Source organism: Strigops habroptila, chromosome 11 (genome assembly GCF_004027225.2).
Source record: "Strigops habroptila isolate Jane chromosome 11, bStrHab1.2.pri, whole genome shotgun sequence".
Classification (NCBI taxonomy): domain Eukaryota; kingdom Metazoa; phylum Chordata; class Aves; order Psittaciformes; family Psittacidae; genus Strigops; species Strigops habroptila.
Window position 1 is genome coordinate 14,713,405 of NC_046360.1, and position 143,416 is coordinate 14,856,820.

General features: G+C 50.6%; 1 protein-coding gene and 1 long non-coding RNA gene across 2 annotated transcripts; both read right to left on the minus strand.

The window, feature by feature from the left end:
* Positions 1-6,307: 6,307 nt before the first annotated feature.
* Positions 6,308-83,214, minus strand: RTN4R (reticulon 4 receptor). The gene is made up of 2 exons (XM_030501910.1): positions 82,610-83,214; positions 6,308-8,349 (listed from the first exon to the last, which is right to left on the minus strand). Exons 1-2 carry the CDS (start codon positions 82,629-82,631, stop codon positions 6,917-6,919), a joined length of 1,455 nt encoding a protein of 484 aa, XP_030357770.1. The 5' UTR covers positions 82,632-83,214; the 3' UTR covers positions 6,308-6,916.
* Positions 83,215-111,929: 28,715 nt separating this feature from the next.
* LOC115614771 lies at positions 111,930-117,954 on the minus strand. Its single transcript, XR_003993841.1, has 4 exons — positions 117,446-117,954; positions 116,403-116,523; positions 112,661-112,814; positions 111,930-112,272 (listed from the first exon to the last, which is right to left on the minus strand). It is a non-coding gene; the product is annotated as an uncharacterized LOC115614771 (long non-coding RNA).
* Between the last annotated feature and the right edge of the window lie 25,462 nt (positions 117,955-143,416).

Genomic DNA, 143,416 nt, shown 5'->3' on the forward strand with positions numbered 1-143,416 from the left:
CTGTTACCCAGCCCCGCTGCATCTTGTCTGAGCTCAGTGTCTAATTGTCATGCAGAAAGGGACTGAGCCTTCCAGGTAACCTGGTGTTAATTTCACTGGGGGGCCGAGGGGAGGATGGAGACAGCTAATGAACGAGAAGCAGTGATTGATTCCTGTCTCGGTGTCAGGACGCTGAACGGCTGTTTGTCAAGAAACAAGAAAATGTCACTGGGATTTGTAAGTGCTTGTAACTATTACATAAAGCACTTTGAGTACGAAGCACATAAGATAACTTTCCGAGGCTCCTGCTCTGAGAGTGTGTTAATACAACCACTGGCTCTTCTTGACACTTCTACAAACAACTTATAAATATTCCATGGGAGCGGCTGCTCCTGCTGCCGCTGTTGTTGCGGTTTGAATGGAAATACGAGGGGAGGAAAGAGCAGCTCTGCCCTTATTTAGCAAGCATGCAACTAAATAAGAGTCCTCAGCCAGCCCACTCCAGGGCTTTGCTCCAGTGAAAACAAAAAGCAGCTGAGCATCTTGCCCTTCTCCTGCTGAAGGAGAAGCGTGGCTTTGTGTGAAGGCCCAGAGGTTAAATGACTCACCTAAGGTCTCATATTGTGCATGTGACACTGGTGGAGATTGCAGCTCAGCCAGAGCTGTCTCTGTTGCTTTACCCTAAGGCTCAGAGGCTAAACAGAGTTCCTCAAGCGGGCCAAGGCAGCGGTGGGCAGGCTGATTTCAGAGGGTATCAGTGTGGGAGCTCCATGTGTATTTGGGGACTGTCCATGTTGGGTGCTGTAAAGAAAGATGCTGTACCACTCCTCCCAAACACAGACATGCTGGTGCATAACATGCCCTCCTGCTCTCGGGCAATGGAGGGGATCACTCAGCAGATGTGGTGAGAGATGCTGCTGTACTCCTGGGCCACGTTGTCCGTGCCGTGAAACTCCCAGTCCTTCTCTAGAGGTGCTGGATCCAACTGCACTAGAGAAGCTTGTGCAGAAAGCAGAGCAGGAGCTCACAGCCCAGGCAGCAGCAGCCGTACATGCAGTGAGTTGCAGGAGTGCTGGTTTAAACCCCACTGACCACAACCAGCCAATAGCTGCAGCTTCACTGTTTTAAATTGTTAGCTATTTAACAATAGTTAAAGTTAGCACTTTAAAGTCCAGCACTTCCCCCTTGTCCCAGATTCTGCAGTTGTTCCCTTTCTGCTTTAAATCCAAGTGATAATACCCAAAACCAGCCACAGAACAACAATTACAAGTAGGAGCCAGCCACAACCACACCACCACAAAGGAGCTGAGCCATGAGCAAACTGCTGCCAACAGCCCCGACCCACAAATAAACCACTGCAGATGGACCCTGACACAAGTAAACCACCGCAGATGGAGCCACCCACCACCGAAACGCTGCGAAGGAGCCCAGCCCGTGACTCATCCGAGCTGTGCTGGTGCTGTGAGGACTGCGGCAGCCTATCAAAAGCTATGATTTCATCCCAAAAGACGTTACTGTTTTTGTGCCTGGTGACAGCTGGGCCTTTTTGGTAGCTGCTGACCTAGAACAAGTCTCTCAGTCTGCACTGAAGGTGGGTCATTTAAAGATCTGAAGTGCCTCATCGTTTAGTGAGTGGGCAGTGGATACCTTTATTTTCATTGTGCCTCTTTGCCAAGTCTCCATTATCCCTATTTATAGATGCCCTGGGAAACATTCCACTAAGTCTCACCTGCCTCAGCATTTACCGATTCAGTGTCCTAGTTATGGCACAAATCGAGGGGTCTCTAATTGGTGCTTCTATTCCGAGCCAGATTCAAATGTCTGGGTTTGGCTTTATAGGGAAGGTCTCTGCATAATTTCACAGATCGCTTGCCCTCACTGTGGTGGTACCCAGAGTTCATGCTATCTCCGGAGCTTCCCATCAGCCAGCGTGACACCATGGTCCAGTATCATCCCTAAGAAACATTTGCTTCTCTTGCCTGTTCTCTGTTTTCCTGCCCACCCCCACTCCCAGTGACTCTGTGTGTGTGTGTGGGGGGGTTATCCTTTGAGTTTGAGAAGGAAGCAGAGCGGCAATAGCTCTTCTTCCTCACTGTCTAATGGCAGGGAACTAATCCAGAAGCACAGCTTTGAATTAGAAAACCTTCCAGACTTTATTATTTCTATGCATCATGCTTGTTTGTAGCAAAACTCAGCAGCTCAGATAATCTTCTCTGTATCAGTGCAGAGAAATGTGGAAAAACCACTTGTTCACAAGGTTTATGAGATCCTGTTTAGAAGAAGAGATCTCATCCCTGCGGAGTCACAGGCAGCTGGGCATTTGCCCTATGATCTTCTGTGGGGGAAGGATGGGGCAGAGATGCCATCTGCCTACAGCCCAGGGCCAGGGTTACAAGCAGACAGGTAAGCGCAGGTACCACTGCCAGAGCAGGTTCCAGTCCCTGATGCAGCTCTCAGCACTTGGTGTTTCTCTGATGGTTCCCCAGCTCAGAGGAGGAGTGGGGACACTTCAGTCTCAGGTGAGAAAAGCTTGGGAATGTGGTCTCCAAACCAGTATTCAGCCAAGCAGAATGCAGATGAGCTCTGTTAACAAGTCCCATATACTTAATCTGATTTCAGTCTGGGGACCTCAGTACTGTTTTTTAGCAGCTGGAGAGTCACAGTGGCCTGGAGGACCAGCTTGGAAGTGGGAAGTGCAGGAGAATCAAAGGCAACTTGCATGTCCTCCCACACCAGTGAAAGAGGAGCAAGCGGGGAAGAAGGCAGCTGCCACGAACGCATTTGAGGCAACTGTAGGCTCCTAAAGTCTGAAGCAAGAGGGACCACTGAGCTTGTCTGCCTCAGGCATTGCACTTCTAGGTCTCCTGCACGCAGGACTATTCCTGACACACTGTTGGGAACACAGTCTGCTATGTGCAGCAGGCAAAGAACAAAGCTACCAAGGTCCAGTGCCTAGCCATGGTCAGCTTTGGCTGGTCTTGTCCTGCTCTCAGCCTCTCCTGGTCATCTGATGGTGTGTTTCCACCAAGGCTGGTTCAGCCTTGAGCTACAGCAATGCAGTTTAGACCCAGCCGTGTGAGGGGCTTTCAACACACAGACCCAGACCTCATCTTTTGAAGGCTTGGAGGGGCTCTGGATAGGGAAAGAGGAATCCTCAGGAGACCACAGCTTACACTAGAACTGCTTGAGCTACATGTGTCAGAGCATCTGAGTCCTTTCCGATAAACACCCCCATTTCCCCATCCACAGCAGAGGTACAGTCCCATCTCCCTGCCCTCTGCAGGAGGATGGGAAGACGGAGGGAGAGAGCGGAGGATAAATATACTTCACATGATAAGGAGGGGAATAAGTATCTCCTTGGCTAGCTCAGAGCCTGGCAGTGCTGAAGAGCGGACCTGAAAACCTAGGAAAGTGTTCCTGCTTGTTGCAAGCACAAGTGTGGAGCCGGCAGCAACAAAAGAGTGCAGATCTGTGGAGGCAAATGCCATTAAGGAAGAAAGCTTGAACACGTCTTTGCACCACTTGAAGGCCTGTGTTTTTATCACACCTTCAAGAGTGGGCATTGCATTATGCGAGTGGTGACAACGCGTAGGGGACACCGTGTGCGGAGTTGTGCAGCTCTGTGATGGTGAGTCCATTCTTCCCAGGACAGTCTGGACTGCATCCCTCGTCCATCCCGAGCTGTTCTGGCTTCTTGTTGACTTTGTTTATTCCCTGGCATCAAGGGCATGTGCAGAAAATTGACTGTGACTTGCACAGTGAGAAATGAAGAGAGATAAAGTATCATGAGATGGGGAAGAGTCAACAAGGTCCTGAACCCTGCTGTGTAAATTCCATTTAACTCGGTGACGAGTGTAAAATAGGTCTAGAGATATCTGGAAGATTTGTTCCAACCCCAGCAAAGCACAGAGGAGATGTGAAACTGCCTTCCTTTGAAGTCCTCAAACCCTCCCTATCCTCACCAATACCACAGTTCACCCTTTGCCTCTTCCAAGTTCCTACAGGTGTTCCTGCTGCCCACAGCATCCCTTTCTTCAATTATTTGTCATTCAAATGGCCTTCTAATGCCTGTAAACACAGGAATTGGCATCTGGACAGCAGGAAATCTAGGAAATTAGCACAAGGGACTCCTCTGGGCTTCTGGCCAATAAATAGTCCAAAGAGCCACAGAAAGCACAGCAGAGTCAAGCTCTAGAAAGCAGGAAGAGTGTCACTGTGTTGGCATAAAGCGACTCCTAGTCCATTCAGGATAAGTGACAGTAATGCTCTAGTCTGCTTTGTGTTAACTACAGGGAGCATCAAAGCCAAAGCCAAACTCCCTTTGATACTGATTTGGGCATGGGCAAGCCCAGATCTTAGCTCTGCTCAGGGCCCATTTAGCTGCTTTGGGAAATGCCACAACACTCAGCTCTTCTCTTTTTCTTCCCCTTTTTGATTTTTTGTCCAGGTTCATCCTGTTTTTTGCCACCTCATCTGCTTTTCTCATAAGCATTTTGAACCACAAGACTCACTAACTACTGTATAAGAGGCATGTAGTGTGAGATTATGACCATACAGGGAGTTATCACAACAGCCCCTCACAGCATCCAGAAATTCTCCTTCTGGCTTTTCTATGGGCTTTGGAGTGGCGCTGACCCCATGGCCCAGGCAGGCTGAGCTGCTCTCTGCTACTGTGCTTCAGCTTCAGGCATAGGTTTGAATCCCTCAAGGGTTTGGATGATGCTTTCGGGTGAGTAGGAGGTGCCAGGGTCTGCTTTGGGCATGCAGGATCTCAGAAAATCCTCCAGCACTGGCATGAAGGGAATAAATCCTAGCAAGTATGAAAGAAAGCAGCTGGTAATGTACTGATCACTCACCTGCGATTGTAGATAAGTATGCACATAAATTGGACATGCATGCAGGCATTAGGACTGTCAAGGCTGTCTAGCTTAGCAAGACACTTAAGAATCCCAGCACAGGGCACTGAGTTCCCACTTCACCCTTTGGGCAGGACAGTGTATTTGCACCAAAACATGCCTGGCTCCTCTGCAGAGACTGATGCTGGTTATGGAGCTGGGATGGCAGCAGTCAGATCTGCTGGGATCCCAGGGCCATGAGGCATAGCATCTCTTGCCCAGCCTATAGCTCTATAGCAATACTCTATAGCTGGTATAGAGCTATATATGACAGATCAGACCCCATGTCAGTGCCAAGAGTGAGCTATTCACTAGTACAGGTCTATGCCGCATCTTTTTCGCAGCTCCATTGATGGATTTGGAAGAGACATCACACATGCACCAGTTTGGGCATTGCCCTCCCTGTCATTCACACAGGTGGAAACTGGCTGTAGCAGAGGCAGAAAGTACCTCATGAAGTTGTCGCAGGTGGGCCTCAGGCACTGCCACGCTGTCTGCCCAACTTGTGGCATCACAGTCTCTCTGGGGCATGAGCCATCCAACAAGCATCCTCCTCTGCTTCTTCCCATGGTCACTGTTCCCTTCTCATCAACCATCAAGCCTAGAGGAAGGCTGGTACTAAGCCATGGCCCTGCTACTGTCCTTCACTCCTGGCTTGGAGATGGTGCCCCCCTCTTCCACTTGTGGTTATTCTGTAAAGCTGAGTGCCAGTGCTGTGAATCTCCAGGGTGGCCAGGGCACCCTGGAGCCCCTCAGCCTTGACTTGCACACATAGTTCTCTAGCACATGTTCTCAGGACCTTAGGACCATGATACTGCTCTTGCTTTTCTCTAACCTCCATTACGTGCCACCTTCATGTGACAGGCTGGTCTTGCATGCACCAACCCCAAAACCTCAATAGTCTTCCTGAAGAGGGGAGCACAGCAGAAAATCTACAGACCAGGAGCTGCATGTTTGGGAAGATACACCTTATTTCATAAATACAAAGCCTGAAGTGCTGCTCCGATCTGGAACTACCTTCTGCTTCATTAATCACAGAGCTGAGTCTAGTTATCTGTGCATATCAGATGAAAAATAGCCCTGCCCGACTTGTTGGGATTGCTTATTAACATCCCTCTACCTGCAGCCTGGAGCCCTCAGCTCCAAGGGGCTGGGCTAATATCTCCTGCTATTCTGAGCATCCTGAAATATGAATGATGTTGGACGACCGTGTGGGACAGTTCAAAGGGGAACAGGAGCATTAGCAGGGCATGTTTCAAGCAAGGAAACCCTTTGCTGGCTTCAGTTAAAGGCTGTATAACCATGCTGAGTATGTGCTATTACTGTCATGTTAAATGCTCAACCTGCCTTCAGATCACGGATTACTCAACATCGTGTGACTGTTCCAGCTCTGTAGCAGGTTAGAGAACTTCACCCCTTGCAGATGACAACCATTTAGGAAAAAGAAATCTTTATTTTATATTTTTTTTTTGTATACTTGTACACAAGTAAAATAAAATGCATATCTATATATACTGCAATCTTGTGGAGGAAAAGGCAGCATTCTTTAACAAATGCTGCCCGTAAACATGGCGTGATGGAATGAATACGGAAAAACTGCAATATTCATAAACATAGGATTAAAACAGCATCAAATTCATTACCTCTGCAAATGGGAACCTGCAGTATTGTTCAGTGAGATGTCAAGTTACAAACAGATTTTAGACATTCTTTTCAGAGCATTTCTTACACTTTTTTTTTTTTTTTTCCTGTAAATAAACCATATTTCTTTACCATCTGCTGTAGCAAAAGCTGCTTTTGGGCAAGTGCAGTTCCAAAGACCAAAGGTATAATTCACAGGTTTGAGGAGAAATAAATTATGTACATCTTGGTGTTTGTCTTTTGTTTTTGTTTTGTGGTTTTTGTTATAAAGGCATCCAGTTAAGTTTTGTGTAACAAAGCTCTCTCAGGGTGGATGGTAGTTCTGCTTTTGTCTGCAACATTTACGGAGGTCAGCAGAAGTCTAGTATTAAAGTGTCATCAACCCAGGAAAAGAGTTAGTTTTAGCAGAATAACAGTAAGCTCCACACCAAGGGGGGGATCAAAAGGCTTAGGCTGAGCTGTAACGTGGAGCTGTTTCCTGGCTGGGTGAGGCGGCACTGGGCCTTTGATCTGTTCTTTTTAGAGCAGCCCTGCCTCTTTTTGGTTGGGATTGTGGAAGGTTCAATAGGCTCTAGAAACTCTGGTCTCAACTTGGTCAATGGAGGATCTACAATGCTGGGGAAGGTCCCAAAGGGGGAATCGTTTATCTGCTTGTTGCTGCCATTTTTGGAAGGGTCCGTCTCAACGTACTTGGTTTTGGACATGTTCTCCTTATCCTTGAGAGGGTTGTTGGAGGATGGCCGGCTGCTGTGGGAAGAAGGACCTGCTTTGCCTTTAGCTTCATAAATAAAAGACTTATCTGTTTCTGGATGGCAGCACTTGGAGGAGCCGTCGTGGGAACCGAGAGGGGGGACCCCAGTTGGCAGTTTACCAGATCTGGTCTTAGTGCTAAAAACACTTGTTCGTATCTGGTTGTAGGAGTCGACGATGCATCCTTCCAGGTCAGCGCTCTGCAGTCTCTTGAGGTCTCTCCCTGCCAAGCGGGGGGGAAGGTGGCACTCGAGCTCCGAAGATGATCCTTTAAACTGCTTAAACCAATTCCAGAGGGACCGAGCCTGGCAGTCGCAGATCCACTGGTTGCCGTTCAAGCGCAGGTACTGGAGGGACACCAGGGGAGCCATGGTTTCCCCCGTCAGCACGGTCAGGTTGTTGTTAAACAGATACAAGGTCATCACTTTCCCAAGGTCATGAAAAGACCGGCGGTGAACCAGGCTGACCCTGTTCTGGTGCAGGAGCAGCCGGTCGAGGTTGATTAGCCCTCGAAAGACGTTCTCTGACAGGCTCTTGATTTTGTTACCGTGCAAAAACAGGTAGGTGAGGTTTGCAAGATCGATGAAGGTGTCATCCAGCAGATTTTGAAGTTTATTATCCTGAAGGTAGAGATATTGCAAGGAGAACAACCCTCTAAAAAGCCCTGTGGAGAGCTCCAGGAGCCCACAGCGATCCAGGTGTAAGGTGTGGAGGTGAACAAGACCCCGGAAAGTGACAGGGTTGATAGATTTCAGGTTCGTGTTGTCGCTGAGATCCAACTCCTCCAGTTTGTTGAGCCCATAGAAGGCTCCAGGCTCAATGAGGCTGATGTTGTTGGAGTGGATCCAGAGAATCGTCATGTTGCGGCAGGAGGTGAAGCTGGTGGATCTCACAAGGGTTATCTTGTTGTTGTGCAAGAAGATGCGCTGGCTCTGGATGGGTATCTCCGTGGGGATTGCTGTCAGTCCCTGCTGCTGACAACTTATTGTAATCTTCGGTTCACTGTAGCACACACACGCCCCGGGGCAAGACTCCACTTCTGTCTGGATGTTCAAGCAAAGCACCAAAATCAGCAGTTTGCTTCCTAAAGGATAACAAAAATAGTATGCAAATTAACCAGGGTTATGGGAGAACACTTTTCTTTGCAACTAATAGATGAGCCTGAAAATCACCCTTCTAAGTGCATTGCCACTAACCACAAACAACATATGCCAGGGGAGCCAAACAATTAAAATGCAGAGTTAAAAATGCTCTACCACTCAACACAAGAGATAAAATCGATACACACTTGTAGTGGCAAAGTCTGAGGACCTCCTCAGCCTTGCACTCTTTCACTCAGGCCTCTGATTTTGGTGGCGAAAAAGAGCCATCATCCTTATGTATTTGCATCGTGGGTCCTGGATGCACATCTAGCATATGGCCTATTCCAAAGAGCTTACCTCTGAGCAAAGGAGCTGTCTTCAAGGGGGATATTTATCTCTGCCACAGGCACATTTAGCACAGTTCGGCTTATGGGGAAGCATCTGCCCAGCTGTGGCTGATGCCTGCAGCCATAGGGTTGCACTAAGCAACTCTGCATCCCATTCCAGCAGCGCCACCAGCTCCTTCCTTTTCCAGATCATTGAAAATGTAAGATGGAAATGTGGCTTTTGCAACATTCTGGGAACAATTCAGGACTGATCTGGGCTTCCTGCAAGAAAGAACTGTGACAGGTTCCCAGAATAGCTTACAGGTCAACCTGCCCGTAGAAGTCTCGGGGACAAGAGCAATCCTTTCCTCCTCTTGGTCAAATGTTTATGCCACATATTCTTCCTTCCCTTCCTCTCTCCTCTTTTTTCTCCTTTGAATCTGTGCAGCCACTGAGGAAGAGGAGAAAACATGTTTTTCCACAGAGGGCAGCGCTGTTGTTGGAGGAAATAACGTGCAATGTTTCATTGGGGATTCCTCAAAGCTTGCAAGGCAGAAGTAGATTCCATGTGCCCCAAGCATGCAGACAGCTCACTGGGGTTGAAGAGCCCCGGAGAGGAACATTTTCCATGGTGATGATCACCTGCTTCCCCGGGAGCAGGGCTGCACAGGAATCACAAGGAAGTATTTTGATTCACCACATTCACCAGCCCCATCTGGGTTGCTGTGAAAGGGCCTGGAGAAGGGACAGAGATGGGCAGGGGCCGTGCAGCATCATCTTCTGAAAGGGGACCTGGAAGGAACCTCCAGCTGAGACACCTGCACAGGGACCTGTAGTTTCCTACCCATGGTGGGGAAGGTGGGAAGAAAAGCAGCTTCAGCAGTGCTTTACCAGCAATTAGCAGCAAGTAATTAGATTGCTTTCTCTAAACCGCAGACAGGAGCTAAAACGAATGGGCGGCAACAGTAGCAGCAGGAGGCTCCATTTGTGAAACACCACATGTGAGCAGGGACACGTGTGTCTCCTTTCCATCTCATCACAGCATCTCTGGCAAAAAGAGCACGTTCCTCCAGCCCAGGGACCACAGCAGCTTCCCCTCTTCGCTCCTGTGGCAGGTTGTTTTCTTCCTTGAAATACTGAGAATACTGTTCAGGCATGTTGGTGCCTTGTTACACCTTCAGGTAAAAGAGCAGAGTTCAAAAAGGCGAGTGGAAAAGGACAATGATGCAGAATGGGGTAAACTGGGGAGACTGGAGAGTCCGATCACATTCAGCCACGTGGGCACAGTGCAGCACATGGGCTCTCGCGGGGCCGTATCCTGCATCTCACAGAAAAGCCTAAAAGGCGATTGCATTGCTAATGAAACCACACCATCTCTGCACTGAAGCTGCAACTTCAAACCCCAACGATAAAGGATTAAATCATATGGAAATCTCACCAAACTGTTTACTGAAGCAATAACAAAAAGTACTGGAGAAGCCAAGGAGGGAAAGTCGCTTTTCTGCAAATACGGGATCCCAGGCCTGAGTTTCATTCTAGTCAAAATAATTCACTGTGTGCAGCTAATAAATCTGTGGTGATCCAACAGTCCAATATAAGCGGGAGACTTCTATATATCATAGTCCACATGGGATTAAAAATAACAGCTCAGCACACAGAGATAATTTGAGCCTGATATTATTAGCTGCTGAGCAACCCTGGAAGGCAGTGTGTTGAGTGCAGTATTATGACACATTCTGGCTGGCATGTCATGTTTTGACATATCACGTCCCATTGTATGGAGCAAAGTAACACGAGACAACTGAAATTCCCTGCTGGAGACATGTCACACCAAGAGGAGCCTCCTGGGAAATCAAAACAACGCTGGCAACCCTCTGTCCTGCACGATTCCTCTCCAGCTGATAATGAAAACCTGTAACCAGAGAAATAGGACTTCTGCAGCCTCTTTCTTCAGTGTCATGATTCAGATGATGGGGGCCAGGGTGGCCTGGATGGCTAGGTGGATTCACCTAGCTATGCAATGCCACCCGCTCCAGCAGAACAGCACCCGGAATGCAGACACCACTGCAGGCCCCATGGCTTTTCCCAGCTGATCCTCCCTGCCCTGGCCATACTGCAGGGGCTACAGCCTACAACCCAGATACATCCTATATGCCTTATATCTATGTGACATGCTCGTAGTGGAGTGAATGCAAAGAACCATTCCTATGCGAGAGGAATCATGACGACAACACTCGTGTTCCAGCACCAGCCAGGGTAGGCAAGTGCATAATGATTATATGTATACACAGGGAGAGGAAGAGAGAACACGAAGCAGTTGATGGAGAACAGGCTGTGCATATGGATACTACCCTGCCCTGTACCATCCCCTCCTAACAGCCATGCCCCTCCATCCTCTGCATCACTTCATCACTGTGCCCTGACTGTGCATCACCAGCCCTTTCCTATGGACAGAGCGGGGTCCTGCCCCAGCTCCTGAATGCGTGCAGAGCTCGAGGCGTGCTACAGCACCTCCTCAGGACAGAGGAGCAGAAGGGAAGGGGCAAATCCTGCTCCATTCTGAGCCATGGATTTTCTTCTCCTGCTGCCGTTGTCTCTGAGGCTGCCGGGAGCTGTGAGTCAGTGGCGCTGATAGCCAGCTGCCAGCCGAGCAGCACAGGGAAATTAATTACAGGCAGGGCTGGCCTGTGTGCTTTAATTAGGGACCTGGTGTTCATGAGCTGCTCAGATTAGCTCCTTCCACCAGAGACAGTTACTGTCAATCATCCCGCAAAGCCTCTTTCCAGTTAGTTTCCTGCCATGCAGCTCAAGCATGTCCTGACTGATCCATAAAAAAGCTCAGCACCCAGCAGTTGTCAGAGGGTCCCCAGCCAGCTCAGGACCTCAATCACATGCAGTAATGGGTGCAGTCCACAGACAGCCTTGGGAAGGCAAGGTGACCCCTTCTTCCCAAGCCAGGTGCCAAGTGACCACTTTAGGACAGGGATGAGCACAAAGCAGGGTCCTGGGACAGAAAGGTTGCTAAGACCTGGTATCAAGCCATGTTAACACAGACACAGTTTTAGGATGGTTTGCAACACAGCAGAGCTTATTCCTGTCTGCCTGGAATAGACGCCCATATTTTCAGGTTCTCTTGCCCTAGACCAAGCCTTGCAAGGTTGAGACAGGCCAATGGTACCATTGCCCTGTGCTCCTGGGGCTGGAGCCCATCAGTTGGAAACAGGCACCTGTTTTGGGTCCCAATGTCATAGAATCATAGAATCATAGAACCATAGAATGGTTTGGGCTCATCCAGCTCCAACCCCCTGCCACGGACAGGGACACCTTCCACTAGAGCAGGTTGCTCCAAGCCCCTGTGTCCAACCTGGCCTTGAACACTGCCAGGGATGGGGCAGCCACAGCTTCTCTGGGCACCCTGTGCCAGCGCCTCAGCACCCTCACAGGGAAGAGCTTCTGCCTCAGAGCTCATCTCAATCTCCCCTCTGGCAGGTTAAAGCCATTCCAGCCAGATGCCACAATGCAAACCACAGACCCAAGCCCCTTTATGCTGCAGCATGGTGTGGAGCATCACTTCACTGAGTCTTCTGCTCTAGCACGAAGCTGAGGCCATAACGCAGTGGAAGGAGCTGGAGCACTGATCTGGCGACTGTATTGTACATGTGTGTACAACCAGAAACCCGAACACGCATGAACTGGGCACCCAGGTACAAAACCATGTGCTCCACCTTCTTCTGTCGTCCTCCTCACCTCCTCTTGTTCCTCCTCCTTTTTGATGACATCTTCCTTTCCATCCTCCTTTCCTCCTTTACAACCACCAGGTCACAGGGCTCATCCAGCTGAGGTGAAGGCAGCACCCAGGCAAACCAGTCCATCCCCAGGGAGGCTGGGGCACATCCTGGCTGTGCCTAGGGCCTGTACAATGTGCTGTACACCATGCTGCAGTTTATTCCCCTTGCACAAAGCAGAGGGAAAGGATGAAGACCTTGAGAGGGTGGTCAGGTAAAGATCGCACAGAGATAGCTTAAAACTGGCCAGATATGGCATGATGCTGAGGGCTCCCAGCATCAGGGTGCTGCCCCGAGTGAAGAGGACAAAGCCCTGGTTTGAGGGCGGATGATGAGAATGCAGAGGACCTGTGCAGAAAGCGCCCACTCCCCTCCACAGTCTGGTTGGCAGAGGCAAATGCCGTCACTTGTTTTCCTGCTTCAGCTCTGGCTGCAGACTCCTTCTCTTTCCAGGAAAAATACTCCCAGAAAATACATGCCAACCCACCTCCCAGCGGGGAGCTACAGCATCCTTCCATCGACCTGCCAGACGGATCCACCCAGAGCTCTGCATACACAGTGTTCTCCACCACCACTGCTGCTGACTGATGCCAGATCCTCCGCCGCCTACAGGACCCAACCTCAGTGCCCATCCCTGAGAAGACGGGTCTTGGCGTGACACCCATTCCCTCCTCTGCTAGACAAGAAGCCATCCCACCCCTTCCAGAACATGATTAAACCTTAGCTGCACAGTTCCAGTCAAAAGCAAAAGATGAAAGAAAATCCCGTACCTGGAACCTTCAGTCCCTCCAAGACTTTGGCTTTGAGTTTAGCATTTGTTCCTCCAGAGCTTTCTTAAAAGCCAGAAACCTCCTTCAGTCAAACTGCTGCACTTCCCCTTTGCCATCTCAGAAGTGTTATGACTCATGGAACTGGGAAGCAATTAAAGTGGGTCCATTATCTGTCTTTCCACTGGTCCCCTGTGTGATCACATTGTCAAACATGGCAATTAGAAAGAAAAGGCTCTTGGGGCCTCTAATAGATGCTTTGCAAACTTTGTAAGAGGCCAAAACAAAATGCAATTTTCTGCAGTTTGCAGAGCCGTGGCCTTTCTCTGCTGCTCTGCACTTGTCTTGATTGATTTGGAGATATTATAATGTGCCTTTCCTACAGTGGAGGGTCAATAATAATTTGAATTCTCTCCTGGCTGGACATAAAGGGAGCACTTTACAATACAAGGCATTTTGCTGATGCACACAGCATTCTGCCTTTGTTTATAGTACAGAGACACTCAAACTGCTTAATTCCCTGTTCTGAACTGGTGTTGTTTGAAATTCAGCACATGGCTTTGGAAGACACTCTGCAAAGCAGTTTCAGTGTCTGCTGCTTTATCCTGTGACCAAAGGTGGGTCTATGTGGGTGAGCCTGTGTGTGCCAAAAGGAAGAGGGCAGCACTTCTATGCATTTCAAGTTGAAGGAGAATTGAGAGGCGAATGAGAAAGGAGAATTGGTTTGGATTAGTAACACCCCAGGCCGGAGATTCTCTCCCTTCTGCTGCCTCCTCCCTCCTTCTGCTGCAGAGAGGAAGGACAGTTCATGATGGTGCAGCTGGAATGGCTCTAAGGGTGAGGAGGAAAGGAGTGATGCTCTGTCACCACACAAGCACATGGGAGAAGCAACCAGTGTTACAGCTCTGGGGAACTAAGGACCCAGCGCAGGTATGACCAGAGTAGGTTTCAGCTCGCAGTGCCCACTGTGCAAGCATCCTCAGGCAGATGCCTGGTATCCAGCTGCAGCAGAAAGCTTTGGGGCTGCTGAATGCAGGTCTTGTGGCATCTCTGCAGCTGGATGGTGGGTGTCAGGCACCCCTCCTGAGGAGAACACTCTGAGGTGACACTGCAGCAAGCGAGCTGACTGCAGCTCCGTGTCTGTTCTGGGGCACTCTCCAGGCTCAGGTGACTGGGTCAGTTTCAACTCATGGGCTGGAGCTCCGGGTCTCAGCTCACATCAAAACACCTCCACCTTGTTCCAGTGTCAAATCCCAGCTGCCTAAAAACAGGCGGCTAATACCATCTGAGGGTGTGAGGTGCCACCAGGAGTGCTGGCAGAGTTGACTCAGCTCCTCCAGGAGACCTGTGCTCCTCTGGCAGCTGCAGTTGGGTGTGATATAAATCATAGAATCATAGATTCACAGACTAGTTTGGGTTGGCCTTTTCTACAGGAATAGTCCATGTTTTTCCTTTAAGATGGTAAGTTTTTCCCTTTAAAAGGTCACAAGCTTTTCCTTTCCAGATATGCAAAAGATAGTTGGAAACAGGACAGATGGAAAACATGCAGATTTATTACATCTTATCAGAGAACAGCTGAAAATTCTGCCTCTGCTGATAGAATTGCTAGAGTCTTAGTCCCACTAGGTGAGGTGGCAGAGCACAGAGCTGGCAAGAGCACTCGCTGAAGCATGGCCTAGGACACCCATAGGGTTTTCCTATGCCTATCCATAAGAAACAGTGATAACTAGGTCAGCCTTTTAATGCCTAATAACTTCATATCAAAGATTCAAGAAAAGTTTATTCCTCTTTTTATGTAAACCATTTTAAGGAGCATCTTTAGCCTGTGCGGATAGGTAGGGATTCCCTAGACCTTGTTTCTGTGAACAGCTGCTGCAGCTTGGCTGCTGGATCAGGAAGATGTCACTGCTTACAACCAGCTTACATTTTAAGACTTGGGCACAACTGTGAACTGTGATAATATTTCTGCTTGAAGGGAAGTGGATATTTGGGCACATGATTTGTTGCAGCGAGGGGTTTCGCGGTAAAATTCATAACCACAGACTAGATGGCAGATGCAATTCAGCATTTATAAATACAAAGTAATGTACACTGGCAAACAGCCCAGAGCCTTACCTAAACAAATAAAATGAGCTATTGCTACTCAGCAAAGTGATCTTGGGACTTTGTGGAGGGCTCTCTGAAAAGCTCAGCCTTGTCGTTGATGCTCAACGACACACAGTGCAGGAGCTGTAAGGGACAGAGCAGGACATCTGAACCTCTCTGCATGAGTCCATGCTGCAGTTGCATCCCGTGCATCATCCTCCCACCTCTACCATGAAAAGGACCTGGAAAAGATGCTGAGAAGTACAGCAAAAGTGTCAGGAGCAGCTTCCATACAGCGACTTAGGGCTTGGAGAAAACCTGCAAGAGTGGAGAGAAGGATTCATAGTCTGTCATAGAGACAGGGACATTCTGCTGCAGGCAGGTCCTGGGCCACTGTTTGCCTGGGGCCTGGGAAATATGCCAGGGCAATGTTCACACCATTTAGCTTCGCCTTTCCATCAGCATCTGCTTCTGACCACTGTGTTGGACCAGCCCAAATGGTCCCTTGTCTGACTCCATGCAGCTTTCTCACGTTCCTCTGTTACAAAAGGGCTTGTCTTTTCCTCATTCCCTGGCCTCGCAGGGCATCACTAGCCTATAATAATTCATATTAGTGTTATTGTTATACAGGGACCTAATGACTCCACTATTTAAATCTCTTGATATTTGCCCCTATGAAGGTTTCTTGTGACCTTTTCTTTGAAATGCTTTCATGCCTCCATGGCTTGCAGCAAGCCTTTGAAATTCAGCATGAGGAAACCCCTCTGGCTACAGAAGAGAGCGGGGCTTTTTATTATTAAATTCATATTCAAATTGGCTGAAATATACACTGTTAACTATCACCTTTTCCTTTCTCTCCCTGATGTTGCTGAGGGAAATGCTGGCAAACCACCAGCGATATAGCCCTGCCCAAATGTTGTTAGGCTAAATCAATGCTGCTGCCAAAATGCTGGGAGCACTGGAGAGCCCCTGGCAGGGATGGAGCCGGGAGCTGCTTTGGCACGTGCCCGTGAATGGATGGAGCTGCCCTGGTTCAGGTTTGTGCTGCACTCAGCTCACATAATGAGTAGTGTAGCTCAGCCCAAAGCGCTGCTGAAGAATCAGCATTCAAACCCCTCTGGAGATGTGTGAGGATGGATTCTAAGAGTTGCACGTGATATAACCTGCTTTTACCTTCTTCCCTTAAAAATATCCTCACAATATTAAGTCCAAAAATCACATTAAGGGATCATGATTTAGGTGGAAAAGATGAACACCAGAAGTTCGGAAAAGTCACATGTATTGTCTCCATTCCCTGCCTGGATGCATCATGGAAATGACCTTTCATTTCTGACTGCATATGATATTTTTTCTGCTGAAATCCTGTGTTGTTGAGGGTAGAGGCTGGATATACCAAAGAGCAGGGCTGAAGATGTGCTGCCAAAGGGATTGAAGAGCACCACAGTCCCAAAGGGTAATGGCACTGGATGAAGTAGCAGAGCATGTGGGATCAGAGGCTGTACCTATAGAAGTTAGGGGTTAGGTTCAGATGCCTAAACATCCTGTATGCTGGGCTGCACCCCCAGAGCGTGAGCAGCAGGTCAGGGAGGGGATCCTGTCCCTCTGCTGTGCTCTGGGGAGACCCCCCCTGCAGTCCTGATCCAGCTCTGGGGCAACAGCACAAGAGGGACGTGGAGCTGCTGGAGCGAGGCCAGAGGAGGCCCCGGAGCTGCTGCGAGGGCTGGAGCAGCTCTGCTCTGGAGCCAGGCTGAGAGAGCTGGGCTGGGGCAGCCTGGAGAAGAGAAGGCTCCTGAAGGGGAGACCTTAGAGCAGCTCCAGGGCCTAAAGGGGCTCCAGGAAACGTGGAGAGGGGCTTTGGACAAGGGCCTGTAGGGACAGGCCAAGGGGAATGGCTTTAACCTGCCAGAGGGGAGACTGAGATGAGCTCTGAGGCAGAAGCTCTTCCCTGTGAGGGTGCTGAGGCGCTGGCACAGGGTGCCCAGAGAAGCTGTGGCTGCCCCATCCCTGGCAGTGTTCAAGGCCAGGTTGGACACAGGGGCTTGGAGCAACCTGCTCTAGTGGAAGGTGTCCCTGTCCGTGGCAGGGGTTGGAACTGGAGGAGCTTTAAGGTCCCTTCCAACCCAAACCATTTCATGATTCTATGATCATCTGTGATACTGCCACCATTCAATCCTCATACTGTGAAGAATGAAGTGGGAAGATACACATTGTGAATCACAGCTAGCTCCTACAGAAGTTAGATTTATCTGTGCCATACCCGTAAAACATCAGGAACAAACAGGTCTCCAGAGAAAGTAAACTCTGGTTCCTGAGATGTCTTAGATCTCCCATGGAGTCCAAAGTATCTCAGGAATGCTTTGAAACACCATTACTAAGAACAGAGTTTCCTGCGTATCCAGCCCTGGCGCTGGTGACAGCGCTGAGCGTGAGTGACTCACAGAGAGGAGAGGTAAAGCTCCAGATGGCATTTACACCTGCTCCCCCAGCCATCTGGGACTGCACCCCACCTCGCAGCTGCAATCCCACCAACACATCCTCAGCACTGGAAGTGCCCCATTGCAGGGGCAGCGTTCTGCTTGGCTTTCCTCTAAAATGGCACTTGTCTCAGCTTTTGCTTACAGCCCCAGCACCTGCAGATGATGTGGAGTGGGGGAATGAAGCCTGGGAAAGAGCCCAGGAGGAAAAGTTGCTCCGATAGTTTCCCATGACCTCAGTCTGGTTGTCTGCATGGATGCAGGCAACCCTTGAGGCTGAAGGAGCAGCTCAGGAGCTAATGCCCCAGGCAACACAAGCAGGACGGGCAGAGGGAGACCATTTTAATTTCAACTTTAGATACAAGCACTTTTTCAAAGAGCAGCCAGAAGTGAAAACATGAGAGCAGACACGGGTCACTGAAGATCGTATTTCTCTACCCTGCTCACCACGTGATGCTCTCTGAGTCTGGATGACCAGAGCTCTCCACACCACCCCTTGAGCTGTCACCCTGAACAATGGAGTAGCAGAAAAGTAAGGTCTCTGCCATGAAGCTGCCTTACAGCAGGCTCTGCGGTGCAGGTACTGTATCTGGACTCCTGATCCCTCCATGCAGGCGGTGGGACAGAGCCCAGTCTAAGCTTCCCTCTCTTCCTTTCCCCTGTCTCTCCTGGCACCCTCCCAGCCTCCTGGCACGCATCCCCACCACGTTCCCATGGCTCATCCTTTCATTCCCTGATAAAAGCTGGGACTGATCTTTAATAAGTGTGCAAATTCAACTGCCGCTGCCTCTATCGAGTGCCGGCTTTGTCTCCGTTGCAATTTCAACATTAGACATGCTTGCCTGCCCTTCTGCAGCAATCTCATCCGCTCTCAGCAGATAAGACGCACGACACCCACAACTCTATAAACACGTTTTTCTGAGCTGTGCAGCCTCTGTGAAGCTAAACCAGGACACAATAGGACACTAGTGATTCACTCTTCTGTTTGCATGGAAGTTGGGAAGCGAGCAATGGGGAAAAGATCCCAGGCTGCAGCTGAGGCAAGGCTTGAGCCTTGCTAAAGGCAGCAGCCCCCTGGGGCCTGGCTGAGCTACCCACGTCTGTTACAACACGCACCCCAAGTTCAGACGCCCCATAGTACATCATCAGGGATTTGCACCAGATTTCCACACCAAAAGCCCTTGGTTCAACTTCCAGCCTTTGGGTCTCATTACAGCTACAATAGATTACAGCACCTTCCTGCTTTTTAATCAAGGTAGATGAAAACTCCCTGTTCAAACTCTGCCTTCCCCTCTTTATTCAGCGATCATGTTCATCCATTTTGCCACTACAGGGCATTAAATGTTCATAATCACCTGTTATCCAGTATGGCCCTTAAATCAATTTTAGAGCCGCTGCCCTCGAGCAGGCAGTCTCCCAGCCTGACAAGTGGCCTACATTCTGCGCCCGGAGATGGATGAGCAAGCATTTAGCTGTATTAAAATTCATGTTGTTTCACTGTCTACCAAGCAATTGCCATTGCTCTGCATTAGGGGCTTGCCTTCATCATTATTTATCATGGCCAAATTTGAGTCAGCTGCGAACTTTACAGGCAACTAATTTATAGATGTTTTCCGGATCATTTATGAAACTTGTGAAATACACTGGGGTGAAAGCTGAGTCCTGCACAGCTACCGTGCAAGCAGCTTGTTCGGCAGTGATCCTCCAACAATAACCACTTTCTGAGAGCTTTTAGCTGCCTGTTTCTTAATCCATTTAATAACTGTTCATTGATTCAATAGACTGTATTTTCAACCAAGTCGATCAAGTGCCCAGCGTAAGTCTAAATATATTATAAAAATCCAGATACATGAGCAGAAACTGTTGGTTTTTTGGTGTCCATCCAATGCATGGGGATATTAGTCCATGACTGGGGCTTGTTGGCATTGTGGCAATATGATTAATAAATAATAGTGACAGCAGTATCTTTAAAAACACTCAGAAAAAAATGAGAAATCAGCTGGGTTTAAGAATAGTTTCTGGGAAATCTACCAGTTGAAATGAATGGTATTTCTATGCATTTGATCTGTAGCTTTGTTAACATTTCCTCTTTCTCCCGCAGCACTGAGATCGAACCGAGCAGCCTCTCCTCACCTCCTGGCCTTTCCCACTTGCTGCTTTAAACCAGTGGTGGGCACTGGCCTTCCCTGCCCCTGGGACTTCCCTGGTTTTCAGGTATTGATAAGCAATTGGGACCTTGTCAGCTAATTCTGACAGCGCTCCTGTGCACGCTGCTTATGAAGAGGCTTTCACATCCACCCACAGCTGGATTACTGTCACTCTCCATAAACCACTCCTGATGGATGGGATCTCACCTCAGCTGGGCAACCGTCTCCGGAGATGCTACTTCACAGCCTCCACAGGCAAGTTGCTTGAGCACACAGGATCATTCCAGAGACAACAAAAGATTCCCTTAGCACTGACTTGGAGACTTGTTTTTCTCCAGGACCACTCTAGTTAATACCATTCTATCACTGCCCTGTCAAAACAATACACTTGCCTTTAGTCTTCCACAACAGGCAAGGTAGGCACTGGTGTCCCACTGCTGGCCTTGTGTGAGAAAGGGATGTTGTAGCAACACATTTTGCTTCAGCCCCTGAAGCATTTTATTTAATTAAAAGAACCAAACCATGAAGCTTATTGAAGGCAATCTTCATCCTATAGCGCAGACCTGCAGATCTCCACGAGGACACAAACCTCACACCCTGCAGTTCAGTCGCTCCATGCAGAGCAGTTTTACTGCAGCAGGACTAATTTCCCCTAAGTGGCTATTAATATTTCATGGCACTAAGTGAACTTTTTTTCCATTTCATTTGCCATCTTTATTTGTTTAATTCACCTCCCTCAGCACTGGGATGGAGACCAAAGGACCAGCTGCTGATTTGGGGGAAATATGAATCATGGCCTCAAAGGAATTAAATTAAAGTGAAGAAGGGAAGAGATTTGTCAGATTATGAATAGAAAAATACATCAGAATCACAAACATACACCTGGGAAGCTCAATCCTGCAGAATATCCCTGAAGTTCAGAGCAATAACAACAGGCACCAAAATGGCAGCTGATAGGAAATACACACATTTACAAGCAGAATATCCCATCTCTTGCAGCCTGGAAAAAGCTCATCCCAACATATTCACTGTTACTTGCATTTGGATTCCTCACATTTGATGCAAACCAAGGAAAGAGAAGAGTAAATCTTGTGGATTTTAAGACAGAAAAAAATCACTCCTCATTTTCCCCTGCTCTCTTTTCCCTGCCAAAGTGAAAACAAACTCGCTTTTCTCTAGGGAAATAGCTTGTGCAACTTCTGACAGGAGCAAGGACAAGGAAAACAAACCCTGACAGTTCTAGCAGGCACTATCCAAACCACGTGGTTCAAAACAGTGTGTTTTGTGCCAGCTTTGGCATACAAACCTCTTCAGTACTCTCACACCCCAAAACCAGAACTCCACAGAAACTGCCCAACAAAGCATCTCACCTCAGCAAACCTACTCCAGCCTTGGGTGGGGATCAGGCCAGGGATCTCACACAGGGAAACCACAAATGCTTCAGGGTAATGCTAGGAATGTCGGTTTGTGCTGTTCTTATGCATGGCAGAGGTTGGAACTGGATGATCTTTAAGGTTCCTCCAACCAAACCATTCTGTGATTCCATGATTTTGGTGATCTGTCTCTGCCTTCCCTGCTCTAGGGATTTTTTTCAGAGATATAGCATTAAGCAGACTGGGACAATCTCACCCTGATTACAGAGACCAAAAGGCTCCTGCATTACAACCTTCATCCTCAGGAAAACCTACTTCCGTCCAGGATTTAGATGCTGCCATTTCTGCTTCAGCACCCTTGGCCTCTGGCTTACTGTTTTCGTCCTAAAATGCTATTTGGGGTGACATCCCTTCACCCCAACTTTTGCTGAGAAAACCGTCTAAACCAGCCTCATCTGTTGGGCAGCTTGGTGAAACCAGCACCATGCAGCAGTGCATGTAACAAGCAGCAGCAGCCTGACACGCCAAGCAACGAGGGAGAGCACACAGAGCAAATCAGGTTGACAGCAAAGGAAATTGTGGACAAATTCTGCACTGAGTGATAAAATGCCAGCTCAAGGACGGGTGTCTTCCAGTGCTTTGAGGACTAAGCCTATGCTGTTCGCAAAGGACTTTCCACCATTTCTATCCTGATCTCTGCTGCTGTGTAGACCCAGAGTCTTCCTAATGTCTCATCTCAATCTCCCCTCTGGCAGGTTAAAGCCATTCCCCTTGGCCTGTCCCTACAGGCCCTTGTCCAAAGCCCCTCTCCACGTTTCCTGGAGCCCCTTTAGGCCCTGGAGCTGCTCTAAGGTCTCCCCTTCAGGAGCCTTCTCTTCTCCAGGCTGCCCCAGCCCAGCTCTCTCAGCCTGGCTCCAGAGCAGAGCTGCTCCAGCCCTCGCAGCAGCTCCGGGGCCTCCTCTGGTCTCGCTCCAACAGCTCCACATCCCTCTTGTGTTGTTGCCCCAGAGCTGGATACCTTCTGCAACACCTTCTGGATCTTTATTCTTCCGAGGTGATAGCATCCCTTGCTGAAGCCACTCTGTGTCCCTCATCCTTAAGATAATGCTTTCTGAATCCCTAAATCCCCTTTTTTATAAAAATATTCCAGCTCTTTTCCTGGCAGCCTAGAGGTCACCTTATGTTTTTTCCATTCCCAAATGTATGGTTTGACATTTGCTAGTGTTAAAATCCAGCAGCTCTTTCTTTCTCCTCTCCTCTTATGTGTTTAAATCCTGCTGAAGGTGATGCATGCCTCTTAGCCCTCCTGTTAGTTGCTGGTGCCCAGAGGCTATTATCAGGGAACCGGCTAATCCTGGATTTGGAACATCCCTCTGTGGTTTCCAGTGACAGGGTAGGGAGGGTGTCTGGTGGCTGGGTTTGTTCAAAATTACTGCCCGAGCTGAAATCAAACAAGTTCAATGTCCTCCTGTTCGTCTTCCCTGGGACTCTGGCCAGTTACCATAGCACAGCATCCCCCTAGCTCTGGCTGGCATGAGCCAACTTGAGCCCAGGCAGCCAAGAAGCCACCAGCATCCTGGCCTGTATCAGCACCAGTGTGGCAGCAGGGCCAGGGCAGTGACTGTCCCCCTGCACTGGGCACTGGTGAGGCTGCACCTCGAATCCTGTGTTCAGTTCTGGGCCCCTCACTGCAAGAGAGACATTGAGGTGCTGGAGCGGGGCCAGAGAAGGGCCCCAGAGCTGGTGCAGGGCCTGGAGCACAAGTGTGATTGGGAACGGCTGAGGGACCTGGGGGGGTTTAGTCTGGAGAAGAGAAGGCTCAGGGGGGACCTTATCGCTCTCTCCAACTGCCTGACAGGAGGACAGAGCCAGGAGGGGGCTGGTCTCTGCTCCCAAGGAACAAGGGATGGGACAAGAGGAAACGGCCTCAAGCTGCATGAGGGCAGGTTTAGGTGGAGATGAGGAACAATTCCTTCCCCAAAGGGTGCTCAGGCATTGGAACAGGCTGCCCAGGGCAGGGCTGGAGTCACCGTCCCTGCAAGTGTTCACACACTGTGTAGCTGAGGCCTCAGTGCCATGGGTTAGTGGTGGCCTTGGCAGTTGGACTTGATGATCTTGAAGGTCCTTTCCAACCTGGTTGATTCTATGGTTCTATGATTCTAGGGTGAGTGAATCAGCCACAGTGGCTGGTCAGTGGGGCAAGGGTAGGTCTTGCAGTGTCAAACCTCCCCAAGAGCTGTCAGCACTGAAGATGCAACTGCCGCAGCAGTTCTCGAACTCAGCTGCCTGCGAAGCTGATGGCACATAAATTCTCTTGCTCCTCTACCAGCTTGAGGGTGCACTCTTCCATCTCCATGTGCTGATGGACCTCAGCGTACAGGCATTTGCTTGGCCAGCTGAGTATGGAGAGGCTTTCAGTGGTGCCTATTGCTGTATATCCTTTTCACCCATAAGCCCAATGTGGTAAGAAAACTTGTTGTATCCCCTAAATATCTGACTTGAGGCAGAGACCTGCACCTTTTCCTCCAGTTGGCTGGGCAAGGCAGGCAGACAGACAACACACCCCATAGCATCAACCAGCTCACTCCTGACACGTTCCATGTAACAGCAATTCACACTGGATTGGAGGAACAACCACTACTGGCTGAAAGATCCCAGTTGAAGCTTAATGTTAACTGGGTGATATATGGAGAGGAGGACATGTGCTGTGATAGGCCATTGGGACTGCTATTAGACCCAGACTCATTAGGCACTCTCATTAATGATCTAGATGAGAATGGGAGAAAATAGCAGGTTAATTAAATTTGCCCCTACTGAGCTGGAGAAGCTCTCAGCATTAGTGGGGAGAGATAAATGACAGGGAGGGCTGTGGAAAAAAAAATGTCAGATTGATAAAGGCTAGAGAAATGCAGCTACTTCTGGGGAAAATGATCAGCCTTCCAACTAATCAGTGTGAAGGGGAAAGACTATAGACAAAAGAGCCATATCTGAGGAGCTGCCAGAGAGCTGCAAGATGATGGCTGATAATGAGAGAAGGGAAGGTGGTTTACTTGGGAGTGAATTTTTAGTCTGTGCTTGCATTGCCGAACCTTAGTTCTAGCCTGGGGCTCCTGGAGGCTATCAGAAAGAATACAATTGTTATTATTGATCGCCATTACAACAGCTCTTACGTTCTCATGTTCCTCCTTAACCAAAACACCAAGAAATTTATGGAAGTAGCGAGAGAAAGAGCATTATCCAGAGGTGAACTTGGGGGACCAGCTCTGTGCACAGCCTGAAATGTCTTAATTGTGTGCCCTAAGGGCTGCAGAATCCTGGAAAAATACAGGAGGAAGCAGAGTAGCATCATAAATCAACTGAGCTGAAGGAGGAGCAACTGCCCTACCAGGGACTAGAGCAAGGCTCATCTACAAGTTGATATGGGAAGACCACAGGGGAAAACATGTTGTCTGTCCTCTCTGTTTCAAATTTGAACCTCAGAAATGAGCTGAGCAATGGCAGGCTACCCCATGTGGTCAGGTTGGCACGCACGTGAAGAGAGAGTTGCAGAAAGCCAGTGAACCAGACACATGCCAGGTCAACCCCAGGCAGGTTAAATAAAACCAGAAAGCTTTGGACAAAACAGTCCCAGCTCAATTTCTGCATTAGGCTGGAACAGAGCATCTACATGTAAAACCATCACTCAGACCAGCACAGGACCACAGGTCAATGCTAATGGGCCTCTGTTTTGTCATCTTTATGCAAGGGAAGGACATTCAGTGCTCCATAAAAAGGATTCTTTTTAGGAGAAAATGTTTGGAGAAAAAGGGGCATCAAAGCATCACCTTTTAGAGGTACAAATACTCCCAGGCCATGACGGATGGATAAAAGTCCCTCACCCCAGCTCTGCTCCACACAAGTCAGAACTTCACAGGAATCTGCCAACTTAGACCAGCTGCAGTCCGAGTGGTCCGTGAAATGACAGCAATGAAAGTCAGGTCCCATGACACACGCACTCCAGTGGGGAAGCAACTGTGAGACAAAGCTCTTTGAGAAAGAGGGGGACTAAGTGTACTTAAAACCATTTCTAAAGGGAGTAACTTCAAAAAAGAGTGAGATATTCAAGGCAAATGTGGAAATCTGACCGCTTAAAACAGCTACTGAAGAACAGAGACAAGGCAACATGGCAAAAAAAGTTAAAGCTTCATAGGAGCATTAGTCCACAACCCAAAGCAATTCCTTCAATGCTGGCAAAATAATTTGTGCACATTGGGAGGAACAGACCCCAGCTTCCAGAAGGATGGGAGCCCTCATGGCTGGAGGGGAGTTCAGCCATTCCTGAGGATCGAAACAGTACAGGGGAAGCCCATTGCTGAAAGACATTTACAAGAGACTGAGAGGAAAATCTAAATGAGAGAGTTGAAAAGCACTTGCAACAAGGGACACATAAGGTTTCTGCTAAGATGCTTGTAAGCTTTGGTGCATCTAAGACTTGCATGGCCTTGACATACTAATAAATGCGTGATGTAGGGTACTAAGTTAAAACAATAAACATACCTATAAATAAATGGTGGTCAGCTACACACCACTCATTTCAATATGGATTGTTAAGTGCTGATCAGATCACATCCAAACACAAGCAATTCAGCAAAGGAGACCAAGGGAAAACAAGAGGCATGAAATCTAACTTATGAGCTAGTTATACACTACCTAATCTGAGAGAAGAAACCCTCTGGATAATAGGGATAGACCAAAAGGCTTCAATTTAGTTCTGTGTTGGTGGATATGGAAGATACTGAGAATGTGTGGTACTTTAACATACCAAATTTGCTTTTTGATGGAACAGAAGATCCCAGCCAGCCTTCCACACCAGTGACATACCCTCTAAAGGGGCACATCATCACCCCTGGCTCTTCTGCATTTGCTTTGCTCACCCTGCTTCTAATAGCCAGCTGGACCTCAGTGTAAATTTACCATCCACCACCCTGTCTCTGTGGACTATCTGAAATAACACGCAATGGTGAGGAAAGGTATCAGAACTTTGTCTAAGATCGTTAGGAACATTTGCATGAAGGAACAACCTTTAAGAGAAATGGTCTGAGCTGAACTTCAGCTGAAGTCACTGACCCCTTATCCCCAAAAGAAAGTACAAATAGTCTGACATTTTAGAGCATGGACTCTCCAGTGACTCTGACATTAGAAAGAAAAAACAACTTCGGAGTACAAGAAGAGTTTACGTCAGCTCCAGAAATGCAGGCTGACTGGAAACAACCGGTCAGTGCCATCCCAGTCACATTCATAGCATTGGTGTGCCAGCCTGGACTCTGGACAAAATGAGTTAGAGAGGGTGGCCAAACACACCACTTTCCAGCAAAAGCAGATGTTGATGGACTGCCTACCTAAGCAAAAATGAAGACATAAATTGAGATAGAATAGAATTATTGAATGGTTTGGGTTGGAAGGGACCTTAAAGATCATCTAGTTTCAACCCGCCCTGCCATGGGATATTCTTGCATACAAAGAGTATTATACTTTTCAGCCACCTTCAACAACATGAGTTAGTGGACAGATCAGAGAGAGATGCAAGGAAAATGGAACAACTATTTAAAAGGGTGGAAAGCCTGTTCCAGTGCTTGGCAACCCTGTCCTCTGTTTCTCCCTCAGGATCCTTGCACTGCTGGCTGCATCTGGGCGCAGAAACATAAACTGCAGAACACCACCCCCTGAGCAATAGTACGTCACTTGGGGTAACTGTTGAAAGCCAGGAAGCCAGGCAGCATGGATCATGGGGCTTTCCAACTCAGTCTTGGCTCCTAAATATCTCTTTCACCCTGATGGCAGAAGCACAGGCAGGAAGGCCAGGTTGGACGGGGCTTGGAGCAACCTGCTCTAGTGGAAGGTGTCCCTGCCCGTGGCATTGGGTTGGAACTAGATGAGCCCGAAGGTCCCTTCCAGCCCAAATCAGTCTGTGATTCTATGAATTCTCTGGAGTTCATTCCTTGCTGGCCTGATTTTCAGAGCTATCCCAACCCCACAGCTGCAGGTGGTGCCAGTGGGATTGACAGAAGCTCATTTATGCCTGCACTTGTAGTCAGAGCTGCAGGGCAGAAGAGCATCCTGCACAAGGATGCTTTGAAGACCCAATAGCAGCCTGGGTGCTGCAGCCTTGCATGTCACAGTGCCATGGAAACATACTCTCCCTCGCCCAAGGCTGAAGAAACCTATGGGATTCACTGACTTCATGACTTTTCATGTTCACTGAATACCTAAGAAGCTCTAAGATTTCACATGCCACATCCCCTAAACAGCAGGGATATCTGCTCTGCCTATTATAAAGCAGGGTCGTATGGCTCAGCACACTGCAGGTGGGGGAGCTGGTGATGGTAGAGTGACTGGGTGAGGCGCCAAATGTGGCAGGCTTCATGTTGAGAAACAATTAATAAATGCTTGAGGGAACAGACATCAGGCCCCAGAGAGGGAAATCATCGACAGTCTGCCAACCTTTTCCCCTAGGACATCGTTTTCCAAAGAGTTGCCACACAACTGTGCAATATGACTGCTACAACGACCTCTGCCCTGGGCTGAATTCCAGCCCTTGCTCCACTTTCTGCACCCACAAACGCCTTGGCCTCACTCAGAAACCAAAACCACTCTCATCCATAGGTAAGATATTTTGGGGAGGGATGACATTTCGTCATGACTCCCTTCACACTAACATTACAGACAAAACAAGAGGGAACTCTCAGATGCTTTTAAGCTCCCTTCAAAGAAGGAAGTCAAAACACTACCTGTGGTTTCCTTGACAGAATATGACCCACACGATGACTTCCCCGAGTGAGATTATAGAGCTGTCACTCACTGCCACTGCACAACACAGAAATTAGCGGATCAGGATGATGATGAATGACTTGTCCTCATGTTAAACGGAGGCTGCTCTGATCCCATTGCCCCCCTCACTTGAATGGCTTAGGAAAGGCAAGCGGAGGAGGAGCAAGGGGCAGGAGCTCCACCTGAGCCTCAGCCTGCTTGCTAAAGGCAGGGAGATGTGCGAGCACTCATGCACTGCACGTCTTGATAACTTTCATCACTGATCTTATGATATTTAGCAAAAGTTTTGGAGCTCCAGCTTTTGCATCCAGGAGTTCAGCACAGCTTTCTTCCTAATGCTACTTCTGTTTTTTTTCCTGGCAAAAAAGATTAAAACACTAACTCATCTATCTCCCCAAACCAAAGGAGGTGAATGAAATATTCCAAACTGTGTTCTCTCTGAGAATTCCCTTCCCTATTCAAAGCTGAGGTTTGTAGCTGCTGTTTGCAAACACGGGGGGTGAGGAAAAGCTCAATGACAGGCTCACAAATCACAGCACCCCCCTGAAGAGAGTGGCACCCCTTTCCCGAGCAATAGGGTACCATTTTCCATGAGCTCCTGATTTGAGCTGGCCTCCCTGTGGCTTCAAGCAGGGTAGTGTGGAAAGAGCTTGAGAAGGTCTCAAAACCAGCCGAAGACTGAGTACACCCTGTCCTCAGACTGCAAAACAGTTCACAAAAGCAAGCTTGAAAAATGGGAGCAGAATGCACAGGGATTGTATTGAAGAGGATGGTTTGAAAGGACAGCAGGGAGGGAGGAAGGTGCTGACAACCTGCCCTCACAGACTCTGCTCAAGGAAGCGTGGCAGAGGTGTTTGCTTAGTCCGACCTGTGGGTTTTGATTTAAAGGGCTGTGCCTTCTGGAGTCCAGATGACCAATAAGTGCTCATTGCTTTTAAGAAAGCCCTTCTGCCTTGCAATAATTCACCACTGATTGCCTACATTTCCTTAAAAGAGCTCATTTAGAGTTGATTTAAGTACTCCTGGGGCGTGCAGGCAGGCAGGATGGGGTGCAGTGATTCACAGACCTGTGGTGTCAGCTATGGGAGCAGGACAGTCTCTCCTGCCTGTAGCAGCAATGGGGACTGGCTGGAGGGTTGCTGTGGGGCCAGGGACCCCCCAGAAAGGGTCCTGGAGATGATCCATGGCAGCCATAAATCCTAGGAGATCCTGTTTCTCTCTCTTTAGGGCCAGCTCCAATGCAAGCACGGATTTGGTCACAGCACAGATCTCAAAGATGAAATTACATTTGCAGTTGTATTTCACTATTCTAATTTTGGGGATGGGATCCAACCAGTCTGGGCTATGGACCCAATTCACCTGAGGAAGTGCAGGTGTTGAGAAAGAGAAATGTCATGCTCTGGACTCCATTGTCTGTAAAGAATGCAAAGATTATTAGGTTTAGTCAAATAAATGTCACTGGACAACCAGATCAGACGTACATATCCATACGGGGCTGCTCTGCCTGTTTTTGTAGTGACATCTCCTGCAAGGACCTGCAGTGAGAACTTGTGTGGACCCTGACTGTGGTAGGTTTTGCCCTGTTAGATGCCTTCCTGCTTTACAGACCCTCCTCTCTGCTATCTCCTGGCTCTGCAGATAGCTGCTCAGCTATGGACACTCCAGGAAGCAGAGGCAGGCAGCTCAGTAATGTGTGTAGGCAAACCCCCAGTGGCTTCCTCCATTGCTGATCATTGCACGGCATCTCTGCTGAGCATCATGCCTGTGACACAGATGTCTGAGAACAAGAGGCAAGTGCCCTGCAGGACTGTCCTGCTTTTCATTCTCACCCACAGCCCGCTGCAGAACACAGTCATCCCCAGAGGCCGGAGGGCAGGTCCCTGCAAAGCTCTGTCTCCCGACAAGTAGAAAAGCAGGAATAATCCAACAGAGCGCAAACTTTTAACTACATATATCCTTGTTGTGTAAGTGTGCTGTCTCTTTAAAACACTGTGGCTCGTATTTCTATACACTCCCTTCTGGCAGGACTGAAAAAGAAGACAAATAGAGAATAGGATTAGAAAGGAAGAAAAGGATCTGTTCAGAAACAAGCAGAATAGGGAGCTTTGTGATGTGCTTCCCTCCCTGCGCTGAGTGCCCCTCTCCATTACTGCCCTCCCAGATTGAGAGCAAGGCCAACCAAGCAGGGAGTTACTTGCCCCAGCAAGGTGCAGAAGAGGCTCAGCGCTTCTCTCATGTTCATTGTTTCCAACCCAGGAGCCTTGTCTCTGATTCCTCCCTGGATGAGGACTGGAGAGCTGTCATAACAAGGACTGGTTTCCATAGCAAACCCAGTGCTTTCAGATGGAGAGGCTCAGCCCTGCATTCACTAGAGCTGAAAAGAAAAGCATTTTTTCCCCCATAAGCATGAAGGACAGGGAGAAGTCTACTGCCATGTGTGGTTTATATTTCATGAGCTTCCTCAAAGCAGAAATAGCCTGCTAGTGAGTGCCTGCTGGCAGCTTCTCTCCCTCTAACCCAATACACGAGTTGAAGCCTTTGTGATTCAGAGCTGAGTCTTGTTCCCTATTTATCAGTTTGTTCGTTTCATGCAGTATCCAAGGGTCAGCAGTGGGCCAGGCTGTGACACAGAAGGTTGACATGCTGCTCTTGGCCCACGTGCATTGCTGAGAAGCAGAGATAGAAACCAGCACAAGGGCAAAACTGAATTGAAGGCACCGCAACCTCAATAGACAGCACGGGAGGATGAGACAGAGGGGCAGCCGGTGGACATGAGATGTAGATGACCAAGAGTGCTGCATCCAATGGCAGGCAGGAAAAGAGAAAGCAAAGGCCAGAGGGATACACGGGATTAAGAACCAGATTCTGGAAAGCACCTGGGGAGGTGTTGGGCATTGCCAAGGCCAAAAAAGATGAGAGCCCATGGACGAAGAGTGGGCACCCTCATCATTAGAGCTATTCTCAGCTCTGCTCTGCATCACCCTGCCTGATGGTGGAGCTGGTGCTCCATGCTCCCAGGGAAGCTGAGCCTGGGCCCTCAGTGTTCTACAGTCCTACAACCATGACAGCACAGGGGTCACGCTCACCCTGCAGCATCTCTGTTTCTCATGTGAAGCTGCTTGCACAGAGACATGCCCACGTTCCGGGCTCTAGCTGCATGACTGCATGGAAAACAGTGGAAAGGACACGTAGAAAGGACACTTTCCACATCCAGCACCCCATGCAGAAGTCCATGTGATGCACTAAACCAGCATGCGGCATTTCTTACAGCTGTGTTGTGGATGCATTGATTTGCGGTTCTGCTGTGTGAATCCAAATGGGTGAGTTATTTCATCTTTTTCCACAGCCATCATGACTACAAACCATGTTAAAAATTAAACCCATGCTCCCAGAAGCAGGGCTCTCAACAAAGGGATGGTGTTACAGAAGGCTGGGTGGGAAAGCTTGTTTAGGTGACAGAAAGGGAGAGAGGTACATTGCCAAGGGCAGAAAGGGTTACAGAAAGCAAGAGAAATTATTTCTCTGCTTCTCTGTGGCCTCGGATCCACAGCTCACTTCACACAGGCACTGTGCAAGTCAGTCACTGCGGACTCATTGCAAGGGGATGGGAAGAGCTGGAGGGTGGCAAAGACATCCTTGCCTGCACTGGGGCCGGACCCATGCTCCCGGGGCACTGAGGAATCGATCCTTTTCTGGACTGGTCTTTGGCATGCAGGAGAAGAGGGATCACCTCTCCACCCCTGACCTGGAGCAGTGAGGGGGTTTGCCTGTCGTGGCAGTCCTGTCCTTCATCAGGACTCGTGCAAGTGCTGCACAGTGGTGCATCCCTGTCCTCCAGAATGAGTTATCACGTCTATGCAGAGTAGACAGTGCAGGCACTTACTTCTCCTTCAGATGGAGAGATCTGCATTTGCAGTGGACATTAAATTTGTAGCAAAGAAAAAAAGAAAAACTTTGCTGCAGTCATAAACCTCCTTCCCTCATCTGCGAGCACACAGTGCTTGCGGGGCAATAGAAGAGACACTGTCCAGCCCATAAGAGACAGGGGTTGTCCTCTTAGGTCTCACCTTTCTCATCGCAACACTAAGAGGAGGACAAGCATTTAAACACCTGACATCCTTGTGCAAAAAATACACCAAGGCATTTGTAAATGTGCTGGCAAGTGTCACCTCAACGCCACAGCACCCCTCCCGCTGCCTGCTGCCTCTTCCTGGCTACAGAATGAACACCTCCCGTCCCAGGTCTGGGCTGAGCATTTTGCAGGTAGAAGGGAACAGCGTTTCCCAGCGTGGTGCCTCCTTGTTCTGCAGCCCTGTGCCCTCTGCCATGGCCAGGAACAGTGTCCCATGCCTTGGTGCAGGAGGAGACTTCCAAACCCGTTTGCAGATGCCCATTGGTTAAGGGGAGGCGCTAAAGGAGGGGAGATGCTCTTTTATGTATTAATTACATGTCAACTCATTTGCTCTAGAACTACCCTGGGAGCACATGAAGAATTACTGAATTAATGAGAGAATGAATGACCCCGAACTCATAACAGCAGTCTCCCAGCTTCGGCAGCCATTTGTTAATAGCAATGAAAAGCACCAGATTTCATTACAGAGCATAACAACGAGAGACCACATGTTCAGGCCTTCAGTATTCCCCTGCCAGAGCACAGGAAAGTTATTGTCCCATTGAAATCAGCAAGAGCTGCTGTATAATGCTCCTGACATCTCACACGTTTGATTTGGGGACCAAGATCTTTTTCCTCTAGCTGCAATGTCCGTAGCGTGCTGTCAATACAGGGCATCAGAGCAATGACCAGGGGCAGCTTTCGCTCCTCTGCAGCTCTTCCCAAGCCAGAGACCCAGCAGCCTGTGCATTCTTAATTGACAGAATTAGGAAGCTTATTTGAAGAGTACTTGAGTCCTCAGAGTCTAATTTCCTGCTGTATAAATAACACATCAGCAACAGCAGTCCCCGAGAAAAAGAAATAAATAAATAACAATAAAGCATAAGAAGCCCAGATGAATATTCTGGCTTCCATCACACTGCGAGGATCCTTCACAGAGGTTTTTCACAATAGCCCCCAACTGCATTGTACCATTTCTCGCCTCATCTGCTTTAACGAAGGGGATAGGAGCTGGAAATTACAGGCGCGGGCCTCGCCGCTGCAGGCGTGATCACACCTTTTGATGAGCACAGTGAGAGCTGGGGCTCTCCGGAATAAACGCTCCAGTCTCCCAGCATGAAGCCTTCAGCTGTGTACCCAATGAAGCCCACCACCAGCTTCCCCCAGGCCCGATCAGCGGGCAGCAGAAGGGCCCACGGTAGCAAAGCACCGTGAATCTCCTGCCCGGTTCAGCCCCACCGCTGCCTTTCCCTCTCATGGCAGCCCAGGGCTGGCACAGCCCCAGGAGGTGGAATAGCAAGTGCTTATGTTATTAAAAGCCATGTTGCTGAACATACATATTCATGGGTGGGGAGAGGATGAGAACTGCACAGGCATCTGCAGTTCTGGCAGATCACAACTTTTTAGGGCTGAGCTATAGAAAGCTGCTGGGTAGAAGAGGGAAAGAGAGGACCCTCGTTGAAAGGGCTCTTTGGGAAGGACATGACTCAGTCCTTAAATGTTTGGCTGGGGCTTGGAGCAACCTGCTCTAGTGCAAGGTGTCCCTGCCTGTGGCAGGGCGTTGGAACTGGAGGAGCTTTAAGGTCCCTTCAACCCAAACCAGGCTGTGATTGTGTGAATTTGCAAATGCAAAACTTCTCACCAGGTTCAGGTCCAAGGTGAAACATCAGACTGGAAAGCACAGCTCTGGTTTCTCTGGACCACTCCTTGCCCCAGCATCATCCCATGCACACGTGTGCCATCCTCACATCATTCTGCACCACTGTTTATCAAAGCTGTCTGCAGCAGCTGACACCTGGATCGTCTCTGATTGACCCAGCACTCGTATTGATTTCATGTGTGCTTCGGCCCCACTCTGCTCTGCAGGCATTGCTAGGAGATGCAGGGAAAGCAGCTGCATCTCTGCCCATCTTTTCTGGGCAGGGCTGGGCTCCTGGTTCTGTGGATGCCTCCAGCAGGGAACCATCACAGCCATGGGATGGGGAAGGAGCTGCATTATTTGCATGATGAGGGGTTTGCCTATCTGCAGGGCTCCCACAGACTGAGAAGCAAACAGGCCTCTGAGAGGCTAAAAGGAATTGAGAAGGAGAGCTCCAGGACTTCATTGGAAGTGTTTTCGCAGCACAAATATTTGTATTCCTTTGATATGGGATTTACAAGCACACACTCAACTCCAACAGGGAGAGCCTGCAAATATGAGCAAGGTTTCTATGTACATACCACTTGCTCCTGCCTTCCTCTGTCTCTCTGGCTTTCTCCCTTGTGTTATCTGTTATTTTTTGTCTGCCTGAACCAGAAACAAGGGGTTCCTGGCAAGCGAGCCGGTTAACTGGTACTCTCACTAGGAAAAGGGGAGCACACAGGAGAGCTCAGGGTGGGGAAGCCCTTTGCTTCCCCACAGCACTTGGGGCTGGAGGGATAGTGCAGCCTGTCCCATGCAAAGCCCTAATGTCCCAAGCAGGGGCAGAGGTGCCATTTCCTTCAGCTCACATTTGCTTTCTACCGGTAGCTCCATAGTTTCAAGGGAGTTCCCTTGTTCTCACCTGATGGGCAGAGTAAAAAGAAGGGCTGTGGCAAATGGAGTTGTTCATTTCCCCACGCTCTGCCTCAGAGGACCACAGCATCGTCTCCGCCTCGGAGAGATGAAATCTGGAGCAAACACAGCAGACAAAGGGGCCCGTTTGAAACAGCGCTGCCAATAAATAATTCATGGGAGAGAAGTGGTGAGTCTCAGGGGAGCCAGCGCAGGGATCTGTGAATCTGGATGAGTTTGCAGTGCTTTAATTATGCAAATTGACAAATGTCTCTACACTGAGAATTTCTGCTAGTCCTGCAAAAGAGCAAGAGCTGGAAAACAGCAAGAATTTCCCAAGGCTGCATGCCCCACCAGCTGCTAGCCACAGCTGGCAGGGGAATCTCACCGAGGCCCCTCCGGAGGTAGCTCTGCTGCTTTAAAGGGCAACCAGCCAGATCCCGCATGCAGTAGGTAGAGCGCAGTGCCTCGGCAGCTTCACCAGATCTACACAGCCATGGCCTCAGCCCTAGACCCAATCCTGCACCAGCACCTGTTGCTCCCAGGATGAGCTGTCTCAGGGAGTGGGAATGAACAGCCAGCTCAGGGCTGTTGGGGGATCACAAATGATGAGTTCACATCAGATAAGATTGGCACAGGGTGCCCAGAGAAGCTGTGGCTGCCCCATCCCTGGCAGTGCTCAAGGCCAGGTTGGACACAGGCGCTTGGAGCAACCTGCTCTAGTGGAAGGTGCCCCTGCCCGTGACAGGGGGTTGGGACTGGATGAGCTTTAGGGTCCCTTCAACCCAAACCAGGCTGGGGTTCTATGACCTTCAGCAAAGACAGCTGTGGATCCTCAGATCTTTCCTACCAATGAGCTCAGCTGCAATAAAGGCAAAGGGTTGTGTGGGGTGATACAGTCTCTGCCCCCCCAAACACATGAGTGGGAATGTGAGACACTTTCTCCTGCATCTCTCAGAAATTGCTGCTTGCTTCTCTGCTGCTGTCTCATGGCTGCAGACAAGGTGCTGGGCTCCCCCATGCTGGCCCTGTGTCCTGCGTCAGCAGAGCCAAACACCTGAAGGATGGAGGACCTGCAGTCTTCTGCTGAGGGATGCTCACCTGTGCCTGGTGGGTACATAGGGGCTATCATAGAATCCCAGCCTGGTTTGTGTTGGAAGGGACCCTAAAGCTCATCCAGTTCCAACTCCCTGCCACGGGCAGGGACACCTTCCACTAGAGCAGGTTGCTCCAAGCCCCTGTGTCCAACCTGGCCTTGAACACTGCCAGGGATGGAGCAGCCACAGCTTCTCTGGGCACCCTGTGCCAGCGCCTCAGCACCCTCACAGGGAAGAGCTTCTGCCTAAGAGATCATCCAAATAGATAGACATATAGATAATGTAAATACTAAGTTATCCTTCATGTCTCGATGAAGTAAAGCCTTTGCCTTTGTAACAGACTTTTGTCACACAGAGCTTTTGAAAAGCCAAACCTTCCTTGGCCTGTCAATGGGCCAGGCAGAAGCAGGGCAGAAGAAATCTGAATCTAGGGCACCAGGGGCTTCAATCTCCCCAGCAGCAGCTATCCCATGTGGGGTGTGTGGAAATCAGCTCCACTATAGAGCAGGCATCCCCTGAGACACCCTCTTCCTTGTTCCTGTGCCCATCATGTTGTTTGTCACCAGAGTAGATGAATTTGGTGCCTGATCCAGGCTCATTGGGATCAAGAGGAGGACTGGGTACAGCCCCCTGAGAGCAGGAGATAGTCTCAGTGAATCCCATCATGGAGAAGGGCATCGTGGGCTTTTGCCATGAGCAAGAGGAGGAACCCGAGGCCACTGACACTGTTGTCCCCACTTCCCCTGTGGCTGTGCTTGCTCAGGACTGGAGAGCCCAGGGGCTGGGTGGGACAGAGCATCCCCCTCCTGTGCTGCAGGCTGGCCAGTTTCAGACCCCACTTTCTCTGCAGATAGTTATAATTCCCTCCCTACATTAACAGTTGTTGGTTTCATTTCTAAAAACTGACTTTTCCTCAGTTTTGATGAAAAATATTTGATTTTCTCTAAAAATATGCAGCCCTCTGTTACTCAAACCAGACACTTTCACTGAAAAATTAACACTGCTGCTGAATTATTTTTATGCTAGTCTCTTTGGAAGAGGGTGGGAGAAGAGAGGAAGGGAGCTGCATCATTGAAAAAAAATGGGAAATGTCAATGCAAACAGTATTTTATGCAGAAATGCCTCGTTTGATTGAAAATCCATTTTCTCACAAAATAAATTTTTCATTAAAACTGTGTCACAGCCAAATCCAAACAGGGACAACCCGGAGCAGAGACAAGCCACCTTGTTCCACTGAGGCTGATTGATGCCAAGCTGTCTGGAAGCAGGAGCTGCTGGAAGCTGTCTTGACCTGTCAGGTGCAGAAAAAGGTTTGTTGAACCTCCCAAACCCAACAGAAAGCAGGGAACAAGCTGCAGCGTTTGCTCAGGTTCTTCCCAGCACCTTGGCAGGCAGAGCACCACGTCGCTGTCTGCACTGCTGCCTCCCTAAGCAAGCAATCCTCTCCCCTCGCGTTTTTGGCAGCTCAGTGGTGGGGCAGGATAAGAGTGATGGCTGAGGTGAAATGCAGGGTCTATTCAGGGGTGATCTGCTCTGCTACAACCCAAGCTGACCCAGCTCAAAGCAGGAATAGTGGAGCACAGCCCAGCACCACATGGTCCCCAGAAGCCTGCTGCTTCTCAGGTTGTCCACCCCAGAAGAGATGGGAAAGGTGGCACCACAGAAGTATTGTACTCCACACTAGGGCTGCAGAGCAACTCGTATGAGGTTTGTCCCTTCCCCAATGCACCCATCGCTCTGTTAATGGAAAAATCAACTCGTGACTGCCAGCCCTCAGGGCTGCATCAGCAGCATGTGACACATCCCACTCTGCAAATGCCTGCAGAGCTGTTCAATACAAGCAGGATGAGCAACCGGCCCTTCAGGGGACTTGGGGTATTCTGGCCCCAGCTCTGTGCTGCAGACAGGGCGCTGTAGCCGGATGGGATACCCAGATCTCCTCCTTGCCTTAGGGGTTTGCTGACTGAGCTGCTGGTGTGTTACAGACTCATCGCTCACTGTAGGCTTGGTGCTCACATCAGTCACCAGGTCAAAAGCTGGTGTCTTGCAGAGGTTTATCCCCTGCACCTCCAAGTGGAGGTTTGGGTACTACACTGTACCAGCAGCCCATAGTTTGCAGCAAGTAGGAGCCTTGGCTGGGTTTGGGTAATTCTTGGGTAGATTTCTGGATATATCCTTAGGTCTCTGTGCTCCCATTCATCTGCCAGAGTCATCAGCTCTGGGAACACGTCAACTCCAGCCACCCTCCCAGTTGCCCTTGGCATTGCCGTTGTGATCTGAGATCAGAGGTGAGACCTCCCCTGTGCCAGCAGGACACGTCTCCAAGTGCAGAGAGCAGCACAGAGCACAAAGGGTCCAAGAGCTTCTCACTAGGGCACGTCCATCCCCAGACCTACCATAAGAACATGGTCCTACTGCAGAGACAGCATTTTCTTGGACTCATCAGCTCCTTTGCCCTGAAATCAGGTAGAGATCAGAGAATCCCAGCCTGGTTTGTGTTGGAAAGGACCTTAAAGCTCCTCCAGCTCCAACCCCCTGCCACGGGCAGGGACACCTTCCACTAGAGCAGGTTGCTCCAAGCGCCTGTGTCCAACCTGGCCTTGAACACTGCCAGGGATGGGGCAGCCACAGCTTCTCTGGGCACCCTGTGCCAGCGCCTCAGCACCCTCACAGGGAACAACTTCTGCCTAAGAGCTCATCTCAATCTCCCCTCGGGCAGGTTAAAGCCATTCCCCTTGTCCTGTCCCTACAGGTCCAAAGCCCCTCTCCAGATGCATGGCTCCTGGCTGGATTGAGCCATGCTTTTGATGCACTGCAGCACCAGGTCCAAGCCATGTTTGTCTGGGATCAGGGGAGCCTTTGCAGGGTTGCATTACAAGCTCTGGCTCCTCTGCAGCACAGCCAGGGAGTCTATTCCCCTCCTCTTCCATTGGGATCCATAAGGATCCCTGCCAGGTCCTTGGTCTTATTTTGCAGTTCTCTCTTTGGGCAGCTTCTGACCTTGAGTCAGAAGATCACAGGTGGGTGCAAACCCATTTCATTCAGCACAGCCCAAAGAGGTGAAGGTCCCATTACTTTCTGTCTCAGCACTGGAGACAGACAGCAGCGTCTTAAAACAGGATTCTCTCATCAATCATTTATTGGATTTATGCAGCTTCACTTAGGAACCTGATTTATATTTCCTCTCAATTTACTGCATTTGAATTGTTTGCAAATAGGCACGTGAATCATCGGTTGGAGCAGAAAAAAAGCTATTTTCAAGCTTCATTTAGGCCGTTCGAAGCATTAATTTTTAGTTGCAAAGGCTATTTTTTGCTAAATTGGTTTTTAGATCTTGTCTTCCGTGTGCTGGGTTATAAATTTAGTGCTGCTGGAGCAAAAATGATCAGAATTGGATTTTTTTCAGCCTTCTGAGGCAGGTGCAAGGGCCCCATTCTGTGCTGGGTGGCACTGCAGCAACAGAGAAGGTAATTTGGCTCTTGCTGTTGAGACAGAAATACCTGCCCTGCCCCTCCAGCACAATTTAGCACAAGCTCTTGAGGACAAACTGAAGCCCTGTGCACACTCTCTTGTCTTCCTCTGGCATCAGGACTAGGTTTTTCCTACAAGCGTATCCTGAATCCTCAAGCTACCCTCCTCAAGGCCATTTCTGGTCCTGGAAAATCACCTCTGAATGTAGCAACGGAAAAGCCTTCAACTCAGCTGTTTTAAAGGTGAACTTGTTTCAGGGCCACCACATCCCGGTAGCGAAAGTGTGGGTGGTTGGTGGATGATGTTTTATTTAAACACAAAGGCATCAGATTCCAGCTCATCTCAAACAAATCCTTTGCTGGGAAAATATGCACATATTTTTGACACAAATCTGTCCGCGGCTCCATTATTCTCTGCCAAAGTGCTTTACCTGCTGGAGCGGATGATAATTCAGCAATATAAACAGAGCCTTTTAATTTCATTTTGGGATCACGAATGGAAACAAACTGATTAACAAAAGCAGGGTAAACAATGGCTCTGCCTCCTCCTCTTAGTATTAATATTCACCTCGTATTGATGCTGTTTTCCCAGGAGCCTGTGTCAACACATGGCGAGCTGGGTGCTGTGATGCCTGCGCTTTGTGCTGAGCCATTCACATCCAAGGACAAGGTTCAGTGCCAGGAGTATGGCTTTCTCCTTCTCCATAGCAAAATACACCAGTGGAGAGGGGACTGCATCCCCTGGGCTCTGTTGCCTTCCCAGGAGCTCCTTCTCCCTGCTGCCAGGGGCAGCCCCACCATCCTTGGGGTTCGCATCCTCACTGCAAAGGAGGGACTCTGAAGCTACTTGGGCAGGTGATTCTTAAGGTATCCCAAGAGGGTTTTGCTCAAGGGCAAGGGGAACGGATAAGCCTGTGACACCACAGAGTCCCTGAAAGCAACCCCAGCCCACATGCTGACGTGCACGCTTTGTATTGCTCCAGCACCGCAGAAAGCAAGCAGTGTTTGGGAGGTGACATAGCACGTATAAATGTGTTGGTAATCTCCTGTAAATGACTTCAGTAAAGCATGGGGGAGTGAAAAAATGTCATCCCAGCTTGAGCAAGGGCAGAGGGAGGTGTTCAGAGCTCCTGCACCCACGTTGCAAACCCAGCAGAGACTGAGAACCCATCAGCCACAGAATGGCTCGCGCCAGGGTTGGCAAGGAACACTGTGGGGCTGAGGACACTGCTCCTTTGCCACAACACCTGATAAAACACATGTATGGTCAAGCAATAAAAAAGAGCCAAGATGTGGCTCCTGCCTAGACACCACCACATCCGGCTAACTGGAATTTGGTCCATGCCGGGATGCACACAGGTGGCTTGTGGTAAATGTGCCACTGGCTCCTGGAGCAGGAGAAGGGCTGCAGAAGCTACACAGATCATGCTCAAGCCACAGGCTGTATTAAATCTCAATGATCTGGTCTGTGTGCTATCCCAGCTGCCAGAGAAGAGAAACCTAGAAGTCAGCAAAGTTTTGGTGCTACAAACACAGTTTTTTCTTGCTGTACTAAATACAACAGATGCTGGTTTAGTCTTTGCTTTGGGGAATGATAGGCTGGAGCTCCACAAGGGACTGGCACATGTAGATCACTGCAGGGACAGAGTAGGTGAGCATCTTTCAACACACCTTTCAACCCAGAGTCACGAGCACCATGATGTTCATGATAAGACAAGGGGGAATGGGTTAAAACTGAAACAGGGGAGATTCAGCTTAGTTATAAGGCAGAAGCTCTTCCCTGTGAGGGTGCTGAGGCGCTGGTACAGGGTGCCCAGAGAAGCTGTGGCTGCCCCATCCCTGGCAGTGTTCAAGGCCAGGTTGGACACAGGCGCTTGGAGCAACCTGCTCTAGTGGAAGGTGTCCCTGCCCGTGGCAGGGGTTGGAACTGGAGGAGCTTTAAGGTCCTTTCCAACCCAAACCAGGCTGGGATTCTATTTGCTGACCTGGGTTAGAAATCTGGGAGAGACCAGCATGACATCTTCATGCTCAAACTGTGGCAAGTCAAGGTCAGGGGACAACTCCCATTCCTGTTGGAGGGAATAAGGTATTGAGTGGAAGTAAATTCAGGGTGAGTGGTGAAGTACAGAGCTGTTTGTTGGGCAAAATCAGAGCTTTACAAGAAGAGGACTACAAAACCATGAAAAAAAAAGGGTTCTAGCAAGAACCCATAGAAGTTGTGTAATGACAGAGTAAGCACCTGTGTGTAAGCACCTGTGTGTTCGTTTGTTGCAACTGGAATCGCATTCCAAGGTTGTCATAAATACTGAATAAGCAATGATTTCTGAAATACTCTTACTGCAAGTTCTTTGTGAAGTGGTGAAAAGGTTCATGTTGTAAGGTGTGCTGGTAAGGAGAGGGAAGCCTGAGTTCAAACTGCGAGAGGACACCAGGGACCTTCTATGGTGTGTAATCTGCAAACTGTCACAGTATGTTCTTATGAGAACAGCTCAATTACCTCTTGCAAGAAGAGGTGAAATCAGCACTTGAGGGTCCCTTTTTGTTCATCAAAGAGATTTGTTCTCAAATCAGCTTAAGAGCATTTCTTTAGTGGGCCTGCAGATGCTCAAGGGCTGTCAGCAAGACCCCAGCGTAAGGAAGCTCCAACAGCAGTACAACAAAAAGATCCTGGAGATGGTGTCTGTGATGTGGATGGAAATGACTCTGGAGACCCCAGGACATATCTGTATCCATATTTGAGCTCTGTGGTTTCCCCAGCCAAGGGCACATGCAAGGAGTCCACCAGCCCAGACAGACACATGGTGTCTTCATGCCTGTTTTGTCCTGGAGGACATGGTGGGAGGTTGTGGTGGAGCAGAGACCAGAGGGAGTCCCCCAGATGGAGACCTGGGAGTGGAGCTGGGTTTGCTGGTTGGCTTTACCAGCATGTAACCTTCTCTTAACTTCTTGTTATAATCAATGCTGTCACCAGGAGGATCCCTTTGACTTTGATGAAATCAGCCAAACTGAGTGTTTTAACCCTGTCAAGAGGTAGGTGTGATCTCCAGGCCAGGCTGGCACGTGCAGGACAGCAGTCCCATAGGGACAGCATCTTGCTGATGGTCCAGCCAAAGCGACTCCTGCCTCAGCACACATGATGGGAGTCGGGAAAGCTGGGGCAGACACTCGCCACCATCCTGCATTTGTGAGATGCAGGATCCTGGGATCTCACACTGGGAAGTCATTTCCTCCCAGGATGAGAAACATCCTTGGGAGGAGATAGCCAGGCCCCTCCAGCTCAGGGCTAGCTTGGGGAAGGCGAGTGTTCCCATCGCACTGACAGCAAAGCTTCCTTATAGGTCAGAGCACAGTGAACAAGGAGAGCCGGCAAGACTATTATTTGGGACCGTTTCTATACAAGCAACTCACAGTGTTTCAGAACATCTGCAATGATTGATGCTACTTGTGTTTGCTGTGTGATTTACACATGTTGTACTGAGCAGCTGCGTGGTCTGTCTGTCTATGGAAACTAAGCAGTTAGCACCAATACACTGTGGATTTCCACACACACAGAATAAACCAACCAGGAAAAAAACTCACAAAACTCTGGGATGTTTTACTAAATCCCTGTCTCTACAGCACTTAAGGAGCTCTGAATCTGGGTCTTAGCTGCTCCTCTGAACTTGTTTTTTACATTCTTTTTTTCATACAAGAACTGGCATATTGAAGCAGACCAAAGATGAGCAGGGCTTTCATCCTGTCTCTAACACAGCCACCAGCCTCTACTTAGGTAAAAGCACATGAAGCAGGGCAGGAATGTGATAAGCCTTCCCCTGATACACCATCAAAGGTAGGAGTCAGCAGTTTGGAGGCTTCCAAAATCAGGATTGCACATGAACCATCCACTTTCTGGGCACCAGTGGATCCCAGAGACCATGCTTGGCTTTCCTCTCTTTAAACTCACTTCCTCTTTTGACTCCCACAGCATCCTGGGCAAAGATTTCCAAAAGTGGTGGATATGCCACAAGATTCTGACTATTTAACTGCATGCTGCCAGTGTCAAACACAGTGACTGATTCATTACTCTGCTCATCCGCCCTGCCCCACTCATTGCTTTGGAGACCTTTGTGTAAAAGGACTCCAAAAGTGTAAAAACCTCTAGGTGGATCCATCCCCACCCGAGACCTATTCCCTGCCTCTGATCATCCTGACTGCCCTTCCCACAAGCTTTTTCTTTACTACAGCATCTTTTCTAAGGCAGAGCAACATGGAAGACCAGTGTGGCTGCCCCATCCCTGGCAGTGCTCAAGGCCAGGTTGGACACAGGGGCTTGGAGCAACCTGCTCTAGTGGAAGGTGTCCCTGCCCGTGGCAGGGGGTTGGAACTGGGGGAGCTTTAAGGTCCCTTCCAACTCAAACCATTCTATGGCTCTATGATACTATGATTATTCAAAACATGAACGTACCATAGACTTAATAAGCACATATTAAAAAATCTTCTTAGTAGCATAAAATCCTTGCAGATTCCAAACAAACTGATTCCTTTTTGGCATGAAAAAGTGGTCTCAGTTTCTAATGCACAAACAAAGTTGCTGTAAATTACTTGTACACACAAGTTGATATTTCCAAATGAAGCAGTATAAAATTAGCCTCGTACCCCCAGCCTGAGGGAATTAGGAAGGCTTTTCTAAAGCATTTAACTGCTTGAAGAGACAAAGTCACAATAAGTTCAACCTGCAAACTCCGATGACAGGATATGGTCAAATCAAAGCCCCTGGCCCTCTTGCTTGGAGACTCCTCAATGCATCGGAAGGTGGAGTGTGTTGCTCAGCAAATGGGTCTGTATCACAGAATCATAGGACGGTTTGGGTTGGAAAGGACCTTAAGATCATCCAGTTCCAACCCACTGCCGTGGGCAGGGACACCTTCCACTAGACCATGTCACCTAAGGCTCTGTCCAGCCTGGCCTATATATATATCATTCCTATGGCAAAGGTTTTCCTTGGGCTTTGTCACTGATTTTCAGTATACATGAGTGTTTGAAGGACTAACCTTAAAAAATAAACTCCTTCAGAAGCAGAAGTCTCTATAGAAAAGCTGGGAAGCTACTAAGAAACTAATTAAAGCAGCACAAACCAACCGCATTAGCAGCAGCCGGGCCTGTGAGAAGAGAAGGAAAGGCAGCCCCGCAACAGGAAAAGAAATAAAACTAATTTAAATTTTAAAAACATCTTGGTTTGTTATTTTTTTCCCCAAGTGCTTTGCGCTTACCCTGATTTCTCTGCATGTAACAGCCCTTGGCCACAGCTCAGCCATTGCCGTGTCACACACACATCGGCAGCTCTCTGCAATGCTGGCTTTCAAGCAGATCTGTGCTCGTTCAGGCCACCAGATCCTGCAGCAGGGTCAGGAACAGTATCCGAGCCATGTGTGTGCCTTCACTGAGCATCTTCCTCCTCTGAACAAGCAGTGCACTGCAATCCTCTGCAGGGCAAGGGATGGAGCCACAAGCCTGGTCCAGCAAGTGTGTGTGCCATGGGGTGAACAAGGGGTCTGGCATGCAGGAGACAGGTCAGGGAGCTGAAGGGAGAATAAACCTGCCCCCGAGGCACATCCCTGCCCGGTCCATGGTCACTGGCTGAGAAACCCTAAGAGACAGCCGTGTTCTCTGACCTCCCGCCCTGAAGAGCCAATAAGACTGCCTGGGTTTAATTCTGCTTCAGGCTCACAGCTGATCAAGAGGCAAATGTAATACCTGTCCCCTGAACATGCCAGGACACCAGACCCACCATCCCCTTTGGCACAGGAGCTACCTTCTGCTCTAGTTAAACAACACGCGCCTTAGCTCCAACTCCTGACACCAATCCTTATCTCACCTTTTCCCACCAGTCTGAAGAGCCCTTTCCACTCAGGTGTCATCTCCTGCGTGGCCTTAGCAGCCGTGAGCCACCCCAGCCCTCAAAGATGGGTATCTGAGGTGGGGCTGGCACAGCCACGGTGGGCCTGGGACCCACAGCTCTGTGCAAGCCCCTCTGCAGGCACACGACCCTGCTGACTGCCCCTCTCACCTCCTGCCCCACACAGATCCCATCTCCTGCATGGTGCTGGTGTGACCTTCCCCTGCTGTTTGAAGCTCCTCAGGTCTGCTCTTGCACAGACCTAAGGTGCCTTCTGCCTCCTCCAGCTCTCACTGTCTGCATTTCTGGTGCCACTTGGGTCCTATGACTTCAGCCAGAGGAACTTGCAGACCCAGCACTTAAAGCAGCAGCACACCCCAGCCAAGCACCATCACACTGTGTCTTCCCAGTGGCGGAGCAGCACCAGCATGGCACACGTTGGTGGGAACCACGTGTCCAGGCTGTGGTCTGACAGCTCAGCACTTTCCACCAACACCATCCATGCACAGGGTGGGCCAGGTCTCCGTGAGCCCCATCACAAGCACCGGTTGTGGGTGCCAGGGCAGGTCCCTTGGGAGAGAGCTGCGGCTCTAGTCCCTGCGAAGAACAGGCTGCTTGGGATCAGCAGCAGCTCCAGCCACTTCACAGCCTGAGCCTCACGCTCAAAGATCGCAGTGAGATGGGAAAGGTCAAGCACTGAGAGTCCTTGATGCAACTCTTTGCAAAACCATTCTGGAACCTAAAAACACTCAGGCTGCTATTTAAAGAGGAGACGTTCCCAGGAGGCAAGCTTGGCACAGAGCATAGGAGAGGAAGGAGTTATTAGCCTTCCATTGCTGCTTAGTGTAGCCCTGGCCTGGCTTTGCCTGAAACCTATGGAAATAGGTGTTGCAGAACCTGTGAAGGAGGGAACTCCTGCAGAAAGCATGGCCAAGCATGGAAAAGGAGGAGAACAAGCAGCACCTGCTTGGAGGCACTGTGCAGACTCAAGTGTAACTCCATGTTTTTCAGCTGGAGTAGGAACAAGCTCCTGGCTAGGAGAGATATGGACCTGAGCATCCTCCAGCTGAGCACGAGTTCATACCTGCTTTCTGCATCAGCCATGGCATTACTGGTGCGCCTACCCACTGCTGCTCTCCTTGCTGACTGGGGCAATGGGGAGAGCATGAGACCATCCACATACCCACAAGAACAACAGGGCAAGTGAAGTTCAGAGTCACCATATGCCTTAGGAAGGAGACAGACACCAAGAAGCTCGGCACAGGAGGACAGCAGCACCAGGCTCCTGTGAGTGGACCATGGGTGAGTGTGTGTTGTCCCTCCTGGGGTGTCCCTCCCACCCATGGGCAGTGCTTGCAATCTCAGGACAGAGTCCTGAGCCAGAGGAGAGGTGCTGACCTCTATTAGCAAGGCTCCTGGTCCGGCTGCTCACATGTTCACTCCCTGCTTCGAGTGCTGGAAAGTGCTGATTTTTCACTGTGCCTGTGTTTCTGCAGCGAAAGGGAGTATTTCTGCAGCACTCATGGAGCTCAGTGTGAGCAAAGAACGAAGAGTCAGCAGAACCAGAGGGATTCCACTGGAGAGATTTGCAGGGCAGGAAAAGAGGAGGGGGAAACTTCTGTGCACATTTACCCTTGCCTTTGCTACACCCCACACGTCCTGCTGTGCACACTCACCTCCAGTTCCTACTATGTCCCTGCTATTTAGGCATCACTTATTTTTCTCTCAGACTCAAAGCTGGCAATTAAAACTGTCACTGCCCTGAAGGCAGGCTCACCGAAGGACTCTGGTAGCTGTAGCTCAGCATCCTGGAATAACCATGTCCAGCAAGCTCCTGGACTTGCCATAGGTCCCAGTGATGGAAGAAAATAGAGGGCCATGCTAACCCACTGATCTGATCCTGGCTTTAACCCACATGGCAGAGAAAAGGGCAGAAATGCTTTGAGAGCAAAACTGATGAGAGAGGTCCAGCTTTGGAGGGAGCAGCAGGTGGCTGAGGGTGCACCAGGGGAAACCCTGGTCCCTGCAAGTTGGAGACAGGTCCCACGTCAGTTCTGGTCCAAGTCTTGGTGCTGCCCTCCCTTGCCATTGGTGCGTTATCCTTGTTATCCTAGTGTCAACTGCCTTGGCTCTGCCAGCAGAAGTGAGCTGGGATGCTGGATCTGCTGCAGGACTATCAGGGATGTACAACTCCAGCATGCAGGGTCATTGCCTTACCACCTTGGGCTGCGCAAGTAGTTCCCTGGTTTGGCCATGGTCTCCAGCTCTCTTGGGTGGTTTAGGTCCCCGGCATCTCTTCTTTCTCCAGCTGAGCCTGGACTTCTGGCTCCTCCATGAGAATGACATTTTCCTCCCTTCGCCCAGGAAGCCGCCTGGTGCAGCTCCCTTCAGCTCTCACAAACAGGCTGGGTACCAGCTTGTCTTTGGGACACTCACCAAGTTCGCCTTTGCACTGCAGACAGGTTGGGGGTCAGTCCTTGGTGCAGGGAACTGCAGCTGAGCCCAAGCCCTGTCTCTGCCGCACTGCGTTAGGTGTCCAGGGATGAACCTTGAGCCACGCACCCCTGCAGCCCTGGGACAGTTGTGCAGGAAGGGAAAGGGCTTGTAGGAGCAAAGGCGGTTCACCTCCGGTCTGACCATTTTAACCATGTCAATTCGATGTCTCAGCCAAGGGCATCCACTAGAGCAGGTTGCTCCAAGCCCAGTCCAACCTGGCCTTGAACACTGCCAGGGATGGGGCAGCCACACTAATCTTTTGTGTTGCCCTGCCTCACAAAAGATGCTGTAGTACAGGAAAAGCCTGTGGGGCCCAGGCATTAGGCACAGCTTGTACTCTGCAGTGGGAGGGCCCAGGCTCCAGGCATTGCATCCTTCCAGGATGAGAGAAAAAGTCAAACCTCCCTCCAAGCCCTGTGCCAAGCACTGGCATTGAACAGCAGATCAATGCAGAGGAAGGAGGAAGAGGCTGCTGCTGTCCAAGCAGAGGAGAGCAGAATTGCTGGCACAAGGTCAGCCAGCTTCACACAGAGAGGAATAAAGTGAAACTAAACTTCATTGCCCATGTCCAAATGCACCAGATCCAACTCTTCCTGTTCCTCAAGTCTGTCGATCTGCCGGGGCATGTCCGAAAACAATAACTGCTCATCAAACATGCAGCATCCAGCCGGTGTCATGGATCTAGCCACAGTGCTGGGAATCAATGCCAGCAATAACCATGATCACACTTCAGTGGCCTTCTGCAAGTCCAGAAGGGAACTGGCCCATACTGCAACAAAAGGAAGGTAGGATTACAGTGTCACTGCATGCAGAACCATCCCAAGTGAGTTTAGAGAGAGGCACAAGCCTGAAGAGGGGGACCAGTTGCAAAAAAGCACCTAAACCAATACCAACAGTCAGGAAAAATGGTGCAAGGAAGACACATGATCTGCCTCTCCTCTGAAGAGAAGCCAAAAGAGATGACCTGATAACAGCACCTAAGCACTTTCAAAGAAAACTACAGAGTACTCAAAGGCTCTTTAATTCAGCAGAGGATGGCAAAGCAAGATCCAGTGGCTTAAGGTTACAGCCAGAGAATTCAAATCAGAAATGAGATGAGTCACAGTGATGAACCTCAATCACGACCAGTGAATGCAAACAGCAGCTCCTCCATCTACTGGTGCCTTCAAAGTGTCCAAAATACAAGCTGCATTCCCACACCCAACCCTGCAGGTGTAGCTGAGCCAAAGCTGTACTCACCTGCAGAGCATCTTTCACACCCCTGCTCCAGCCCTGCCAATGGGGAACATAAGATCTTGCTCTCCCAGAGAGCATTTGCTGATGCACACCACCTTGGCACAGAGGCAGGCAAGGATCCGGACCTGCCTTTGCAGTATTTCCCGTGCTCCCAGGGCATGGCTGGGACACTCTGTTGCTGGGCCCATGCACCACCTCTCTTTCAATCAAGCCCCACAGGAAAAGGCCTCCACTGTCTGATGTGAGCGATGTGGCAGCCTGTCTAAGGCTGTACGTAACACTTGCAGCTCTTCCATTAGACATCCCAGCTCTGGACCCTCAGGAGGACCTTACAGCCCTGTATATATTACAGCCAGTGCCTGACACCACCCAAACTGGCCCTTTCAATGTGGGACTTCTACATTCATGGTCCCGTCCCCGCCTAAAAGCAGATTATAACATGGATACCCACACAAAGGCAGAGAGCAACTCCAGCAATGCAAACAGTGCACATCCTGCTCGCTCCTGCTGCCCTCTCTGCTCCAGGTCTTTAGGATTTTCCTGGAACCCTGACACCATGTGCAGCCAGGGATGTGGATGCACACAGCTTCCCCTGCTCGAGAAGGGCTTTGCAGCACACGCAGCAGGTGAAACCTGCCACCCAACCTCCTGAGCATGCTCTCCCCTTGATCTTCACTGCTGTTTCATTGCCAGCTTTGCCCTTGGCCACCTTTGTCCTGGGCCATTTGCTTGCGAGCTGAGTGTCACCCTGTCATGCCTCATTTCCCGTCCTCTCCGAGGCACTGCACACTGAGCTGTTGGTTGCAACACCCCCAGCTCAGCACCATCTGCGCCTCCATCACCACGCTGCCTGCGCCTGCCTCCAGCTCACTAATGAAGCTGTTAAATAAGGAACGCCACTCGCCGCGTGTCCCCTGCACCCCACACGCAGCCGCAGCACCCACCCCGTGCTCTGCCATCACCCGTCCTCGCCCTCTGCTCACAGCCCCGCAGGCAATCTTTGCTCCTCATGACAGCGCTTACAAGCCAGGCTGTTAAAACCCAGCCTGAGACAATGATTTCATGTGGAATCTGCACCAAATGCTGCCGTAAATCTCAGCTGGCTAAAGGGTAGAGCCAGCTGAGATGCTTTTGACAGAGCATTTAGAGAATGCAGCACTCCTGAAAGGGACCACAATGAGAAATCACATCTATTTTGACGAGAGCTCCCCAAACAAACACCTCAACACAATTTGCTTTAATTTCCCTGTTTCCTGAACATTCAAACATCTATTCCAAAATGGATCCTGTAGCTTCGTTTTTATTGCTGAAAAGAATATACATCACTCTACATGGGAATTACAGAAAACAAGATGCTCCCATGTTTGCAGAGCAGCCAGGATTGTATTTCCATGGGAAAACTTAAAGGCTTATTTTTGTTCTTCCTTAGGAAATCTGAGGCAGGGAGAAGAGGGGGCTAACACTGAAATCTCCCACAGAATACAAATGCTGGTTTTTCAGCATCTCTCCTGAATAGTAATCCAGTTTTCTTAGCAGGATTAATTCTTTATAATCCTTGGGTACAGTTTGCCCTTGTGTCAGCTCTTTCCTCAGCTCTTGTTCCTGAGCTTAGCTGTGTCTGAGCAGCATTGCCACGAGCTGCCGCTACAGCAGGACTGGGTCCCAGGTCCTTCTCTCCAGCTACCCTTTGTATACTGGTGCTGGCTTCACAGGAGAAGGGCCCCATACCTGTCGGGAGGTGCACACTCAGCACATGCACAGGTTTGCTGTGTGCCCAGTCCCACCAAGCTGTAGACACTGTGCCTCCCTCTTGCACAAAACTCTTGTGCAGGGAGACTCCGGCTGGACCTACCAATTGCTCCCAAAGCAGAGTGCATCCTGTGGGGCAAAGGGACTAAGCAGCCCTGCTTGTGTCACCAGGACAAGCCAGTGTTTCTAGGACACAGGTTTCCCTTTCCACACGCAGGGAGTCTGGGTCTCAGCTGCAGCCCCCTCTTCCACAGAGGAATTGGAGGAAACTGTCCTCTTGGACTTCATGTCACCACCTGAATGTTCGTTACGGAGTTCAGTGGCTCAGCAGTAGCTCTATGCTCAAAAACAGCTGGGACACAGTTAACTTTGTCTCAGGACACCCAATTTCTTCCCGTTTCTGCTTCAGCAGGGGATAAAGTTGGCACCCAGGCGTTCATTGCTGCAGTGGGTCATCCTGACTGCCCAACCACATCATAGAACCATATCATAGAATGGTTTGAGTTGGAAGGGACCTTAAAGCTCCTCCAGTTCCAACCCCTGCCACGGGCAGAGACACCTTCCACTAGAGCAGGTTGCTCCAAGCCCCTGTGTCCAACCTGGCCTTGAACACTGCCAGGGATGGGGCAGCCACAGCTTCTCTGGGCACCCTGTGCCAGCGCCTCAGCACCCTCACTGGGAAGAGCTTCTGCCTAAGAGCTTATCTCAAGCTAAATCAGTTCAGCTCCAAATCCTGCCCCAGCCTAGGGGAGACCCCTTCATCAGAAAAAGTGCATCGTCTTCACCTCAAGATGGAAAAGTTACAAGATAGGGAGAAAACACAGCAGGGGCTGACGAAACCACTCTGATGATCCTACAGTCTTCTCTGTGTCCAGGTGAGCATGGGCTCTGCAGCATTACAGACACAAAGGTGGTCCAGGACCGCCTGTGGCCAGCTTGGATTCCCAGATTGGATTCTGCAGGAGAGGTCCACGACAAGACCACAGGGGATCCCTTGGTCTGGATAGGGAAGGTGAACTCACAGCTCAGCAGAATACAACAAGCATCCAACTGGCTAAAGCACATCTTCTGTTAGTCAAAATAAAATGTAGATGCTTAATTATTAATCAGCTTATATGCAAAAGAGGTATCATAGCAGAATGGGGGAGGGGGGGACGCACTGTTCCTTAAGAATAAATATTTAACATGATACAGAACAGCATGAATTTTTAAAGAAGAGTTTTTGTAACTGCTGAAGCTCTTGATCTGCTAAAGAAGCAGAATATCTTCTAGCAGCAACGCCAGCTTCTGGAGTGGGCAACAGCCATTTCCACACAGGGACTGCAGAGGAGGAGGAGGAAGGACGCAAGAGCCTGGGCCCCAGGAATAGCAGCTTTGCAACCATTCTCCTCCTACACCCACAGCAAAGCAGCTCTAAAAGTGCAGCTCCATTTGGTGGGGTCAGCAGAACTGCACAGGGCTCGTCCTGCCCTGCTGGGCCTGTGACGAAACCCAACTGGTTCCTCCTGATGTCAGGAGCCTGCTCAGTGGGAGCACAGGCTCAGGAAGCTGAGATGCTCCAGCCACTGATGCTATTTGGGATGTGTGAGGAAGGCTCATGCCCTCTATCCTGCGTGGGGCTGGTGGTGCTGACGGATGCAGGGTCACGGACCCTGCTTGCACCCACCCATGCTCTCATCCTTCCCTCTCCCTACTCCTCCCAGAGCCTCAGCATCCACCAGCTGCTTCAGGCCCTGCCTGCAGCCTCAGGAATGAGTCAGAAAGGGAGTTATTCTGCTGGTCCTTCTGCAGGGAATACAGTCTGCTCCAGCCCAGCTCAGTCCACATCAGGCATCAAACCCCAAGGAGCCTTTCTCACCAGAGCCTTTCTCGCCCCAGTGCTGCTTGGGGCTCATCCAGCAGCTCCTATTAGGAAGCTGCTGCTGCAGTCAGCTCCTGGACAAGCCACCAGCTACGGATGTGGCCGGCTGAACAGGAGCAGCTTGTGCCCAGGCAGCCAAGAGGCCACCAGCATCCTGGCCTGTATCAGCACCAGAGTGGCAGCAGGGCCAGGGCAGTGATTGTCCCCCTGGGGCAGCTCTGGGTGAGGGCAATGGGGCACTGCACCACGGCACAGAGAGAAGGAAAGGGCTTGTGCAGCAGGGATCAGACCCCACAGCTCTATCTCCATGCTCCTCAGGGCCCACTGGCTGCTTGGAATAGCTACAGAGGCAAAACGGGAGCTATTCAGCCCTTTCATCTTTCTGTTTGTCAACCAAAGGGCACCGAAGCCATTTTCACAAGGTAGGAGCACCAAGAAATGATGCTGGCTGAAGGGACAGATTGGGGCAGGTCCCCAGTGCCAGGCCAAGGGGCAGAGAGAGCCCACAACAACAGTACCAGCTCTGGGTATGTATGCAGCAACGGTTAGGAAGGTCAAACATGCCCATGGTGGGGAGGATGAGCATGGAGAAAGGGTGTGTGTGGGACAGAGCATTTGCAGGAGAGTCCCTCAGGCAGGGCAGGAAGTCTGGTGGGAATGGGCGAGATCTCTGGCCCCGTGTGCTGCACTGGATGAGCTTTGGGAAATCCCTGCTTCTTCAGTTTCGCATCCACTACCTGAAGCCAAGGGGCTTTGGATACCACCTCCAGCCTCCTCCCAGCACAGACTCAGCATCTGCTTGCAAGCAGTGCATGGAGCCAGATACAGCAGCACTGAGGCAGTGGCAGGATTCTCTCTTCCCTACTCCTGAAATGAAAGAGTTAAAGCAGCTACACTTGTGAATGATCCTGCCATTGTCCCTGCTCCCAGGGACTTCAGCATGATCCCCCCTCTGCGGATGGGCCACATGAAAGCTATTACACTCTCCCTTGATATATACCTCCCATAAATCCAGGGACTATAAATTAGGGTAACCTTCTGCTTTAAGGCCTGTCTGAGCTCCACAAAGACATCCCAAAGTCAGGCAGATCCTCACTGGAGACACAGGAGCTCTGTCCTCACATCCCTGGGGAGTCATGGCCCTGGCTCAAGGGCACAGAGCAGCCCTGCCAACTGCTGCATTTGCTCAGGGCTTAGGGAAACCCCTGATTTCTGTCCTCAGAGGGGAGACCAAAGCTGGGCTCTGTGTCCCTCCTGCTGTCCCTCGGACCTGCCACCCCTCCTTGCACGCGGCTCCTCTCTGCCACTGTCCCCAAGCCTCCGGTTAGGGTGAGTGACTGCCTCACCGGTGAACACCAAACTGCCGCTACGCTGGATGCATGGGAGTGAGCACCGAGTCCTCACCATCGCCTCTCAGAGGTCAAAGAAGAGGACCATAAAAAAGATGCAGCACTTCCCTGCTCATCTTTGAAAGCACGTTACCCTGTAATGACTCTGCACTGTGTCTTGGCAGGAGCAGACAGCTCTGGGTCTGTTCCTCTGAACCTGTTCCACAGAGCCTGTTCCTCTGCTCCTCCACCAGACACAAGGGGATCACTGCGGCCTTATGCCATGTGCCCATGCTCAGGATCCAGCCCCAGCGCTGACCCTCACTCCACCCAAGCTCTCTCTGCCCTGCCTCGTCCTCCTGCACATCCCACATGGCATCGCCGCTGCCTGCAGGATGCTCCAGGACACGCTGTGAGTCCCAGAGCTCCAGGCAACAGGAATGGAAACAGAGACCAAACTGGATTTGCCTTCCTGGATCCAGCCCCAGGCTGCTGGCAGGAGTAACAGGAACGGGATCATGGGTCACCCACTGCCGTGGGGCAGCAGAAACCCCTCACAGAGTTACACTGGTTCAACACCAGACTTCCACCTGCTTCCTTCCCACTCTACTCTTTGCTTCCCCTGGGGCAACTCTCCTGCCTGCCACACACTGAGGCAAGCCGTGGGCAGCAGCACAAGAGCTGGACCCACTTCACAGAGCCCACCTTAGCTACATGAGCCAGTGGGAACACAGCAAGCTGGGCGCTGCAAGCACATGGACGTGAGGTTGATTTGTCCCCCTTGGAGGCTGCACTCACCAGGCTGGGGGGGAGCAGAGGGGTGCACACGCATGGTCTCACCCCAGCAGAGATGCAGGTTCTGGCTGCGTGAGGGCTCCTACGCTGCGGCAAAGCCAACACGTGCAAGAACAGCCACCCACAGACTTGCAACAGCTCGTCCCAGACCATCTGCGAGTGCAGGGGTGACAAATACCTGCAGGCTCGAGGGGTGGCTGTGGCAGGTGGCTGTCCTGTGCCTGCAGGACTGCGCTGCCACGCATGGAGATGGACCTGCCCTCACCTTGCAGCCACAGAGGATGCAGGAGTGGGAAGATGAGAACCAAGAGCATGAAGACATTTCTATGGCTGCATCAAAAGCAGTGCGAGCAGCAGGTAAAAGGAGGGGATCCTGCCGCTCTACTCTGCTCTCATGAGACCCCACTTGAAGCACTGTGTGCAGTTCTGGTGTCCTCAGCATAAGAAGGACATGGAGCTGTTGGAGCAAGTCCAGAGGAGGCCACAAGGATGATCAGGGGCTGGAGCACCTCCCGTATGGAGACAGGCTGAGAACATTGGGGCTGTTCAGCCTGGAGAAGAGAAGCTGCTGGAGACCTCAGAGCAGCTTCCAGTGTCTGAAGGGGGCTACAGGTATGCTGGAGAGGAACCTTCATCAGGGACTGTAGTGACAGGACAAGGGGTGATGGGTTCAAACTGAAACAGGGAAACATTGGGATGAGCTCTTAGGCAGAAGCTCTTCCCTGTGAGGGTGCTGAGGCGCTGGCACAGGGTGCCCAGAGAAGCTGTGGCTGCCCCATCCCTGGCAGTGTTCAAGGCCAGGTTGGACACAGGGGCTTGGAGCAACCTGCTCTAGTGGAAGGTGTCCCTGCCCGTGGCAGGGGGTTGGAGCTGGAGGAGCTTTAAGGTCCCTTCCAACACAAACCATTCTATAATTCTATGGGCCTATGCCACACAGGACAACACTTGCCAGCCATAATCCAGCCTTCTGCCATGAGAAGGTCTTGTTTTCACAGGATCAGCAATGTACGTGCACAAGCTTAAAACACACAAGACCACATGGAGGGCAGGACAGAGCAGATTCCCACCACCATGCTGCCATGGGCTGCCATAAACTCAGAGGGTTCAAGGCAAACCTGCCTTGATCTGTGTTGGATTGACACCTTCTCTTTCCCAAGCTGGTGGCCCCAAGAGTGAAAAGAATGGGACCCAGACCAAGAGCTGGTGCAGCCTGGTGTAAAGTCACTGCATGCTTCCTGATGAGCAGCCTCACGCGTGGCTCTGGTGCTGCCACCCGGTGCATCTCACAGCCTCATCTGGGCAGACCATTAACACACACCAAAACTTGAAGTTGAAACTAAACAGATCAGCTTCCCAACAGAAAACACCCCCAAGAACCCAGCCTGCTCATCTGCTTCTGGATGAGAAATCTAATAAAGTCATTGGTGTGAGTTAGGGCTGAGCACCATTATTCTCCCCCAATTTGCGCTGTCAGCCCCTTGTAAAACATGACATATGACTTTGAAAATTCATCTTGGGCACCAAACAGAATTTATTCTGCTGTAAAAAAGAAATGTGCAGAACGAGACGGTGAACAGTGGCCCAGGGACCTCCACAGCCCTGAAAACACACACGCACTGATCTCAGCAAACAGTTTATCCTATTCCCCACCGCTGCCATCCGTCTCTGCTCCATCCACTGCCCGATCTGGCTGACAGGAGAATATGAGTTTTAAAGGTCACCACTTAATGATGTTAAGGAGCCATCCTCCTTCCCAGCTAAAATACTGATCAATCTAATATTTCTGACTGGACTCTGCTCATGGAGAAGGTACACGGGGATTCTGTTCCCCTTTATGTTGCAAATATACTTAAAGCTTTTTCTGAAACCAAGCTGATAATTCATGCTGGGGACAGACACAGGCTGGAACTGACATACCATGCATCCAGTTTGCAGGCAGGAAGCAGAAGGGGTGATGAAGTGCAGTTTGTATTGCTCTACAACATAAAGTGCTATTATATCCTTACATAACTTAAGTGTATAAATGTTCAGCTATTGCCTCTCCTGTAGCCTGTGAGAATTAGAGCAGCTGGAGCAGCCCCGGACCCACTTTTTCCCATGCATTTCACATTCTTGGGCTCCCAGGTCTCAAGGGCAGCTCTGCTGGTGTACAGCATTGCTGTTCCATGCTCAGCAAACTCATAGAGCTGGAGTACCATCTCCCCATACAGCACTGGGAGGCCCTGTGCCTCCCAAACAGGGTCAATCCCTGCTTCTCAGTGTCACATCCCAGGGACCTTTACACTAAATCAGTGCTGCGCTGCAAAACGTCCCCACAGTGAGGTTCCTTGTGGAGCACTCTGACACGTCCTACCCCATCCTTTGCTGAGCCATTTCCAGGCTGCTCTCAAAGCACAGCAGCCAAGAAGATCCTGTTTAACAGGTCTGTCTCCCTACAGCAAAATCCTTTCTCCGAGGAGACCTGGCAGCACCTCTGTGCCCCATCCTGACCTTGCAGGGGGAGCACAGGGGGGCCCTCCCGCAGCCCAGGCACAGGGCCTGGGCTCTCCTGGGTAAAAAAGCAGCATGATTTAAACGTGTGCCTCCTGAGCCCTCTCCAAGCCCGGGCAGCCCCAGGCACACGGTGCAGAGCCGGAGCAGCGCACATCATCTCACACCTCCGTGCAGCCTGCTCTGCATCCCAGCTCCGCATGCCAGCTCCCAGGCAGAGGGATCCGTCTCCTGAGCAGCCTGAGAAAAAGATAAACCATATGAATACACAGTCATCAAAATGAAGCAAACGGCTCCATTTGGAATTACACTGAAGAGCACTTCATTTGCTTGTGGATGAGCAGCCTGAAACACGCGCTCTACCAGAGGGAGCGCAGTTATCATTTATTCAGCAGGCAGCACATTGCAGAGTCTTTCAGAAGTCCTCACCAAGAATGCCAGGGATGGGGCAGGGAGCAGGGCTATTTTGTTTAGTTTGTACTTTTCTAAGCACAATGAGCAGGGTCAGCTCTGAGTTTCCAAAGCATCTTGGAGGTGCTCAGGCTCCAGATCGCATCCACACCTTTGCTTCCATTCTTGCTCATTTTGCTCTGCAAAGTAGACCCCTCCAACTTTGTTATGAAAACAGAGCAACACAAACCCTGAGCTGCCTTGCTCACAGAGAAACCAGGCTCCAAAACCCCTCGGTTCTTTCAGCAACAACAGAGAGCAAACTGACACCCCAGACCTGTCTTTATTCCCAAACAATTCCACATTAAAATAATGTATCTTTTACCCATCTAAGCCAGGAGCTTAAAGCAGCCAAAGGGACTGGATTGAGCGCACAGGCAAACTAAACCAGGTCAGTTGTCTTTTTCCCCTCTTCTCTCTACCTGGATTTCAAATGAAGGTGGATGGAGTTTCAGCTGAGGCAGAACAAAGCTGCATCACAGAGCGCTGGAAAGATCCTGAGACCAGAGAGGCCTGTGGATCTGTCACAGAGGGTGGGACGTGTGGCATCATGGAGGGTGGGATGCGTGGCATGGCCTCCTGGACCTGCTGCCCCCCACTATGTCTTTGTTTCCCCAAAGCCTCTGAAAGAACAGAACAGGGTTGCAGCTAAACCCCAGGCTGACACCTCTCGGCTTCCCCAGGAGAGAAGCAACAAAGGGCTGTGGCTGGCAGATGCTGTACCATGGGGGATGCTCTTGGGATGGGCAAGGGGAAAAATTTCCCCTTTAATTCCCTCACTCAAAGGCAAAACTGTAACAGCACAAACAAATAGGAGCTGTCCCACAGGTATCAGCCTGCCAGAGTGGTCTCCTCACTAGACATGCAGCCTGTGGAGCTTTCAGAGCAGCAGGATTCATACAGTTGGGCCACTTAAAACTGTTTGCCAACAGGGAATTTGTAACTCAGGGCAGGAAAGGGCCTCCATGAAAATGGGACAGCTCCAGCCACACTGGAGAGAGCAGGAAACATCGAGATGTTCCCCCTGATTCTCCCCATGCTCAGGGCCAGCGCCCACTGGCTGCATCTCAGGCTTTAAATCATCAAGAACAACCAACAACTCTGGTTCCTGAAGTCAGCTCATGCTCACAGACATAGAGCATATGCATATGAGCATATGAGCACAGGCATAGAGCATCCTCCCGCTCAGGAAGGGCAAGCAGAAACACCGCTACTGTCCGCCCGACCTGGGAAAGCAGCTTAGGGGTAAGCTCAGAGATGAGAGTGGCAGGGAAGGGGCTAGCACACCAGAATTAGCTGCCCGACGGGAAGGGGATTACATATTGCAGCATGTCCTGGGAGCAGGCCAGCAGCCAGGGCTGGCAGGCAGGAGCTACCTGGGGATGGGAACAATGAAGAAGCCAGGGCTGGGCTGGCCGGGGATGACAGGGCTCTGCAGCACCAGCCCAGCCTGGATGAGGCTGGCTGAGGGCAGCTGATACACAGGGATCAGTGCGAAGGGGAGGAAGCAGGTCATGCATGGAGCACGGCCCAGCTGGGCTTTTGGGAAGAGACCACTGTTACTTACAATAGCCAGAGGTCAGCAGGGTGCTCAGGAGCTCAGAAGGGAATGAGAGGGTGTGCAACTTGGAGACCTGTTTGCACACACAGCGATGACATTCAGCCATCAGGCAGCAACAGATTTGGGACAGATTATCCCAGCCAACAGGCCCAGAGCAACAGGCAGCAGAGGTGGCAGTGTCAGCAAATAGGTTTTGCCAGAGGTTTCTGTGATGTGGGTTCTGCAGTGACCTAGCCATTGCTTATCCCTCCTGTTGCCCACCCAGCACATGTACCCCCCCAGCATGACAATGTCATGCGGCTGCACCCTGTCTCCCCAAGCAGGTCTGTGCTGTCACTGCTGAAGTGCTCCCATTCCCAAGCATCTGTCCCAGCCCTGCTGCAGAACTGCTTCCCAGCAAGGTAGATGCAGTGTGACAGGCTACACTGAGAAGCTATGCTCCATCCTCCTCAAAACCAAGCCCATGACACTGAGCACAGGATAAGGTGCTCATACCTATGGCATAGGGGAGGAGCACCCGACAGAACAGGAGCTAGAGGCGAATGTGGGAGAGATGCATTTACCAGCTGAAGTTGCATTATCCCAACTCTGAAGCAGTGTGGATAGAAAAGAAATAGAGGTAAGAAATGTGACAGATTAATGTTCTAGGGCTGAAATATGAGATTAGAAGTTTCAGAATATGCCTGCACATTTCAGGTGCTCTTTAAATTTGTACAATCTAGGGACTCTATTATGTAAAATTTAATTGCCTAAGAAATCTATACAGCTCCATGCTCTGAGCAGCCAGAGCGCGGGTTCTTCTTTTTGCAATCTTTATTCAGGATGGTTTTAAAGATTGGAATATGAGCTCTCCTCGATAAGGGGAGTTTACTAAATCAAGTGCCACTGTTGGGCTGAAACACAGAAGGATGTAGCCAAACAGTGGATGCAGGCAGGTCCTGCATGGCAGCTGCATCCCTCTGCTTTGCACAGTTCCCTGCTTCTAGAGGATCCATGGGAGGGCTGAGAAGGGTGCAGAGCGCAGACAGCCCTTTTGGCTGGGATAATCTGTCCCAAACCAGCTCCTGGGATTTGGCGTGTAAAGACACACAAGTCCAAGGAAGAGCTGAGTGTTTGCTCAGGCAGAAAGTACAGGGTTTGTTAAACTCTGGGCAACAGAGCCGATCTGGAAAAGCAGGAGGGTATGATAGAATCCCAGCCTGGTTTGGGTTGGAAGGGACCTTAAAGCTCCTCCAGCTCCAACCCCTGCCACGGGCAGGGACACCTTCCACTAGAGCAGGTTGCTCCAAGCCCCTGTGTCCAACCTGGCCTTGAACACTGCCAGGGATGGGGCAGCCACAGCTTCTCTGGGCACCCTGTGCCAGCGCCTCAGCACCCTCACAGGGAAGAGAATCTGCCTCAGAGCTCATCTCAATCTCCCCTTGGGCAGGTTAAAGCCATTCCCCTTGTCCTGTCCCTACAGGCCCTTGTCCAAAGCCCCTTTCCAGCTTTCTTGTAGCTCCTTTAGATATTGGAAAACTGTTATAATGTCACCCTTCTCCAGGCTGAACAAGCACCAAGGGCTTCTGCTGCTCTGCTTTGCCCTGTGCTGAGCAGGCACTTACGGAGCACAGCCATGATCCAGAGAACATAGATGACAGCCAGCACCACCCCATTCCTCCCCTTACTGCTCTCCCTATGAGCAGCCTGCACGAAGGGATGGAGAGAGGGGCAGGCTCAAAGCCAGTGTGATTACATGAGACTCACTTTGAGCTCTGGAAGCACTTTCTGCGAAAAGCCCTTCTTTTCTGACTGATCTGCAGGACGAGAGGATCAGGGTTGATCCTGTACTAGGCAAGGAGCCCATTTGGATGGGAAGGAGCAGGGGCTGAATATGGATGGCTGCAAGTCATGCCCATGGGCAGCACTCAGTGCAGCATCTCCCTCACAGCCTCTCTTCCACCAGGACTCACCTTGTCTGGGTGCTGGTGCCTCCAGGACAAGGTGTGAATCCAGGACCTTCTGCACCATACAAGAGACCAAGCAGAGAGAAGTGAGGCACCAGCCTGCGGTGTGTGAGCCCAGCAACCACCGGCTCCCAGCGCAGCCTCTCCAGCTCTCTGCTGTCCTGCCCCACTCGCATTCCCTGCAAGCATCTCTGTGGAACCATCAGCTGCTGCAAGGCAAGCACTGAGCCCTGCTGCTCAGGGAATCTCACCTGCAAGCCATTCACACCCCTCTTAAAGCAATTGGGCAGAACTGGGCATGCCACGGAGAGATAGAGGTGAGTAATCCCCTCCACAGACAGCCTTGCAGAAGCAGAGCAACCAGTGAAGGGATATTTAAGGTTGCTACTGAGCACTTAATACAGTTTATATTTACAGCTTAATGGCTTTTCAGCATCACTAACTTCCATTTCAACAAAAAGACTTCTACTGTATTGCCTCAGCTTAAGTGCTAACAACATCTTCACATTAAAAAATATTTTAAGCCTGTGGAACTCTAAACTCCTCTGGCACGGAGCTGGCATCTGCTCAGCTGGAGGCTGCATTTACGCGAGAGAAAGCGGATGGAAAAACACCTTCCTGGTCCCCAGGACCACATTAGCACAGAACCTCAGAGCACCTCTGCCTGGGGGGAGCTGCCTTTCCTCTCTCCACCTCCCAGAGCAGTAGCCCCTGTGGGGCTCCCATGGCCCCTGCAAGACACCTCCTCCTCTGAGGTCTGTATCTGGATGCCAGGCTCACATCGAGGGCAAACCAGGCTCTGCTGGCACATCCCTACCCAAGGATGTTTCCTGAGACTCTCTCCTGGGCTGATGAAGCCAAGCCTTCAGCTCTGTCCCCCAGGTGCTCCTCAGAATTCCCCTTCCCTACCTTTTGCACATCCTCTCCATGCCTGAGCTCTGGGTGCTAGTACCTGCAGGGGGAAGCCCTTCTGTGTAACCTCCAACCCTCACACACACCTAAAGCCTCCTTCCCCTTGCTACTGAGTCCATCAGATTCGGGGCACAGAGCAGCTGCCTGGGCACAGCAGGGAAATCACAGGCTTTGGGCAGAAGATGGGCAGAATTAGCTCCAGAAAAAGCTCTGTCCTTGCTCAAGCCTGATGGGCATCACAAATGAGCAGGAGATGGAGACTGCCATTTGGTGGAATGGACCCTCATGGAGTTAAGGACCATCTCAGACCTTCTGACCATAGTGCATGCCTTAAAACATCCCTCATCAGTGTGAAGTTGTGGCATGCAAGAAGCAATCCGCATCAGAGAGCGCCATACCCAGAGGAACTGCGGTCCATGCAGAGGAGGGGGAGATGAGCAGGCTCTAGGAAGATGTGCACATCATCCAGTGGAGAACACGTTGAGTAGAGCTGCCAAGGAACAGCACCAGTGGGATAGGGATAAGAAACTGAACATGACCCAGCAGAGTGTACATGCAAGCAGAGCAATTTCTCTCAGATCAGGGTCCTGTGGACCGTGAGGCTGGGCATGGTGAGTCCATCCACCCTCTCCTTGCTATAAACACTCATTCCTGCACAGCCTCCTCAGCCAGGAATGAGGCTATCCCATGCTAACCACATCGGCCTCTTCAAACAGAAAGCTCTCACAGCAAACTCTTCCTTTGGCTCGCAGTGGGGGATCCCTGCTGGCGAGGGAAGCAGCGTGGCAAGAAGGCAGAGGTACTGCTTTCATGTGCAGCAATAGGATGGGGCTTAGTGTCCCTTCTGAGGGACCTAATTGCACAAGAGTCACACACACACACACACACACTCCTGAATCCAGCGAGCAAAGCCATGGCTGAGAATAACAAACACGTATCAAGAACAAGCTGGGTCATCTCTGTTTTGAACTGTCTATGTGGTTTGCTACAGGAGGGAGGAAAAAATAAACCAACCCACTTTTGCTCTCAAGGCTCCAGCTCTGGAAATGGCATTATGCCTCAGCTTGTATAGGGAGTTTTACAAAGCTCAGTTGAAGGAAAACCTTGACTTGTACAGTGAGAGATAAAAATCCTTAGTGTTCACAAATGAATGCACCCATCTGCTGTGCACTGTGTTATCTCTCTCCAAAAGAAAGGGAAAAAAATAGGGAAAAAAAAAAAGGAAAAAGTGAATTGAACTTTGGATGCTTTTCATTTCCCTACAATGTGCAGCAAACTGTGATTCCTATTCATTACGAGAGAAGATTGACATTCATTATAGTGTGCATTAAATTCCTCATTCTTCTTCTACCCTCAAAATTAGTCTACAGAGGGTAGTAACTAGTAATTTCTATATTGAATTTCTAGTAACTACAGTGGGGGTTTTGTTCCAAATAAGCAAGGCAATTATGAGACACACTTCTTCCTGAAATGGTGAAACAGGCAGTGCCATTTGAAACCTCCACTGCTTCCCTTTACAGCTGCAGTTAGACATGTGCACAAGCAGCTCACATGTTTGCTCCTGAATGGATTTTAGAAGGAATGCCTACACCCCAGAGCACAGGCATCACACACTGGGTGGGAGCTGCAGCTCTGGATGCAACCGCAATGTATTGCCAGACATGGGAGACCCCTCATCCCTTCTTTATTCAAAAAACGTAAGTATCTGTGATAGGCCAGGTTGGACAGGGCTTGGAGCAACCTGCTCTAGTGGAAGGTGTCCCTGCCTGCGGCAGGGGGTTGGGACTGGATGAGCTTTAAGGTCCTTTCCAACCCAAACCAGGCTGGGGTTCTGTGATACCACATGGCAGATGTGGAGAAGCTGACTATCTCCAGAGCCAAGCAAAGCAGCAGTGAGGAAGATGTCAGTGGGGTGAGACACTCCTTCATCCCTGCAGCCCACAGCTTCTGATGCCGGATGCATGTCCGAAAAGCCTTCTTGGCTTGCACAGGCTGCTCTGGTGGCAGGGCCAACCTCTGAAGGTGCGTGGGGGTTCTATGCCACCTTCTATGCAGACTTTTTAGCCAGCCTGGGGATAAAAGCACGTGGGATGGAGATCCCCTGGCCCTGCACAGTGCCTGGCCCTCCTTGACTTGCTCTGGAGCACACCCAGCCCCTCCTGCCAGCCCAAGGCACATCCAGGGGGCAGAGCCCCATGCCTCAGGGCTGCAATCGAAGCAAGAGCTGTTCCCTCATGCCTGGCTGGCCACGGCCTGCACAAGGAATTTCAGCAGGGCAGACAGCATGGGGGCATTATGCAGTGCTGGGGCGTTCTGCAGGCACACTGGAGTGCTTTAACCTAGTCAGTAACCTATGAAGGACCCATTTGCATGCACAACCCCTGTGCAAAGCCCCCACTATCCATCCCTTTGACGATGCTGTGGGTCCATCGAGACCACAGCACAGCTTTCAAGCAGCGTGAGTGCCCCAGTCGTGGACCACTGAAATTGGACCTGTCACTCTCCCTGGAAAGGGAGTTACAATAGATGGTGGTGGCTGGAAACCTTTAGCATAGGTACCTGAGGAGGTGGGCTGGGGTGACTCCAAGGGTCTCCATGCTGGGGATACGGGACATGGGTACTTGGCGAGTTGCACATCTGCCTCAGGAACAGCTGGAGACAGCCGTGTCAGCACAGCTGGAGAGGTACACGTGAGTGCCACCACTGCACACCCCCCTGCTCTCGTCTAGACAGTGAAGCCTGACACCAGACAGACTCTTTTTGCAGACACACAGCAATCACTTGTACTTGGCTATTTTCAGGCCAGGCTCCAAAGTCTCAACCTCTGTCCCTAAGGGACAAACCCAAACCCGTTGGAGCTGCCCTGCAAGGTGCTAAGGGGGTAGGAAACTTTGCAGCATGACATGTGCTCGCCCAGGACAGGGAATGGTCAGGAGAGATGCCAGGATCAGACACTGAAGGACACGATGGGTTTACGAGAGGCTGAGCACTGCCAGCACCACCAGCAGAAGACAGAGCAGTATTTCTGCCCCAGGGCAGGTGAGAACAGAGTCTGTTACAGAAACCACGTGCTTGGAACCTATCGGGGCTTTAAAATGCTATCTGAGGATGATTTAGGTTTTGCATCTTTGCCTGGCAAGTTCTCCTTTAGCACTGCTGGACTGTGAGCGCAGAACTCGGATGCTTGTCACACACATCACCCCATCAACCCTCCACTGACACACACTGGGAGTACCGCACGGAGTGAAAGGCAGTTTGGACAAGGCATGGGCTCAAACATCGTGTTATCAGCATCGGCCAAGTAATCAACCTTGTCAGGGACATTCCGACCTCTGAGCTCACCAAGCAAGGGACACAACTGCCTTCTTGCTCATGAAGAAACCACACCATCAGCACCAACACATGAATTGAGATAGCCTCAGTAAAAGCAGGCCACCTCCTTTGACTGGCTTCCCTCCCAACCAGTAGTGTGTCCCTATTAGCTATTGTCCTTGATGTCCTAAAGATGGTGGAGACCAGGAAAACCCAGCCTATTTGGTGTTAAGAGCAACATGGGGAAGAGGACCAGAGGAGTGGGTCTGTCTTCTTCTGACACTTCTCCCCAAGGTACAGGCATAGCAACGTGGATAGAAATGCTGTGTCCCCAGAGGCAGCATATCACAGAAGTGGGTGACACCAGCACAGCATCCTCATCTGGGAGAGGAAATGCTTCCTGAAATGGAAATACTCCTCAGTGAGCTATTGCGAGAAGATTTAGAGACAAATGAGAGGAAACTGCTCTATGTTCCTCAGAAAGCCTGTGGGCCTTCCTTGCCAGCACCCAGAGGACAAGAGGATGATAAAGCCCCTCTTCCTAGGGCCTAAGTTCCCTGCAAGAACAACCCATGGGATTTCCTTACACTGTTCCAACTGCAATAGGGCAGTTCTCTGCATAACTTTCCAGGCACGTAAACCCACCACAAGTCAGGACTTGAGTTCCCCACCCAGTAACCCTGTCCCTGCCCATGGCAGGGGGTTGGAACTGGATAATCTTTAAGGTCCCTTCAACCCAAACCATTCTATGACTCTATGAATCCACCGTCTTCTTGCATCTGTGTATTAACCACACTCGCAGCTCAAACACCACATCCTTTCTCCCCATCTCATCTCTGTGCTCCGCAACTTGGTGTCCATCCCTGCATTGCCCTCCAGTGCTCACAGCCCTTCTCCCGAGACCACTGTGTTTATTGTTTATTGATTAAGGAGATTTTAATACACCTTGTGATGGATTTGTAATGGCTCTTATCTGAACGTACAGAGAGTTGCACAATACATGGCAGAGCCTCAGCATTCTCTTCATTAGCACCCAAGCAAATAAGAGCACACTAGACCTGGAGATCCTCAAAGCCTCATGCTCCCCTCCTCAGGGCCACTGGAGATGTGAGTGCAAATTCAAACAGTTAAGGCTGCTTAGAAGGGCACCTCCAGCATATTTGTCATCACTTTCAAAACCCTTATTTACTCTCTGCTGTTTCCAAAAACCCCTCTGGGAGCTGGGAAATGAATCTATTTTCCTATTGAAACCCATCACATGGACATCCTGCCTTGCTATTTTTAGGGATGCTTGTGAAGGCAGGCTGCACTCTGGTATTTCAGGGTCCTGCCAGCCTAGAGCTGCCCATGCTGGCTGATAGCAGAGGGTCCTGAAGGAGAGCCCAGCTGCACACCTTGGCTTGTTCTCTGAGAGCTCCTGCTCTGCTGACCCTGCAGCGTTTGTCCTGAACACTGACAGATCTGTACCAGCAACTGTAATAACCCTGCAAGAAGCTGGAGGTGACACCCTGCACGGGGCCACACAGCCATAGCCATTTACAGAGCTCCTCAGTGCATTCTGCCTCCCCAAACCTGCACCTGAAGGCAGCACAGTCCACAGAGGAATAGTGGAAATGCTGCAGATAGGCACATCCAATACCTAAACAGGGCCTACAAGAGACCAGGAGAGGGGCTTTGGACAAGGGCCTGTAGGGACAGGCCAAGGGGAATGGCTTTAACCTGCCAGAGGGGAGATTGAGATGAGCTCTGAGGCAGAAGCTCTTCCCTGTGAGGGTGCTGAGGCGCTGGCACAGGGTGCCCAGAGAAGCTGTGGCTGCCCCATCCCTGGCAGTGTTCAAGGCCAGGTTGGACACAGGGGCTTGGAGCAACCTGCTCTAGTGGAAGGTGTCCCTGCCCGTGGCAGGGGTTGGAACTGGAGGAGCTTTAAGGTCCCTTCCAACCCAAACCAGGCTGGGATTCTATGATATCCACCCTGGCAGGAGCTTATAAAAGCAGCAGATCTGATGTGGCAGGAAAGGCTTTGGCATGTGATCCAGCAACCAGGGCAAAGCCCTCCAGGGATGTTGATGCAGTCTTTGGTTATTCACCTGTCCTGGAATTCATCTTCTTTGCCCAGTCGCTGCTGCCCACACTGTAATCACACCTTCTTGTTTGTTCCATCGGTACCTCCCGGGGCAGCCTCTAAACTCAATCCCTCATCTTAAGCCTCTGGTCTGAGCTCAGATTGTCCCACCAGTCACTGCTAGCTGTGAGAGCTGGGATTCCCCTTAGCTCTTTGCCTGTTGCACATTCAGTGGAACAGGAAGCTCCCTCCTGCTGCAGCAGCATCGTCTGGATCTGACCCTGCAGTAGTCCCCGGGGCAGAAGAGCCCTCCCCAGCACTGGGCTGACTCCACGAGATTTGACACCACTGACAGCACCCCTCATCTCCCTGGCATCACCCAGGAGCCGGCTCAAGCCACTGAAACACATTCCAGCCATCACATCACATCAGCTCTGGGCAGGCTCTGCTGACAGCAAGGCAAAGCATGTGAGCTCCCAGCGCTTCCAGAGCACTAGGGATCCTGCTCTCAGGGAGCACCCAAAGTCTCCCCAGAGGACCCAGCTCCCTGTGCTGTGGGTCAGCCGGATGCATCCCCAGAGACAGAGCATATGGCAGTGATGCCCATTCTCCTCCCAGCAGCCCCAGCTTGATGCCCTGAGTGACATTTCCCAGGGAAAGAGCAGCACAGTCAATTCAAAGGTTAGATTTGCATATTCCCTGGTGCTGCTCTGAAGAGCCAGACAGTCACTGGTTGGAACTGCTGCCAACCTGCTGCACAGGGAGCAACAAACACCTGGAGCCCACCAAGGCTGAGGGACCCTTCTGGGTGGCACCATACAGCTACTCTCCATGGGCCTTTAGTTCCGAAAGGGAGCAAACCAAAGGAGCACTCGCAGTGGAGGGGATGAAGTTTTGGCCATGCATCTGCCGCGCAGCCCAGGGTGCTGAGGAGGAAGCCAGCATTACCTCCATTACTCCCTCTGAGGAGCAGCCAGACTGGATGCATCCTGAAGCAAAGGAGGCACTTCTGTATTAACTAGCACACCACCTGCTTTCAGACTGTGCCGGGGACTGTACTGCTCCAATAATGTGTCCACGGAGGCCACAAAAGTCTTGACAAAAAGCTCCGAAGGCTACAGGCTCAGCAAAATGCTAAAACATTAAATACTCTTCTGGTGTGTGCAAAGGACTGTTACAAATTCAAATGAACAAGCCACGAGTGAATCACCCAACAGGGAAGGGTTGGCTTCAGCTCAACAGAAGCAAAGCAGCAATCACGGAGGGCTCTCACTGGGACAGGGCTCAGGCTCAGCCACAAGCTGCTCAAACACAAGAAGCAACTCCTCAGCAGCACACATGGTGGGAGAAAAAAGGGCGCAGGACCACCCTGCAGCACCAGCTCCCATCTCAGCAATGCCACGTGGCTCAGCATCAGCCCTTCAGTAACACTGAGCAATGCATATCCATCCGTTGCTGAATGTGTATTCAGTATTCATCTTCACCTACCACCTTTTGTTTCCCAAGCCTTGTTTTTGCCCCTCCAGATGTTTGTGTTATGCTTTGAAGAATAACCCACTCTCATCTCCTTAGCAAGATCCTCTGAAGAAGGACACCAAGGTGGCAATGCTTGAGAGGGAGCAGGTTGAGAGGATGGACCTGCACACAAAACTGCTGGGTGAGGAGAAAACAGGGTCCAAAGAGGGGCAGCACCGAGGCTGGTGGCACCAGCTGCTGGTTTTCCGGAAGGAGCTACTCTGGTGGGTGCTGCTGATGATCCCTCTTTGCATTCCTGAAGCAGCAGGGCTGTCTCATAGCCTCAGCTCCCCTCCATCCTTGCCAGAATCACAGCATCACAGCACACTTTGGGTTGAAGGGACCTTAAAGCTCCTCCAGTTCCAACCCCTGCCACGGGCAGGGACACCTTCCACTAGAGCAGGTTGCTCCAAGCCCCTGTGTCCAACCCGGCCTTGAACACTGCCAGGGATGGGGCAGCCACAGCTTCTCTGGGCACCCTGTGCCAGCGCCTCAGCACCCTCACAGGGAAGAGCTTCTGCCTAAGAGCTCATCTCAATCTCCCCTCTGGCAGGTTAAAGAACTCTGTCCTTGGTAATTTAGGTCTTTTTGGAGAGAAGGGGTGAGGGGGTCTATGATTGTGGCTGCCTTCATTTCATTTTGTTCTGTGTCTCTGATTTTCCTGTCTGGTTTGTGTGACAACCTGCAGCTCCTTCCCCTTCACAAGCCATGTGCTCATCCCATGATCATTTTCTCTCCTGTCCCACGACAGAAACAAAGGCAGCCCCTTGTGCAGCACTCACCATGCCCGGCTTGCTCCAAACACACGTATGGCCTCAGCTCCCACAGTCCCACATGTGTGCACATGGTACCATGCATCCAGGCGAATCCACACTATGAAATGGGCATTTTGGTCCTGCAACCATCCGTACAGCCTCACAAACCAGAAAGGCCTGGAAGACCCCTGCAAGGCTGCACAAGAGTGCACTTGACCTGAATGGTGGATCTTGCCTATCACCTCACAAGAGGTTTGGGGGAAAGCAGTAGTGGGGAGCTGGGGATCACACGAGCTGCTCCAGCAGCTGACTGCAGCCTGAGCCAAGGGTTCAGAGTCAAGGCTCTCTCACAGGGGCTGTTGGGGCGCACTTGCAAACACCGTTCATCTCCTTTTCCTCTCTGCCGATTCTGACACAACGAGGTGCAATTTTCCTCACAGTATCATTTAGCTCCCATCATACTGAGAGATTCCTGTGCCATTATAGCCCTGTCTCCCATTATCACTTCCCACATCTCCTGGTGCCAAGTGTCAGGCTCATTCCTTTAATTCACAACATCTCTCAGTTTTAGAGAGAGCAGTAAATGTCTGCCCTGCCCCAGCCCTGGATGCAGGGAGAGCTCACATCTCTTTGTTAGCAGCCCAGTGCTGCATTCCCCACGTTCACAGCAACAGGACGTGGGACCTGCAGTCCCATCAGTTTGCACCATCTCCTCCCATGGGGATGCTCAGTCTGCACCGGGTCTGTTCTAACACAGGGGGTGTGGAGACAGGCAGGGGGGACGCAGACGTCACCACTGACACCCAGACAGACAGACAGCGATGCGCTGATGAGGATTGATGAGGAGGGGCTGCGCGGCTGGGTCACACATGGGTGGTGGGAGCCACTGGCCCATGGCCTCTGTGTGTCACAGGCTAAATCGTGCCTGACAGCAGGTCACCGGTGGAGCTGGACCTGGTGACCCCGTGCTCTGCTCCTGGCCTGTACGCTGTCTGCATTGCAGCAGCAGGCAGCAGCACATGGCCAAGCTCAACTACACCATCCACACAGTGAGCAGAGCAAACCCCACACTCGTCACTGGGGGTTTTTAGGGGTTTTGACATCAGCAGTTTCCCCCATTAAGCTGTTATTTTACGGGGTGGCTTTATGAGCAGGAAACAGAGCACGAATGTGCACGGCAAGGGAGTCATGCTCAGATGAGCAGCAGTGAAGCCTTCATTTTAGGAAGAGAAGAGCAGGCTAAAAAGGCTCAGAAACCCAGCCAAAACCAACACAGCTCACACACTCCAGAGGGTCCATCTCAGCTGCAGCAAGAGGAGGGAGGAGGGTGCGGGCGGGGAAATGAGTCCACAGCACAGAGAGAGCTGCCTTGGCTGGCACCCCTGGGTGTTTGCCAATGAAACAAGCTCAAAACGCAGGCACCAAACACGTCAGAGGGCTGGGATCCCCCTCCAGCACCTAAGGCAGAGCCTGTGCAGTGCAGGGAGTCCTGGAGACGCAGCAAAGCTCCCCTCCATGCCCGCCAGCCCTGCAGCCCATCCATCACAGCACAAGCCCAAGACATTTCATATAACACTAGGCAGGTGGCAAGGCTGGAGCAGGCAAAGGCTGTTCTGGGGGATCCTCATGACAATAAAAGCATGCCAGATGCTGCAGCGTGAGGGGCGAGCCCAGCTCCAACACCCATGCAACACGCGCCATGCCAACGTGCCACCAACTCGCGCACGCAGTGACACACAGTCAGTCCCTTCCCCATGTGCCAGCTCCCAGCAGCAACAAAGCAACTGCTGCTATCCCAAGGGAGAGCAAATTCCCTGTCTATCTGATGGGAGAGCACCAAGTGGTTTCTCCACACCTTTTCCTATGCAGGCTGTAGCCACAGACACCTCTTCTCCATCACAAGCATTGTGTGTGCATGCCCCAGGTCAAGCTCTCCCAAGCTCCTCATAAACCCAAGGTGCTCAGGAAATGACCAAGTGCACTGCTCTGAACAGAACTGTGTCTCCGCAGCCCAGCTGGCCACCCAGAAGCTCAGGATTAATTGTAAGCCTAGCAAAACACCAGGAAAGCCAAAAATAAACACAGCAAAAGGAGAGCATTTCCCACCAGAAAGCCATGGCCAAGTAAAGTCAGTCTCTTCTGGGCTGGTTCCCAGGAGGCAGCTCAGATTCATTTACTGTGCCACTAGTATAAACGCCTCTCTCTGGCTGTGCTGCTCCCTCGGTGCTCCCGTCCAACCTGGGAGGAAATGGGCCCCGTTACTCACACACACCACCAGGGAGGCAGAGCCTGGGCAGGCGCATTGCTCCAGCCCCAGCAGCAACCCCATCCCCACACAGAGCATCCTCCCAGGGCTCAGGACCACCCTCCACCGCACACAGGAGAGGATGCAGCCTCATGATAATGGGAATAGGGCTCGCTGAGCTGGGGATGCTTAACTAGCCACTGCCTGGTTTCCAGACATCACATTTCCCTTGGAGCACAGCCCAGTGCCCCACCAGCAACAACTGTATCTTGATAGAACTGTCTCTTGCTAAAAAGGCCAGGAGAGATGGCTCATCTGTCTTGTGGGTGACATCAAACCCAATGAGTTACCTCTTCCCATCTTAGGTTCCACAAGCCCTCGGCCAGGCTCTGCCTCCATGCCCCAGCTGAAGTCTCACTTCACTGCACGATGTCAGAAATTGAGGCTTAAATACGACACGTCAAAATCCTGCACAATCTGACCCCCCGTCATTCCCAGGCAGGCTCGGCTGGCAGAGTCCCTCTGCTGTCTCACCCAGAGGGGCTCAAATTCATATTGTGGCTTGAAATTGAAGCAGCCAAGCGAGGGATTTGGCAGCTGTCGGCCTGCACAGTGCAGGGGGAGCATGGTGTGGACAATGCAGCCCTACCAGCCCAGCCTGGGCCCCTGCCCATGGGGCTTTCCATCTGCCCCATACACCCACCTGGCTGTGACCATCCAGGCAGCACCAACATGAAATCCCACGCTGGTCATGCACTGCTGTTGGTCTCTGGAAAGAGCTGGGATGCTCTGCAGACCTTTACATGCTCCATTGAGACCCCAGGGCAAGGTCTGCAGGGGGTTGTTAGAGGTTGGTAGAGGGCTAGAGCAAAGGGGCAAGGCAGATGTGCGACAGCAGGATCAGGCAATGCCCTCCTGCCTGCCTGCAGCTCCCAGCTCCCACAGCACATCACCAGGCCGGGAGCAGAGACAGCAAGGCAATGCCTGCCTGCAGCTAATGGGCTCATCCCTAGTCATCATCAGCTATGGGACATGCCTTGAATTCAGGTGACAGATCTCAGCCTGCTCCTGCTGCTGATCCCCTCCTGCCTCACATCTGGCAGCAGCTGCTGCCCCAGCCCAGCACGTCCAACAGGCCATCCCCACGTCCAGCTTCCTCCTGCAGAGCATCCCACCATCCATCACTACACATGTGGTTAATGTTACTGCTCAGGACTGTGAGCTGCTGTAATTACCATTATTCATCCCCCCCTCCCTTCAGGACGTATTAGCTGCAGATTGAGGAAAGAGGAGGGAGGGAGGGAAGTCTCTGGACTTGATAAATCAGCTGCTGGCAAAGAACCAGTGTCTGCTCTTCCATGTTCAGGGAACAGCCCCAGAGCATGCCCAGCACCTCTCTCCATTCTACCAGAGGAGCCTCTCTGCTGGCTCCTGGCCACCTCCTGCCTTGCTCAGTGGAGCAGACCCTTGATAGCAAAGGCCAAGGGACTTGGCTGCTCTCAGTTAACACCTCTTCTGCCCAAACCAAGCCAAATGTGACTGCACACGCACCCAGGAATGGACACAAATGCCCCAAAGGCAGCTGGCACAATGCACGTGGAAGTGCATCTCTTTAAGGGAAGGTCTGCATTCAAACCAAGTTTAAGTGGAGGCAAACCTCAGCTAGCGTCATCTTCACCCGAGTGAAAGCCAGTCTAGCTGAAGGTGAGTGGGGACAGAACTAAGCAAAGTCTGCATGGACATGAAGCAATTGGCCTTCACGGTGGCCAAGGTCTGTACAGAGGTCCCAGCCCTGCTGTTAGCAGAAGAGCCAGGGGAAACTGCCCCACCTGAGCTTATGGAAGGAAAGCTGCCTGGTGTCTTCCAGCCCGAGGACACTGAAGACCTCCCTCCTGCCCCCAGGGTGGCCAATTCCAAAGCACCTCTGGGCTGGGTGCACAACACAGCTTCAGAACTGGATGTGCAAATGCTGACGGCTGCAGCTCCTCACAAGCACAGAAAATGCCACACTCCTGGAAACCCAGAGCAAGGCCCTGCACTAACACTCAGTGCTATTGCTCCTGAACAAGTAGGAGGGGAAGGGTACTGCTACTCTGAGCCTGCTCGTTCTTGCGTAAAGGCGGCTGACCCGTGCAGGCGGACAGTGCCTGGTGGTAACACCAGAGAGGCTCCACTTCACAAACAGCTTCAAAGTGCCCCCAGACCAGGACACTGGTGTTCTTGTGCAGCACAGAGAGGCAGTGAGCAGTAAGTACAGGCCTGCACCACATTACTCGCCTGACAACACCGGCTGCTGTCAAACTGTGTGGATACCAGGAGCGTTCCCAGCACACAGACTCGGGTCTTTTCTCTGAAGGGAAAGGGATAGACAGCCCTCTAGTGTAAAGCCAACGCTAACAGTGCTTGCACAGACATGGACAGCATCAGTGACAGCCAGACCCACGCTGGACACGTGCTCTTGGGAAGGGACCTGTGCCCATGCAGATGGTTTTGCTCCCCAACTGCTCACACTGCAACTTCCCACCACCCCTCAAAACATGCCAATGCCCTGAATATGCACCAGTCCTAATGGTCCTGGAGGCTTTCAGGTGATTGTTTTTCTCTGCAGAGGCAAACACAGTGTTAACAGCCTCAGTGTTTGCTTTTAGGATTTCAAAAGGTGCCTTTTGTCAGAGGAGGGTGCGGGAGCCTTCGCTTGCAAAAGACTTTTGAAATCCCCTCTTGCCCCACAGCTGGTGTCTCTGACAAACCCCCCCCATGGTGCCTGGAAGCAGGAAAGCTGAAACATGCAAAGATGTTTTCCTTTCCTCTCCCTCCTCGCCTTCTGCTTAAGAGCCAGCCTGAGTTCACATCTCCTCCCTGCACACGTCGCTGTTATGCACATGGGGCATTGCGCGTGGCTCTGATCATCAGTCACAGCCGTAAGAAAGACGCACAATTACAATCAATATTTAAAGTCATCAAACAAGCACACCCAGATTTAAGCAGTCACACAATTCACTCTGACATAACGACCCGGGTGCGGAGCAGAGCTGTGCTGGAGCGCTGAGAGCATGGGTCTGCCCACAGGCTTCACAGTGTAATGAAAACACGCCACTTTTAAACACTTTCCCCAATCCAGCTCACAAAATCTGTCGCTTTGATGTGAACGGTCCCAGCCTCAGCCTAATCAGTCACTTTTACTTTCTCTTTAGTAGCTAAAGATGCAAATGAACTCCCAGCAAACTGCACAGCTCCAGGAGAAGAATTTCACAGCCAGATGGTTCCTGCAGAGGATTTGTTCTTTAAAACAAAAGAGTGAGCCCGTTTCCCCAGTGAGCAGCACACAGGAGGTGATCTGACACACGAGCAAGCTATTCTGAACTGTTATCCTAGAGCATCGCTTCCACCATAGACATGCCCCTTCTTCCTAAACCATCATGTCAATTGTAATTATCACTAATAACTGATCAATTAGTACAAGTCCATGCAAGGCACTATAATTATCCCGTGCACTCAGGGAAGAAAGGGAAGCGTCAAATTTGAATGCAAACAGTCCTTTGTTTGCAGCAGAAGGTACAACACAGGGAGATGAAAGAAAGAACAACTGTTAAAAAGGCAACAAGATTCAAAGAGCCATCTGAGAGAATATGTCAAACTCCCACGAGATGGAGCAAAGCTGTGATGGGCTGGAAACCCCCATGCAGGCAGTGAACCTCACTCTGCTGCTGTATTTGATTTGTTTTCTCTGGACCTTTTTCATGTCCATGTGGAATTGCAGCTGTGGATGGGGATCAAAGCATAGCTGACAATAAAGACTCTCCAGACCTTCATGGAGACCTCCTTGAATAAAGTACAGAAATGCAAGACAATAAAGTTTTTCTCAGTCAACTGCAGGAACTAAACAGCGAAACAAATATCATTTGGCGAAAGGACTTTGATCACATGAGGATGTTGATGGTGGAAGGAAGAAGACAACCCATGTCAAGGAGTAGCTTCTCCTTAGCTGTCTGGACTGGAACCTGGGGAGCAGCACAGGGAACAGGGAACAACTATGGAGCTTTGGAGAAGCCAAGTGCAGGATGGAAATCCTGGGCTTCTTCAAGTGTTTCTGACCCACTGCTAAATAACACTTCCATATAATAAAGAAACCAGTTCACATGCAGGTAAGCATCTGTTTACCTGAATGTCCAGGATTTTTGAATGAAGAGGAAAAGTATGAAGAAGTACTCACTCGGTAGAAGAAGTGCATGAGGTTCTGCACCTGGAGCAGAATAATCCATGCATCAGTACCAGCCTGCATACTGTGAGCAGCAGTCTGCTGCCAACGGCCTGGGAGCTATGGTGGGCACCAATGTGAATATGAATCATAGAATCCCAAACTGGTTTGGGTTGAAGGGACCTTAAAGCTCCTCCAGCTCCAACCCCTGCCACGGGCAGGGACACCTTCCACTAGAGCAGGTTGCTCCAAGCCCCTGTGTCCAACCTGGCCTTGAACACTGCCAGGGATGGGGCAGCCACAGCTTCTTTGGGCACCCTGTGCCAGTGTCCCAGCACCCTCACAGGGAAGAATTTATTCCTGTATATGAGCAAATGGTTACAGCAGCTACATCCTGGGCTGTGCTGAGAGTCAGTGGATGGCAGAGAGGGGGAAGTTACTGCCCTGCTCTGCCCAGGGCTGGGAGGCTGCACCTCCAACACTGTGTCCAGTTGTGGACCCCTGAGTCCAAAACTACCATAGGGAAACCAAAAAGGTCCAGTGGAGGGTGAGTTACATGGTCAGAAGCCTCGAGCATATGTCCTACAAGGTCAGGTAGAGGGAGGTAGGATGGTTGGGTCTGGCAAAGAGGAGGTGAAGGGGCAATCTAATGGCAACCTACAGCTACTCAAAGGCAGTTACAAGAATGACAAAGCCAAATACACCTTAGTGAAGCCAGAACAAAGAGCTGGCCAAGAGCCGCAGTTTGGGAGGTTCAGTTCAGACAGTAGGAAAAGGTTTTTAATCACCTCCAGTGCTGGGAAAGGCGAGTAAGTCTCCATCATTGGAGATTTCCCAAGCTTGGCTAGAGAAAGCCACAGCAGACCTGATCTGGCATTAGCCCCGCTCAGGGTAGAGTCTGGCCCCTCCATAGGGCCCATCCAACCAGCACCTCCAGGATTCTGGGGTTTGACCATGCTAAACCATATCCTCAGAGAGGTATCTGCTGCTGCAGTGTCCAGGAAAGGCTTCCAGCACAGGGTGTGTTTGAGGATGGAGAGTAAACTCTGCTTTAACTGACATTGATGTGGGACTCCATGCTGGGAGAGCTGCACACGGACAATACACCCAAGGGCTTCATCCCCACATGCAGCCAGAAAAGCAAACGCACACGTGTGCAAGACAGGAATGTCTGGAAGTGCCTGCTGCCTTCCTGAGCACCCTGACTGTGACCCCCTCAACACCTGCTCCTGTGCTCACAGGGACAACCACTTACTCTCATCAAGCATGGACCCAGGCACTATGTGCACCATCACTCCTACTCCACCACTGCCCTGCCTAGTGATGCACAAGAGGTATCCCAACCATGCCAAAGGGACATGGGCCATTCATGGTCCTGACCCAGACCAGGTGACAAAGGGCTTGAGTAGCCTTGGCCAGACAGGCCAAGAAGTCTGAGCTAAGGCGGAAAGAATATCTCCACCCTTGGAGATGACATCCATCCTTGACAGCCCCTGAGCAACCTGATCTAGCTTTGAGATGAGCTGTACTTTGAGCAGGAGGTTGATTAGATACCTCCAGATGTCTCTTCCAAACTATTCTATGTTTTTATGACAGCAAAACATGCTCTAAGCCCTGCTTTGCCTGGCTCTGACACTGGACCCTGACACTGCTGGCTGGCTGGGGGAGAAGGGTTGCAGCCTGCTACTTGTGAGTCATCAGGCTGATGCTTCACACTGCTGAGCTACCAAGAAACTGTACCAAACCCCACAGCACTGGAGTACTTCCTTGCTTCCAACTTCCCCAATGTTTTGCACATGCTTCTGTAATGCTTCTGCTTTTCTTGACAACCATGAAGGCTACAAAATCAAACTCAAAGTACTTTTCTAACCCCCTGACTGCAGGAGCAGAGACTTGGGAGGGACAGTAAATACTGTAAAATCTGCTGGTGCTATTGACCAGCTCTAAGCTACAATGCAAAGGTTGTGGGGAAGGCAGGCCAGACCAGAGACAAACCTGCTGGTGATGCAGCAACACCCCTGAGGGGAATATCATCGGTCTTGTCACCTGGCACTGTGTCACTGCTCAAGGAGTGATCTGCAATTGCACAGACCTCCACGTTTTAGCTCTGGGCTGATCTTTAAAAGCATATTCTGGAACCCTTGGGAGATAACTCAGCATCACTCTCCTGCATTAGAGCTGGAAAAGCTGAAACTAAATCACAGAAAGGTTCATTGACCTGGTCAAGGATACAGAGAAGTCAGCAGCAGGGCCAAGACGAGATTCCAGAAGCCCTGGCTCCCAGGAGCTCTCTAAAAGCCAAGTAAATATGGACAGGTATTGTGCAACACATGCAGATGTGTTTTGTGTTACACAGAGGCAAGGCCTTTCCACACACGCTGCGCACACCCCATAGGAGGTATCTCTGTCCCTTTGACATCAATTTGCTCTGAGTCTACACATCATCCCTGAACACCACCATCATGGATAATCAGCCACCCAAGCCTCATTCTGCTGCATGTCTCAGTGGCCATAAAAAGACACCAGTGCCGGCTGAGGTGCCCATTAGCTGCCCACAGCTCCCAGCTCTCCATGAAAACATGGAAGGATCCACCCTTTGCTTCTTTCAGCTGACTATGACTTTTCAGTACAATTGTCTCCCTTTGTCTCAGTCCCCGGAAACCTCCAGGAGTTGCAACCACAAGCATGAAAGGGGAGGAGAGGCTGGACTTTGTAGATCACAAGCCTCGCTCCTCCCTCCCACACCTCTGTGTGTGCCTGTGATGGAGGAGCCCTGAAACCCCATTACTCACAAATTCCAGATGGATCTATGTGGCTCTAGGACACAGCACCAAGCTTCCTGCATGAGCAGAAGGAAGAAGCCCTAGTGCAATCCCCAGCCCTTGCAGGCACCATACTATAATGCTGCCTCTTACAAGGCCTCGTTGCAGTGGTACAGGATACTCCTATTCCACTCTGTGTGTGCCTCCTGCATAAAGAAAAAAATCTCTCTAAGAACATCAAAAGAGGAACTTGGCACTCAGAGATATGTCTTAATGAAGGTGACAGCAGCAGAAAGCATTGCAAATCCAAGGGGAAGAGAATGCACACCTAATTAGACTGACTCCTTTCTTCTGCCTCCGGCTGGATGCGCAGGGTGAATCCTACTCTGGGACCGCAGCTTCAGCCCCTCCAAGAGCATACACCCGGGGCCAGGCTGTGTGAGCAACTGGCACAGCAGCCGTTTGCAGGCTCAGAGCAGAGATTAGAGCTCAGAGATTCGCAATCTTCCTTGTCCTGCTTTGTGCTGAGGCTCTGGCTCAACTGATCTTCCCGGTCCCTCCTCCTCTCCCTCCAGGCTCGGGAGGATGGCAAGGGAAGGAAGACACCACGTTTTCCAGGGCAGGCAGCAGCTCCCCACAGCCAGTATCACCATGCATGCAGTGTGTGTAGCAGTAAGCCTGAGAGCTGGCCTCTGGAACATCCTTCCCCTTCCCTGCCTCCATCTCATAGTCTCCCCTGCTGTTTCCGAGCCAAAGAATGTGGAAAACTCACACAAGCGCTGCTGGATTTTCCAGATTTTGCTTATTCCTTTGGAAGGTTTAATGGCCAAAGTCCTCATTGGTGTCAGAAGAAGATGACACAGGCACAAGGCCTTCATTCCCAGCACACTGGTTGTCACAGAGTTATCAAGACATCATGTAAGTTGCGGACCCCCACATCCCCTGTGCCAGCTCCAACTCCACGGGGAGCCACCAGGCTGAGTGGACAGACAGACAACCATTCCCTGCCCTCTCCTTCCAAGCCGTCTGAGCAGGGAAGGTACCAGACGAAAGCAGAGAGAGCACCTCAGTTGTGTTGCAGTTTGTCCCCTTGCTCTTTCCCACCACCGGTGCCTTCACACTTAGGAGCGGCGGGAGGCTCCCGGGTGGGTTTCACTCAAGTGAAGCCCAGAGCACCTGGACGCGGACGGAGGTGATTAATGAAGGACCGGGCTTGCCGAGGCAGGGCCGCCGAGCTCCCCGCGCTGGCGGGGAGCAGCATAGGCGCCCGCTGCCCAGAGCCACAGCCGCCGGGGGAGCAGCGGCGCCTTTCCCACCGCTTCTCATTATCTTCCGAGCGAGCTTTGTCTGGCGCTCTTAGTGGGGAAAACATCCCAGCGGCAGCAGGGCTACAGCGGCATCTGCACGGACACAGCACCGGGCGCAGCGGCACCTCCGCCTTTTTGTCCTGATGTTCCTCTTTAGAAACCCGCTCCAAACACCCTCTCTGATGGTCCCATAGGGGCCGAGATATGTGCTGCCTGAGGGGAGAGAGGGGGGACCCAGCTCAGGAAATGCTGCAGCCTCCTGACGCAAAGTGAACATTACACAGAAAGGAAATATAAAATAATATGCTGATGAATCGTGTTTTCTCTCAAATCGTTGCTCTCACAGCAGTGAATTAGTCTCTGAAGTGGGTGCAGGTTCTCATAGTACCTACCTGTCAAACATAGCTTGTGGTTGGGTTTTGGTTTTAAATAGATTTTATAAAAGAATAAGTACGGAAAGGCCTCTTTCAATAGAAATAAATTGTGTTAATAAGGCAGTAAGTGCTGAGAACAGGCAAAAGCTCTGCTGCCAAACTGCCCCTGGTGGCTATTGCTGGCTTAGACTTGAAGTATCCTGGCAGCCCGCGGTGGGAAATGCAGTCCACATACAGTAGGATGGGCATTCATCTAACCATCATCTCCCAAGGTTCGTAAGGACTTTACAGTCACACCTAGCAGCAACCCAGGCTCCCCAGCCTCTCACGGGAGCAGTTCATAAACTGCAGGGAAAAAAACCCCAACACAAACCCCTCAAAGCCTGTTCTATAAATAAAGCACAGTTTTTATATTTCATTATCTGTGCGTTGTTTCACATCATGCTGGTAGCAGCCGGGAGTGTTACAGTGTAGAGGAAGTGCTGCAGCAGGATGGTTGAGAGGCCACCCTGGGTGCCTGTACCACACCATCACCTGGGTACCACTACACACAGCCCACTACTGCCCTACAGCATCACCGTACACAAACAACCCACACCACCAGCTTGGCACCAGGACTGTGCCTTGGCACACAACCATGGGGTTCACATCACCAGGTAACCCGTGCACCAGGCTACGGTGCAGCACATAGCAAACATCAGTATCTCCCTCAAGGGCCCGTGGGAGAAACCATCACTGCAACCTGCTCCCAAGGTGTTTTCCAAACAGGAATATATTGGCCGTTTCAGGTTTAAAAAACGATGCAAACTCTCTAAAGGAGGTGGTGTGCCATTTGGATCAGGGCTTGGAGATGTCCTTTAATCACCACAAATAAATCAGCCAGAGTGCCCTCCAAAACAGAAAGGAATAAAGAACAAATAAATAAATAAAAATACTGTATTTATGCCACTGATGGGAACAGGAAGCAAGCTGGAGATGGCACACACGGGAGGAGGCTCTTCATGCCCAACGCTGCCTTGACCAGCAGCCTGGACGGCAGACGAGCTCCTGCACTGGGCTGATCCCTCCAGCTTAAAATTGCAACCCGTGGGCTGGGTTTCCAGCCAACACACCCGGGTGGCGGCACACGCTTCTCCGAGTGCTCTGAACCTGCAGCGTGAGAGCGTGTGTTCCTCCGAATGTAGATCTTTATTCGGGTTCCACTCGGAGCGGCACGGCGGGGCGGCTCCGACAGCAGCCGCAGCCCCAGCCCTCCACACCGGGGCTGGGAAGCACAGACCACCGCCAGGGATGCCAGAGCAGATGGTAAAAGGGCTATCTCCAGCCACAGGAACCGGCCCCGCCGCATGCTCTGTGCCCACGGGGGGTCTCCCCCAACACCCCCGGCTCTTCCAAGCTAAAGGACCCCGCACCGGGCAGACCGGAGCGAGGGGCAGCCCAGCCGCACCCCGGTAATCGCCCTCCCTCCCGGAGGAGCCTCCGCGAACTTCCCCGGTCGGAGGCTCCCGCCGGCGGCCGGGCCCGGGGAGCGGAGCCGGGGCAGCAGCTCCGAGCCCCCGCGGGGTGTGGGTTGGAGAACGCGCGGTGCCGCTTACCCCGGCGGTACTAACTTGGCCCGGGCACCCCAAGGCCGATCCGAGGCGGGGGGCGGCTGACCCGCTGGCGGGGGCTCAGCCCGCTGCTCTCCATCCCTCCCGCTGCCTTGCTCGGCGGATGGAGCCGCGCCGCGCCGGGGCGCAGCCCGGTACTCGCTCCCGCTCCGGCCTCGCCTCTCATCCGCTCCTGCAGACGCGGATCTCCCGCTCCCCACCGCGCCCCACCGACCGCCCGGCCCGGCCCCCGGGGGTCCGGCCCCTCTCCCCCGCGGTGGGACCGGGCCGCTCCCGCCGACCAGGCGGCGAAAAAGAGAGATAAAAATAATAAAATAAAGACAAATAAAGTTGCAGCGAGGGAAGTTCCCGGCACAGCGCGAAGTTGGGGACGCGGCCGCCCTGCCCCTGCCGCCCCCCGGGGGGCCCCGGCGGGGGGTGGGTGTGGGGGACGCGGGGACGCACCTACCTTCAGCTATCGCCCTCTTCATCTTAGGGGTCTGGGAAGGCACGTCTGGAGGCGCAAAGTCGAGCGGCGGCGGTACAATCCTTGCGGGAGCGGGGCAGATCCTCGTGCGAAAACTTCAGCCCGAGCGCGGAGCGGCGGCGCTCGGGGCGGGGGGTCGGGGTGTCCCTCTGCCGGCGGCCTCGCTCATCGGGGGAATGAGCAGCCCCCGTGCTGGAGTCAGCATCCAGGCGAGGCTCCCCCTCCCTGCCTCGCTGCCTGCCTCCTCCCTCCGTCCGTCCTTCCTCCCTCCCGCCCGCCGCACGCACGGGGCCGGGGCTGCGGCAGGGCAGAGCCGGCGGCAGGGAGCGCGGAGCCCGCTGCACTGTATCCCGGGAAGAGAGCGAGCGAGCGAGCGAAGCGGGGCGCGGGGATGGAGAGGCGATGAATGTTTTATGGGATCATGTGGTTTGACGTGAGAGGAATCAGCCTAGATCGGATTTACTGGCTGGAGGAGTGAGAGGGAGGACGGGGGAGACGGGCACGGGATGGAGGGAGGGGCCGCGCCGGGGCACACGGAGCGCGCAGGGGACGCTCCGACGGCAACGGCGGGTCCTCGGCGGAGCCCCCGCGGTGCGCGGCCGCGGCCCGGGCAGGGCTGCGAGGGGCCGGGCGGCGCCGGGCGGCTCATTCCTGGAAGAGAGGTGCCACCTAAAGGAAGATGCGGAAAGGGAAGCCCGGGATGCTGCGGGCATCGGCCCGGCCCGCTCCCCACCGCAGCCGCGCCCGGCGCTCACGGCTCGGGATGCCGGGCCCGGGCGGTCCCGCGGGATGCAGCGCAGCTGCGGGGTGCTGGAGGGTCGGCGGGTGTTTTGGCCCCCCGTTGTGGTCCCCGGGGAGGCGGCGGAAGACCCCAGGCAGCGCAGCATCCCTCACCCCCCGCCTGGTTTTGCTTCTGCTGGTGAGGAGCCGCTGCGTTCCCCGGAGGAAGCCTGGCATAGACAGGCCCTGGGATAGGGTCCGGAAGAGAGAGGTCTTCCTCTGGCATGTCTGAGCCCTCTCACCACGTCCCACCCCTGCTCTTTGGGATCACTCTCCAGTGCATGGGAAGGATAACAGCTTACCTCAGTTTACCCAAAAAGCATGGGGCTTACACTGGTCGTGGATGAGGCAGGGTAAAGCTGGCTTTCCCATCCTCCTCAGCCCCCCCCGCAGCTTTCCTCCTTCCCTGCCCTGGAGCGGACAAGTGCTCACTGCATAGGCGGCTCCATCTGCAGTTGTCCCGGGAGGCAGAAAGACAGATTTTATTAAGTGAACTCATTTCCTCGGTGGGGAAAGGAGGAGGGAAGGATGGTGCCAGAGAAAGCCAAACATGGAATCATGGAATCATAGAATCTCAGATTGGTTTGGGTTGAAGGGAGCTTAAAGCACACCCAATTCCAACCCCCTGCCATGGGCAGGGACACCTTCCACTAGAGCAGGTTGCTCCAAGCCCCTGTGTCCAACCTGGCCTTGAACACTGCCAGGGATGGGGCAGCCACAGCTTCTCTGGGAAAAGTCTGTGCCAGTGCCAGTGCCTTTCCCCTGGTCTACTCTTGCACTTTGATTGGATGTCCAATAAAATGTGAGCAGAAGATACCTAGAAGCTGTCTGAAAGCCTCCCTGTTACCTGTGGACAGCTGAGGCTGTTTGCGTAATTAAAGCCCACACTTGGTAAACTACCTCCATCTGACTCCAATGTCCACTTAGGCCTTCCTTGCATTTCTTTGTTTCCATAGATGATTGTAGTGTTCAGCCTGGAGAAGAGAAGGCTCCTTAAGGGGAGACCTTAGAGCAGCTCCAGTGCCTAAAAGAGCTACAAGAAAGCTGGAGAGGGGCTTTGGACAAGGGCCTGTAGGGACAGGCCAAGGGGAATGGCTTTAACCTGCCAGAGGGGAGACTGAGATGAGCTCTGAGGCAGAAGCTCTTCCCTGTGAGGGTGCTGAGGTGCTGGCACAGGGTGCCCAGAGAAGCTGTGGCTGCCCCATCCCTGGCAGTGTTCAAGGCCAGGTTGGACACAGGGGCTTGGAGCAACCTGCTCTAGTGGAAGGTGTCCCTGCCCGTGGCAGGGGGTTGGAACTGGAGGATCTTAAGGCCCTTTCCAATCATAACTATTCTATGATTCTATGATTCTGGTTCTCAGGGGTAAAAGAAAGGTGAGGCCTGAGAAGACAAGGAGTGTTCCCATGCAATCTGCTGGCAGCATGCCTTGTTGTTGATTTGTGGACATCTTCTGGGGAAGGAGGATGATCCTGCCCTGCTATTTCGGACAATCCAGCTACCACAGGTTAGGAATATGGTGCTGCCTACTTTTAAACACACCTTCAAGCACTCCTGTTTCAGTAGTGCCCTCTGACTTTGCCATCAGAAGTGGTGCATCAGGAGGGATATCACTTATGGGCAAAGCATTAGAATTGCCGCAGGTAAAAGGACCCTGGAGCTGGAATTGTCTGGGAGAGGGCTGGAAGGTGAACACGATCACTGAAGGAGTTAACAAGGCCAAAAATGAGAGGTTCTAGCAGGAAGGCTGCGGCTGTGTGTGGCTGTTGGGCTGACATTTCTGAAAGGTTAATCTTGAAACAGAGAAAGCACATCTGGAGAGGGCTGGGACTGGCTTTTCCTGTGATTCCTGCACCACTTTGGGATGGTTTGAGACCCAACAGTGTCAGACACAGATCGGTCACCACTGAAGTAACGTGGTGGCTGTGACCTTGGCATGCAAAGCATGTGGCACCGCAGTAGGATGGGTGCCCTCAAGCCAGCTTGTGTTACAAGGGAGAGGACGCTGGCTCTCCCTCTGTGCCTGCATGTTGGATGTTTGCGCTTTCCATTTCCCGCTGTGTCTAAGTGTTGTCACGCGAGGACAGGGGAAAGGAGGAGTCTCCCAAATAGGAGATCTGGGGAAACTGAAATGGCTTGGAGTTACAGTGCAAGTGACTCTGTGTAGCTCATTTGCAGCTTGGAAAGGAGCCAGCATTCACCAGGAGCAGGAGACACCTTGCTTTGACTGGATAATTATATGTTCGTCTTTACCTAATGCTTAATCACGCTTAGATCAGTTCTCTTCCTTGACAATTGGAGTCTTGTTTGCAAAATGTCAGCCATTCGCTTGCTCTCTTTAACCTACATTTGTGGGTAGAGTGGCTTTAATGTGTTTGGGGCACATTCCTGGGTCCAAGGGTGCTGAGGAGAAGGTAGAAGAGATAGTTGGATGTGGAGGAACAGAGAGGGCATGTAAAATGTTGCCAATAAACAACCAGCCCAGCTCTCTCAGCCTGGCTCCAGAGCAGAGCTGCTCCAGCCCTCGCAGCAGCTCCGTGGCCTCCTCCAGCCTCGCTCCAACAGCTCCACGTCCCTCTTGTGCTGTTGCCCCAGAGCTGGATCAGGACTGCAGGGGGGGTCTCCCCAGAGCACAGCAGAGGGGCAGGATCCCCTCCCTGACCTGCTGTTCACGCTCTGGGGGTGCAGCCCAGCATACGGGGGGTTCTGGGCTCAAGCACACATTGAAGCCGGGTCATGGGGAGCTTCTCCTCACCCAACACCCCAAGTCCTTCTCCTCAGGCTGCTCCATGCAGTCTCCCCCAGCCTGTGTCTGTGCTGGGGATTGCCCCAAACTAGGCACAGGACCTTGCCAACTGCAAGCTCCTGCAAATCATACATATATATATGCACATATGGACATATGAGCAGTCCCACGTTACATGTCAGGTCTCATTTCTTTCCTGCATCAGGATACCCCACTGAGCAGAGTGTGCTGGGTACCAGAACACTTCCAATGACTGTCTGAGCAAACAGTACACTGCAAGGAGGGCTCAGGAGCCAGGAGACTGAAGCATCGCTGGCCACTCCTATAGTCTCTGTCATGCCAGAGACATGCTGATTGAGTCCTGGGTCCTGGTGTGAGCTTTGCCTGGCTTGAACCATCCACCCCGCTATGGCGGACACAACACTCCACCTCTGTCAACTGTCTCAGCTCGTTACCATATCATGTTAATTCGGGAAACGGCACCGAATATCTGTGTTGTTCTTATGTGTTGTTTTGCTCTTATTGCCATGGAGAGCTGTGCCAGACCCTTGCAGAGCCTGGATGGACAAGGCAGAGTGAGAAAAGCTTCTCCTCTGTCAGTGCATCCACCCCCTGCACAGCCAGCGATTCCCCACAGGTGCTGCCTCTCTCAGGAAGGTAAATTATGAGCCTCATAGCTTCTGCTTCGTGATTTCTCTCAGATTTCAGGCCTCTTCTGCCTGAGCAATAGGGTCGGCTTGGACAAGTTATTCCTGTAAATCATCTCAGCACTCGCTTCAGCCTGACACATCAATCGCCTCTTGTCAAGCAGTGAAAGGTTCCCACCTGGTCCTGGTAGTGCTGCTGAGATTCGGATGCGCCAAGAATCCTTCCGAGCATCATAGGGCTGTGCAGGAAGGGCCACAGATTTATGCAGGCATCTCTTGCAGAAAGCTGCTCAGTTTCAAGCCTGAGTGGGACTTAGCTGGATGAGAGCTTGCGCATGGCTTGGAGCCGCCCCGAGCTCCCTCTGCACTGACTGTGAAGCAACTGTGAACAGTCAAAGATGCTAAATGGACTTTGAAGAAGAGGAAGCACAAAGCCCTAAGAAGTTTCTTTAGTGACTTCTTGGCCAGATTCTTGATGCAAAGGAGACTCCTCTATGGTGGATCTGGGTACTCAGAGGCTCTGCTGAGAATGGCTCCACATCCTGAGTGTCTGACCTTATCAGCAGCTCAAGCAGCAGTTTGGGCCCCTGGATTTCTGGGAGGATGAGTTTTTTTCCTTCCAAATGATGGACTGGATAGGATTCGTGACTGCATGGCCCATATGAGGGTAGGGGATTCTCGTCAGCATGTGCAGAGGGAACCAAAGGAAGTGGGGAGAAGGGCAGCAAAAGTTCAAATGTGGACCAAAGGTAAAACTTGCTCCTCTATGGACCTGAACCAGGGGACTCCTGTGCATTCTGGTGTGTTGTCTGCAGAGCGAATAAGGCTGGGTTGAACTGGCATTGCTGTGTGTCTCACAGGCCCACCCAGTGGCCTGGTCCAGAGGAGACGAGAACGGTGGCCTCTCCATTTGTGTACTGCTGCTCTCTGGCAGCTCTCACCCACAGATGTGTGAATGCCAAACCTCCAGAAGAGCAAAGCATCCAAAACAAGCAGGTATTTGGGGTGGAAAGTCCTCCCAGCGCCCCCTTAGTAAGACCTGGTGACCAGACCCTACACATACTCCATGGCCATCCCTGGACCACCAGGATGTATGTTGGACACAGTGCCCAAGGAGAGGGAAGAGTCCCAAGAGCAGCGGTTGAAGAATGGCTGCTCCATCACAGCCACACCAGCATGATTCAACTGGGGTCACCTTCCAGGTCGTGCAACTGCTCATAATTCTGCATTTCAAGAGCTCTGCTGCTCCCAAGTACAGAACACTGATGGTGGAGCTGTCAGAATGAGTCCAGAGGAGGCCACGGAGATGCTGCAAGGGCTGGAGCAGCTCTGCTCTGGAGCCAGGCTGAGAGAGCTGGGCTGGGGCAGCCTGGAGAAGAGAAGGCTCCTTAAGGGGAGACCTTAGAGCAGCTCCAGTGCCTAAAGGGGCTCCAGGAAACCTGGAGAGGGGCTTTGGACAAGGGCCTGTAGGGACAGGCCAAGGGGAATGGCTTTAACCTGCCAGAGGGGAGATTGAGATGAGCTCTGAGGCAGAAGCTCTTCCCTGTGAGGGTGCTGAGGCGCTGGCACAGGGTGCCCAGAGAAGCTGTGGCTGCCCCATCCCTGGCAGTGTTCAAGGCCAGGTTGGACACAGGGGCTTGGAGCAACCTGCTCTAGTGGAAGGTGTCCCTGCCTGTGGCAGGGGGTTGGAACTGGAGGAGCTTTAAGGTCCCTTCCAACCCAAACCAGTCTGTGACTCTATGATTCTATGCTGTGGGCTGTAGCTCATATGTTCTTTAAAGGAGTCAGCTTTTTGTTTTCCTCGAAGCTGACAGTGTCTCCACCATGACAGTGCCAATCCTGGATGGGTGTTGCTGTGTACTGTTTCTCTTGTGTTACTGAGACCTGGTTTATCCTGGTTGGTTTGGGGTTTGTTTATTTGTTTTCCAGTGAAAGACAAGACAGAGAAACTCTTTGTTATTTATATTTTAAGGCAGACTCCTACTCTCTCAATGCTGATGAACGTCCTGGCAGAGGCAGTTGTAGGGACATGCATAAGGGCTACTGGAGAGCACTGGCAGAGAATGAACACTTCATTTGTGACTTGGAGTATCGGTCCTTACAGCCTGATTATAAACGTCACATATATTTCCTGGAGGAATGAGAGCATGGCAGTACCGCATGACCAACGGAAACAGCTCTGAGTTTGGAGCTGCAGCACTCCCAGCAGAGTTAGCAAATGAGTTGCAGGCTGGGAACTATCTGCAAATAGTTTCCAATAATGAATTGAGGTGCGAAAGCTGCAATCTGCTCCCAGACAATCTGTAAACAGAGGGAAGGAAAATTCACCAAAATAAATTATTCATTTCAGATTACTCTCCTCGCTCATGTCTTCACTTGCAAACCTCCAGCACCTGCAGAGATTTCCAGGCATGCTCCTATACCTTAAGCCATGATGTGTTTTGGGGCGGGCACAATGATGGTGAGGCAGATGATGATGTCCTGTCACTATTTGGCCAGCGTTTATCCCTCCCGACTGATGTGGGTTTGCTACCAACACGAACCAGCAAAATGGGTTGTTCAGAGACAGTGAAAGTAAGGCTATTCCAGGCTGAAAATGAGACTCTTTCCCTGCTGTCATCATCAGAGAGAGAGATGGGGGAAAGGGAACCACCCTGATGCAGGAACTAAAATAGAGGCGGGATGGGACATGGAGGGAAAGGAGAGCACATACCTAAGTGGTAGAGGAGCAGGGCAGGCTGAAGGCAAAATATAACTGCAAGCTGGGCCAAACCATGTGGGACATAGAGATGTGCCACATCATGGGATGGCATTCCTGAATAAGGGCATGTGTGCTGGATGCTGGAACCCACCTGTGTGATAAACCAGGAACAGTGTCCAGCCATCCTTTGGAAATCCTTAGCTTTAGGAGAAGAAATTGGCCCTTAAGAGGAATGAGTTCCCTAAGAGTAGCTTGAGTCTGGACAAACACCACTGACCTCAGGCAGACTGTCCAGGCTGTGTTTAAATGATGTGAGGGATTCAGCATCCCATGCCCATGCACTCTTGCTGATGAGGTTAGGACTTGGCATGACTTGATGCATGAGAAACTGGCTAAAGAGCAAAAAAACTGTACATGCTAAAGAGAAACATATGCGGCTGGAGGAGGGTGCAAGATAGGAAGCTGGGATATGGCGTCGATTGTTTGTTCAGTCATCTACAAAGATTGCTCCCTCTGAAGTGACTTGAGCTGTTTATGGGTCCTCCTATGCAAGACCTTCAGCTGGGACATCCCAGGTTTGGGTAGTTTTGTCATTGTGACTGTTGGTGGCCCATGGATCTCCAGATGCCACACTCTGCTGCTTTTGCTTTCTAAAAACTGTAGTGCAGCCACATGTCTTCAAAACTCAGCGTGTGAAGCAGTAGGCTAGACTGGAACACATTTAGGTGTTTCACAGAAAGGTAGGAGGCACTATTGTCTTCTTTTATTAGAATTAAACAAACAAAATTCTCCATATTCTCCTGAAAGCACAGAGTGGGAATGTTGAGCTGGGATATGGAAGTGCAAAGTTCAGAGCGGATTTTCCATCCATCATCATGCCAACCCAGGCAGAAGGCTTGAGGAACTACTGTTCACAACGTAAGAAGGTCTTAGATTAAACATGACTCCAGACATCACCTGGAGAGAATGAGTGAGCTGTTTTCAAACCTTATTTTCTGTCCCGTATGTTCTATACTCAGGAAGTACAGTAACACTTGAACGGTGAGCTCAAACCTGGTGGATTTGGCCTTGATCCATTTTGGCACTTATTGCCCCAAACTGCTGTGATCTCCCCACATGCCAGTGTTTGGCCTTTTGGAGCTGCCTGTCTTACAGCCCAGCGAACACTAAGCACCAAGCCACAGGGTTCCTGTTGCATTATTGCGGTTCTGGACCACAGTGATTTCTCAGGAAGATCAGTGCTGAAACTACTGAGGCTTTACAAAGACAATGTCAGCTTTGAGAAATAACCCAAAGGAAATGCTGGCAACGTCGTTCAACCAGCTCTTAACGAAGACTTGACAAACGTCGCTGTCAATTCTTTGCTCTGTTAACAAAAGGGAGGTGAACATTTGGGCACTCAATTCCCAGGAGGAAACTGGGAAGTGGCGAGAAGAACTCATGGAAGTGAGCATTTTGGCAAACAATACTGCCATGTTCAGTGAGAGGGATGTGGTGGCCTGAGCCTAGAATACCTCCTGTGGTTGGGCAACCTCGTGAACCCCACTGATCTGGTGGCCGCATGATCATCCATCCTTTCCTATTTCAGTTAAGAGGCTGCGGAGATGACTAAAAGCCTGTTCTTGCATAGTGTGTCCCCCAGAAAAATGAAGTGCCCACATAGATTCCTAAAGAAAGCGGTGTTCAGTAAAAGACAGAAGGCTGGAGGTAAACATAATGCTTCTCTGTGGGAAGACTCTGTGTACCATGAAATCAGTTCTTCTCAATGAAAATTTGGCTGTCTGGAAACCAGCTGCTTGATTTAGACACATAGCAGCAGCAGCGAGAACTGTGAGCCCCATGTCTCTTGTTCCCATCTCCTATACAACCAGGATTCCTTGAGGCTGTGCTGACCAGTTCTTGTCCAGGTGAAGACAGGGACACTCATGCCATGCTAGCTGCTTGTCAAGGGTAAATGTCACAGTGCACCAGAAGAGGTGATGTCCAGCCGTGGGTGCTGGAGGATGCTGAAAGAACAAGACTCAGAAACCTCATCTCCATCAAAACCTGTCACAGCGTTTCTGAACTGAAGGGTCTCCACGCTTGTCTCCATGATGTTCCTCTTTGCCTTGACTCCTAGTGCTGGTGTTTGTGCCACCCCTTGTCTACGGATCATGCCAATATGTGCTCCAGAGAGCACCTCACGATTTCCCATGCTACAGGCAGCGGTTAGGAAGCTCAGGGGAGTTGGTGCAGGCGTTGCAGCCATGCCATAATGTGAGCATGGGGCCTCTTGCTTTTCCTAGATGTACCTCACCCTGCTTTGACACTGCAGGTGCTCTCCTTGGACTGTCAGTAACAGCGCCCTGCTGCTGCCTTACTGAGGAAGATGTCCCATTAGATAAATACCCCTTAAGCAAGTGGAAGAATGCTTGCACAAGGGCTGTGCTGAGACCAGGCTGTGTTTGAACTCTGGTGCCATATGTTCCAGAGACAGCGCTGTCCATTACTTTGCAGTGCAATAATATTTTGGTCTGTGATTGTTTGCAATTAGCCTCCTGCAGCAGATGAATAATCTGTTCTTGTTGATTCGACAGAGACGTTGTTTGGAAAGGGGACAAGTAGCATGTTCCGCCTCACCCAGCAAGCACAGGCATTAAAGGAGATACGGACACACCAATAGTTCCTAGCGACAACTCCAGTAAATTTAGCAATGCTGGCACAAAGAAAGCAATAAATGCAACAAACAGTGATTGGAGGAGCCACAAAACCCGCTGCCACGAGGCAGATGACCCACTTGAGCATGGCTGGAGAGAGGGGTCAGGAGGGGAAGGGGGCAGACCCCTGCCCCAGGCTGCTCAGCTCTGAAGTGTGACAGCCAATGGCACCACAACCCCCGTGGGAGAGATGCTTTCTCACACTCAGAAAATATAAGCCATTTTCAGAAGGCGAACAGATTTTGGTTGGGAGGTGAGGGAAGCGCAGGGCCAAGAATAGAAGGGAACAGTGGGCGTAATTCTGACTCCCTGCTGCATTCAAAGTAAAGTACAGGACAAGTTTCAAGGAAACAGCAGGCCAGACCTCGGGGGAGCTGGCAGAGAGAATCCAGCCTGGCAGGGTGCTGGTGATCCGACCACACTGCCCCAGAGGAAGCAAGAGAGCATCAGTGCAGGCACATCGCTTGAGCAGCACAAGGGTGAGGGACATCACTGCACTTATCTCAAGGCAGGTACAAATGACAGTCCCCTTATTAGGGACTATAAAGGAGAGTTGTGGAGCAGGAGAAGATGATCCTGGGTGACAGCGGTGAAGTGGATCTTAAGCACGACAGAGCTGAGCATGAAACAGAGACAAATCATTCAAGTCACTGATAATCGATCACTATCAAAACATAAAATTTTCAAATATATGTATATGTATGTATTCGGCCGTGCAAACCGATGCACACACGGGTGTGCTGCTACGCACACGGTACACAGCAAACTGCCGAGCAAAGCTCAACGCCATCTATGTGGTGAGAAGAGGAATTGCGTTAGGCCTTCCCAGAGCAGAAGGGATGCCAGGTACCTGGCACAGGCTGTGGGTGCGTGTTGATCCACGCTATGCTGGGGACATCAGGTAAAGCTGTCAGCCGCAGGGCACAAGGCTGAGGCACAGCCTCAGGTGCCAGGCAAGGCAGCCCTGAGCATTTCCATGCTGCAGGAGCTGTCGCTTTGGCTTCTTTTCTTGGTGAGTGGTACCTGCAGGGCCAGGGGCTTTGCCCACAGTCTGCTGGAAATAGCCACTTCTGCTGTATGTGCTCAGCACTGCAGCTTTGGCTTGGACACAGGCTGAAGCAGTGATAGACAGGCTGGAGGCAGAAGGCAGTGTTAAAGACATGCTGCTGTCTTGGGCATCTGAGGCATGATGGGCACAGCTGAAGGGGCCTTCCCTGTGAATTGGTGTGGAGCAGAGGAACCGAGGTCCTGAGTCTGTCCGCTGCCAGAGCTGCATCTCTGGCCATGAGCAGGAGTGATGCTCAGGGAGCAGTGCAGGAGCAAAGTGGGTTTGGAGGAGACCAGCCCCTGTCAGCCCCTTCAGATGCTGGCTGGTAAAGGAGAGCAGAGAGGGGCAGGAGGGCTCTGTGAACAGCCCCAGCACTTCAGTGCAGAAGGAACCTCCTTCCGTGAGCGGGGGGGAAGTGGCCCACCTCTGCTCCTGCACATCACGTCTGGTGAGAGGAGCTGCCCTGGGGGCACGAGCCCTCATATTGTGTACGTGGGGGACCATGGTGGTGGGGGTCTTAGCCCCTGCTACTGCCTGGTGCCCTGGGAGCAGGGCAGGACTCATTGCTGGCTCCTTGTTCCTCCTCCCCATCTGGCCCCTTTGGCTAATGCATACACCTTAATGTCTTTTCCACATTTCACAGTCCTGCCCCTTCCTTTTGCAAGCAGCCAAGGACAGCAATTGCACCCATGAAAGACCCCCTATGAGTCTGCATCCCATCCAGCTCTAGCTCCTCTTGTGCAATTAATCACATCGAAACTGGAAGAAAGCAGGCCCATGGGACTGAGCAGGTCCCCCAGCAGTTGGTCTGTGTGTCTTGGTTGTTTTGCCCACATTAACCCTGTCTGAGTTCCCACCAAAGCAGCAGGAGAAGGCCTCATGTAAACACTCCTCTATCTTCCATAGCTGTTTTCATGGCAAACATCTCTGATGTGGTCTAACAGATGCCTTCTGGAGAAGGGCTGTCATCCATGTGCGCTGGAAGTTCTTGCACCACTGCCTGGGTGTGGAAGGACCTTCAATGACTGGGCAGACCTTGGAGCTGGTCTCTTCCTTAGGCTCCAGAGGGTCTGTGAATCATTCAGATGACTTGGTGTCATGCTAAAGCAATGGAAAAGCCGTCTCTGAAGGGCATCTTCCCATGTATGTGTGATACTGTGCTCTGAAATATATAAAACAGCTTCAGATTGAGGAAGACCACTGATAGGTTTACCAGAATTCACTCAGGAAACTGTTTCAAAGCATTTCAGATGTAGCTTGCAAGTATCTGGATGTGTTCTCAGGGGAGTGGGTGGTAGATGCGTGTCTGCAGTGCTCCTGAGGAGCTGCTGTGAATGTCAGAGCTTTGCGAACCACACTTCTGAAGTATCCCTGAAATGATAGCCCTGCAGCCTGCACATCGCTGGAGAGGGAAGATGAGGTCCAGCAGCACAGGAAAGTCTTCTGAAATCAGACTGAATCTCATCCCACCAGCCCTTCACAGCATTGCTTTTCCCCTTTAAATTGCACAGAGCATCTGCTGAGCTGTTGCAGAGCTTGGGCTGGGTTGTCCCCCAGAGCAGGGATGGTGTTGCTTTGGGAAAACAGAAAACCAGGGGAGGGGACCTCCATTAGGGGAGCCCCGAGGCATGTATGCAGCCACCTCCCAGCCTGGCTTGGTCTCTTCTGCACCACATGGGTGACGAACAGGCTACCTGCCTTGTGGCTCCTGACAATCACAGCTCCCCATTCACTTTTAGTGACAATGAGCAGAAAAGGACTGATGAAAATGGATTTTTTTTTCCCCTTTCCTTTTTCAGGAAGCCTGGCAAAACGTCTGAATGCTCCGCAGCCACTCTGTGCATGGAGAGTGTTGCCCAGCTCTTCCCTGTGCTTCTTTGCCAAGCCTGGAGCAATTGCAGATCTTATTTTCAGCAGTGTAAGCGAGAGGAGAAAGCTTGGCTATCAGTCATCAGGAGATACTAATCACTCCCACAGAGGTGTTTACTGGAGGGGCGTGTGTGTGTGCATGCCCGTGTATGTGAGATTGGAGATGAACTGCCATTAGAATTGCAGATAGTGCACTTGTTAGCAAAGTGCCCAGGCCCTGCTTTACAATTTGCTAATAATAAAGCATTTGTTCCCAGCAAACAAACGCCCGGATTTATGTCTTACTCACAAAGGACTCCAATAGATATATTGATACCTTGTGAATCTGCAGCCGAGAGAGATGCTGAAAAGCAGTTGTTTACTTGACTCCATCAAGCTCCTCTATTGATAACTGGGAGGCATTTATTTCACTATGGATAGACCACTTAGAATTGCTAACTCTCTGTTGCCAATACATCCCATATTTAGGGTTATTATATCACCATAAAATAGCTTTATGGAGCTATGAATATAGGCGTACATCAATATCCACAACTGCAGCCACTGCTGCTCCATTCGCCTGACAGTGCTGGGAGAGCCCAGGCAGTCCTGAAGCCCAGAGGGCAGAGACCAAAGGTTCCAGGGGATAAATACACAAAGGAAGAGCTCTTGGTGCCTTTCACTTGCTTTGGGTGTAGAGCCCAGTAATGCCTCCTCCCTGCAGAGCCAGTTGCGTTGGCACTGATGGCTGCATTTACCAGCACATCTGAATGCTGCAGTAACACTGATGCTCTTGGGCTGGCCAGGCACCGAAAAACAAGTGCAGTGGCTCTAGTCTTCCTCTACAGCCATGGCTAAACAGTCTCGGTTAGGGTGCTAGCTGGAGCGTGTAGGAATGGAGGCTGTTTGTGGTGCTTCCAGGTGAGTATGGGTAGGACATGTCATAGAATCATAGAATCATAGAATAGTTCGGGTTGGAAGGCACCTTCAAAAGTCATCTAGTTCAACCCCCCTGCATCTTCATGGGGGGCCACCTTCAACTAGATCTGACTGCTCAGAACTACATCCAGCCTGGCCTTGAATGTCTCCCTGGATGGGGCATCCACCGCCTCTCTGGGCAACTTGTGCCAGCGTTTTACCACCCTCATGGTAAAAGAAGGACCTCAGGTGTCAGCAGGAGGATATTCTTCTAGAGGAGGAGTTTCAGACACAGGAAAGACAGACAACAGCGCTGGGATTGCATTGGGGGTTTTGAACCAGCCGTAGCCAAAATACACATGGGAGTCTGGGGTCACCCTTCCAGCCCCATTCACACATTCACAACATCTAACCGCACGCTCAGGCGTGCCCGTATTTCTTGGAGAATTGGAGTATTATTCAATACTTCAATAATATTATATCATTAAATCTGGAGTAAGGTCTCTGGAGTGCATGCTCAGCACTGTAACTGCCACAGGAACAGGCCTCTCTGAGGATGTGTTAGGCATTGCAGCTTACATCCTCTGTTACCTTTTAGCTGCTAAATAATGCACTAATGGAAAAGGAAACCTTAGCCAGAACATCTAGATTAAGGTGCAGAGCAACCACAGGCTTTAGCTTTCATTTTCTTGCTCCAAGTGATGCATTTCTTAGCTTTATTTCTACATGTCTATGTTTTTGGGGTTGGTTTTTTTTTTGTAAAAGCTTTCCAAGAAGAGAGGGAAACAGATTTTGACTTTAGCACTTGAACTTTTGCTGTTAACATTCTCCCTCGCAATAAATCTTTTGCTTCAGAAGGAAGCTGCTGGATCTAAGAAACCAAATGCAAACAGTACTGAAAGCACAGGAGAGGCTGAGAGGTGCTTTTTCAGAAAGCTCTGTTAAGATGGTATAGCTGGTTGATGATATATTAGCTCTATCAGCCTATCTTTCTGCTTACTGTTGTATTCACCTTTGGGGGGAGTGTCCTTTCTCTTTATGACCTGAGAGATTTTTATTCTGACTATTAAATTAATAATTAGTGATTCATTTACGTGGGATCTCCAAGGCCCAGACGTTATTGATTTACCAAAGATGGTACAGTGGAGATATGGAGTCTCTTTCATTGAAGTTTTGGGCAGAGAGTCAACAAGGCTTCTTAGCTATTAAAAGGTACATTTCCTGTGCTGCAGCAGCCTGGAGAACAAGCAGGCAGTGAGAGGGGAGCCAAGGAGGGTGTATTGCTGCAGGCTCAGCCCTGTGCTGGCCTGCCCAAAGCCCTCCTGTGAACTGCCTCTGAGCAGGGTGCTGGAGCTGGTAGCACCCCAGGGCTCCCAGTTGCATCCCATTCCCAGCCTGGCACTGTCACCCACGTTTCCCCATAGGCAGCACATGCTGGGAATCCTTTGAGCAGAAAACACCTTTCCTGCAAGGCTGTGCTGCCTCAGGACACTCCCCATGGCTGGGCAAGGAATAGCCAAAGTCACCTCTTTGTTTTAGCAAGAGATTGTGTTCCTCTGGAGAGGTCTCAGCTGCCTCAGGGAAGAGAAATGAGTATAGGGATTTGGCTATGGAAAGCAGTCTTACTGACCTTCTGTATGCCGTCATTACTGTCAGCTGGCTTTTAAACCAGAGCAGAACTCCCCACAACCACCACCACCACCACCCAAGAGCTGGCTGCTCTAATTCCAGGCATTCAGCAATTCTTTTATCTGAAGTAGCCATTTATGAACCAATAAAACATCACTAAGAAATCATGGCAAACTTAATTGAAGAGACTGCCAGTCACCAAAGCAAGAGACAAGAGGTTATCCAGCCCAACAAGGGCATCCGCAGCCTGGCACAGGATATCTCCTGTCAGTTCCTTTCAGAGTCAGGTTGCAGAATGCATCCAGGTCGCAGTGCACTGAGAGTACAGCTGGAGTTCAAGCTCATGGGAGTGTCCTAACGGCATGAAAACAGTGAAGGCTCAGCAGGAGGCTCTGCTCATTCCAGTTGGAGCTGAAATGTGGGAAGGAGGATGCTCTGAGCAGCACAAAGGCTTGAGCAGGGAGAACGAGCTGCTGTAGATACACTAAGTGGCAGAAGCAGCACATGGGCACAAACAGCTCTGCAGAGGATAAGCAGACTTAGTGAGGCTTTTGCCCACAGCTGTCCAGCACAAGGGGAAACATGTAAAAAACCCAGTCTTTACAAATTATCTTCATGTAATCTGTAGCCACAAGCTCTCCTCACTTAACCACAGTCACGTGCCACATGGAATGGTGCAAAGTGACACTGCAGTGCCATGTGCTGTCCACGTGCTGTCCTCTCTGGTCACAGCAACTGGGTCACGGTCACACTGGGCATCTACAGCTCACCTCAGGTACTGCCAGAGGAAAGTTCAGTGGAGATCCAGGTTGCACAGGTTTACAACATGCCATCTTGATGCCTTGTGAGGCTGGATTCCTTGCTGGGAAAGCATCCTCCTTTTCCCTGCTCAGCTCCCCCACCTTGGCAGGCACCAGCTCTGCACTGGCAATCAATTCTGCCCTACCGGTCTGACCAGCTCAGCATCCTGAGCAGGGGCAAAGGAAGGGACCAGGCTGGCTCAGAGAATAACCAACAGAGCCAAACCAGATATGGTCACCAGGGCAACCAGCAGCATCCAGAGCACATCCAGGAACACAGCAGGAGGGTTTGGGGCAAAGATTGGAGTCAAGGGATGCCAGCTGTACCTCTTCTGGGGGGTTTGGTCTGTACAGCAAGGATTAAAACCCGGAAGACCTGACCATCAAACATCCTTAGGAGGCTCAGGGGGGACTTTATCGCTCTCTGTATCTACCTGACAGGAGGATAGGGCCAGGACGGGGCTGGTCCCAAGGAACAAGGGAGAGAACAAGAGGAAACGACCTCAAGCTGCACCAGGGGAGGTTTGGATGGAGATGAGGAACAATTGCTTCCGCAAAGGGTGCTCAGGCATTGGAACAGGCTGCCCAGGGCAGTGGTAGAGTCACTGTCCCTGCAAGTGTTCACACACCGTGTAGCCAAGGCCTCAGTGCTGTGAGTTAGTGATGGCCTTGGCAGAGCTGGAGTAACAGTTGGCTTGATGATCTTAAAGGTCTTTTCCAACTGAGTTGATTCTATGATTCTAATGGCAGGATGCAAAGTTAGAGCTCCAAATGAGCAAAACCAAGCATTGCCTCCACCTGAGCACATGATTTTGAGGAGAGCTGGCATTCGACAGCTTGGTGCTAGGAGCAGAGAGCTGCAGGAAGAGCCAAAGCCAAGCAAAGCTGGCACTCCTGCTGCTGCTGTTTCTCATTCATGGGCAGCACGCGCTCGTCCAGCTCAGAAGAACAGGCACCCAGGGGAGGGGAGCTCCTGGCTGGAGCAGAGCCGCCAGTCCACAGGGGACAGCGTGAGGAGCCGTGGGGACATATCTTCTCTGCTGGGGGGTCCTGCTCAGCGGCTGGCACCCTTCCTGCAGCAGGCATCCTCTGCCAGCTGCCACCTGAGCAAGTGCCCAGCCTGGTACGACAAGCTTTGGACGGTTTTCCCTTGAACTGTGGCTGTAATGAGCTGTTTACTGGGAGAGAGAAGCACTGACTACATCACCCCAGATGCCTCCCAGTAGTGAACAGCGTTGTGAGCAAATGATGCCACTGGGAACATCATTGAAAATTCATGCAATGACAGAAAAACCCCGAAAACTTTGAGTCTGAAGCTAATCAAAACAATATTAATTGAAACAAATCCAAAAATCTAACCCCAGTCCCCAGCTCCTGCACTTAGGGGACTTCCTAGATGTAAGAAGAAGCAACCGGTTGTCTGGCAAGAGGGAAGCTGAGCAGCATCCAGGATGGCCTTCAAATAGGAACCATTTACGATCTGGCCTCATCATCCCAGATGGATGCAGGACCTCCGCAGGCTTATGCAGAAGCTAGTCCCCAGCTGGTGCGTGGTGCAGACACGCTGCTCCATTTCTGCTTCAGGGGCCCTGGCTGCTGCAATCAGGAGAGTCAACACAGGTCCTACAAATAGCCCAAACAGCTTGGAGTTACATTTACAAATGTCTGTGGATACTGGGGAGTTGCTTTGTCTTTTATCAGTAGGGCTCAGTGGCAGGAAAGGAAGGGGGAAAAGAGGGCAAAAGGAAAAAATATCCATAAAATTCAAGGATATTTTGGACAGTCTCTGAAAAAACGACAATGATATTCAAGCAAGTTCTGTCATTTTTGAGGATTTTTTTTTTTTTTTAATTATTCTGGGACTCCCTGGTTCCCCTGCTTTCCCAGGGGAAACAGAATATCCCTTAGTTTACTGGGTAAGTAGCAAAGAAAAATGGGATTTACCTATCAAAATCTATGCATCTTTCATCTCTGTGCAAGCACTGAAAAATAGATTCCTCAGTAAAGTGATCCCGCTAATGTGACTATCCCAAATACTAATATTAATGGAATATTCAGGATAATGTTAAACTTGACAAAACCCAGCTCTGTGAGTACTGGGGGACTGGCAGAGAAACCACTGAGCACCCACTGTTCTTGTTAGGGAGCAGTGTGTCCCACTGAGCAGCCTGTTGGCTCGCTGAGCTGTCAGTGGCATGTACAGCAAAGCAGCTCCATCCACGAGCGCTGGGCTGAGGAGCACCAGAGCAGGGCGCCCATCCAAGCGCAAGGTCCTGCCCTGGGTTGGGGCAATCCCCAGCACAGACACAGGCTGGGGGACACTGGATGGAGCAGCCTGAGGAGAAGGACTTGGGGTGTTGGGTGAGGAGAAGCTCCCCATGACCCAGCTTCAGTGTGTGCTTGAGCCCAGAACCCCTCCGTGTGCTGGGCTGCACCCCCAGAGCGTGAGCAGCAGGTCAGGAAGGGAGAGAAATCTGAAAACCAATTGGGCACCAGGAACACAAGCCATTCACTGTCACTGCCTTGGGGGCAATTGGCGGTGAACTTGGAGGCATGACCTGATGTATAATCCAACAACAAAGTAGTCCAGGGCAAGTGCTTGTGGGGAGAGAGATGGAATGAAGCCCCATTGAGCAGGGCAGTAGGGTGTCTGAAGAGGGCAGTCTAGGCTGAGAGCTCCCCTTGAGGTCAGTGGAACAAACAGGGTGACATCTGACTCCACCATACCTAAATGTTGCTGAAAACCCAGGCTTTAAAGCCAAGTCATTTTTCACACCTAAATCCCCTCAAATGTCTCTGGCATCAGCCTTCCCCCCCACCCCCCCTGATACACTCAGCATGTTGGGTACTCAGAGAGAGCTTTTAATGCTGAGTTTGAGGGAATCCAGGCACCTCCCAGAGTTTGGGGCTGAGCTCTTCTTAGCTGAGCTCTGGCTTGGCTCCATGCTTGATGTACCGGTAGCTCTGCAGCATGGCCCAGAGCCACTGTGGCATCCCAGTGGTTTGCATGCAAAACAGGAATCTTTGGCCCATTCAGATTAATTCATGAAGGGTTTCTGTGGGATGTCTGATCCTGGGAAGAAAAGCTTTGGAGATAACTGCCTCATTTCCCAGCGCACTGACAGTAGCACTCACCTGCTCCAGGCGGGGGTTAAGGACATTCAGAATAAATGTCAAGGAATTGCAAAGAGAGTCACCTGCTCATTATTTGTATAAGTTCTTGCTGGAAAAATGCTTCTTTAGGCAGCAAATGATGGTGCCATGAGAAGCATAAATGAACCTGACATTTATTTCCTTTTTCTCCTTAATTCACACTAGGCAGAGGCATCTGCCTGTTACAAGCTTCCAGTAATGAAGGGCATGTAAAAGTGACCACATATAGCATAAGTGAGTCCTGTTTAACATGCTCATGCTTCCCCAGGTGTTCATTATGCACGCAGCTGACTGTGCCTGAGGCAAACTCAACCATCCCATCAGTGCTCTGCTTTTTATTTGGGGATCACTTGAGCAAGTCGAGAGCTTTGGTCTTTGAGGGAATATGTTTACACTAGAAGCACTTGTGCATTTATTTTCAGGGCTGTTTGGGGCAGGAGGGTCATGGCTTCAATCAATACGATGCAGCTGGACTTACAAAACAGAAGGAAAGAGCATTGCATGTACCCAGTTCTCTCCATCCTGAAGATGGGGCATTCGTAAAGATGTGGTAAAGTTTGCTCCAAGTATTACCGGCAGAGGAACAGTGTACAACAACGCATTGATAGTGATGAATACACCTTGGCATGTCTTTCACATAATAAGCCCAAGACTTCCCTGGAAGCTGGCTAGGCTTTGCAAAGCCTAAAGTGCCCCTGTACCATGTAGCTGCTCACTGGCTGCAGCATGCCTTCCTCTGCAGACAGGCTCCAAGATCTTCCCTGGTTTGGATTGAGGGATGGGAGGTGGGGAGAGAAAAGGATCTGTTTCCCATGGGTGCTGGAAGCGATATGTTGCAGGAGCTGTCCAAGCTCCTTGCTGGTCACCACCAAAATGAAGTTCTCAATGAATGTGACCACAAGTGAGGGACGAAGCAGTTCCCCCCATCTATAAACAGCCCCAGGACGCCTGTTCACCCTCCAAAAGCACAACCATCTGCTGTGCCACAAGAGGCCACTTCTGCAGGCAAGAAGTGATGGGAGCTCTGAGATGCCCTTTGCCATTCTCTGTCTTGCTGTAGCCCCCCTCCCCTCTCCCTGCAAAGGTTTTGATCTGTTTTCTTCTCACTTTACTGGGATTCCCAGTCCTCAATGGTGATTAAAGCACCTGCAAAGCTGCCTGATGGGTTTTCAGAGGTGTCTGATCCCTGTGTGCATTTGTGCCGTGTTCTGTTCTTCTCTGCTCACATGCTGCACCTAGAGGTGGCTGAAGCTGTGAAATGGCACCGCAGCCACTGCCTCTGGTCTGGTTTCTGTTGGATCCTACACCGGTCCCTTCCCCACCATACCTGTGTGCCTTCCAGCAGTGCACAAAGCAATGTGAAATGCACCAGGTTCTTGTCATGTGGCCCTGTCCCGAAGCAGAAGTGTGTGCAGGCTGGTATTTCAAGGAGGAACTGCCTGTGCTTCAAAGCTAAGTGTGTGTTTTTCTGAGAGGGAGGAAAGCACAGAAATGTGCCTAAATCAGAGCAGAAAGCAGGACAGCCCATGCTGCTGCGGTCGCAACAGCTTTGGTAGCTCCAAGGAAAGCTCCATCATCCATCCAGTGCTCCCACACTAGACAGACACAACTAAACCAGGTTTCATGAGACAAGGAATCGGTCGAAAGTATTTAAGTCAGAACAATTCTGATAAAATGAAAGATGTTTGGAAGATATTATTTCCTTCACATTTTTTATTCAAACATTTCCCAATTTTCTTCTAATTCCACTGCATTTCTCAGCCAGCTCATCCTGCCGAGCTTCCCGACCTGGTATTGCCATGCTTTCTGTGCTTTTCCCATTGGACCTGTCAGAGCTCCCCCGCCCCTCTCCTGCAGCCGGGGGCACAGAGCCTCGTGCTCTCCCACCCAGGAAAAGGGCTGCTGGCTGCTTCCAGGCAGCATGTGGAAGTCGTGTTGGAGGTCAGCATTACTGCAGTTGGCAGTGGACACACAGTAGGGCCACCGATGGAGAAGGGAGTATTTCAGCAGGCAAACAAGCGACTTTTGAATGTGTCCTGCCCACATTATGACAGACACACGCATCCTTTTTCAGGGTTCTGGCTCACAAGCAGCTTTCTCCACAGGCAGGGAGAAGAAAGCTGCCCATCTCCTCCTGGAGCTTTGTAGATGCAGATGCTCCAGTGGCAGTTCTGGGCCACTCTGGTCCCCAGGAACTGGGAAAGAGAAAGGACAGGCAGCATTTTCCTATGGCAGACACCTCCAGCAAAGGCACCTAATGCCTCACTGCCACTTTCAAGCACAAATTGTCCCTCGTGGGGGTGACAGAAGGGTAGAAGCCAACAGAGTATTTCCTGCTAATCCAGCTCTTGTGGGGCTCCTTCTCTTGTAGCAATGTGTCATTGCCTGCATCTCTGCAATGTAGCCTGTAGGTGGGAAAACATGTTCTGCAGGTAGGAAAACTCCCACAGTGTCTTTTATCCAGCAGAAAACATCAACAACTGCAGCTCTGCTGCCACCCAACAGAGTCAGACAAGTACCTGTTTGGAAGAAAATACCTGACCTGTTTCTTGGAAGAAAATACTACCCTCCAAGGCAGGTGCTTGTTTGCTTTTGGACCTCCTTCCAATCCGATAGCTGGGGAAATCCACTTGCTGTCACCACCTGTGTCCACAGAGATGTCTTCTAGGCTGTGACCCTGAGCAAGAGCCATCACACCTGAGAACATGCATGGCACAGTCAGCGTGAACATGCCCCAACAGGTCAGAGCTCCAGAGAAATTCAGACTTGCTTTTCAGCCACCCAGGGCCTGATGCCACCAGAACACTGCAATACCCACAGTTATTTCAGCAACAGCAGTTGTCAGACACTTCTGGAGCTTACAAATGGGGAGCTTACAAGTGACCAGCATGAAGGAGCTGTGGGACAGGCAATGTGGGACAGCAGACATTCCCCTCTTTGCCAGGCTTGGGGGGTGCATATAATACAGTGTGAGTCGGCAATGGAGACAACTTCAGCCCCCCGTGTGCTCCCTTATTTTACCAACCTCCTCAGGCACCACTGTGATGCTCTCTGCAGACGGGATGTCCCTCTCCATCACCACAAAGGACACTGCAGACAGCAGAGGAGAGCTGGGGAGCTCACGCTGCCCATCACAGCTCCAGCACAGGCAAGGAGCCCATGCACAGCCAGGCTGCTGTGGTGACTCCTCTCCTCAGCACTGATTTCATTAGGGATGAAGCCCAGCTTCAGCTTTTGTCCATGCGTGAACAAAATCACCTTAAACTTCCCCCTCTGAACACACATTTTTTTCCCAAGCTCACTAATTGCCCCTCTGTGGCTGGTTTGGAGGAGGCTGCTCCCACACTGTCCCAGTCCCAGCACCCACTGTGACACCTTGAGACCCAGCCATCCAGGTCACCATCATTCCCAGACTTGGTCCCTGCCGGCACGTCCAGTCGCTGGCATCCTGCACCAGGCTAGAGCCTCCCTGATAGCACTCGAGTAGATGGAAATGTAACATTTGAATGAATGGCCCTTTAATTACGCTTTTTCTGCCCTGCTCTTTCACTTCCCACTGCAGAGAGCCAAGTGAATGTTAATGGGAAGTGGCTCTGCAGGGTGGCTCACAACCTCACACCTGCTTGCTTTCATGCTGCTGGATGCCTGCACAGAGTATTAATTAAGCAATTAAGGCAAAGGAAGTGTCTGCTGGTCTGCAGCCCTGCAGAAGCGCTCCCGTCAAGGACTCGGGGCTCTTACAGCACCTGCCATTAGTGGAAACCCACCGTAAACTCCTGGGAGCAGAGCAAAAGGCCGGCAGGAGCCGTTGTGTCTTAGTCAGGCAAATGCAGCATTTGAGCTGCACAATGAAACCGGCTCTTCCAGGGATTTCATCTGCGCCGAGGCTTGGCTTGACCTTTCCTTCCGTTTTTTTTCTTAGGGGGAGCTCGCTCTGCTCTGAGAAATGCACCACTGGAGCAGAATACAAAAGCTCCAGAAAAAACTCCCATAGCAAAACCTTTCTAAGCCTCTTTTGTAATCTGCGGTTCGGAAGCGAATGCTGTTGTGCTCCAGCCCAGCTGAGCTGTCCCTGAGAGCCCCAGTGAGGGGCATGTCACACAAGCTGCCCTTGGGCCAGGCTGGCGATGGGGTGGTGCTGCTTCTCCTGGGAAACATGGGAGATGCTGTGTGAGTCTAGGATTCATCTCACCACTGATAAGATGGGGAAAGAAATGGAGATAAGCTGCCAGCGAGTCTTCGAGTTGAGACCTTGGAGAAATCACTGTTACCTTTTTAGCCAAGTGCAAGAAGGAAAATGAAAAAAAGCGAAGACTTTCAATAGGGATTTATAATTGGTGGGGCAGGCGACCTACAATGGGTAGCCTGCAGGCAATCTAAAATGGCCCCATGCACAGGATGGCAGGGGGTGGGCATGGATTCCTTGAGGGTTCAAGGCTATTTTCCTCTTGGAAGCACATATCAGAGCATTTGCTCCTTCGTATCAGCCCTCCACAAGGGCGTCAATGAGATGACAGGCAGCTCAGTGGTGTCAGACTCAAGCATTGATGGGTAGCATGCCCTGCGGCGTAGGGCATCCCTCTGTCCTGATGTGGATTACTTTCCCTCATGAGAACTAACCAGGAAATGATATGCCCTTTACTTTGGGAAAAAATATGATGGTGGAAGGAGCATGTCTGGCTGCCCACATAGATCTGCCATGGCTAATGTGCTGAGCATAAGACACACACACCACATCCTACCTTCCCCTCAGCCCTCTTATCCCATCTGCAGCGCCTCTCTCATGCTCTCCAGCCCAAAGCCTAGTGTGGCTGCTTGAAGCTGTGTTTCTCTAACCTACCTGCTCAGGTCACCTCACAGAGAGGCCACATCACAGAGTCCTGCGTCCAGAGGAGCTCTTCATGAAGCCTTTCCAACCCCAGCTGCAGCCTGTGGTCCTGCCCATTGAGGAACCCTCTCTCATCTAACATTGTCCCTCTGGACAATCCTAGACACTGTGACAAAAAGCCCATATATACATGAAAGATACCTGTCCATTACTGATAATTTCTTTACTTAATCCCAGGGAGAAGCAGGTCTGGGGAGAGAATTTTTGCTGCCCAGCTGCAGAGAAGAGGAATCTAAAGATACAGCTGGGCATTTCCAAAAACTTCATGATGTTTGCAATGAAAATAGAGAAAAGAGCTTAAAATAGTCAAAAGTGTGAAAACCAGGAACAGTGGCCTAGAAGATATCTCCTTCCAGGTTAAGAAATTCATTTATAGTCACCCATTGCCTTCCAAATGAGGGATACTATTAGAAACATTGTAGAAGGTCAGTTAGAAAGCAGTGACCATGATCACCACCATTGGGAGGCAAATTAAAACCTGCAGCAGTCTGCTTGGGCTGAAGGGTTATCCCTCAATGCTCTTTCCTCTCTTTGCTTCTCTGAAGTTTCTTTGGCTTTTGCAGATCATCTCTTTCTCTCCGGAGCTTCTCGGAACTACTGAAGTCATTCCTTTGGCACAGAATGGCTGATACTGGCAAACAACCAGTTAAGCCATTGTCATAGACTAAGAGAAAGATTTATGTTGCAAGGGACCTCTGGAGTTCTCTTCTTGCCTCTTCTGTTCCAAGCAGGTCTTAGTCAAAACTTGGAGAGGTTTCTCAGTGACTCACCCAGATGGTTCTAGAAATTCCCAGGGATGAGGATTCTTCACCACTCTCTGGTCGTGAAGATGAAGAAAATTTCCACTGAACCACTGGGTTGCAACTCACGCCCATTCTCTCTTAATCCTCATTATGTACCTCTAGGAAGAGTTTGGTTCCATCTGCTCCATAGCCCTCCTTTAGGTGACTGTTTTCAGAGCATTTCTGCATTCTATCAAGGCCACTCTAGTTCTGATGCTGCCATTCATTCCAGCTGGGTATTCCTCACAGGGCTGGAAGCATCCTCTCAATTCTGTCCTGTAAATCAGGAATCAAAATTCAAAAGAGCATCAGTCTCAGGCAGACCTTTCTGAACAGCCTCCTGGTTTGACAGAGAGCTTGTTAGGAGCTCGCTGAGAACAGCCTTTCACCTACTTGCACCCTCATCCTCTTAAGAAATCTAGACTATATTTCCTCAGTTTGATCAGAGAACACCTTGTTGCACTGTGTTAAAAGCCTTAAAGTCAATATATTTCACATCTATTGCTTCTCTTTATCCACTGGGCCAGTTACTGTCAAAAAAAAATTGGTCTGATTTGAAATGATTTGTTTCTGTCAAATCCCAGATGGTTCTTTTCCATCACCTGGAGATATCATATGTACTTATAAACTGAAGGCTTTGTTCTTTCTTCTTTCTGCTATCAAAGCCAGGCTGAGCCAGTGATGCCATTTACCCCTCTTACTGCTGTCTCCACACTGCCCTTCTTCAGTCCCTCCCTGCCTCCCTAACATGAGTTCTGGAAGATATGGCTCAGCTCAGAAATGAACGCAGCTGGTGCAAGCTTCCCCAGGCCTTCTACATGTCCTGCTTCACTCATCCCAGCAATGCCTGTCTCCAGAGCAGAGCTGCTTCAGCCCTCACAGAATCTTTGTGCCTCCTTTGAACTCGCTCCAACAGCTCCACATCCTCTGGGCTTCTAAATCCTTCCCTCCCACCCTTGCAGTCCTACGGTCATTCTTGATGTCTTACAGGTATCCCCTGGCAGCAGCACTGCGTCCAAAGCGATTTGCAGCAAAGCCTAACAGTCTGAAAGCCAAAAAGCCTCATCAGCATTTCCAGAACATCCCACATCCAGGGCACCAACACCCTGCAAACCTCCTGTGTCGTAGCTCAGGTCAGCAGAGGTGTGCCTCCATCCTGCACAGGAGGGAGGCTGTGATAACCAACACCAGCTGCTCCTAATGCCTTGTTCAGGTCTGGCTGAAGCCTCCCTTCATGAGGCTTGGTTCCCTTGCTTGGATCCTATGAAGGATCTGCACCAACCTGCTAACAGCAGGAAGAGAAAGGTCATTTCCCATGCTGCCCAAAGTCACAAGTGCCCAGTCTCCTCCATCATGGAAGTCTTGATCCAGAACTCCTCCTGGCACCATCTGTCACTGACCCTCCTCGTCTGTATCACAGACCTCAGGGGGTTTTGTCTCTTTAAAATCCCTGCAAAGACCCTGTCACTCTCGTGTTCATCCTCCCTGCAAGCGCAGTCTGCTCCTTGCCCCCACAGCTCCTTCATCTGCCAAATCAGCATCTCAGCCTGCGCTCGCCCCCCAGCCGGGAGCCCGCTATCACCCCCAGCCCCAGGAGAGGCACCAGCAGTCACAGACCACTGGTGCAAGCCTTTTTAATGAGAGGCCACCAGCTGGGAGCCAGCCAGCAGAAGCAGTTAGCAGGAGAAGCCTCTAGATGATACCGGAAGAAAACAGAAGCAACAAACTAGATTTAAGGAAAACAAAACATAAAACAACAGATGAGAAAGTAAGATAAAAAGAGAGGTAGATGGGCAGAGAGACCTGCCAGCTAACACACAGAGCAACTGCAAGTGAGGTGTGGGAGAACCATAGAATCTACCAGGTTGGAAAAGACCTTTAAGCTCATCAAGTCCAACCATTCCCAGCATTGCCAAGACCACCACTGACCCATGGCACTGAGGCCTCGGCTACACGGGGTGTGAACACTTGCAGGGCCGGTGACTCCAGCTCTGCCCTGGGCAGCCTGTTCCAATGCCTGAGCACCCTCTGGGGAAGGAATTGTTCCTCATCTCCATCTAAACCTGCCCTCGTGCAGCTTGAGGCCGTTTCCTCTTGTCCCATCCCTTGTTCCTTGGGAGCAGAGACCAGCCCCCTCCTGGCTCCATCCTCCTGTCAGGCAGTTGGAGAGAGCGATAAGGTCCCCCCTGAGCCTTCTCTTCTCCAGACTAAACCTCCCCAGGTCCCTCAGCCGTTCCTCATCACACTTGTGCTCCAGGCCCTGCACCAGCTCCGGTGCCCTTCTCTGGCCCCGCTCCAGCACCTCAATATCTCTCTTGTAGTGAGGGGCCCAGAACTGACACAGGATTCGAGGTGCATCCTCACCAGTGCCCGGTGCAGGGGGACAATCACTGCCCTGGCCCTGCTGCCCCAAGGCAGTGTGGCAGCACTGCTGATCCAGGTCTGTATCTGCTGATAGAGTCCCGGATGCTGTTGCCCTTCTTGGCTGCCTGGGCACAAGCTGCTCATGCTCAGCTCCATCAATCAGCACCCCCAGGTCCTATTCCATGAGCGGCTTTCCAATCTCTCTTCCCCAAGCCTGAGTGCTACATGGGGTTGTTGTGGCCCAAAGGCAAGACCCAGTGCTTTGCCCTGTTGAGACTCATACAATTGGCCACAGCCCATCGAGCAAAGAAGAAGAACAAGAAAACCACCAAATCCTCCTTACCTAAATGAATGGAAACCAGTGGCCAATCCTCACAAAAACTCCTGGAGGGAACACACACACACAACACAATTATTACAGAAAAAGCTGCTGCCCCCCCACCCAACAGTCTGAAAAGGAAGGAGGATAATCCAGCAATAATTGTCTCACCTTGCCCTGTGCCAGCATGTGGCTCTTACGTACCCTCAAGTTTCTTCACCCAAAGAAGAAGCAGTGTTGTAGGGAACGCTGAATATTAGCAACAGGAGCAGGAGAGGCTTGCACAGGCCTGTGGCGTGCCAGGATTTAGAGACACATCAGTCTTGTCAGGTCAAAATCCAGCACACTGAATCCTGCTTTTTAATACCCCGAGCTGAGAGCAAGGCAGCATGCTGTGCTGTGCTAGCCTGGCCTTGCCCCGTGTTCTGTGCTCATTATGGAATGACAGTGGCTGTGCTGGACAGGGTCGCTCTTGGTTTTCTTGATCAGCTGCAAAATAAGAAGGTGAAGCAAAAGTTTTTTCTACCCTTCTTGAAATAATGTATTTCTGAAACAGAGAGATATTTCTATATGATTCATGTAATGTATAGATGTTTATATCTATATATTGCATGCATAAACCAAGATCCTGTGCCTGGGTCGGGCCAATCCCCAGCACAAATACAGGCTGGGGAAGACTGGATGGAGTAGCCCTGAGGAGAAGGACTGGGGGGTGTTGGTCAATGAGAAACTGAACATGACCCTGCTTCAGTGTGCACTTGTAGCCCAGAAACTCCCTGTGTCCTCCTCTAACAACTGTGGAGAAGTCGTGGAGTTGATCCAGAGCAGGATGAGTCAGACTTGGCATCAGGAAATGTGCATGTCTGCAGTGCTCCTTCTCTGGAGAGGAGCTGGGAAGCCTTGCTGTACACTAACTAATACCTCAGGAAAGCAGGGCTCTCCCATGATAATTGCAGCCTCTCTTTTTTTCCCAAGTCTGTTTGTTTTTTGAGTACAAACAAGAACTGGACACTGGGGAATGTCAGCATGCACAAATATATCGCTGAAGACTACTGAGTCCTCATTTTCCTAAGCTTTCAGAAAAAAAGGACCAATTCTCTCGTTGAGCTTTCAAGCAAATCTGTCTTACATAGGGCTGAAGAAGTACATGACTAAACTACATCATTTGGGTTGGAGAACTCTCTGGAAGACACTGGACCTGGACAGAACATAGAGCATAAGGACATGCAGAAGAACAGCTATGGAGCCAGTCCTGCCCTGGCTCTTTGGGGAAATACAGAGTTTTCATAGCAGCGTTACTGGCATGGTGAGAAAATCAACTGTCTGTGCAAAAAGAGCAAAGGACAAACGACGAGTGTGAATTTGATGTTAATCACTGGGCAAATGTTTGAACTTGCTGAAATTTGTCAAGCTTCATTTGGGCTGTTCCAAAGCCCAAGCCCTACATCACAGAAAGAAGCCAGCACAGATTGCCATGCTTTGCCATTCCAGGCAGAGAAGCCAGTTCCCTCTCTGCAAGGACAGGTATGGCACCAACAGGTAGGGTAGGACCAGTCAGTTCCTCCTGACATTGGACATCCCCATGTCAGTACAGTGCTCATGCTCTGAACCATTCCCACCATGGGGAGATATGATCCTGGGATTTTGGTGAGGGCCAGAAGAAGATTGTTGTGTCCCGGGAAGGATCATGAAACCTAGAGGTGAGGCATTTACAGTTAAAGTAATTCTCTAGTTTCCAAGTCAGTCAGGAGTGTTCTTAGGAGTATCCCCATCCCTACTTTCCCAACCCAAAAAGGTTGACCAGCGCTGGCAGTTCTGATGATTCAGTCCCCAGAGAGCTGTTATTTTTCTGCTGCCAGAGTTGGGGGATTACACGAGACGCTCAGTCTTGAATGAAAATCATATCAGAGCCAAACTTGTGACTGCGGAGAAAAGCTGGAAACACCATTCTGAACAGCTCCAAGAAAAAAAAAAGTAGAAGACAAATAAACAGAGCTGGAGTTTATTAATTTTTAAAATCTCATTATTTTTGGACAGCATAATGTTTTCTGAGACCTGAGTCAAGTGTTCTGGGTGCCGGGAGTTGGTGAGGGAGCTGTAGAGTGTCTCAGTGCTCTGCTGCCCACGTTCATTGCAATCAGATAATGAGCTATAGACAGGCTTGTCTCAAAGCCACCGTCCACGGTGTCTGTTCCCAGACAGTGTCTCTGCTATGCTGCTGGTGCATGTTATTTTCTTAGTGTGATAGTGTGCTTGACCTCTGCAAAGAGGTTGTAGAAGGAGTGGAATCAAAAAGTGCGGCACATCCACACACTGAGCATCCCAGAACCTGAAATTAAGTGTTAGAAAAAGGAAGTTGTTGGCTCTTATCCTGGCTCACTTGGTGCCAACTCTGCAGCCCCACATCCCTCCTCTAGCCTGAGCCTCGCAGGGGAGCAGGTCAGGACAGGACCTGGCATTGCTGAGGGAGCCCCAGCCCCGGTGCGAGCAGCAGGGCCGAGGCACAGCAGCACAGAGCTGATGCGCTCCCCATCTGTGACTTGCTGACAAGGACACACAGTGGGCTTCCTGCTGTGACCCGATGCTGTCTGCCAGGCTGTGTGGTGGACAAACACCATCAGCGTCTGAAGAAGACCATGAGCAGCCCAAAGGAGCAGCGGCACAGGCAAGGCACCGCAGTGTGTTCAGACACAGCATGCAGGAAGTGCATCCCTTACCTCACCCAGAGCATCCCTGGAAGCAGTTGAGCTGGCAGAGCTCTCGGGTAGATGTCCTCAGGTGACAGCAGTGAGTGGGATGACTGAGACATTGCCACGCTGACATGAAATGAGCTTATTCTGCAGTCTCCATCTCCTCTCTCAAACTCATGCCCTGGTATGAACAAGCAGGAAAATGAGGAGCCTCTTCAGTGGGAACTGCCCTCAAGGCTGGTGTAGCCTGAGCTCTCCTGTGTCATGCTGCAGCACCTTGCTCACAGGTGGCTCAGGGTGTTTTGCTGGAGAGAATTATTCAGTATACAAGGTACCTGCTTCTATCAGAGTCTGTTGAATGCATCAAAGGGAGGGGTGAATGGTCTTCAGTGACGGATGAAAATGAACTGGAGATTATCACATGTGGAGCACTGTGCAATTTAAAACGGGGTTTGAGGTGAGCATTAACCAGTTGAGCAGGGAGTCAGGATTGATTTATAGGTAATTTCTGAAAGAAAGGTGCAGAGAAGGCAGAGAAAGCTGCACACTTCCCACCTGCATCGTTGTGCCCAGCAGTCTGCCTGGTGCAACCAGGAGAGCCAGGTCCCTGCCCACCACTCATGTATTGGTCAGGAAAATGGGCTCAGCAGCATCCTGTCCCAACCTGGTGCTGCTCACCCTCATTCTGAGCCAAGTCGTGTGTCTGCAAGGAAAGGCAGGAAGCCCACGGCATCGTGGTGTCTGTAATGGCAGTGAAATAGGAGCTCCATATAACCCAAGGCTGCAAAGCATAACTCAGTTTGTGACATGAAATTTAGCAGCCAGGCCATGGCATCCTCTGTGTGTGTGTCTGAGCATGATGGCAGTGTAGCCATGTAAGTATAACTTTTGTCATTCTAGTATAAAGCCAAAGGCACTTTATTGACCTGACAGTGAGGAGTCTCAGGACTGGTCTGGTCTTGCCTTGGCCTGAGTTGCTTTTAGCTTGTTTTAACAACTGCCTTCAGCCTGGAGAGGAGAAGGCTCCTTAAAGGGGAGACCTTAGAGCAGCTCCAGTGCCTAAAGGGGCTACAGGAAACCTGGAGAGGGGCTTTGGACAAGGGCCTGGAGGGACAGGACAAGAGGAATAGCCTTAACCTGCCAGAGGGGAGATTGAGATGAGCTCTGAGGCAGAAGCTCCTCCCTGTGAGGGTGCTGAGGTGCTGGCACAGGGTGCCCAGAGAAGCTGTGGTTGCCTCATCCCTGGCAGTGTTCAAGGCCAGGTTGGACACAGGGGCTTGGAGCAACCTGCTCTAGTGGAAGGTGTCCCTGCCTGTGGCAGGGGTTGGAACTGGAGGAGCTTTAAGGTCCCTTCCAACCCAAACCAGGCTGGGATTCTATGATACTGTTTTAGCTAAACTCTCTACACACCGCGGATGTTAATGGTTTAACAGATCCAGGTTGTCATGCATAGTGAGAAGAGCCCTTCATGTTAAGTCAGGCTGTGGGAAGCTACCGTGCATCTTCCAAACTCTAACTGGGAGTTGATGAAGATAGAGCATACAAGAATAACACTGGGGCGTCCCAGACTGAGGCAGAGGAAACTCCACCGTGTACATCAGGCTCCTCCCAGCAGAGGACTAAGGATGCTAGTGGCTCTCTTTGCCTCCCATCACCTCTCTGTCTCAGGAAGCCTGGCACATTGGGCCAGGTCTAAGTACACACAGACCCAGAGGACATTGAGAGTGAGTGCAGCACCAGAGAAAAGGACAGACATTGGGGAGGTTTTTGTATAACAATTTTGGTTATGTTACTAAATAGGGTTTTCTGTATGAATTAGATGACTTGCACTATTAGACAGCCAAAACAGTAACCAGACTTGGCTCTGCAGGTATGGTGTCTTCCCTTTTGCCCATAATGAGAGTTTTGGTGTAAGAGTAATCTGGAGGAGGCAAGCAGACCCCGAGCCCTGGGAGAATTAGAGGGTTTGTCCCCTGAGGTCTGTTCTCCAGCTGCCAAGCCTCAGTCCTAGCTTCTCCCAAGCTGTCCTGATGCTGGTGGGTATCTGCATGTCTTGGGAGCTGTTTCTCCAGCTACACACTTTCAATAATTCAGCCCATACTCATTAATATTGTATTGGCAGTTCACAGCCTGTAGCATCTTGTCAGTTATTGACTAAGACAATATTGCAGTACTGCCAGGAACAACCCCAGCCTGGCCAGCAACACTGCTCCTGCTTGGGCAGTGGCTCTGATCGCCATCTGCTGAATGAGCCTGGCAGTTTGCAGATGGTTTGAGAGTCTTCTGAGTTAGCCTCAATCAATTTGGGAATTTAGCATCTCTGCATCATTCCGGACACCCACATCTGGAAGTGAACTGGTCCAGACTGGACAGGTGAGTCCATGAGCATCCAGCTGTGTGCTTGGATGCATCAGCCAAGATGAGTGTGACTGGTTGGCCCAGTAAACATGTGGGCTGCACCCAGGGCTCTCATCTCTCACAGGAACGTCTATGTCTCACCCTGGACATCACAGCATGTGTCAGCTTTGGCTGCAAGGACCAAGTTTCCACCACCTTTCTTCAGCACCATTTACCAATGTGCTTAGGAAAACGTCTCCCTTGCTTCTCCCCCACTCACCCCTCAGCATGAGCTGGGAACAGGGTCAGCTCGAGCATTCTGCAGCTCTCCATGCTCCAGCCTAACTCCTCTCTCTGCCTTTCTGCCATTTCTAGAATACACTGGCTCTGAGTGACTGATTTGGGTCCCGTGCCCGGAGCTGGCAGCCGAGCCCATACTGCAGCTGGTGCAGGTGGAGAGTTGTTGGCTCAAGCCAACAAGGTCATGAATGAAGCACTGTTTTCTTTGAAACATCCTGAGGCTGCTACTTACAGAGCATGGAAACGCTGGGGTTTGCAGGGCAGGCCCAGAGCTGGTTGTGTGCATGGGCTCCCAGCGTTCCCTACAGCAAGCGCCTGGAAACACTTCAGCAGGAATCATGGCTCTACTGAAGAGCTGGGGCTGAGCAATCAGAACATCTCCTCTTTGAGTATCACTGTCCTGTACTTCACAGCATGGTCCTTTGGGGAAGGATGGTCACCATTGGCGTGGTTGGCTGATACACTGAGACTGTGATTTCATTTATCCGTTACAAAACCTGGCTGTGAGTATTTGTTAATTGTTCCCACCTTGCTTTCAATGGCTTATGCCTTTTTTTTCACCCTATGTCTCCCTAATTGCCCTTCCTAGAGCTGGGTACAGCTTCAACTCATTAGAGCTGGAAGGGGAAGGAGGCAGAGCAACCCTGTTGTGGGACGAGGACTGTGGGCTCTATTGGGGGGTGCATTGAGATGTTCAGGCCACACAAACCCCAGGAGAGGCAGTTGACAAAGATGACTGTCTGCCACAGCTCCCAGGAAACCCCCTACCAAACACTGTCTCCATTCCCTAGGGCCAAGCTGGATTTAGTGGGAGAGTAGGGCAGAGTGATGATCCCTTGCCCAGAGGCTAAATCATGCTGTGGTCCTGCTGGGTGTCTGACCTTCACCTCCTACCACCAGAGTGATACACCAGGAAAAAGCAGCGAGCAATCACCTTCCCATCCCATGCCCTTCCCCACCTACCAAACCACCTTCATCCCTGGTATCCAGGGCACCTCTGCCCATGTACCCCCATGTTCACAGCACACACACTCCAATGGAACTATGTATTTGCTAAGTGATTTTGGACTTTTTGTCACCATTCTCCAGCACTGCTCCTCTGCCACACGCGGCTTGTCCTGCCAGCACTCACCTGCTCTGATCCTGGTCACTAGCAGTGGTCCAGCAGTGAGGGTTCAGACCTGGCTGTCACAGGCTCCCCATGCTGCTGCCGGAGCTGGCAGCGATCTGACAGCCGCATGGCACCAGTTCACCTGGAGGAAGAACCAGTGGTTGGACCTGTCAGGAATTACCTGCTCCACACGTCCCTGGCAGAAGCACGATAAACCATGTTGTAGAGCCCAGCACGTAAGGGTTGGGGATTATTTAGACAACACAAACAGTTCATGTCTCATGGCTTGTGGTAGTTTGGCTGCAGGAGGGAGCTGAGCCATTTCAGGAGGGCACGCAGGAAAGGAAAGGTCTCACAGGTCCTGAGTGGTTAGAAACTTGCAGATTGCCAGAGATGAAGAAGTTGTTTGTCTTTAGCACAGAGGAGATGAGCTATTTATAAAATGGATAAGAGACTTTGTGATGGGTGACTTGGTTGAACGGGACCACATGCAAAGGATGAGGAGAAGGAATTGGCAGAAATGCTGGGTTCAGCTCCTTGTTTTACAGGGCTGTAGCCTGAAACTGCTGTGGAACACCAGCTGGAGAGTGTCCCCAGTACAGATGGTGCTGCCAGTCTGGCAGATGATGTCCAAATTACAGCCAACCAAACACAGCAAGCAGGAATGAGAAGTGTTCATGAAACCGTAACTCCTTGAGGGCTCAAGGCAGGTTTGTGTGTCCTGTTCCCCACCAAAGAGCATGTGGTTTTCAGAACAGGGCACCAGAAGAGGGGCATTTCGGTGCCAGGCTCTCCAGTGGCACAGGCAGAGAGGATATCTCCTCCATGCTCCTCCTGAGCATCCTCCGTTACCTGGTCATGAACATGTGAGTTCTTCTGGCATGACACCTTCACCATCACCCCACCACCACCTTCCACAGTGCAGTAATCTGAACTGTTGGCTAGTGGGAACTCAAGACATAGTAAAACATATTTTTGCTTTGTAAAAGAAACAATTCATTCCCATCACCCTATACTGATCTTAACATGGCCTATTGCTTGGGTGGTCTTTGTCATGCACCTACCTGGAAGTAGTTTTATTTGCCTCCAGAACTTCAGGGAAGCTGTTGAATAAGCACTGCTCTGCACCCTGAGCTGCAGAAAGCCTGATTTTCCAGGAACTTCTTTTGTGTGGTCCGTTAGCCAGTTCTTATTCCATCTATCAAGTGCTTGACTGATGCAGTTTGGTATTCATTTCAGCCGGGTTTCCTAAGGAAGCAGGAATTACATGATATTACTGCCTGTCAATCCTGCTGTTGCCACCTTCCGTCAAGTTCAGCTTAGAGGCAGAGCTCATAGAGGTACTGTATTCTTACAATTACCATGAATGAATGTAACCAGACTAGAGGAAACCAACCCAAATTAGTACTCTGCTGAGGAAGGCTTCCTTCAGAGATGAACCAAATCAGTAGACACATGAGGAAGCACGCAGCAGGCAGCCACAGGAAACCAAGCACAAGTCGTTTCTGCTGTCTGTGGAGCTGTGTTTTAAACAGAATACTCCGTGACAGTGAATCAAACACCCAAGAAAATGTTAAAGCCATTCACTTTGAGAAACAGATTCAGCTCAGGTAAGGAAGTGCTGCTCCTGGAAAATAATAATGATAAATAAATAAATAAATAGAAAGAAGTCGTTTCCTGGGCTGGGGAATTGAACTGGCAGAATACAAACCATTCAGCAGTAGCTCCTATAGCTGCACACAGTATGAGTTCACTGGCCCAGTCTGCCTCAAATCTTGGTGTTAACAGTGAAAGGATGCCACCAGACTGGAACATGCAGGCTGGCATGGGGTAGGCAGGAACACCTCTTTTAGCAGCAAGGTTGACTTATGCCACCTTGAAGTGAAGCCCCACTTACCCAGGGCAGTCCTGGAGTCACCGTCCCTGGAAATGTTCACACACTGGGTAGATGAGGCCCTCAGTGACATGGGTTAGTGGTGGCCTTGGCAGTGCTGGGGAACGGTTGGGCTGGATGATCTTGAAGGTCTTTTCCAACCTGGTTGATTCTGTGATTCTATGATTAGATGCACTGACCTTGGTGTCTGTTGGGCTGCTGCTCTCACATATTCTCACTCCTCTCTCCAGCTGCAATTGCACAGAGGGTTTTCCCTTCTTAAATATGTTATCTCAGAGGTACTGCTACCATCACTGATAGGATCAGCCTTGGCCAGTGGTGGGTCCATCTTGTAGACAGCTGCATTGGCTTCATTGGACTCAGGGAAGCTCCTAGCAGCTTCTCACGGAAGACACTCCTATGTCCCCTTCCGCTGCCAAAACCTTGCCACACACATCCAATACGCCACTTAAACTCTTTATTGTTCAGCAATTTGCCAGCCATTGATCTTGGTTTTATTTTCTTCAGTTTTCCTTACCAATTTCCTGCCTTTCCTTGCTGAAATTCATGTGAGTAACCACGACTTCCTTCCCTTCCTCCATTCTTTCCATGGTGCATTTTTATTTCTAATAGCCTCTTTCATTTTGCCACTAAATCAGCGTGGACTTTAGGCAAAATTGTCTTCTTTCTTTGAGGTGAAATTATGACCTAATAAGCTCTCATTAAAGAACTTCCCATCTTCACTTTTTTTTTCTTTTTTTTATTAAAATTTCCCTCCAAATTAATTCCACTCATAATTTTCCCCAGCTTTGGGAAATGAGTCTTCTTAACACACCATGTGAGTGTATGTGTCTATAGGTACACAGAACTGGTTGGGACTGTTCGCTCTTTGCCTATATTAGATATAATCAGGTCATGATCATGGGTCCCTAGGCAACCACTAACTTACAGCATAGTGATTAATTCATCTTTATCCATCATAATGAGATCTAAAATAAATTACCTCATGTTGGGTGCAATACCTTTTCTGTTAGAAAATTACCATCTCTAATGTGCAATAACACTAACGATGTTTGACTCCGGGCTGCACCAGGGCTCCAGCGCACACACACACAGGGCTCTGATTTCTCTCCCTGTGCCTCACGGAGAGGTGGGAATGTAGCTGCTCATTCTCCTGCCAGAGCTGTCTGAAAGGCCTGTGGGAAATCCCAACCAGTCCCCACTATGGGGGATGTAAGGAGGAAGAAAGGGAGGAACCTCTCCAAGGCGTAGTCCCCCTGGGGACTTCAGAAGCGCTGTGCTTAGGCTGTGAGATTACCAACGAGAACACAGTGACTGACCTCTGGCAGGGATGCTCATACATTATGCTTTCCAGAGGACATGTTTGCAGGGCTGGCTGAAGACAGTATCAAGAAGCTGGGGGACACAGGGTGAATTTTCTAGTCTGTACAAGGGCTGCTCGATGAGCAAACACAAAGACTTGGTTCAGAAGGCCACTGAATGCAGCTATCTAGGAGCTCAGGAAGTCCTAGGAGCCCCCAGTCCCAGATAACTTTATCTGGTTGCCATGCACCTTCCAGCATTTCCTGTGGCTCATTGCTCCTTCCCCAGCTGCCCTGTCTCTCTGCCAAGGCCCCACCACACCTGATGAATTCCCCATGCCCTCTCCAGGGTCATTGCTTCCCACACACTTCTGATGGAGTAATTGGGATCTGAGCGCTGCTGAGAACAAAGAAGATCATGTCACAGTCCAGAGTGGGACTTTTAATGGGACTGTCAGCAAAAAAGGTCTTGGCATATTCTCAGGGCAATGAGCAACATCAAGAGCCTATGTAAACCTTAATGAAGAGTTCGGGGTGGGAGAAGTGGAAGAGTAGTTAAAGCATTCACAGCGTGTTAAGTTTTCCCTTGTAACAGCATCTTTCCCTCACTTTTCTTTAGCAATAGAAAGCCTTAATAGAGAAAGGTCCCTTGTCTGAGAGCCTCTTTGACATTATTAAAGAAAGTAATAACTGTGCTTTCTGAGGTGGGGGAATAAATCAATTGGATGATGCTAGGCTAAGGTGCTGTCACTGCTGGTATTCGATTCTGCTTTCTATCAGGAAAAACAAGGCTCAAAATACATTAACGTGGCCAAAAAGAACAGCAAGACAGAAAATATGTCTCTGGTGAGGGATCAAATTGCAAGTCACTGCTGGAGGAACATTCAGTGATGCTTTCTTTCGAGACCTGGCAAACTTACATCACCCATGAAGTTGCTCAATCCATTCAGTGACCTCACCAGTTGAATGCTTCCAGCAATACCACCAGGACGCAATTACACCCAGGTAAAGCAGCATCTTCCTACATAGAGGGAAATAAGGAAAAGAGAAGAGGGAGAGGAAGGAATTAGGGCAGGGGAAGAAAAGCCAAAGAAGGGAGAGGAGCTGTACAAGGCTGTGTTCCCACCATTTTCAAGGCTTGGTTCAGGTATCAAACTCATAATTTCTGGGAAGGTTTCTCAGGGCCTGGGTGATGAGAGGATGGATTCCTTCATACCAGCAGTGGGAGGCCAAAATGGCAGAGATAATTTCTTATGGTTCATCATTATCTTGAGGGATCATTTCTTCACATATCTTCTAAAAGGATCCTAAAACCAACCAACAGATGTTTAGATTTTCTCACACAATTCAGCCATGCCCATGGGATGCCAAGGTCTGCCCAATTGGTCCCAGTTTGGCTTTCTTCATTTGCCCTCTGTGATCCCAGAGGAGAGCTCTGTTAGACTTGTGACAGCTCAGATCTTCACACAGCTCTCCTTTCCCAGAAAAACCATGGTCTTGTCCCGAGTTCTTACTGTTAAGTCTGCAGAGAGGGGTTGAAGTAGGCCAAACCGACACAGAGCCAAGGGATGCTCCACTGAGGATGCCTCACTGAGGGTGTCATTCACACTGCAGAGTGAAGCCTTGAATTTAAAGGAATATCATAATTCACCTTGCCCTAAGCCCTTTCCTCACCTCGCCTGTAAATATTTGCATGAGGACTTAGCTCGCTTTGAGATCTCTTCCAAAGTAGAAGGTGTACGGTCCAGCAAATCTGTCCCAGTGATGGTCATACAGTTTTGCGTTTTCCTGTGGTAACTTCACTCTACATTTTACAGCCACAAAGCTGACCTAATGCCCAGGGTAAACACCACGCTCTCCTCTTGTGCATCTTCAGAGCAATTGTGAATGGGGAGCAGTGATGCTTCTGGGAGCAGCTCAGCTGCATTTCAGGCATCTCTCATCACAGAAGAATCCCTGCGTCCTAGAAGCGCCAGTTTCTCTCTGTCAACAGCAAAGGCAGCCGAGACAACAAGCTCCGGGGAGCAGGAGAAGATGGGCTGTATCTCCTTTGCACACAGCTATGTTTGGACAGATGAAACCCAACCAATTATTTCTGCTTTAAAACATGCCAGGCTCTGGAGGCAAAGCTGAACAATGGGAGTTGCTGGATGTCCTTGAAGATGATGGCTTCAAACCTGATGGTTCATGCAGGCACACCTCAGGGTTATGTATCAAAGGGACAAGGAGCAGGAGAATAATATGTCTTGCTCCAGAAGCAGCAGAGAGGTGCTTTACTGCATCAGCCAAGCCCTGAGCAGCAGCAGCAGCAAGCTGGGCACTGCACACACAATCTTTGATTGGGTTTTGGGCTGGCAAGTGCACAGGATTGTTGGATATTTCCCATTCTACTTCTAACCTTTGGAGGTGGGTTTGAAAGAGGCTTCTTGCCCAGGTTAATCACTGCAGAAAGAGACAGAGTCTGTGTGTATGCTGCATGTCAAGGCCAGACTTCTGGGGCCAAATGTCAGTCCTGGAGCATCTCTGAGTTTCAGGGAAGATAACCTGCCAGTGCTGAGAGCTGCCTGCTGAAACAGGCAGGAGCGGGAGAGAAACCCTTCCCAAAGGGTTAAGCTGGGCTGTTCAGAAGATGAGTAAAGTTACTTCACATCATCTAAGCCTCTCTAATGAAACCTTCTCTTCCCTTTTGGAGGTAATCTTCCTTTGATCAAACCCTCTTCTCTTCTGATGAGAATGCAGTGCAGTAATCAAGAAGCTAATCTGTGCCAGAGCAGGCTCCCAGGCCCCTCATAACCCAGAGCATCATGCTCCCTGAGGCTGCTTCCTCGGCCTCTCTCCTCCTCTATATCTGTGCCAGGCAGCTACTCCTGCACTCCTGCTCCAGCCTTCCAGCCTTCGTGGCTGCACAGCAGCAAGGATTGTGCTGAGCTGCTTCTGCAGGGCACATGTGCTCCTGAAGCTGGAACCCTGAGCCAGCCTGGGCAGAGAGGGAGATCTGCCCGCACCTTTTTCAATCCAAAACCGAAAGGGCTTTTAAACTCTAAATCCAGTTATATTAGAATATAAACTTGAAGAACTGCATTTCTGAAAGAGAAGGAACTCAGTGACTAGGCCAGATGGAATAGAAATAAAAAAGCTTATAAACAACTCTTTCTCTTCCCCTTCCCTCTGTGTCCCCATGGATGAGTCTTTACCTCTGGTTTGGTTTTATCTCGCTCAGCAGTTTTTTGAGTTGTAAGAGACTCATACTGAGTCCTTCTGGTCCATGGCATATCTTTTCCTTTCTGTCACATCACCACAATGCTTGTCACAGCTAGGAAAACGCCATCCCACTGCACGGAAAATCTCACTGTGCAGGATCAGGAAAGTCACTCAGAAGGGGTAAGATCTACCATAACCGATCGGGTGCTGATATAAATTACAGCCTACAACAGGGAGAAGGAAGGTGGGAGATCTTTGCCTTTCCTTCCTCCCTTGAAGGAAGGACAGAAGCGATTTTGTGGGAATACACCCAGGAACATACCAGGAGGCCCTGCCCCTGACTTGCTTCTTGCATTTGCTAGACAACAAAGATGCTATACAACATGACCTGTTGTCCAGACGTGATGCATAAACTACAGGGATTTATCCACATCCTCCCTGAGCAGTGGGTTCGTGGCATGTCAGAGTGTCTTACAAACACTAAGCAGCACTTAAGATGGTGAACAAGCTGCTTTTCTCCCAGCATGATATGCATACACTTGTTATCCCACACGCTTCCATGTTCGGGTATGCACCTACCGCTTAAGAGGCAGAGGTGAGGGACTTAGTGCTTGAAAATGCGAATTCAGGTCTGAGCATCCAAGAAGAAACACAAGAAGGAAATACTCAAACAGTTGAGCCCCTGCAATGCTCCTTGCACTGACAAAGAGAGAGCACCTCAGGGTCTCTGAGCACCAGAGCACTGTGCTCTGCTCAGCCAGAAGATGCAGCTCTGCAGCATGGAAGGTGCTGGTTTGCTACAGACAGGAATATCATCACTCATTTCCAAAGGTGGGGAAGCCAGGGGGACCCCAGTGAGTATGTCCCTGTTCTGAGGCAATGAGCAGAATGCAGGAGGATTGCCACAGCCAGGCACAGATGTGCCAGGCACGGAGGTTTGCTCATCTCCTGGGTCTAAAGCTGCTGGGTGCTGCAGCATTTAGCTCTCTAGGATGAGGTGGAATTCCCACCAGAGTCACTGTCTTGGTTTTCACACGTTGGAGTGCAGGAGCTAGCTGTCTGGTGAAGCCATGTGTGACTGTCCCGCGAGGGGTGGGAAGATATCTCCCTCTGCCAGCAGCAAGCAGTGGGAACAGTGGCTGTCTGCCCTGTATTCAGGCATCACTTTTTAGCTGGATTTCTCCTTCTGTTTCCTCTGGGGCCATCAGCCTGGTGTGTTCCTTCTCATGAGTGTTAGATGAGAAGAAGCATCCCTGAGTGCATGGTGCTGTGTCCCACATTGGGTTTCTGCATTTCTCTTGGGAAGAGGCAGTCTGCACTCCACATCCTGTCTGAGCAGTCCCTCCTCTGTCTTCACTGCTGTTGTGAACACAACCACAGGGCCAACATCCTGCTCTCTGGTGCACGCTATGCCGTGACCATGTCCGATGGATCCAGACTTGCAGGGCAGATGGGTTGGGAATCCCAAGTTTGACAACAACATCTACAAAGCAGACCTTGCAGCAGCACCTGCATCATGCTGTGGCTCTGCAGTCCGTGGGGCAACGCAAATGCTGGGCAAGGAAAGCTCTGAGATCTTCAGGACAAACTACACAATTCAAGTATCCAGGGTAGCTGCTGAGCCATGCTGTGGATTTAACCTTTGCTGTATCTATTGTGTTCTCTCAAAGGAGGAATTTCTCAGGGGATCTTTTCTCAGGCCAGTGCTGCCCGTTATCTTGTATTGATCTGCAAGAGAATCATAGTAATACAAAAGGTAATTGCTGGTAAATCTGCAGAGCAGGAAATGAACTGCTGCACAGCACCAGCGTTTCGTGGCAGCCAAGCCTGAGCCGTGCCAAACCCTGGGCATCCGGGTTGTCAGGACGGTCAGGCCGGAGGAAGCAAAGCTGCACTGGGACCCCCAAGCATGGCAAGTGGTTCATGGCCCAAGAGCACCGAAGCGGGCAGGAAGGGTGATGCTGTTGCACACCCAGGCACCAATTCTGCAAGCACTTCTTCTAAAGTGTGCTCATCTCAGGAGAGTCACAGGCTCATCCAGTTCAGGCTTTCAACTGAGCCACTCCGAGCAAAGGTGAAAGAGAGAGATGGTCATAGGTATGTTCAAAGCACTGGAGCAGCTCTGCCCTGGAGCCAGGCTGGAGAAGAGAAGGCTCCTTAAGGGGAGACCTTATAACAGTCTTCTGATACCTGAAGGGGGCCTACAAGTCTGGAGGGGGACTTTTTACAAGGGCCAAGTGCTGGGGAGGGGATACAGGGATGACTGCTGGAAAATGCAGCACTCTAAACAAATTACCAGAATCATGGATTATTTCTGGCTTTCTCTGCCTGGATGGAGGGAGCAGGCTAATAATCCCATGGCTCAGCACATGCTCCCTCAGGGCAGAGCAGCTCTCTGCTGCAGAGGGTGGCAGCATGACAGAATATAGATGCATCACTCAGGACCCGCAGCCTGTGATTAAAGTCAAGGTGTAGCACATAAATCAAAGGTTTTCTTCCAGAGGGAAGGAGTAAGAGCTGGCCTGAAATTGCAGCCACAGCCCAGCAGGACACCAGCTTTGCACTGAGGGAGAGCACAGCCTCACATTGCTCCTCCTCTGCTCCTTACACAGGCAGGGTAAGCCAGCAGGATGGAGACCTAATGTGCCGAGAATGATGCTGTGGGAGATGCCCTCTAAAGCCGCAGAGCCTCATTGTTTTCAATTTGGCTTGAACCCCTCCAGGGTCTGCAGGGGGTAATTGTAAATGTTTATCCTTGGGCTAATGGGGTCCAGGTGCCCTCTGGCATCACTTGAACATGGTAGGATTTGGGGTGGCCATCAGAGGATGTGAAACAGCCACAAACTAAATCTGTAGAGTAATAAAGAGGGCTGGAAACCTACCTCCTGCAAAAGCTTTGTGAGCTTTGAAGAAAGGGATGATACAAGGTGCCTCATGCCACCTCCTTGATCCTGGTTAGTCATTCTGGGGCCTTATCTAGGTCTGTATTCCTGGGATACCCAGGCGAGCACCTCCTTTGCAAGGATGCCAATTACTACACAGGGCACAACACAGTCAGTGTGATCCAAACCCTCCCCTTCAAGGCTGTGATAATAAACCCAGGGAGCCTGGATCATCCTGCACAGACACAGTTTTTCAGAGAGACTGGAGCAGGGGCATGGGGAGGTGCTGAGCTCAGAAGGGCCTGGATTTGCTGCACCTTGTGTGGGGGGACACAAAAACCCTCCAGAAACAAACATTTGCCTTGAGAGGACTGTACTCAGGGAGTGCTTTTAAATGCAAATGTGGCTCCCAGATCAAAATACTGCCAAATCCATGGAGGAGCTCGGAAATCCTGTGCTGTGGGTTGCATCCAGGTGCTCCAAAAGGGATGTCACCTGCACAGACACCTCTAGGTGTCTACTGTCTGTTTAGAAATGATGACTACAAAGGAGGAAAAACCCATCCCAAAGCCATTGTCAGGTTGCTGCTGCACTGATTGCACTTCTGTGTTAGGGTTTTCCTGTTGGCTTCTGCAAGCTGGGCTAAAGTCAGAGGTCAGGCTCACTGCATTGCCTGCAATGTAAGCACTGCTCTCTGAGCAACTCCTGCTGCAGGCTCAGCCTCTCCAACCAACTCCAGCTCTCAATTTGGAGATGAGAGGAAGATCTCACTGCTCTTCAGTGAGTGCAGGGAAATGGGGCCCGCCTGGAAAGACACTGGCTCCGGACCCTCAGCCGTGAGCCCTGGGGAAGGCAGGAGTGATGCTGATGGTGGAGTGACAACAGTGGAGCAACGGGAGCAAACCAAATGGTGTAAAATGTCCTTGCCAAGGGCTTGGATTAAGCTTCTGAAGTCATGCTGCATGTTTGCTCTGGAGGGATCATCCTGAAAATGACAGGGAAAAGAAGGAACTTCAAACAATAAAGTCCCCTGAAAAAGTGCTGAACAGGAGCTCTATCAAGGCTTAGGAGGAACATTCAAATCTGTGAAAAGGGACATGTTTCTGCTGGCACTTATTATCCAAAGAGTATAATTTAAAGATTCTTGCTAGAATGAGGGATAAAAATCTAGAGAGATAACATAATGAAAAGGCAATCACACAGCCTTACCCTGAGAGCCAGGCAGCAAAGGATCAATCAGATTTCAGCCTTCATATAAAAGAAGTGGGTTCTGCCTTTTATTATGCTGGTGCAGTGAAAATAAGACCTCAGGCAAAACACTGCTGCCCGTTGTAGCAGGGAAAGCTCCAAGGGCTCCCTTGAATCAGAGGAGCAGCAGCAACAGCTAATCCCCAGGAGAAGGCTGAGAGGGGTGGGACGATGCAAATGCACTGCAAAGGGCAGGCCATGACCACGCAGGCACACAGGCTGCAAGCACCTCTCCTGTAACAACTGCAGTCTGAACACTGTGTGTAGGTACCTCAGGATTTAGACCTGGAAAGGCGGAAAACTCCGTTGTAACATAACCAGGACCATGAGCAGACCCGAGTGGGAGCTGAGGCAAGGGGCAGCACCTTTTCCCAGGGTCAAACCTGGAGACCACCACTGCTGCAGTGCCCTGTGTTTGCAGATGGATATAAACTCACAGAGAGCTTACTCCTGACCTAAATAAGCCCAAACTGTCTGTGATGTTTAAAGAGCTCTGCTTGTGCCTGATTGCATCTCATTTCTTGTCAGACGCAAGGCTACTGGGATACCATTGCTCAGAGGCCGCACACAGCTGGGCTGCTGCATTCAGACCAGAATAAGGCTGGGAATGAGCCTGTTAATGCTCTCTGAGTCGGTAGTAGGCCTTTGTTTGTCCTTTACAGGGAGCAAATGACTGTGTCCAGTGGAGTGGGAGAGCCTCTCACTGCAGCCATCCAATTACAAACCTCCTGGACTAACAGGATCGGGTACTCGGTGCATTGAACACTCAGGTACAGAACACTTTCCTTGCACTCCTTAGGGAAATCTCCTCTGCAGCAGGATCTGAATTTCATTTTCTACCTGGTTTTGCTCCCATTCCCACAAGAGAGACAGACAGACAACTCCAATTGTGCCAGAATTCACAGAGAGGGGGAAATCCTCCCTGCCCCACGCAAAAGCATGTTGGATAGATGCAAGGACAAAGTGTCAACACCACCAGCCCTTCAGGAAGCTTCCATTCCACAGGGCTTAATCTTGTGTCTGAATGAAACACACCACAATGCCACCCAAATGGGTAAGATGCAGAGCTTAGTGCTGTGCGCACTCTGCATCTCAGGCTTGATATTTAATTAGCAGCTGGCAGTTATTGTCCTGCTGAGAGGCTATGGATCACTGGGAATAATGGTCACACACAAACTTCCTGCTGCTGCCATTCATGGCACAGAGCAGGAGCCAGGGAACTGGCACCTCCGTCCACCAGTGACATGGGATAATGCGACCACTGTGAGAGGCTCAGGGAATTGCATTGAACCTGTCCAGGTTCACGAAGCTGATCCCACAGATGGGCCCATACCACAGTAAAGGACACGCACAGGACAGGGCATCACAGTCTCACAGGGACAGGAGCAGATGGGATGTGTCAGAGCAACATAACCTTCATGAGGGAGCCAAAGAGGGGCCAGAAGAGTTCTGGGACCCCCCAACACACCGAGTGACCCAGCTCAAGAGTGGCTCCTTCCTCAAAGCAGAGGACAGTCATTCACAGGGAAAAACCCACTCACAACACTCGCTTCTTTCTCTCTTCACTGATTCTCCATGACACTGGAAATGGTAAGGGAGAAGTTTTTGCTTTTCTCAGTGCAAAACTATGATCAGGTAGTTCAGAAAGATGATGGTGCACTGCATGGAAACAGTAAAGTAGAAGGTCTCTGGGATCTGCCCTGTAGACCCACTGGAAAGGATTTTCTCTCTCTGTGGACACCACTGGAGTCTCTCCTGCAGCTAGCTAGAGGATTGCATGAAGATGATGAGGAAACGGGCACACAGATGGCCACAGACATACCTGCAGGGCTTCTGTTCCACGCAAAGTGGGCGCATCAGCAAAATACCAAATGAAGTTCCCATTGGCAGTATTTGCATCCAGACATACTTAGTGGTGGCAGCCTGTGGCACCCAAGACCCCCGGGGGGTCTGCCTACTCTACCATGACCTTCTGTAGTCTGGTGTCTGCCAATGCCCTCCCACAGAAGGATGTGATTTCAGCCACTTTAGTGCCCTGTGCTTCCCAAACACATGCATGATCATCCTAGGAAAAGCCTTCAGCATGGTTCTTGGGGTCCCTAACAACACTGAAGCACCCTGGGAAGCTGGTCCTTTCCTTGAACTGCTCTACACTCTCCTTCCCTTCAGAAGAAAGCAGCTCCCAGCTGCAGATGCTCCTGGGCAGGGGGCCCCGTGTTTGGAGCAGACACATGGGGTAACACAGAGCACACTGCACCAGCGTGGCACAGTTACCTGGGCACTCAGAGCCCTGAGCCACCCCTGGCGCGTGTCCTTCCAGCATGAACTGCTGAACAAGTGACAATAATAAGACAGCTGTGGAAGACAACCCCTCAACCAGCTTCCTGCCATCACCGGCTCTTTGACTTTCATCTTTGGCACTGACTAACAAATATAGAGAACTTCGAGTTATGAGAAAACTGGAAAACTGACATTGCTGAAGGTTTTTTGAACTTCACTTGTCCACGAAGATAACTGATGGTATCTGTAATAAATCATAGAATGGTTTGGGTTGGAAGGGATTTTAAGATCATCCAGTTCCAAACTCCTGCCATGAGCAGGGACACCTCACACTAGACCATGTCGCCCAAGAGTGTCTCCAACTTGGCCTTGAACACTGCTGGGGATGGGGCAGCCACAGCTTCTCTGGGCACCCTGTGCCAGCGCCTCAGCACCCTCACAGAGAAGAGCTTTGAAATCTCAGCTAAGTGATATAAAGAATTGATCACACAGATATAACCCTTTAGACACAAGCTGTTGACCAAGTCTGGAACTATGTCTGGATCCAGCTGCACACAGACTCCTCTCTGAGAAGGATTTTAGAAAGCAAGGGAGTCCTTTCTGAACCTCGAATCTTGTGAAACCACTGTTGCATTTACTGGCAAACTTTGTTAAACTACTGCTTTATATCAACAAACCTTCGAGCAAAGAGCATCTCTCCTCCGTCCATGACAGCAGGGTGGGCCAGACAGGGACCAAGCAGATGATGGGGACCATATGGAGAAATGCTGCCTCGTGACAGGTCATCCTGTAGCAAAGCTGACCCACAATTAGCCACACTCCCTACCACAAGTTTCCATCTGAGCAGTCCTACATAATTAGCCTAGAATAAGCTCTTCTTCAGCTGAAAGGGTTGTTATTATAATCCGTGGGGCAGCTCTTACCTCATTAAGTTTGGAACTGCTTTAGCAGCTCAGGTGTAATTACCCAGGATTTGCAGGCAGAGGAAATTATGGGGCGTTTTCTTTGTTTTAATACATTAAGGGTTTAAAAACACAGATGTGGAGAGGCAGCAGCAGCAGGAAGGCCAAGCGGGAATTAAAACGCGTGGAGACAGATGCAGTTACTGGAGAAGCAGCAGCTGACGTGTTCAGGGCAGAAGCAACAGCTGGTTTGTTCTCAGTGTATCTGGGCTGTGCAGAGCCCCAGGAGCACATCTGGGATGGGCATTCCCTGGGAGCATCTGATGTGGCAACTGGGCTTGGGGGTCAGCTCTGCCTGAAACAGGCAGGTGTTTCCCACTGCTTCCCAAAGAGAACAGCCCTGAAAGCCATGCACTGGAGCAGTAGATCCTTCTGCAAATATCCCCTGCACACCCCAATGCTGCCCTGCTTCCAACCCCAGTGTAAATCAATGCCTCATCAGTGGACAAAGATAAAATTCCACCTGCCTGCCCCTTCTGCTGTGGTTCCTGCCACAAGAATCACCCAGGGATGCTACAGGGGGATGATGGGTGCCCATGCACCAATGTAAGACCTTATGACCACCGTTTGGCACCCAGAATATCTTCTGCATCCCAAAACCCAGGGCCTACAGCCCAGCGCTCCCATCACACAAAGCATGTAAGTGAAAACCTGACACAAGCCTGGCAGCCCCCTCCTCTGCCTCGTCCTTTTGTTTGCTGACACAATGAGAGGATTTTACCTTTGTGGGAAATCCTTTGAGGATCTGCAGTGTGAGTCTGCTGAAGAACAGCAACCGAGCATGACCCACGATCGCTGACACACACACACACACATCAGAGGATGAAGGCTGGGACAGGCGCCCCAAGGGTGCTGCAGAGCTTCAGGTCTCCAGAGACTTGCAGAGAACTGTTCAGCTCGTGGCCCTGTGTCTTCCCAGGATGCTTGGCAAAACTGGAGGCAAAAGAAAGAGGTAGGAGCCCTGGAAACAACACAGCAAGAGAGACTGGACTGAACCCATTGGCATCGTATTTTGGAGGACAAAGCCAACAGTGTGAGAAAGATTTGGAACAAATCTCAGACTGGTTCCTTGTTACAGCAGTACCTGCAAAGCTGTGGGGGATGCTCTGGGGCAAAAATGCTTGAACTGAGCCCCTCCAAAGGGTGAGAGGTAATTCATGACTTTCTCTCCAGCAGAGAGTCCCAAATGGTGCCCCAGCCCTTAGCACTCTTTTGCAAAGTTTCAGACTTGGGGAAGAGCAGCTGGAAAGCTGCCCATGGAAAAGGACCTGGGGATGCTGATTGATGGAGCTGAACATGAGCAGCTTGTGCCCAGGCAGCCAAGAAGGGCAACAGCATCCTGGCCTGTATCAGCACCAGTGTGGCAGCAGGGCCAGGCAGTGACTGTCCCCCTGTACCAGGCACTGGTGAGGCTGCACCTCAAATCCTGTGTCAGTTCTGGGCCCCTCACTCCAAGAGAGACATTGAGGTGCTGGAGTGGGGCCAGAGAAGGGCAACGGAGCTGGTGCAGGGCCTGGAGCACAAGTGTGATGAGGAATGGCTGAGGGACCTGGGGGGGTTTAGTCTGGAGAAGAGAAGGCTCAGGGGGGACCTTATCGCTCTCTACCTGACAGGAGCTCTCCCTACCTCCTCTGCTCTTAGAGAACTCATTTTGCACTGTAAAAAACACAGCATGACTGTCAGTGCCTGGGATGTGTCTGGGTGGCACAGTTTCCAGTGCAAATCAAACCAGGTGCGTCAGAATGCCCTGGGAACAGTCGCCCAAAGAATGCGTGTTCTCTGTCTTCATGCTGGAAAGAAAGTATTTAACATTGTGGGAAATGACAGTAGATGTGAAGGGAGCAGCAGAGTCCTGGGGCAGAGCCCACAGAGACTCTGGCCTGGGTGAGCTCTATGAGCTCCTGGATCCTCAAATATTTTTCTGCATCTTTAGCCTCTGACAGAGATCTCTGCTGAGCATCATTGTTTAATTGGGTTCCCCAGATCAGCTGCTCCTCACCTTGTCAGTCTCTTATCCCACCCACGGTCTTAGTTTGGGATCCACGCTCCTCAGGAAGGATTTTTGTGTCACTACCCACTAATGCACTGGAAATCACTCTCAACTGCAGACAACGCCAATTACGCTACTGGGAAGATTTAGTCAGATTGGTTAAAATTCATGTCCCTGTTGGGTGCAGAGGTAATTAAATCTTACTATCATTATTGTGTAATAAAGGGCAACTGAAATTTATTTAATATGTGCTGGGTGAGAGGTGCTTCATTATAAAACTCAGTTATATATCCTTAGGGAATGCTACTCAGAGAGCAGAGGAACAGCAAGCGAAAAGCAGAACTGTCTGGGAGGAAGAAGCACATCTCTGGTGATAACGTTGCTTTGGAGCCCACCGGTTGCTGTCAGGACCCAGAGGGGTTGGATGTGGCATTTGGATGTGGCAGAGACAGGGTGAGGAGGGGATATCGCACTGGAGACACCCCAACTCAGGTCTCCTACCTGCGGTGGGGACCTCTGGGCTCGTGCTCCAGTGACCAGCACTGTCGTGACAGGCAGCTCCTTCAGAGGCGTGCGTGTGGAGAAAGGCTCCATTCCCAGGGGTACACATCCTGGTGTGTTTTAGTTACAGCTCACATCAGTTATGGCCCAGATGCTGATTCATGCAACAGCTCTGCAAGAGGCACTGGGAGCATCAGGTGCAACATGACTTGGCAATGCAGGAAGAAACCTGTGCAAGTGTTTTTCAGGATTTTCCACTAAAAGCAAAACAGTCCTTTATATCTAAGGTTTAATTTCCATTCTCACAAGGGTGTAAGTGCTCACCAGCACTTCTAACTCTGCATCAGTGGGAATTAAAGCCCATAAGAAATTTGGAAGCCCATGGGAAAATATTTGTCAAGCTTCTTACAGGCTGTGTTCTTTAATCAGGACCTTGCTTACTGCTGGGAATGCACATGGGAGCAAAGACTTCTACCCATTTGCAGCTATGTACGTGTTGCATCAGCAGCTCTGCTGTGATTATTTCAGTAGGACTCATTATAACGACAACCTGGAGGGACAAGCATAGGGTCTAGTTGGGCTGGTGCAGCTGATGTCATGATAGCAGGTAGCAGCAGATGTTAGCACTTTCTAAGGCCTGTGAGTCATGGTCAGCCAGCAGATGAAGCTCTGAGCCATTGCGTGATTCAGGGGCTGACTAGCAAGTTGGATGAGCAAGATTAAGGAGCCAGACTCTGTGCTCCAGAGAAACTGCCTTTCACATATAAGCTGCACCACGGTGCTTTGCTGCAAATGGGTGAGGCTGGTGAGCCATCCGCACTGACACACTTCCCAGGGCTTGAAACACTTTTGAATCCAAAACTTTCTTGCCTTTGATAACACAAAGCACATTTCTGAAGTTGCTTTGAGCTATTCTCTTGCTACAGAACTTGTGCCACGTGTCCTCTGCAAAAATACTTCAATTGCCCCTTTTATGGATGCATTGATGGTAAAGGCAGAAGGAACCACTCAATCATCTGGTCTGGCTGCCATTTGGTCTGACTTCTGGAGACTTCCAGAAGTCCTCCCATTTCCCTTCTCCAGCCATGGCATGGCAGGTCACCTACCAAGGGGTGTTTCTGTCCTACGTAGGAAACCAGGACAAGTCCCCGCTGTGGAGCTGGGATGGGAGACTGGGTGTTGCTGATCTCCCACTAAGGTTGTTTGGGATGGTGGATGCACATCCACAGGCTGCGAGTCCATGGGGACTCTGACCCCATGCAGATCAGCACTGTGTCGTCTTCTGTGTGGTATTATAGATATGGACTTGAGGAAAGAGACTTGGTCCCAGGGAGCACACAGACAGAAGGGATGGGTTGACATTGAAAATGGAAGGGTTTTATGGGGCCCCAAGTCCCTCAGTGGCAAAACCAGACCTCCTGCTTTCAGGCTAGTGCCCTCACCATCAGGAGCTCCATCCATTAGCCAGCATTTCCTTCTGAGCAGATAATACAGCCTGGAAAGCCACCACTTCCTCAAAGACAATTCCCACCTAGAGGAAAGGTGCCCTCCAGCAGCAGCAGTTCACCTCTCGTTAGTGAGGGTACTCTCATTTAGCCTCATCAAAATGTAGTTTTGGATTCATGTTTACAGAAGGATGTGAACCTGAGCCCTGTGCAAAGCAAAAACCAGTACACAAAGTGGGGCTATTAGCAGTCAGCGCCTGACCTGCTTCAGAGCCCCGTGGAGCTGTCCCCTGGGAGCAAATAGCTGCAGAAGACTGGCAGCTGTGCTGCTGAAAGCAAATGGGGATTCACTTGCAAAGCACAGACCTGGATCAGGAGCTCTCCAGAGACAGGTTTTTACTCTGGGGCCTTTTTTAGAGGCTGCAATCCTCACTTAAAGAAAGACTGCAGAATGTGTCAGGGACAATTGTCTGGACAGAGGGAGAACAAAAGCAGCATTGATTGCTGCTCCCTAAATACCAGGGACAGGTTTTGTGGTCCTCCAGACTCTGCATCTGCCATAAGCCAGAGGCTTTCACCTCATTACCTAAAAACTCAGCCCAGTTACAGCTTTGCCATCCAGGTTTTGGGCTGCTGGTCAGGGCACAACCTGGAGAGCCCTGTGGTTAGGAGGCACAGACTCTGAGTTCTGCCTTGTTGCATACAGCTTCCTTTCCACTGCGTTGCATCATGTATCTATGAGTTCACTCCACAGAACGCTCACACACTTAACATACACTAAACATACCCTGTCACTCACACAGCTATTCTCGTGATGGCTGGAAACTGCACGGTGTAGTAGTACAAATCTCTTAGCTGTACTATTTCCTATTTCTAATCAATGCAGCCAATTAGTATTCCTGGTGTCAGCATCCTCACTGCTCAGTTTCACAGCCAAATCTGTGCAGTCAGCTGCTTAACTGCCCCTCTCGGTGACAGCTTTTGCACCAACTGACATGCTCACTGCTCATCCGGACCAGCAACACATCTGTGACAAGCATGATCTCAGCCACATGGTGGTCCGGATCCAGGAGCACACTGCCACACGCCTCCCTCCACTCCTGTCCCACCAAAACCCCCGTTGAAGGTAACTCTTCTCATTCCTATTTAAATGAGACTTTCGGGGCAGGCCCCATGATCCCAGCAGCCAGAGCTGACATCCCAAGAGGGGAATGCTGGCTGTGCATAGGGGAGCCTCTGCAAAAGCAGCTGCTGTGAGCCCCGGGCTGGTGCCAGCCACAAGCCTGCACACCTAATGAGCTGCACGCTTGGACATGCTCTGAATTCCCATGGGCAATTATTCCAGCGAGAGTCGATGCAGCTCGATGTGATTAGCAGTAACTACAGTGTTGCATGAAGTTAGTGCAGCTTCTGTTCTAATTGCTCATGTAGGCATGAGATAGCTGTTTTCCTCATGACCTCCTCTCAAGGCATCCTACCTGGGAGCTCCCACCTATATGAATGTATTCTCTGGAGTATTCCTCTGCTCTGTGCAACCTGCCCATTGCTGCCAGTGCCTAATCACTCTGAGCGTGACCAAGGGCTCTCCCGTGTGACCCTGCAGATCTGCCTCACAGGAAGGCTCAGAGCAGCCCACCCTTAGGGGAGCAGGGCCAGGCAGGCCAAAGCCCTCCTCAAAACCTGCTCTTCAGTGCTGTCCCCCGCCTTGCTCTTATTGCTTTCAAGGGAAAGATTGTCTTGTGAACTGTGTGAAAGGATGTTTTATGAGTCATCAGGCTCCCATTCCTAAATAGATGCTGTCAGAGTGGGGTAAGGCATTGTCTAGACCACAGGATTTTAAAAGGAGCAGCAGAAGCAGCTTTTCCAGCCTCTCCCAGTGCAGCCGCAGTTTTGCTATCAGATTGACCTCACTCCTGTCCTGCCTCATTCCCCTCCATGGGAAGGGGCAGAACCAGCAGGGCCAAAGGTGTTGCTGGCACTGTGGTAGGATGGGGCTGCCAAGGAACTTCTCCTTGCAGCTTCACTTGAGAGTTGAACCACAAGCAGCTGAGAAAGTGGGAGACTTTTCTAAGCAGGTTGTGAGTCCCAGGCAGGTTTCTGTGAATGGCCAAGAGCAAGGAATCCTGAGGGTCATCCCTGAGCATCTCCTGCCAAGGAGATGCTTCAATGTGGGAAAAATCCTGGGCCTGGGGAACCCTCCTTTGGCTGATACTCCAGAACTATGGCTGGGTTTATTCCAGAAACAGACAGTTTGGCAGCCAGCTCATATCAGCTCCTGGAAGGGCCAGGGGATCTGCCACAAATTAACCTTGATGGCTAAATGAGGCTGCAGGTTGCCAGGCCACCAAACCATCTGAATTGCTCATCCCCAAGGGATGCCAGTCAAGGGGGTTTCTGTACCGCACAGTGAGGTACCTCTGCAGGGCACACAGATGAGCTGAGAGCCCTCAGTGAGGGGCTGGGAGCTCTGCCTACCCCAACTGCCCTCCTCAGTCCTGGAATGGCACCACACTGACCTCGCAGATCAGTTTGCTTTGGCTCAGCAGCTCCCCTGCTTGTGAAACACAAAAGGTCTTTGAGACAGGTCCTGCCAGGAGAGGTATAACAGAGACCAATGTTGCCCTTCCTGGGTTGGGGAAGGAGGGAGATAAAGCTACAGCAGGGGTGGCAGTGACTATACGAGGGCAAAAAGAAGCAGCAGATCCTGTGCCAAAACAGTTCTGCATGAACCGTGCAGGGATCCAGGCATCATTCTCTGCTTCAGTCTCCAAACTAGGTCTCTGCAACTTCAAAGCTGGAGCAAAGGAAGCACCCAGTGCTGCTGCTGGCTTTGGGGTCCAGAAGTTTTTCAAGCTAAAACTATAGATAAATATTGCCTGCTTTCATCAGAATAGACAAAGAATAAGTAACTTATTTGAAAGAATAACCTCAAAGCCATCAGGAAATGCAAAGGAGAGCTGAAAAAGGCTTATCATAAACCATCTTGGGTGATTGTAGACCTTAAGGCAGGCGTTTCCCTCTCTGTGTGAGCTGCAGTAAAGTCTGACCCTTTTCTCACTCATCTGCTGCAACCTGTTGAACCTTCTCCAGTGGGAGCATCCTTGGCAGCTCCTCAGCAAAGGACATCCCACCCCTTCTCCTTACAGAGGTGCAGTGGAGCTGTAAACAAAGCATCATTCCCAGCCTGTCTCCCTGCCTGCCTGGCAGCGGGCTCTTGGGGAGGGCAATACCAGCATCTCCTCGTAGATCATACACTGCCTTTTCCAGGCCCCAGGAATCAGTGACCTTGGCTGTTTCCCATGCAGGAGGTGCTCTGCAGTGCCAGCACATGGAGGATGCTGGCGGGCACAGCCCCCACAGATGCACACTGCAGACAGGGAGCAGGAAGAGCTCTCCTGGAATGCCCTTCCTCACCTGCAGGCAGCCTCCTCCTCCTCAGGGTGCAGGGGACAGGCACAGCCAACACACTGGTTCTCTCTGTCCTTCATCACAACCAGTCTGGCCCCAGTTTCCACAGCGTGGCAGGTAATTGACTTGTGACAACTGAGTTTAATACAAATGAGCCTGGTTTAGAAAGACAGCTTCATTTGCACTTCCAGCCAGAGAGAGCCAGTTAATCCAAGCAAAGGAGGAAAAAATCATTAACTCTCACTTACTATTGAGTCTTCTGCCTCTGCCCACAGCAAATCTGACTGGTTTAAACCCACAGGTGCCTCTAGCACTTAGATCATACCATCCTCTGCCTTGTCAGCAGGAATGAGATGGCAGCGAGTGGGACTGAGACATAGCATGGCCACCCTCCACCAGTGCATCAGGACCTTCAGCATGTCCCCCTGTACCATATCAGGTTTGCAGGTCTCAGGCTCTGCATTCCCAGGTTGGCTTCTCATAGTTTAATACCTCATGTTTTACACCCATATTCATCCATTCAGCTGCCCCTGCTTTTAGCTGTGTTGGAATAAGGTGGAGTTTTCTTAACTTGTGTAATTTCTCCTTGCTTCCCTAGCTGAAGGCAAAACCTTGGTCGAGGTGAGACAGTGAAATGCCAATGGATGTCCATGGGGATGCAGTTGATCAGTGGCTGCTTGCACACAGTGCCATATTCCAAGCTGGACACTGGGAACAGGCCTTTGCTGGAACACATGCCTGGGACCACATTCACTAACCAGCTTTCAAGTCTTTGGGAAATTTCCTCAGGGCAAGATTTCAAAGATGCCAAACTACAAACCTCTGGTTCAATTCCTTTGCTCTGGAGATAGAAATTCAGCCCAGAAAATCCTATGGAAAAGCAAGCCATGATGTCCTGGCAGATTAGCATGTCTTGAGCCCTGGCTTCAAAGCTGCCAGGTCTGGTACTGGCTTTATTTTAACTGCTTCCTCCCAATTAACAACAGAAATCCTCATATCCTGTCACTTCCCTGGGCAGACAAGTGATAAAAGAACATTTCGCTTTCTTGTCATTTGATTTTGCAACTCTATGTTTGGCATCTAATACATGCCAAAAATGAAAATATCCCCAGCATTATAAGGGCTTAAAGAGCTTTGCATTAATGCTGTATGCAGATGATGCGTTAATATATTTATCTGATCCAGCTCAATCTCTCCCTAATCTATTAGCATTAATATCTGAGTGGGGGGATAAAGCCAGATAGAAAACAAACTGTGCAAAGCCTGACTTCTTCACCTCCAGACACTCTTGATGAGGTGTTTTGCAATGACAAACTGAGTTCACAGCACCTTGAATCCATGTCGAAGCAAATATCATAAAGGGCAAAGGACTCCTAAGCCAGACCTTCCACTGTGGAAAACTTTCTGGGGTTTGGGTATGGTCACTTTTAAACACCTTCTAGCTGCGGAATGTCGCTGGTGCTTGAGAAATCCCTGCATGGGACAAACCCCACCCCATCTGTTCAGGCTGAAGTTTCCCAGTTTGCAATTCCCTGCAATGTAAGCGGCAAAGAGGAGAGCTGGGGCCTGTTGGAGGAAAGGGAGTGTCCTCTGCCAGCCCTGCATGTCTCAGGAGGCAGCAATCAGCAGCACACACCACCTTCACCACTCGCCACCGCAGAACTCTTCTGCTCTGGAGCTTGATTGTGCATGTGAAGGAAGCATCAGCCTCCTGCCCCAGCCTGGAGGGCAAATATCCCCCAGCTTCTCCAGCTGTGACATGCTCCAGACCACAGCAGGTTGTGCTATACCTACAAATGCCCTTCCCCTTCTGACCTGGATGGGAATAGTGCTCATTTTCCTGGGAAAGTTACTGCATTTAACAGTGGGGGTGAACCAAGACTGAGGGGTAGGACACTGCTTCTTCAGTAAGAATAATTAGGACGTGCTCGCTGTGCTATTTGAACCAATTTTCTGTAATTCTCCCCAAACACCCCAATAAGTTTAGCACAAATGATGAAATATGTATTTCTTTGGATCATGAATCAAACCTATAGAGACAGGCTGATGTGGTTCTCCAGTGTGTCCTTCACCTGAAATCGAAAGTCAGACATCTCTCTGCCTTGTGAATGAGATAAGCCCTGAGTGAATAATACCTCTGCCTCTATTGTAAGCCCTCACAGCTCCAAAATACATAATACAAACACGTGTAACTGTGACCACTGCAGTTACAGGAATTAGAAAGGTTTGCTTTAATTGGTTTTAGTTTGTTTTCCAGATTGTATTTGCACTCTTGAAATGACATAAATCGTATGGCCTAAAGGAAAAAACCAATGTCAAGAGGTGCAGGCATCCAACCACAGACACAGCTGAAAGCAAACACCTGCAGTTAGTGGCCAGGACAAGTAAAAAGCAATGCAATCCATGGAAATAATAAGCTATCAAAACCAAGCATGAGATGTATTTTGTCAGATGCTGCCTCTACATATTGGGGACCACACGGGAGCTTCAAGCAGCGCTAGTACTGCTAGTGTGCAATGCAGCCTCATGGGCAAACACCTCCACAACAGCCTCCATGAGCTCATAGCAATATGGGACCCTGCCAAGTATGGACACCTCTCAGTTTCCAGAGGGGTTCAGGGCCAAAAACATGTTGTCTTCCCAAAGAAGAGCAAAGCCCAAGAAGTTCATGCCAGCTGCCTGGTAGGATGTTCCCCCTCTTCCCATGGGGGCAGCACAAACACAGCTCTATATTGCACTTGCTGTCCTTCCCATCTTTGAAAGATCTTTTTGTACTTGGGCACTTCCTGTATTTCAGTTGTGATCCTCTTTGTGTATCTGTTTCTTCTGTATGAGCCCAACAAAACTTCCCCCCAAGTGACCTTGATCAATTGTTCTTGATATATAATAAAACCTTTTCAATTCAACTGTTCTAACAGGGTCCACACTCCCAAATGTGTCATCATAAATGCATGCTTACTCCTTGGAGATCTGCTGCAGAGGTGAAATAGACATCAGATACTAAAGAGCTGAGAAATGATAACTAAATGTGAGGGCAAACAGAAAGCTCACAAATCTGCACTGTTTTCTGATTTGTCCTCAAAACTGAACCTGTGTACATCCAGTACATCAGAACTGTATGTATCTACATATAATCAACACACTGTTGATTGTGGACCTTGGTTCTTGATGGAGTGAATTTGCACATGTACATGGCAGTGGACATATAGACACACGTGGATGCACTTGCTCATCCATGTACACACACGTACGCACAGACACACTACCCCACATTCAACACAAGATTGCAAAGCCAATCAGTAGTTAAAAATGAGTTTCCCTGCCTAATCACTGCTAAAACCTCTTGTGAATACTCCTTAGGAGGTTGAGTTTAATCATATGATTATTCACTGCTTTTTACACAAAACACCTTTTTTTATCCAGCAAGGAGCTGGACGTGCCTGGGAATCAGTCTGTGTCATAGAGGAATGTGCACGTTCTTGTGACTGTGATGTTGAACACAGGTTTGGAAAAAACCAATCTGTCCCTGTCCCTCCCACGGGATCATATCTGCTTCCTTGCCAGTGACTTAAAGTAAGATGCTATCAAGTCGCAAACCATGTACCCTCCATTTTCTGGATGACCAGCTTCATACCCTCCTTTCAGGACAGCCAAGTACCACATCTGCACCGATGTCCAAGAGACCTGCCCAATAAACAAGTAAAATGTATTGAAAGATCTGCTTATGAAGAACTAGATCCTCCATGTCTCTTATTGAAGAACCAAGGGGAGCTTGTGACCTCAGTGCCTGGAGAATGCCACTGTGGGACAGTGATGCTGCCCTCCTAGCAGAACAGGATAAAACCTTGCATTGCAGGAAACCCTGTGCGGGCAATTTGAGCAAGGCAGCACTAGTGTATACAGCAAAGAAAGGCCCGACGCACCCACACAAGGGAAAGTACTACAGAGCTGCTTATTTACTATACACACAGACCCCTTCTCAGGGAGTGAATATCCCACTCCCAGAGCAATCCATCCATTCTGCAATAAACCTCCTGCAGAGCTGCAGTGACAGAGTGATGAAATACAGAGTTTGTTGCCTCTGAACAAATGTAGTTTTGTGTTTGCAGCACAGTACAACCTTTTCACATATTCAAGCCAGCCAAGTGATGTACTCCACCAGCAAAGCCTACCTGCTGCATTTTGATGGGCTCTTCAGGCAAATGCAGACCCTTCAACAAGATGAATGGTTGCAAGGCAGAAGGAACAGGGTTACAGCTGAGCCTGACTCTCTGGCAGATATATCCAGGGCTGTCCCATGCTGGAGAAGAAACTCTGCCACTGTCCAGATCCTCATCTCTACCCAGTTCTCACTAGGAGCTTCTCAGCCAATCCACCCCTCTTCCATAGGGCTGCCTGGGCTGGGTGCAGGAGGAGGTTCCCAGCGCTGCTAGTGCTGACATGATGTATGGCTCTCATTGCACTTACCAAAAGGCTTGGTTGAAACAGCACTTTGGTGTGTACAGACCAGGACAGGCAAGCGGATCATCAGAGATTGGTGGGAACTATTCCTGTGATGAGATGCCAGCACATGTGGCTGGAAAGACAGAGAGTGTGTTTGGGAGCCTGCTCAGACACTCCCTTCATGCCACAGAGTGCTCCTTGCTTTGCCCTCATTGCCAGGTTCCTACCTGTGAGAAGGGACTTGTCCTGTGTTGTATGCTCTTCTGAATGTGCTCAGAGGCAGACTAGCTGTTAGAGGATGCCATGTTGCAGGATCAAAGCACATTTTCCGACCTCAGAATTGCACAGAAAGGCTGGAAAAGGTGAGTTGGGGCAGGGGAACATGAAGATCAAAGAGCACGCAATGAAAAAATGTGGTTTTCTTTTGTAAAATATCCACCTCTGAGCAGGAATAGTGACTGTTAGAGGCTGGACTAGACCCCAGGGGCCATGAGCCTGGTGAAACACTGGAGGAACAGGCCTGCAAGTGACGAGCATTGAGCTGAATACCCTCTCTGAACCCATAAATAGCATTCCCTTTCCCAGACAGCTCTGCCTGTCTAAATCCTTCTCCTGTGCGTGTTTACAGCGCAAAGGCTGTGAACACATTTGACAGCAGCAGACCAGGTAGGAAGTTGCCATAACAGGATCCCAGAGCCTGTGAACCCTTGTTGGTGTCAGTGAAATGGCCACAGCCTTTTTTAGGACCCCCTCTTCCAAGCCTGATCCCAGTTAAATGAATTTCCCCTGTTTACAAATCTGCTGGAAAAGGGTCTTTATCACCCCTCAGGCTCTGGATCCTGTGGCTGCAGCAACCTTCCTGTCAAACATTGAATACTCTTGCTTGCAGTTACACTGGAGTATTCATCTGGGAATACATAAGTCTATTAAAAATGGATAAATAATCAATAGGACATTACAGTGCTACCAGTAGTAGGGCTATTAGCACGACAGGGGAGGTTTGCTGAGATAGCTTTACAAACCAGACCCCAGGGCACATGTAGGGGAAATTGTCCGTGACATGGTGTTGTTTTGAACACTCCTAGTCCAAAATATAGAGAGAAAAAGAGAATGCCACTGATGGTGCCTCTTGCATGGGGAACCTGCAGAACTCGGCCCTTCTCGCTTTGCTTTTCTCAGTGCTGCACTTAACATCAAGTCCCAGTTCAGAGCCAACATCTGAATTAATTTACTGAATTAACAGCCCTGTAAGTCAACAACATTATTGGCAGTTATTCTGTTGTCTTGCAGAAATGCCCCTATTCATAAAGATATGCTGCTTGGGCTGAAGCACCCGCTTAGACTCTATAACTTTCTGTTTAAAGGGTTGCTAAAGTACTTGAGCTCTGTAATAGCAGAGCCTACATGCTACCGAGATGCTGATGCTCTGGGCTGGAATCGGGTGCCATAAGCACTTTATGAAATGGAGAAATGGGGGGCT

Excerpts from the sequence above, each read along its gene's own strand:
- RTN4R (XM_030501910.1), bottom strand. The coding sequence starts at position 82,631 with ATGAAGAGGGCGATAGCTGAAG. Across the intron at positions 8,350-82,609 it reads GAAGAGGGCGATAGCTGAAG|GAAGCAAACTGCTGATTTTG; the intron begins GTAGGTGCGTCC and ends GTTATCCTTTAG.